This window comes from Mus musculus, chromosome 16 (genome assembly GCF_000001635.26).
Source record: "Mus musculus strain C57BL/6J chromosome 16, GRCm38.p6 C57BL/6J".
Classification (NCBI taxonomy): Eukaryota; Metazoa; Chordata; class Mammalia; order Rodentia; family Muridae; genus Mus; species Mus musculus.
In genome coordinates this window covers 58,916,594-59,060,772 of record NC_000082.6, presented here as the reverse complement: position 1 = coordinate 59,060,772, position 144,179 = coordinate 58,916,594, and the positions used below count along the sequence as shown (strand labels likewise).

The 144,179-nt window shown below is 38.2% G+C and overlaps 5 protein-coding genes and 3 pseudogenes across 6 annotated transcripts in view; 7 read left to right on the top strand and 1 right to left on the bottom strand.

Annotated features, from left to right (window-relative positions):
- Olfr188-ps1 (olfactory receptor 188, pseudogene 1) lies at positions 9,478 to 10,387 on the top strand (annotated as a pseudogene).
- On the top strand, positions 21,024 to 24,993 carry Olfr187 (olfactory receptor 187). The gene is made up of 2 exons (NM_146322.2): positions 21,024 to 21,137; positions 24,021 to 24,993. Exon 2 carries the CDS (start codon positions 24,038 to 24,040, stop codon positions 24,962 to 24,964), a length of 927 nt encoding a protein of 308 aa, NP_666434.2. The 5' UTR covers positions 21,024 to 21,137; positions 24,021 to 24,037; the 3' UTR covers positions 24,965 to 24,993.
- Positions 24,994 to 32,845: 7,852 nt separating this feature from the next.
- Positions 32,846 to 33,850, top strand: Olfr186 (olfactory receptor 186). The gene has a single exon (NM_146321.2). The coding sequence runs from the start codon at positions 32,868 to 32,870 to the stop codon at positions 33,795 to 33,797; it is 930 nt and encodes a 309-aa protein (NP_666433.1). The 5' UTR covers positions 32,846 to 32,867; the 3' UTR covers positions 33,798 to 33,850.
- Positions 37,910 to 38,677, top strand: Olfr185-ps1 (olfactory receptor 185, pseudogene 1; annotated as a pseudogene).
- Positions 60,157 to 131,355, bottom strand: Olfr183 (olfactory receptor 183). Of its 2 annotated transcripts, none has more exons than XM_017316985.1 (2): positions 131,233 to 131,355; positions 60,157 to 61,104 (listed from the first exon to the last, which is right to left on the bottom strand). In XM_017316985.1, exon 2 carries the CDS (start codon positions 61,084 to 61,086, stop codon positions 60,157 to 60,159), a length of 930 nt encoding a protein of 309 aa, XP_017172474.1. In that variant the 5' UTR covers positions 61,087 to 61,104; positions 131,233 to 131,355. The 2 variants fall into 2 exon arrangements, with proteins under 2 accessions (XP_017172474.1, NP_666696.2); NM_146485.2 differs by lacking the exon at positions 131,233 to 131,355 and adding an exon at positions 65,122 to 65,369.
- Olfr182-ps1 (olfactory receptor 182, pseudogene 1) lies at positions 99,890 to 100,673 on the top strand (annotated as a pseudogene).
- A 773-nt stretch (positions 131,356 to 132,128) lies between the features above and the next one.
- On the top strand, positions 132,129 to 135,216 carry Olfr181 (olfactory receptor 181). The gene is made up of 2 exons (NM_146999.2): positions 132,129 to 132,494; positions 134,192 to 135,216. The coding sequence occupies exon 2, from the start codon at positions 134,204 to 134,206 to the stop codon at positions 135,155 to 135,157; it is 954 nt and encodes a 317-aa protein (NP_667210.2). The 5' UTR covers positions 132,129 to 132,494; positions 134,192 to 134,203; the 3' UTR covers positions 135,158 to 135,216.
- A 7,070-nt stretch (positions 135,217 to 142,286) lies between these two features.
- The window catches only part of Olfr180 (olfactory receptor 180), a 2,801-nt gene continuing 908 nt past the window's right edge, over positions 142,287 to 144,179 (top strand). Inside the window, exons 1-2 of the mRNA NM_001011662.2 lie at positions 142,287 to 142,464; positions 144,124 to 144,179. The exon at positions 144,124 to 144,179 is cut by the window's right edge and continues 908 nt beyond it. Coding sequence (NP_001011662.2) covers positions 144,134 to 144,179 — 46 coding nt within the window. The 5' untranslated portion in view covers positions 142,287 to 142,464; positions 144,124 to 144,133. The remainder of the gene's footprint in view (positions 142,465 to 144,123) is intronic.

Here is a 144,179-nt window from a genome sequence, read left to right as displayed (position 1 = left end):
GACTGAGACCATTACTGTGCCTGGCAGACATATGGCCAGTGGAAATGGCTAAAGGATGTAGGTAGACAAGTCACCAAACCAAGGAAGGAATTATAATTAAATCACCAGAAGGTGGTTGAAAAAGTAAACTTATTCTGCTAGAGAGAGCAACACCTTGGTGGAAGGTTGGTGTATCCTAAGCTCAGTTTCTTTTTGGAGGTTTGAAGTGATTGTCTCTCTTCATGAAGGAGAAAATCAGAAAGGTTCCCGGGAAAAGGGGACGAAACATTAAGGTTCTCAGGAATAGAGATGACGGACGGCAACTGAAGAAAGCTTAGGCCTGACAGGTTCCCCGGAAAAAAGGGGAACAGAGCACTAAGGTTCTCAGGAATAGAGACAAAGGGAATTTCAGCAACATGGATTCAACTGTGACTAAAATAAAAGTAAAAATGTTAGCCATCTGGGACTTGGTCAGGGCGTGCTTGAGGGACTCCAGTGGAAGGTACAATGCTGAAATAGAGGAAGGAGCAGCAGCGCTTGAAGAAGCTAAGGAGATTGCTTCTCAGGCTAGCTGCCGAAAACCTAAACAGCTTAGACAACAAACCAAAGATAAAAAAGAGAAGAAGGAATCTAGCTCTGAAGGGTCTACTAGTGACAGCGACGGGACTGATAGTGACAGTGATGTCTGTAGTCGGATGTTCAGCTGGAGATTGAGGCGCAGTAGGCCACCTGAACCATCAGCCCTTCTGTTGCCTTCTCCCCCATAAAGATGAAAGAGACAAAAGGGGAAAGCATAGTCTTCATGCAAAAGTAAAATCTCGAACATGCGTTTAAACTCTGGTGAAGGCAGTAGGAGTTAAGGTTAGGTACTTTTTGAGCAATTTCCTCAAAGATAAATCATTGCAACCTGCAGGAAAGCTTCTGAAGACTCAGTAGTAGAAAGTTGAGCCATTAAAGGAGACTGCTCTAAATGAAAGAAAAAGAGAAAAGATGGCCTTATACAGTGGATGGGAGGACTAGCCAATAGTATTAGAGGGAAAACAACACTATAAAAAGGGACCATTGTTTTGTGTAAGATAAAAACACTTAAAGTTCTTAGGTATGCATATGTATGCTCTATGTAAATATGTTACAAATTTATGTCTATAAAATCTGTATTTCAGTAAGCATTGAAAAGATATGGAAAAGACATTTAGTTAACAGGCAGGGTACAGAAGGCAGTGTGGTTTGGGGGTATAGAACAGAATATAGCCAAGTTTGAATAAAAGGTTTTTCTTTATGTACTTCTGTGTTTTAAAAGTAATAAGGTGTTCACAAAAATAAGATCATGGTTTCCTCCCCCAGAGGGGTGTCTGCCATTTCCCCTGGAAAAATTTTGCTTTTGCCTAGTCATCATGCTAGCTTCTCTTCAAGGGCACTGAAAAGAGGAAATCGGGGCTTTGGCGCCACTGGGATACAAATTTGAAAGCTGGTATCCTTATGGTTAACTAAAGAGTGGATTGGTTGCAGGAACAGATGAATATTTTGGAGCAGTTAGTATTTGCTTCCTGCATTACTCATATGGCAGGAATGTGTTTAACCTCTGTTCAGTATCAGAATTTTTCCAGAGCTGCAAATCTGTCATGTGCAATTGGTGCGATGCTGCTAGGAAATTGGAGTCATGATCTCGACACAAAGATGAAGGAATTGCAAGCATCGATTGTTGCCGTGAACAACACCTTTGTGGAGATTGCAACTGCAAAGCAATGGCTGAAGATCATCCAGGGAACTCTGGAATTCTTAAAAAATTGGGGAGGGATGGCGTTTCGCGTGTTCCTGTTGACTGTTGTGTGTGGAGGAATGCTTTGGTGGATGGCATGTATGCAAAGGTGGCACAGGGTTGATAAACGAGCCTTAGTGCAGGCTATGGCAGCCTTGGAAGCAGGAAAATCCCTGCTCAACATGCTGGATTAGTAATCAATGACGTGTAAGACCCTCACGTGCACATACCAACCTAATACAGGATGGCGAAAGTGAGTTCGTCACTCCCATAACAGGTGAGGATGTGGCACCGATGGGGGCAACCTAAGAGAGATACTGATCCCTGAGCTACTAATAAAACAAAAAGGGGAGATGCAGGAAGCAGGTGTGGCTGCAAGGGCCAAGTTGTTTACTGCCTTGCCCGAGCATGCCATGCGCAGTGAGGCTGCATGCGTGGGCTGCCTGCCAGGCTGGACTGATCCTCGTGAACTGGACCTGTCAGCCTATCTGTGAATGACCTGAGCTTGTGCCTGGAGCATGTGTGAATTCTGATTGGATGAGGTGAGGTAGAGCTAGATGAGGTCAGTTGGCTCGAGTATACAAGAGTTGCTGTTTAGCCCTTGCCCTAAGTAGAAGCTACTAGTAGTAAGAGAAGCTGTTGTAGGGGAAGTTGTTGTAAGAATAGCCCTTTCTGCGAGAGGAGGTAGAAGAAGAAGCTGCAAGAATGAGGTAGTATAAGAAGCTGCTGGGGAATAGAGCTGTAAAGGAAAAAGCCACAAGTAAAGAAGCCATTGTGTGAACCTGACTTGGTGTCCATGTCGTTCCTGTCTCTCGGACTCGAAGGACCTGCGACAACAGATTGTGTGAACTTTAACATATGGGATATTTGGAAGAGTTTGTAAATAAATGCATTAAAAAAAAAAAGATTGTGAAACCCTAATCCCACCCTTTTTCCCCATTATTGTTCTTAGACATGAATGAACAGTTTTGTTTCCAAATGCAAGTGGTCCTTGGTGTCAAGTCTCATAAGAAAGGATTGATTAATAACATACTAAAACCTCTAAGCAGTAAGATACATAGATCCTTTCTCTTTATGAATTGATTTATTTTGACTTTATTTTTACAATTGTGGAAAAGGTGGGTCTAATTTAAAAGTGAAATTATACATACTTTTAAGGATTTGATAAGTTTTATACAGTACTTACTATAACCTCAAAGAGAATATTACTAACTTATAGTCTTTAAAATCTTATTTAGTCTTCTTGGATCACATTTGACTTTGATTAATACTTAATTTTGGCTACAAATTTATTCAGATTACAGTTTAAAATCTTAAAACACATTCTGTCTTTTCCAACACACGGTATGGTGGTTTGTAGACAGGAAGCTTTAAAGGATTCATGAAAGTGAAATTCATACTTCATATGAAGAATGAAGTAAAGATGTATTGCTCCTATGTATCACATAATGAATATAGGCATACTGTTGGTTTGGCACAGATGCTTTCTGTCAACTTGTCTTTATTCTTTTTGATATCCAAAAGCAGTGTGCACTGATAAAATAGTATTCCTGTTATAATTGAATGTTCCCCTTTAATGTAGATTTTATGTATTTCAGGAAGCCATTCAATCTTAATACTGAATAATAAAAGCCATATTTTAACAAATATTATTGTTTTAATTTGGAGTTCAGGTTTATAATACTAGAGCAGGTTTTATAATCCCTACTAGAACACCCAAAAATCTCAGGAAAGGAATGTTTAAACTGCTTTGAGATCACATATACAACTTCATTATTGTATTCAGAAAACATTGTTACCTTGAAGTTATTCACTGCCTTTGTCTCTTTAATCTCTTCAGTTCCTCTCCTGCAATAATCTCTGAAAATTAAGAGGCAGAGTATGCTATAGATGTCCCATGTAAGGTGGCAAATTCTGTGGTCTTTTATTCTATATCCCTTAAGCAGTTGTGTGTCTTGATACTTGCCATACACTGCAAAAACAAGTTTTGTTTGGTGAGGATTAAGAGAGGGACTGATCTGAAGGTGTAACAACTCACTAGGACTCAGTTTAATACAATGCCAATTTAGGACAATAATAGTGGTAGATTCTCCCTCTGGGACCTATGATCTCTCTCTCTCTCTCCTTTCTCTCACTCTGTCATATATATGTATATATATGTATAATATATGATATGATATATATCATTATATGTAAAACATATAATGTACAATAATTTACATATCATTATTACTGGGATGCCTCTATAAACCAAGAAAGAATTAGAAGTCATGGAAAGAATACCATTCATGATAACCATAGGTACTCGGTACAGGGTAATAATGACAGGCATGCGGTTCAACACAGAAATTATGGAATGTGACTTAGGTACAATGAAAAAGTGATTCATGCCATTATTGCATAGGTGAGCATGTCTTATTAGATCGGTTATAATATATAACTACAGCTCCAAACGTTCACTGATCAAGACTGATAATTATCTTTATCCTACAGCAGTGTATGTAGCACCTTTCAGAACAGTGAAGGCTCGCTGGAAGAGGTGAAGCTTCCAGGGAAGTAACAGCTCAATTTCCCAATACTCTGTGGTTAAAATATATGGTATTTTAGCAGTTGGGTCTTATCATATTCTGGGGTTAGCCAGAAGCCATGACAATAGCCTTTAATCTTTGTGGACCTATGGGATCTCACTGTTCAACAACTCCAAAAAGGATAAACTATTCCTGGCACTGGCACTTTTATTTGCTAGCCTGTGGTATTTAATAGGAGTCTTGTTACCCCATTATAAGGTATTTCACTTAAAGTCTCTCCCTCTCTCTCTCTCTCTCTCTCTCTCTCTCTCTCTCCTTTCTCTCACTCTGTCATATATATGTATATATATGTATAATATATGATATGATATATATCATTATATGTAAAACATATAATGTACAATAATTTACATATCATTATTACTGGGATGCCTCTATAAACCAAGAAAGAATTAGAAGTCATGGAAAGAATACCATTCATGATAACCATAAGATATATGATGATGCTCATATTTTATGTAAACGTTGACACAGATATTTATATAAATAATACTTATCATTAACCTGAATATACCTTAGCCCAGTTATAGCTAATTATGGTGTACAACAAATCTCTTGTATGTCAGATAACACCTAATTCATGACAGGGAACTCGGGTCACATGGTCACATGGAAGCCTAAGTTGTACATTCAGGCTTGGTGAAGGCCCTTGATGAGTGGGGATAATATTTCCCAAAAGCTGCCTATTCCTGCCAAAGATTTCAGGGCTTTGCTGCAAACTTATGAGGACCTAAACTGTCATTCATCCTCAAGGACTTGTCAGTAACCTCAAACAGTGCCTCCTTCAGCTGTTGCTTCCTGGAGTAACATTAGTTGCTGAGTCACAGGGTCACAACATGGTAAACCTGGCTAGTCTTGCTCTATACATCTTTTTTCTTTCTTCGTTTCTTCCTCCCTTCCTTCATTCCTCCATCCCTTCCTTCCTCCCTTCCTTCTTCCCTTCCTTCCTACCTTTGTTTGTTTGTTTGTTTGTTTCTTTCTTTCTTTCTTTCTTTCTTTCTTTCTTTCTTTCTTTCTTTCTTCCTTCCTTCCTCCCTTCCTCCCTCCCTCCCTTCCTTCCTCCCTTCCTCCCTCCCTCCCTTCCTCTCTTTCTTTCTTTCTCTCTTTCTTTCTTTCTTTCTTTCTTTCTTTCTTTCTTTCTTTCTTTCTTTCTTTCTTTCTTTCTTTCCTTTTCTGAGATGTACACAAAAGCTCTGACTTTTCTATCACTTTTCAAATGGGCTAATGTAGAAAGAACAAATGAGGTTATTCCTGTTCGACATTTAATACTTCTGTGGCTTTTGCTACTTTTTGACATGAGGATGCAGTAGCTCTGTCTGTCTCTGTCTCTGTCTCTGTCCCTCTCCCCTCCCTCCTGTCCTCTCCTTCCTTCTTACTCTCCTTCCCCCCTTCTCTTTCTCTGCCTACCTCACTTCTTTTCTTTCCTCCTCCCTCCATTGCCTCATGAGTTCTCACCTACAAATATGTAATAATAAACTTCTCTCAGCAGCACAATTCTTTGGTCTCTGAATTTCATTCTTTGAGCTTTCTCCACCCAAACCTGAAAGCCCAAGGCAGTTTTGGAGGCCATTGAGTTTTCTAACATCTACACTACCAAACCAGGCTCACCAAGAGGTTAGAAAGCTTCCTTCTGAGCTGAAGGGGTTTGCAATCACATAGGAAGAACAATACCAACCAGGATGCCCCCCCTCCCCCGAGTTCCTAGGGACTAAACCACCAACCAAGGAGGACACATGGAGGGACCCACTGCTCCAGCGGCATATATAGCAGAGGATGGCCTTGTCGGGCATCAATGGGAGACGAGGCCCTTGGTCCTGTGAAGGTCCTATGTCCCACTGTAGGGGAATGCCAGGGCATGGGGGCAGGAATGGGTGGGTGGGTGGGGGAACAGCTTCATAGAAACAGGTGGAGGGGAGAGAATAGAGGGTTGGGACAGACCAGGAAAGGGGATAACATGTGAAATGTAAATAAAGAAAATATCTAATTTTAAAAAAAGAAATAAAGAAAGCTCCCTTTCCTGTAGTAGACAGCCCAACACTCCCGTATCGTTTGTGTACTGACATAAAAAATTATTGTCTAAAAATATCAGGAGTGTTACTAGTGATCAGAAATAGTATTCCATCTTTTCAAGCTAGGCTTGGGCGCTGTGCGAGGATATTTACACAATGTAAAAGTCATGCAGCCATTATGGACTCCTCACGTGTGTCTAATCCACACTGCAAAGCAGGGCAGTGCTGTGCTGTCTTCAGGGAATGCTTGTGATCGCAGGTGGGACTTTCAGGTCTCTGCTCAAGGATGCCACTGGGTGGATATAAGGTCCAAGGAAAATACACAGTTAGTGGTATCCCCCCTGCGTTTATGGAATAAAAGCATTGAAACAACCCACTGCCATAAGAACTGCTACCAGCCTTCCAATAGCTATACACTCCTAAGTTCTTGGCTGCCTTCAAAATCCGCACACCTTTTAAAGACCTCTACGACATCTCTCACAATATGGGTAAGAGGGATGATTTATGCAATAATATGAATGTATTGTCTAAAGAGTTAAATGCTGTTTAAGTTGTGATTCTTTTATATTTAGCTTATCAGAACTCAGTATGGTATAAAATAAAATAAGAACAATAAATAATTATCTCTATATTTTAATTTTTGTTCACAAATATGAAGAAATACAGTAGTTTAAAATAAGTTGTTTTGCTAGTGATGTTATACATTGAACAGTAAATTTTTTTCTTGAACTAACATACTGATTTTAAATATCTAAGTAACTATTGTTCTTGTATATGAATTTTTTCTCATAATTCCAATAAAAATGATTACTTTGCCTACTTAATTAGAATCTTTCAGACTGGTTACTTAAATATAATACCCCTGTATTATCAAGTTCTGAGAATACTTTATTTGAAATAAATAAATATATATTTATATATACACAGAGAGAGAAAGATGCACATATGTAAGGGAGAGGTAAGAGTAGAGGATGTATGTTTCACGAAGGCATACACAACTGATATATAAATACGCACATTTGTGACTACATGTAAAGAAACACATTCATTTAATGACTGAACATATTGACACCCTACGTATCTCTTGTATAAATATTCAATGGTTGGCTGAATCCTACTCTGCCAGAAAAAAAAAATCACTAGAGATGAAAATGCTATCAAATAAATCCAGAGAGATATCTAGAAAAAAGTTCTAACTTTAGTTTTAACATCATAAAGTATGGTTGAAATATGCAAAGATCTATCAGTCAAACATGTAAGTGTGTTACTGCAGCACACAGTTTGTGACAGAAAATTTATATCCAATGCCTTTTGGAAGCAAAAATTTATAGAGAAATATATTTTAAAATTTTAAAAAGGAAAATAAAAATACTCAGAACTGGAAATAATCGAGTAATCAAAGAACAACAGGCAGAAGAAAGTCTAGTTCTCTTCCTCCTTTTCATCCAATTTTCCCTCTCCTGGACCTTTTCTCTTCTTGATAACTTCCTTTCATCGACTCTGATGTTTTTAATCAAACATGTTCCACAGATATCAGTTTGCAAATTGTGAAAGGGCAAACAAGCTGTTCACAGCTTGTCCCACTCTCTTTGGCTCTCAGAGAGCATCTTTCTTCACTGTGGAGTTCCTGATGCCACTCAGTCTCTGCTACTCTTTGGCATTACCTACATTCTAAGCAAAGCCTCTAAGTTTCTTAATTTCAGCACTCAGGGATCTCTATTGCTTATCCTACTAGAGCATTGGTTTTGACTTCTGACAGTATAATTTTATTTGGTAATTCTTAATGCCTGTCTTTTCTTTTGGGTCACAATTCTCAACACTCTAGTTGAATTTAGATTAGGTTGTTTTACTGATTAGTTATTTTTTTAAATTAGCAGTGTCTTTCTACATATCCCAGGTATAATTTTCATTCTCCCATCCTTTGAGTGTGGGGATTACAGGTATGTATGACTTGGATCGGGGTTTTTCTGTTCATTTTTTTCAGTCATTTTAAAAATTGATTTATTCCCTTTACATCCCAATATTAGCCTCTCCTCTCAGTACCAATCCAAGCAAGTCCTCCCCAAAATTCTACCTTCCCCTTCTCTTTTGAGTCAGGTAATTCCCTTCCATGTGTCACCTTACACACTATTATCCTCCACCCCAATTCCCACCCTATCCCTACTTCCACACATCAAGTTGCTACAAGACTAAGCACATCCTCTCCCACTGAAACCAAATAAGGCTATTTCAGGGTGTGAGATCCACAAGTAGACAGGCAGACAGCAGGCTCAGGAACAGCCCCTGCTTCAGTTCTGGAGATAACCTTCATGAAGACTGAGCTGCTCATTTGCTACATATATTCAGGGGTCTTAGGTCCACCTCATGTTTCCTCTTTGGGGACATCTGGGAGCCTCTAAGGGTCCAGGTCAATTGACTCTATTGGTCTTCCTGTTGACTCTCTGTCCTCTTAGGGTCCTTCAAACCTTTTCCCAACTCTTCTTTTGGACTCCCCAAACTCTCTCTAATGTTTGGCTGTGAGTCTTTGCATTGCTTTCCATTGGCTGCTAGGCTGAGCCTCTCAGAGGTTTTCTTTCTTATCTTCCCTTTGATTCTAACTTGAATGTCTTACAGAAATTGTTAGAATCCAGTTGGATGACATGAAAGGACCAAAAGGAATCAATAATGCCATTAAAGTGAAAACACCATACCCCCAATTCTTTATAGAGGAAGGCAGTTAATATTGTTGCAGAATATCCTGGAGATACAGTGTGCAGGGGCTAAATTATTCATGTTTTTGCTAGGAGGTTTGTTTGTTTGTTTGTTTTAGTCTATGTGAAATGTTTTTCATTTCTATCTTTTCATAAAAAATCTAAGAAATCTAAGACTGAGTGAACAAATTTGTGAGACAAATACTCAATCTTTAGCCAAGAGCCACTAAGTACAAGATGGTTAAGGAATTAGTTTTATAGATGCTTTTAACTTCTTCCATGTAACTCCCTCAAAAGCCAATTTAAAAATATAGAAGTAAAATATTATATTGATATGGTTATTAGTCTATAACCATACATGGTATCAAATGTACTCTCCTGATATTTGATTTATAAATCTTGGTGAACATTCTTTTTCATGTGTTTAATTTCAGGGATTATCCATTGAGGATTCAGAAATGAAAAATTCTACTGTGCTGACAGAGTTTGTGCTTACAGGGCTCACAGGGTCTCCAGAGCTACAGGTGCCCTTATTCTTGTTTTTTCTGGTGATCTATCTTATCACAATTGTAGGGAACCTTGGTCTAATTGCTCTTATCTGGAATGACCCTCACTTATATATCCCTATGTACTTCTTTCTTGGCCATCTGGCTTTTGTGGATGCTTGCCTATCATCCACAGTGGCACCAAAGATGTTACTCGACTTCTTACAGATGAATAAAATGATTTCCTACTCTGAATGCATGGCACAATTCTTTATCTTTGCAATCTGTGTTACTACAGAATGTTTCTTGTTGTCAGCTATGGCATATGATCGCTATGTAGCCATATGCAAACCTTTACTTTATCCAATGATTATGACTAATAGACTATGTATTTGTCTCTTAGTCCTGTCTTTCGTATATACACGAGGGATTTCTATTACTACTAACGTTCTGCAATTCCAATATAGTACATCAATTTTTCTGTGACACCGTTCCATTGCTAAAGATTTCCTGTACTGACACTACTCTTAATTTTCAACTGTTATTTGTTTTTGCTGGAATAATTCAAGTCCTCACCGTTTTGATTGTTCTTGTGTCCTATACACTAGTCCTGTTTATGATTTTGCAAAGGAAGTCTGTCCAAGGCATGAAGAAGGCTTTCTCTACCTGTGGTGCCCATCTCTTATCTGTGTCTCTGTACTATGGGCCTCTCCTCATCATGTACGTGTTCCCCGTGTCCCAAGAAGCAGATGGTCAAGATATCATAGACTCTCTGTTCTACACGATCATAATTCCTGTGTTAAATCCAATTATCTACAGTCTGAGAAACAAGCAAGTCATAGATTCTCTGAAAAAAGTGTTAAAGAAAAAGGTTTAGCCCTCACAAAGGTTTTTTTTTTTTTTTTTTTTTTTGTTTTGGTTTTGGTTTTTGAGACAGGGTTTCTCTGTAGAGCCCTTGCTGTCCTGTAACTCACTTTGTAGACCAGGCTGACCTCGAACTCAGAAATTTGCCTTCCTCTGCCTCCCAAGTGCTGGGATTAAAAAGGCATGTGCCACCATGCCTGGCCCAAAAGTTTTGGTTTAGTATTAAAAATGTCACGTTTCTCTCAGTAAGTTTTTTTAATGCTTTAAAAAATGTTCAAAGAATTTTGAATTTTAATTTTCTTGTCTTCCTTTGACAATGGATAAATAAAATTTTCAATCATTTTTATGACTTAAGATCATTTGCCTAAAATATATATATATACCTAAAATATTGTTGTCTGTGGTGGCTTGCATAACAAATGGCCCCCAAAGCTCATGTATTTAAGCATTTTGGTACCCAGCTGACAAGACTGTAAATATCCTGGAATCTCTAGGACAACAGATTTGCTGGAAAAAACACATCACTAGGGATGAGCTTTGAGAGTTTGTTGTCTGCTCTACTTCCAGTTTGTTCGCTCTGGTTCCTGGTAGGCTGACAAAATGTGATCAGCTAGCTTTCTGCTTTAGCTTCTGGTTACCGAGATATTATGGACTCTTGGAACTGTAAGTCAAGGCAAACCATTACTTCCATAAGTTGCTTTTAGTCATGGTGTTTTATCACAGCAATACTTCTTATAACTAATACAGAAGGTGGAACCAGACAAGGGGTATCCATGTAAAGACCCGGACCATCTGTATTTCTTATAAGTCTGTAAGACTTTCAAACTTTTGAATATAAAAGTGGTGCAATGCTGAGATTAGCAGGTTATTACAGCAGAAGCCCAGTACTTGGATTTAACATACTAATGATTAACTTTGAGTCTCCAATAATGTGACCATGCCCATTACGGAAAGAATTGCAGGCACTTATCTTTGGGGTCTTTTAAAAGAGCAAGTCCAGATTTGAATTCTTTGTTTCATGTTCCTGGTGTCTTCTATCTTCTGTCTCTCTACTATGTGAATTTCAAGAAGGTTGTCCTATGTCTCTGTCTGTGTTTGCCCTTGCATATATCTGTATGTTGTCTATATCTATGTATGTCTGCATCTGTCTGTCCATTAAAAAAGGACTCTGCTTTCTCCTGTTTTCAACAGCAAGGACAACATCATTCAGTGGAAGGGAGGGATGTGGTATTTTATATAAATTAATTCAATTTTTAAGTAGAAGAATGGAAAGTGATAGTTTATAGAAATCATTGATAGAATTTTGTAAGTGATTAACTCAGTGGCTCCACCTGACCCCAACTGATCCAGATAACAAGCAGTACTACAAACATCATTGTTTAAATCCAAATATCTATAAATGGTGAGTTTAACCTTTATGATGGATTTTAGAACTTTGCTTTCAACTTTTCTATTTACTGCTTTCAACAAATGACACGTGCATTATTTGCATGAGGGATATGTTAGAGTACATAATTTAAGATATGCCTATATATAGATAGGAAATGCAAGGCAGTAAGTGTTGATAGCTACATAGTTCTCTTAGAATATGGTGTAACAAACAGGATAAGTACTTATCAGTCATAAATCTTAAGTGATTTCAATGCATATTATTAACTTTGGCTATGAGGTCCACAGACTAGAAGACAGTAGTGCTAAGAGTACTGTTTACTGTGGGGACCTGGCTCATGACATTTCAGAAGGGAGTAAACACTGTATTAGCAACTGGGATAATGAGCATCTGTATTGTATTTTAGAAAGATATCTTTTCTGCCCATGTCCATGAATTAACATAAGCTATGTTAAAAATTAATGGGCTAGCTTACTTAGTGGAAGGAATTGCAAGACAGCATAATGTTGAGAGTGTGGAGTAGTTATTACTGAATACACTTATATGGGGATAAAATTTAAGAAAAACAAGTAGGACCAAAAGAAGTACAAAATGTACAGTTTGGAGAGCAAAAGAACACTATGAGCCTAATATTATATACACTAAAAGTGAGCTTGTAATTGTTTAAAAATATTAGTACCATTAAGGAGAGGCCTCCTACTCTGCACTGGAACAGTAAGAATGGTACACCGAAAACAATACCTTACTGAGCTAAACTTTCACATTTTCAAACAGTTTCTAAGAGTATTCTTCTAGAATGAAATTGCATACAAAATCTGCAGCTAGCCGGGCGTGGTGGCACTCGCCTTTAATCCCAGCACTTGGGAGGCAGAGGCAGGCAGATTTCTGAGTTCAAGGCCAGCCTGGTCTACAAAGTGAGTTCCTGGACAACCAGAGCTCTACAGAGAAACCCTGTCTGGAAAAACCAAACACAAAAACCAAAAAGGAAAAAAAAAGGAGAATAAGAAAAGAAAAAAAGCTGCAGCTAATGTCATTTGAAGGCGTGAGGATCTGTCTCAAGTAGGCAGACAAACTTCACACTGTCATCTACCTTATACTGGCTTTGGAGACATGAAAATTTTAAGAGTGGAAAAAGCATAGACTCGTTTTACAGGGTGTTAACAACACATTGAGAACAAGGAGTGTGTGACGTGACTGAGGTTGTTTCAAAAGGACCCTGAGAGTACAAGGAAGCCCTGAGTGACCTTTGCACAAAGCCGTGGAAGCAAAATGAATTGCACTAGAAATTCAAGATAATGGAGATGCCTGAGCCATGAGAAATCTGTCAAGGAGAGATACATAAAGAGAGAAGAAGCAGCTCAGGAAAATGCATTTTAGGAGTCAGCAAAGCTGCAGGAGCAGAATCATCTAAGTCTTTTTAAACTAAATCCCCAGACCAGACCTCAATCTAAGGATTTCTACATGTCTTCCTCCATTTCTGCCTTGCTTTGGTTCACCATTTCTCATGATACCCTGACTCATTTATTTTGGAACGGGAATGTATATTCTGTGAAATTATGTATTAGACTCGTAGTATTTGTATTTGTATTTGTATTTGTTTTGTTTTGTTTTGTTTTTTCCCAGGGGTCATAGCTAAGAAATTTCCTTGAGTCTCAAAAAAGACTTTGGATTTGCACTTTAGCATGTCGAGACTGTTAGTTACTATAGAGACTTTAAAACTGGAATAAATGCATCTTATATCTTGAGATGGTCTACAAGATTATGGGAGTAACCCATAGTGGTTTGGATGACAAATGTCCCTCCAGAGGTCATGCATTTTTATGTAAACACTTGGTCCCCAGTTGATGATGCTGGTTGTGGATTTTATGGAACTTTCAGGAAAGAAATTTTGATGATAGTGAGCTTTGAAGATTTTAACTTTGTCCCACTTTCTCTTTCTTGATGTGGTAATGAAGTGTGGTCAAATGAAATTCTTGCTCTAACTATCAGTTGCCACCCTGTCTCCATCATTTTAGATTCTAACCATCTGGAAGCATGAGACAAAATAAACTCTTTCTTTCATAATTTGTTATTGGTCATGGAATTTTACCACAGTAGCAGAAAATTAACACACAGTTTTAAATATTTTATTCAAGTATTTGAATTATGACAAACAATATAGGTTTAAAAATCTACAAACCTTTTGAAGTTTTTTTTCCCAGTTATTGAGAACTTGTATATTTTCTCTCTGTATTAGTGTATCAGTGATATTATGCCTTGGGAAATGCATTTATCAGGGAGAGATAGAGAAGGAAGTGAGAAGAAGAAGAGGGACAGGGAGAGAGAAAGAGAGAAAGAGAAAGAGAGATGTCTTAACTCAGTCTGTTTCCATGTGTAGTGAAAAGTAGTGCCTTTACATGTTTTGAGCTTCTTTTCTACAGACTTTATTAATATGGTATTTATTAGGTGACATGTTTGTGAGCAAGGCAGAAGAAACAAATGGAAGTATAGTAAATAAATTGTCTTGGCCATCTATAAATTAAGCAGATGAAGACAATGGGAAAAGGAAATCATTAATATGTTGATATTTTTGAAGCTACTTTAATTTTAAGTAAGTCAATTTTAATGTCAATAAGTTATTATAAAAATAAGATATTTCTAGGGAGATATAATCTTATAACATCTTATAATATCAGTGAGTTGCTTGAAAAGATTAAAACAAATAGACTTTTGATGTTCTATTTGTGAATCCTTGCTAGCATTTCTCATCTCCACACCCTTTAAAAGTAAAGGGTGAGCCTTCTTTTTCCTATTCTACCCTTTTGTGGATACCAAAATTTCACAGATATTCCCCCTAGTGCCCAGGAGGAGCTCGCTATAAAAGTTTTTCACTCTGTACCTTGCAAACTCTTACTACACATCTTCTCAATCCTGCTATACTGCCTTATCTCTAACCACTACTAAACTGTTTCTCCAGCCCCAAGGTTGAGTGCTGGTAGATAAGCTCTCACATTAATGATCAAAAGGAAACTCTGAATATGTTCCTGTCACATTAGATCATCTTTTAGAGCCTTGCTTTAAGTTTGGAGGCTAACCTCTGACCATGCTTCCAAGTCATGTACCATCAGAAACACGCACCTGCTACCCCATGTCTACATGGCTCTCGTACCTCTGTGGCCACATGAACATTCTCTCTGCATCTTTCTAGGCAGACAATTCATATTTAAAATTTTTGGTTTTTCCTGTGATCATGGTTGTCTTATAACTTCGGTCTTTCATTGATGAAAAGTTTGTGGGTAACTGTCCCAAAGTGCTACTCTGCGTTAAAGAAGACTCCAGAGCCCACTTACTACCATCCACAGAAGGACAGAGCTCTGGGAAATTCAGAGGCTAGGCTCTTGTGGCAGTCCACCTACCCTGTGCTTGTTTCCTTTTCTCCTTTTTTAAAAAATATTTTTATTAGGTATTTTCCTCATTTACATTTCCAATGCTATCCCAAAAGTCCCCCATTCCCTCCCCCCACTCTCCTACCCACCCACTCCCACTTTTTGGCCCTGGCATTCACCTGTACTGGGGCATATAAAGTTTGCAAGTCCAATGGGCCTCTCTTCCCAGTGATGGCCGACTAGGCCATTTTTTGATACATATGCAGCTAGAGTCAAGAGCTCCAGGGTACTGGTTCATAATGTTTTTCCACCTATAGGGTTGCAGATCCCTTTAGCTCCTTGGGTACTTTCTCTAGCTCCTCCATTGGGGGCCCTGTGATCCATCCAATAGCTGACTGTGAGCATACACTTCTGTCTTTGCTAGGCCCCGGCATAGTCTCACTAGAGACAGCTATATCTGGGTCCTATCAGCAAAATCTTGCTAGTGTATGCAATGGTGTCAGCGTTTGGAAGCTGATTATGGGATGGATCCCCGGATACGGCAGTCTCTAGATGGTCCATCCTTTTGTCTCAGCTCCAAACTTTGTCTCTGTAACTCCTTCTATGGGTGTTTTGCTCCCAATTCTAAGAAGGGGCAAAGTGTCCACACTTTGGTCTTCGTTCTTCTTGACTTTCATGCATTTAGCAAATTGTATCTTATATCTTGGGTATCCTAAGTTTCTGGGCTAATATCCACTTATCAGTGAGTACATATTGTGTGAGTTCTTTTGTGATTGGGTTACCTCACTCAGGATGATGCCCTCCAGGTCCATCCATTTGCCTAGGAATTTCATAAATTCATTCTTTTTAGTAGCTGAGTAGTACTCCATTGGTTTTTGTTTGTTTGTTTGTTTGTTTGTTTTTTGTGGGTAGGAAAGGATTTATTCAGCTTATGCTTTCACACTGCTGTTCATCACCAAAGGAAGTCATGACTGGAACTCAAGCAGGTCAGGAAGCAGGAGCTGATGCAGGGAACATGGAGGGATGTTACTTACTGGCTTGCTTCCCCTAGCTTGGTCAGCTTGCTTTTTTATAGAACCCAAGACCACCAGCCTAGGGATGGTACCACCCACAATGGGCCCTCCCTTCATTGATCACTAATTGAGAAAATGCTTTACAACTGGATGTCACGGAGGCATTTCCTCAGCATAGGCTCCTTTCTCTGTGATAACTCCAACTTGTGTCAGGTTGACACAAAACCAGCCAGTATAAGAACCAAGGTCATAAAGGATGGCATTCAAATTTGTTGGCCTGAAGTAGGGACCTTCCTGCATCTTACACCTTTGCCTTTATCTATTCACTTCAACAGAAGAATGGATATAGAAAATGTGATACATTTACACAATGGAGTACTACTCAGCTATTAAAAACAATGAATTTATGAAATTCTTAGGCAAATGGATGGATCCAGAGGATATAATCCTAAGTGAGGTAACCCAATCACCAAAGAACACCAATGATATGCATTCTTCTTCCTTTATATCCAGGTTTCCTGGCCCAATTTCAGTTTAGAAAAGGGAGCTTGACATGTCTGTTGTTTAATACATAGTTTGCATAAGGAGAATAGTTAAGCTTTGATTTGAAATAGAAGTAATTCTAGAGGGTATTTGTTCTCCTCAAATCATGTTTTGGTTACCTCGAAGAATGGAGGGTATCATCCTGAGTGCCTGAGTATGGTAACCCAATCACAAAAGAATGCATATGATATGCACTTACTGATAAGTGGATATTAGCCCAGAAGCTCAGAATACCCAAGATACAATTCCCAACACACACGAAACTGAAGAAGAAGAAGAAGAAGAAGAAGAAGAAGAAGAAGAAGAAGAAGAAGAAGAAGAAGAAGAAGAAGAAGAAGAAGAAAAGAAGGAGAAGGAGGGGGAGGGGGAGGGGAAGAAGGGGAAGGGGAAGAAGGGGAAGGGGAAGAAGGGGAAGGGGAAGTGGGAGGGGGAGGGGGAGGGGAAGAAGGGGAAGGGGAAGAAAGGGAAAGGGAAGAAGGGGAAGGGGAAGAAGGGGAAGGGGAAGTGGGAGGGGGAGGGGAAGAAGGGGAAGGGGAAGAAAGGGAAAGGGAAGAAGGGGAAGGAGAAGGAGAAAGAAGAAGAAGAAGAAGAAGAAGAAGAAGAAGAAGAAGAAGAAGAAGAAGAAGAAGAAGAAGAAGAAGAAGAAGAAAGACCAAAGAAGAAGAGGAAGACTTTGATCCTTCTTAGGAGGGGGAACAAAATACCCACGGAATGAGTTACAGAGACAAAGTGTGAAGCAGAGGCTAAAGGAATGACTATCCAGAGACTGCCCCACCTGGGGATTCATCCCATATATAACTGCCAAACCCAGACACTATTGTGAATGCCAACAAGAGCTTGCTGACAGGAGCCTGATATAGCTGTCTCCTGAGAGGCTTTGCCAGTGCCTGACAAATACAGAAGTGGATGCTCACAGCCATCCATTAGACGGAGCACAGGGTCCTCAATGAAGGAGCTAGAGAAAGTACCCAAGGAGCTGAATGGGTTTGCAGTCTCATAGGAGGAACAACAATATGAACAAACCAGTATCTCCAGAGCTCCCTAGGACTAAACCACCAACCAAAGAAAACACAAGGTGGGACTTATGGCTCTAGTAGCATATGTAGCAGAAGATGGCCTAGTTAGTTGCTCATCAATGGGAGGAGAGGCCCTTGGTTCGGTGAAGGTTCTATGCCCCAGTATAGGGGAATGCTAGGGCCCGGAAGTGGAAGTGGGTGGATTGGTGAGCAGAGGGAAGGGAAGGGGATTGGGGGTTTTCGTAGAAGGAACCAGGAATGGGGATAACATTTTAAATGTGATATATATATATATATATATATATATATATATATATATATATATATATATATAATAAAATAAAAATACCTATATAAAAAGGTTTCTGAGCCAGATATTATACTCATAAGGTTCCTTCAGAATTAATCACCATAAAACCAAATCACCCAGTCAACAAATGATCTAAAGGGATAATTTTCCAAAGAAGAAATAAAACAGAGAATAAATACTTAGTATCCCTAGCTTTTAAGGAAGTACAAGTTAACACTACTTTGATATTCAATCTTGCCATAGTTATAATGGCTATCATCAGGAGGTCAGCATATAGAAAAATGCAATTTGATTCATTGTTATCTCCCTGTACAAAGCTCAAGTCCAAGTGAATCAAGGACCTCCACACAAAACCAGATACACTGAATCTAATAGAAGAGAAAGTGGAGAAAAGTCTCGAACAAAATGGCACAGGAGAAAATTTCCTGAACACCACTGTCTAAGATCAACAATCAGCAAACGGAACCTCATAAAATTGAAAAGCTTCTATAAGGCAAAGGACACTGTCAATAGGACAAGCAGTCAACCAACAGACTGGGAAAAGATCTTTACCAACCCTACATCTGATAGAAGACTAATATCCAATATATACAAAGAACTCAAGAAGTTAGAACCCAGAGAACCAAATGACCCTATTAAAAAATGGAGAGGAGAGGCCCTTGGTTCTGTGAAGGTTTTATGCCCCAGTATAGTGGAATGCCAAGGCTGGTAAGCTGGAGTGGGTGGATTGGTGAGCAGGGGGGTGGGGGAGGGGATGGGAGTTTTCAGGGAGGGAACCGGGAAAGGGGATAGCATTTAAATTATAAATAAAGAAAATATATAATAAAAATTTTTTCTACTTTAGGTTAAACACACACACACACACACACACACACACACACACACACACACACACAATATGGGGAATAGAGAGAAATGGAGAATTCTCAACTGAGGAAACTTGAAGGGTTGAGAAGTACCTAAAGAAATGTCTGCTGGTCCCTCAGAAAATTGGACATTGTACTACCTGAAGACCCAGTTATAACACTCTTGGGCATATACCCAGAAGATGCTCCACATGTAATGATGACACATGCTCCACTATGTTCACAGCAGACATATTTCTAATAGCCAGAAGCTGGAACGAATCCAGTTATCCTTCAACAGAGGAATGGATACAAAAAAATATGGTACATTTACACAGTGGAGTACTACTCAGCTATTAAAAACAACATCATGGAATTCACAGGCAAATAGATGGAACTTGAAAATATCATCCTGAGTGAGGTAACTCAATCACAAAGGAACAAACACAGTTTGTACTCACTGATAAGTGGATATTAGCCCCAAAATACAGAATACCCAATATTCAACTCACAGACCATATGAAGCCTAAGAAGAAGGAAAACCAAAATGTGGATGCTTCAGTGCTTTTTAGAAAGGTGAACAAAATACTCACAGGAGGAAATATGGAGACAAAGTGTGGAGCAGAGACTGAAGGAAAGGCCATCCAGAGACTGCCCCACCTGGGAATCCATCCCATATATAGCCACCAAACCCGGAAGCTATTGTGGATGCGGGAAGTGCTTGCTGATGGAAGCCTGATATGGCTGTTTCCTGAGAAGCTCTGGCAGAGCCTGTCAAAGACAGAGGTGAATGCCAGGAATTTACCATGGGGTTTGCAGCCCCATGGATGGAACAACAGTGTCAACAGTCCAGACCCTTCCACCTCCCAGCTCCCAGGGACTGGACCACCAATGAAAGAATACACATGGAGCGACCCATGGCGCTAACCACATATATGGCAGAGGATGGCCTTGTTGGACATCAGTGAGAGGAGAGGCCCTTGGGCCTGAGGGTGTTCAATGCCCCAGTGTAGGGTAATGTCAGTGCGGGACGATGAGGACGGGAGTGGGTGGGTGGCAGAACACCCTCATAGAGGCAGAGTGAGAGGGGATGGGACGGGGGGGGGGGGTTCTGAAGGGGAGACCTGGAAAGCAAAAAATATTTGAAATGTAAATAAAGAAAATATCCAATGCAAAAAAGAAAAAGAAGAAAAGAAAAAAAAAGAAAAGAAAAGAAAAGAAAAGAAAGGAAATCCAATGACCACCAAAGTTCAGAAAGACATGCAGAAACCGGAAAGCCTGGTCTCTGCTGGTAGAAACAGAAACTTATGAAGAAATAAACAAAAAACTAAAAATGAAAATAACACGTAATTCCTCTCTACTGTGGTTGAAAATATGCACTAAAGAATCTGAATCGTGGTGTCACAGAGATTCTTGTGCATCTTGGTTTATTGCTACACGTTTCATGATAGCCAGCAAGTTATTCCAGCCTAGGTTTCCATCCACAAATGAATACATGACACTTACATTCTCAGTCATAAGGAAAAGTAAAACAGTGACATTCGATTGAAAATGTATGCAACTAGAAGTCATTATGCCAAGTGAAATGAACCAGGTGAGAGAGAGACAAAGACTGTATTTTCTCTCATATACAGAACTTCCATATAATTTATCTGTATACATATGTGTGTGTGTGTTTATTTACATGTGTGTGCTTGTGGGTCATGAGAATAATGACGCTGAGGACGATGGGAAGGGAATGAGTGAGAACAAAGGAAAACAGCATATTCCTATGAGGACAGCGTGATGAAGCATTGTAGGCAAACCTAAGGAGGTTGTTTAAATAAAAGTTTACCTAACCTGTCAGAAATGCCAAGTGTGGCTTTAAAATATGGTGGCGTAAGATTCAGTTCCTATACTGAAAGCCATATTTGGACACCGTGAATAAACATTTATGGTGTAAATGTCTGCAGTGCCTCACGGGATCATTTAGACTCCTCACATGCGTCCGGTCCACTGTGCCCAGCACTGCAGCTGCACTTTCTCTATGGGGAATGCGGGAGTTCCTGGTGGGAATTTCAGCTCTTTGCTTCTCCTCCAGAACACAGGGTCACACCTGACTTTCGTGTTGAAGGGAAAATGATATAGACACTTTCTGCATTTACAGAATGGAAACTGCACTAGGAGCCACAGTGGTAGGAACTGCTCCCAGGGCTACTGCTTTCCTGTAGGATTGTCTTTGTTTCTGCTTTAGAAAGCCTAACACTTAGTAAAGATATCTTCAGCCTCTTCCAGGCTATAGGTAAGAAAGAAATTATTTCTGTGTTATTCCGCATTCTTTCTGTGAACAGCTAAAATGCTGTTAAATATATAATAATTTAAGAACCTTTTCAGATTCTAGGTCAGTGTAGAAAGAAAAAGCAAGAACAATGTCTGTATATTTTATTTTCTCATTAAATATGAATAATCAGAATAGTTTTAGCCTGAATTCTTATGGTTAGAAATGTTTTGTTACCTAGTTTATTAGCTATAATGTTTAGTTATGATGAGCTAAAATACTAAGTTGTTCTTGCATAGCAAACTACTATGGCAATTTCAGTAAAGGTGACTATTTTATTTATTTGGGAATATTCTCTAACTCCTTGATGTTCTCATTTTCATCTAATGATTTACTTTAAAAACATATACACAGATACAGAGGGGAGACTCATAAAGTATATATAAACTACACGTTTCATCTCTGTGTGTGTTTGTTTTATATAAGCATTCATCTATAAAAAGATAGGAAACATGCTGAGAACAGCATTCCATGACACTATGACCCATTCTCACACTTAAAATTGAAACATTAATTTATTTGAGAATCTCTAATTCTTTTATTTGGTACTTCATGGAATAAAGCATCCAGTTTTATTTTGCTAAAAAATTTAAAAAAAACCACATTAATGAAAATGAGAATGTTCTCAAGTAGAATCAGAAAGATTTCTAGAGACACTTAGAATTGATGACAGTTCCTCTCCATGGCTTGTGATTGTCACTCCAGTGCTATGTCTCTTCCTCCATTGGCTCTTTTCTTATCCACGCAAACATCCCTGTTCTGTCCTTATTTTCTCTCTCTTGATTCCTTCCTCTTAATTTCTTGACCTTCTTATCCTTTTATTTAAAACATGTATAGCCATTCTGCACACAAGGCATGAGAGCACTAGACAAATGGACAGAGGCCATGTTCTTCAGTTCCCTTTAGGGGATCCTGCTGCCCACCGATTCCTTTTCTTCTCTCACACTGCCTGTGTCACATACAGCTCTTCTCAGCAAAGCACCTGAGAGATTCTTAATTTCAGCACTCAGTTTCTTCACTTACCCTACCAGTGTTTTTAGTTTGATTGCTAACGTTTTCCTTGATTTTGCCGTCATTAGTATCTGTCCCATTTTAAGGACCACTCCTGTCAGCTATCTAATTGATTTTACTTCTTGTTGTTGTTTTGTTTTATTTATTTAGAGAGAGGTTCTTGCTCTGTAGCCAAAGAAGGAATCTCCTGCCTCAGACTCTCAAGCATTAGGGGTTAAATGTGCCACTACTTCCAGCACTTGGCTTGTCCTGTCTCTTTTTATTCTCGTAGGGGATACATGTGCTTTTGATGACCAAGGAAAAACACATTCTTAGGTGCAAATTTGAGGATTTGAATATTCAGCAAGAAAAATGACCAACAACAGCAGGCATCCAGACAGTCACTAAATAGCTAAAATAGGAAGCCAGCACATCACCCACTGAGGCTGTATGTGCTGGTAGACCTAGCGCTCTACAGGTCAAATCTCAGGAGACACTGTTTGGTTGGAGTCCACAGTGTGCTGCCTCTGCTACTACAAATACTCTGTATCTGGATGTCTCTCCCCCTTGCTATTCTAAAGCAAACCTAGCTGGATGTATTTACATCTGGACACACATCTGCTGCATGTCCTGCCAGAATGCAAGTCATTTTCAAAAGCTCTGGCTTCTATAGCATTGGACATCCTCTACTATGTGGCAGAAAAGGACTCAAATGCTTAGCAGAAAATGCAATCCACCTCTGTTATAAAATGTCGTTCACATAATCTTCTTGCACTTATTTCCGTGCTTCTATTTCCTTCTCTTTGTGTACTTGGCAAAAGCAAGTCACACATAATCCCACCCGTAGCCACTTCTGTCGTCCTTCCCGCCACTTGCTATTGGTCTCTCCTCTTATTTGTCACCTGCATTTTCAGAAGATTCACACTTCACAAAGTCATTGACCTCCGTTTAAATGAATATGCATACCGTCTCCAAGTGATAACCCTGCCCTTGATTGGACATCTCACTCAGGTGTCCTGTGTTGCTGTACACTCTTAATTTACTAATTTTTAAAAATCAATCTTCTCGCTGTCTCATCATTTTCAAGGTTGTATCACTGCACACAAATTTGTATTGCCTAGAGATTTTTAGAAGTCAGTCTTTTAAACATCGTTTTAAAGTTCCTGCATCAGTTTCTACGGAAATGTTTCCCAAATTTTGCACATTGCCCCCAGATAACTCAGATATAGGATGTGAATTGGAAGCCTCAGAACAACAACAATAGTTTGCTAGTGAATATTTTTCACTAGTCTTCCCTCCCAGCAACCTATTTTCTCTACCAAGACATATTTAATTTAAAAAAAATGTGAAAATTTTCTAATGTTATCGCCTATTGTAACATTTGAATGTTTTTTTAAATGGTCAGTGTGTTCTAATTGCTTAGCATTCTTGACATCCAGTACTGGCGAGATGTCCCAGAGGCTACGAACAGTACTGCTTTTGCAAGGGACTGGACCTTAATTCTTCTTGTGCAGCTTGCAGGATTATGGATCTCTGTAGATCCAACTCCAAGGGATATTACACTCCCTTCTGATCTCCATGGGTACCTACACTCATGCACATATACCATCCCTACACATGAACATACATATACATAACTAAAAATATTTTAAAGTGTTTGAAAAAAAATCCTTAAAATATTCAACTCATGCCTTTAAAAATTAAATTCATTTAGCTATATTTGTTTATTATATAATGGTAAATAAAATTTAAAATGCCTTCTGATAAACACCTGCATTCCTTTCAAGTCCAGATCTCCGTTTTTTAATTGATAAATGTTGGTAAGTAATTTCTTACATTCACTGCCTTTCATTTCAGAACTGTCCAGCAAAGCCATGGAGAAGAATGCCACCCTGCTAACAGAGTTTGTTCTCACAGGACTCAGTCACCAGCCACTGTGGAACATCCCTCTGTTCCTGGTCTTCTTGGTGATCTATCTCATCACCATTGTGGGAAACGTCAGTTTGATCACTCTCATCTGGACTGACCCTCACCTCCATATCCCCATGTATCTGTTTCTTGGAAGCTTGGCTTTTGTAGATACATCTATTTCTTCCATAGTGGTCCCAAAGATGCTTCTTAACTTCTTTGGTAAGAGCAAGGTGATCACTCTCTCTGAATGTATGGCACAATTTTTTTTATTTAATATCAGTGCAACCACAGAGTGTTTCCTCTTGGCAGCGATGGCCTATGATCGCTATGTAGCCATATGCAAACCTTTACTCTACCCAGTAGTTATGACCAATGGTCTGTGTGTGTGGCTAATAGCCTTGTCTTTTGTTGCTGGAATTATTCATGCTTTGATTCATGAAGGTTTTTTATTGAGATTAACCTTCTGTAATTCCAACATGATACATCACTTTTATTGTGACATTATATCATTGTTAAAGATTTCCTGTACTGACACTTCTCTTAATTACCTAATTGTTTTTATTTTCTCTGGCTCGATCCAGGTTTTCACTATTTCAACTATCCTTGTCTCTTACACTATTATTTTGTTTACAATCTTAAAAAAGAAATCTGCCAAAGGCATAAAGAAAGCCTTCTCCACCTGTGGGGCCCATCTCCTATCCGTGTCTTTATACTATGGGCCCCTTCTCTTCATGTATGTGCACCCTGCATCTTCAGAAGTAGATGATCAAGACATGATAGACTCTCTGTTTTACACTGTCATAATTCCTGTGTTAAATCCAATTATTTACAGTTTGAGAAATAAGCAAGTTATAGATTCACTGGCAAAATTTTTAAAGAGAAATGTTTAGATTTCTTGCAACTCTCTGTTACATTTGGGTAAATAATCACAAAACAGTCAATGTTAAATGTGCCTATGTGTTTACACTACAGATATTTTACAGTTGTAACTCACTTAAAACTCAAACTAATAAAAGCATAAGTGCCTCAAATCTCCTTAAAACATAAATGTATTAGAAGCACATGAGTGCTTCCTAACAAATGTTATTACATACAGGAATAATTTCACCAGAAAATAGTTTAAGCTTTTGATTTACTCTTTTTCAGTGTAGCTATGCAAGTATATTAAGTGTTAAAAGTAATATTTCTATAAAACATAATTGAATATTATTTTCTTGATACCAATACTGCTGCGTAGTTTCATGAAATACTACATTTACCTGTGCAGAGGAGGCAGGTTTTTTATCTTTTTAATTTTTTTATTATTTTTTATTAATCATTCTATTACATCTCAAATGATAACCCACTTCCCAGTTACCCCTCTACAATCCCTCCATTCCACATCCTCTCTCTCCTCCCTTCCCCTTGCCTCTATGAGGGTACTCCCCCACCCACCTACCCTCTCCTACTCCACTACTTCAGCATCCCCATACCCTGGGGCATCAAACCTCCATAGGACCAAGGGCCTCCCCTCCCACTGTTGTCAAACAACGTCATCCTCTGCTACTTATTGTAATTGGAGCCATGGATCTCTCCCTGTGCACTCCTTGGTTGGTGGTCTATTGCAAATGCATAGAAGGAAGCAGGTTTTTATTTCAGTGAGCAGAAACAGATTTGTGGCATTTGGGTAGCCACTGACATGTCTTTCACTTCACTTCTTTAGGACATGATTAATTTTACTTCTTACAGCAAATCCATCTAAAACTTACCAGAGAAATAATCAGAAAAGAGAGTGCAAGGAGATAGTTATGACAGTGAGGTAGAACTGTAAAAACAATGCTCTGACCTTAGATTTCTTGTTTGAGTGAACAGAGGCCACTATTATAGTCCAATGACCTTGTAAGGCCATTTCCAGTGCTGATTTATATTGTATGGCAGTAGTTCCAAAAGCCAGCAGCTGATTGGACAAGTTGAGAGAAATGTGCAGAAAAGAGTACAAGTTGGGGAAGAAAGGGTGTCAATTTTTTTTTAATTTGAGTAAACTAAAACTATTGAGTGAAATACTCCAGTAGCACACAGTTATTGAAATGTCTATTTGAAAAGTGAAAGCTCCAAGTGTGTATTACCAAATATTAAATAATGTAACACATTATAGTATTGTAGAACAATAGGAATTTTAGGAGAAATGTGAAAATGACAACACAACATACAAGTGAGTGTACAAGTGTGTGTGTGTGTGTGTGTTAGAGAGAGAGAGCAGAGAGAGAGAGAGAGAAATTTCCTGTGTTGTGCACACATTGCACAACTCTTCATTGCCTCCTGAGTTATCCATCTACAGTTCCACCATGCCTTCCTTTATCATCACTGAAATACCATGCACAATGCTATCAATGCAGCGGAGGCACTTGCTATAGAATCCACTCATTTCTGCTTATGTAAAACTGTAGTTCTTATATCCTCCAGGCTGCCGATACTCTCTTCTTTCACAGATGTTGCTTCCAGGTAAATTTTCATAGCCAAAACAAATGAAATCAAACAACTTTTTAACATTTTAAAGTGTTTCCATAACTATAAGGCTGTCTGCACATACCTTATTAATATCTAATTATATTCATTTGCATACATTTTATAGAGATGTATTCTATATGCTGATATGGGCATATTTACATTTTTTCTTTACCATGAATTTCTCACACTGGTGTGATTTGAAATCCTTTCCAGTGAAACCTACTCTAACTCTTAAGTCTCTTCTTTCGCGATTCTCCAAATGATAATTTTGTCATATCCAAAATGCATCGCTGACAGGCTTCTGGACCTACCCTATTGTCTTACGTACTTGTTCTCCCTCAGAAGTTCTCTTCACACAGAATGCCTGCCATAGCTTGTTCCATCCCTACCATTATTGTCCCATCTTCACAAATACACAAAATGCAGTATGTCACTCTCTTTAATGAAAATAGAGTCCACAGTTGGTGAGATGTCTCTCCTGGTAAATGCTTGTTGCTAACCCTTAAGAACCAAGACTTGGGCTGGAGTCTTGGGCTCAGAGGATAAAAGCACTGACTGTTTTTTGATCTGTGGCACACACACACACACACACACACACACACACACACACATGACATTAAAAACAAATATAAAAGAATAAGCACAAATCCAATACTTGGCTTAGAACAGTTGCTGCACACCCATTCAAACTCTTGTCGCTGCCACTGTTTTATCTTGGTAGATATAAGTACCATACGGCTAAAATGATAGTTTTATTAAACTTGAATTTTTGATACACTGTTGCAAAGCATTATAGAGAAACAGTTGGAAAGATTAAAGCATTGTAAGTATTTAAAACGGGCAGTACTGTGGTATAATTCCAGAGACCCAGATCCCAAGATGCCTGCACATCATTGTATTCTCAGTGGTTCCCTTGAGGGAACACATCTGAAGCTTGAGAAGCACTGAAAGACTAATACTTATGTGAAATCCAAGACTTGTCCAGGAAAGGAATTTCAATCTGTCTTTATTCTGAAGATCTGACTATGAGAAAGTGTTGAACATATGTTCATGTGTCTTATTTGCCCTTGATATACCCTTTCTTTCTCTGACCCTTTTCAGATGATGCGTACTTCTGAAAGTTTAGTGGGTGTCAAAAGCACCAGTTATTAAAAATGTAATTAATTCCTTTCACTGAATTTTATAATTCAGTAATACTATAGCTCCTAGTGTAGGAATAGTAGCACAATGACTATGGGTGATGTTCTTATAGTAGAATGAAGAGTCCTTTTGGTATATGACCAAGAAAGGTCATGTGTTAGTCAATTTCTAGCTTTTAGTAGAACATTCACAATGCCACTCTACTTGTTTGTACATTCACCAGTAGGAAATAAGTATTCCCCTTTCCACACATCCATACCCACATCTGTCATCATTTGTAGTTTTGATCTTAGACATTCTTACTGGGATAAGATGAAATCTCATTGTTGTTTTAACCTTATTTCCTTGTTGCCTGAGAATGTTGGATGCTCTTGAAGTGTTTCTCAGATGTTTTATTTTATCCTTTGAGAAATATCTTTTTAGATCCGTGCCCCAGTTTTTAATTGTCTTGTTCATTTTCTTGATGTTTAGGTTTGTTAGTTCTTTGTATATTCTAGATAAGGGCCCTCTGTAAGATGTACAGATGGTAAAGATCTGTTCCTATTTTGTAGGCTGCCCTTTCAGTAAAATAACAATGTACTTGGCAGTACAGAAGTGTTTTAATTCCTTAAAGTCCTATTTATTAATCATTAGTCTTAGTGCCTGAGCTGTTGAAGTCCTATTGAGAAAGCCCTTCCTATACCAGTGAGCTCATAGATATGGAGATTGTAATTTTTTTTTCAGTATTCTGGAATAGAGAAGATAAATTGGAGTAGGGGAAGGGAAGTTAGGGTAGAAGATGGAACATAAAGGGGGATAAATAAAGTAAATGATTTTCTGAAGAAATAATTTGGAAACCTACATACTACTGTAGAAGCTTCCTAGCACATAAAATAGAATTACCCTGTAATGGGGTAATAATACCTCTACTGGACACCATGTGTTAATAAAAAAAAAGTCTCAGTTACAGAAGTGAGTGTCTTCCTTTGGAATTGTTGGCCAGAGAGTTCCCAAAGACTTAAGACTGTTGTAAATAGTATTGGTTAACCCCCTAGCACTTGATGGTAAGACTATAGTTTAAGCTACAATATACTTCTGTTATAGAAGCTTGTACTGACGTGGACACTTCATCCCTATTGGCTATTTTTCCTGGTACTGCAAGATGCTATACAAACTACAGGAGGAGGAAAATAAGCATCAATTTTATTCAATAGTGAAACCTGAGAGCTACAGTAATGGCTAGCTTGGATACGCCCCAGAGTGCAATAATGATGGGAATGCCACAGAAGTGACCAACTATTTGATTAAAATTAGGTCCTATCTCACAAGATAAAACCTTATAGCTGGTATCATTATTTGTTGTTCAGTGGATGCTTACTGGCTGTGAGGATGTTCAGCTTATCACACGAAAGTACATTTTTGTAAAATTAAATGTACTAGCAACTTAACTTCAGAGTTTTATCAGCATGATGTCATCCCTTGGTATTTGAAGAGGATAGTTCCAAGGACCTCTCCTGAATATGAAAGTATGTGGATAATCAAGACCACTACAGAAAATGTCTTTGTATTTGCATATAGTCTATTATAACCTATCATAATTAAAAATCCTTGTGCACTTTATACATTTTAACTGTTTTAGTCTTCCAGTAGTACATTTTTTCACTATGTTGTCCAGGCCATCCCCAATCTATTTGCTCAGGTTACCTTGACTTCTCAATTCCTGATTAGCTGGTACTCCGGGAGCATAGATGATACGTTGAACTTTAAGTGATTTCTAGATTATTTACAGTAAGTTATACCAAGTAAAACTTTAAAACTAGTATATGGATTAGGAAATAGGCTCTAAAAATAAATAAATTCATGTCATTAAATTCAATGAAATAATTTATCAAGTCTCTCCAGGTAGTAACACTAATGGCTCAGAACTCTCACGGATCGAGTTACCATGCCTTTTAAAGTACCATGATCAGAAGATACACTTGCTGGAGGAAAAGGAAATAAATGATTTATATTAGAAAGCTATAATACAGGTTTTGACATTATGATCAGTTCAAGAAATAAAGGATGTTATTATTATGAGATATTTCTGTTACAAAAACATTATTATAGAAATATGCATATGTATACACATTTGCATATAAACACATTCTCACACATTATGCTTTTGAATATACAATATCTATTAAAATCTTATTCATTCAAATAAATTCTCCCGGGATGGCAGTTAGAATCACCTATAAGTGACTGGTCGGTCTTCACATTTTCAAATTCATAGACCTATTTGGATAGCATGGTTATTGGCCGCTACTCTATACTATTTGTTTTTGTTTCTCCTCTGATATTTTCCCCATGGATTATTGTAATTTTTTTCAAATTCCCGATTAAATTAAGAAATTTAAGACATGTTCGAATGTAAGTTGTTATTTTTATTAGCAGGACAATGTTTTTTAAAAAATATTTTCTCTTGTAGAAAATGTATACAGCTGCTTAATTACAGTTATGTTTTGATTAGTACAGATATCATAACATCAAAGCACTCACTACATTCAATCTTATATTGAAACCAAAGTTGCCATAAAGCCATCCCGCACATCACTGATGATGAAATACAATGGCATTCTGTGTAAGTTTAATTTTTTAAGCTAGATTTGCTCAGAGTGATTTGATATTTATCGATCCTCTGGGAAGACCTGAATTTTGCACACCATCAGCAATGCCCAGTTGATGATCTTCCCTTATCCTACAGGGAATCCTAAGGCATTCTGAGGGGAATTTCAGTTCTTCATATCTTCTTCCCTAGGAAAAAAGATGCACAAGTGTGCAGTTGGTTGCTTCTGTGTTGCAGGAACAGTGATGTAAACAGCGTTTTCCTTAGCTTTGTAAGTGCGCCCTCCAAGTGAGTCAGTGAACTACACGTCTCCTCATGTCGGCACTGTCATGTGTTATTTCTGCTTTTGAAAAGTTCCAAAACATTTAAAGGATTTCCACAATTCCTTAGAAGATACTGGTAATGTTGAAAACATTTCAAAATATTAATCTTTGTAAGGAAGATTTAAAATTTACAATGTTTAAAGTCTACAAATTTATAGTAATTTTAGAATTTATATGCAAAACGCAAAAATTTCCAGGGGGTATTTTTGAAAAGCAAAAATTGAAAATCTGTATGTTTTATTTTTATGACTAAAATATGAACAAGAAAATGGCCATTAACTCTTCCATGTAACGAGTTTTATTATCAACCCCCCATATTTATAACAACCTTATCAGTTGTGTTGAGATAAAATATGAGTGCTTAAAAGGTCAGTTTTCAGACTGATGACATTATTCTTGTATAAGAAATAATTAGACAATTCTGATATAAAGACCATTTCAATTTCTGATTTAAATTGAAGATCTACCTATTAAATACCTATTAATTAGTAATTCTTTCATGGTTCCTCATGTTATAATTTTATGATGAAAACTGGAAAATTTTTGTATAAGTATAATTGAGTAATTTATATATAGTAGTAATTATATGTTCATAGGAGAATATATCTAAATGAATGTGCGTATATTTGTCTATATGCATGTGTACACAAAATACACACATATATATGCACATATATATATTTATTTGAAAGATACCTTACACATTTTATTTGAGGATTTCCATTAATTTTGTAATTTGGGATAGCATGTAAGCAAACTCATTCAATATAAAATTTCACTTTATATGTGCAAGGTTTGACATATTCTTTATATAATCTGCATCTAGTCAATATTTGGCACTTGTTATATATAAAATATGAGATAAAGTGTAGAATGAACCTTCAGACACTATCACTATACTTACAAAAAAGGGAAAAATTCAAGTTGAAGCCTTTTCATTATAAATAAATTCCATAAAATAGATTTGCATACTTAAATAAAGTGAAGGGATTCTGATAAAACAGATGTTAATGAACACATGGTTAGGGCACATGCTCCCCTCAGACCTCGGAGCTTTTCCCATTATTTTGCTCTGTGAACCTTTAATGCTTTCTCTCTCTCTCTCCCTCCGTGCTTTACCTTTACTGTAGTTACCAACTTCTGACTGCTACTTCTGCCAATTTTCATAGCCTTTTGTTTCACATAAATTTAGATTTTTTTTGGTCACTCTTTTTTTTCTTCTTTGTTTAATCTCGATTTCTTTTTAACTGCCTACTCTTCATTTTGAGAACTTCCTTAAATATTTTACAGAAGAGTCAGGCAGATCTACTGCCCTCTGTGCTTGATGGAGTGTACTGTATCATTCATTTTTCTTTTATTCTCATGCCATTCCTTTTACATTAACACCTTGCTATTCTATAATTTAAATTCTATTCAATAAAGGAAAGTCTTCTTGCTGAAGCCACCGACAATCGCTGTATTTTCAGCTTTAGCAGTTTCTACCTCTCCCTCTCCCTCTCCCTCTCCCTCTCCCTCTCCCTCTCCCTCTCCCTCTCCCTCTCCCTCTCCCTCTCCCTCTCCCCTCTTTCCATAGAACAGCAGTTCTCCATCTGAGAGTTGATCAATCCTTTTCCAGGGATAAATAAGACCATCAGAAAACACAAATATTTAATTATGATCCATTAAAAGTGGAAAAACTACAGATATAAAGTAACATCAAAAACAATTTTATGGGTAGGGGTCAGTACAACATGAGGACCTCTATTAAAGGGTAGCAGCATTAGGAAGGTTGAGAACCACTGTCCTAGCACATCGTTTTTGCACTTGGCACTTTATTTCTGAACTATTCTTATCCTCTTTCTTTTTTATTGTTCACAATATGCAACCTTCTCATTTCACTCCTGCTACTTTCTTTGATCACTGTGATTAATATGTGTCCCTATGTCTTTCTTCTTTCCCATTTGGATATGTTGGGCTTTGGTTTAACATAGAAACTGAGTCAACTGAATGGAAATCAGTGCCAAAATAGAAAATTGAGGAACTGGGACTGTTCAGATGGCTTGGAGGTTGGGGTCCTTGCTGATCTTGCAGAGAGGTCCCAGGTTGGTGGCTCAGTCACCTGTAATCCCAATTCCAGAAGGTTTGAAAAATTAAAGGACTGTTCTGGTAAAGATGTGACTTCATATCAAATCCTGTTCCATGTTAACCTTAAAATATGACTGAATGCTCCATTATGCATATTTTATTTCATTTCAGGCAATGTCCAGTAAGCAGCACATGGAAGACGGGAATACAACATTGCTGACAGAGTTTGTTCTCACAGGGCTCACAGATCATCAAGGGCTGCAGGTGCCCCTGTTCCTACTATTCTTGATGATATATCTCATCACTGTTGTGGGGAACCTAGGTCTGATTGCTCTCATCTGGAGTGACCCCCACCTGCATATCCCTATGTACCTTTTCCTTGGGAGTTTGGCTTTTGTAGATGCCTGGATATCATCCGCAGTGACTCCTAATATGTTGTTTGACTTGTTATCCAAGAACAAGATGATATCACTTTCCGAGTGCATGATACAATTTTTTGCCTTCGCATTTGGCGGGACCACAGAATGCTTTCTTTTGGGTACAATGGCCTATGATCGCTATGTAGCCATATGCAAACCATTACTTTATCCGGTTATTATGACCAATAGACTATGCATCCGCCTACTAGTTTCAGTATTCATAGGTGGCTTTCTTCATTCCTTGTTTCATGTATTGTTTTTACTCAGATTAACCTTCTGTAATTCTAACATAATCCATCACTTTTATTGTGATATTATACCATTGTATAATATTTCCTGTACTGATCCTACTCTTAATCTCCTATTAGTATTTATTTTGTCTGGTTCAATACAGGTATTCACCATTATGACTGTTCTGGTTTCATATACACTCGTACTGTTCACAATTTTAAAAATGAAGTCTCTCCAAGGTATAAGGAAGGCCTTCTCCACCTGTGGAGCCCATCTCTTATCTGTGTCTTTATACTATGGGCCCCTTCTCTTCATGTATGTGCTTCCTGCATCTCAACAAACAGATGGTCAAGGTATGATGGACTCTCTGTTTTACACGGTCATAATTCCTGTGCTAAACCCAATTATCTACAGCCTGAGAAACAAGCAGGTCACAGATTCACTGAAAAAAAGATTAGAGAGGCATGTTTAGTGTTTGAACGTCTTTTGTCCATTCACCATAAAACAGCCACAGAATTTGCCAGGTTGGTATGTTTTTGTTTTAGAAAATGTTCAAAGATTTTTGAAATTATAATCATCACATTTTTACACTCTGATTAAATGAGTCTCAGTATTGTAACAATGATAAGGTGACATATCTAATAAAATTCTTAAAATGTTGAGATTTCTACTCTGAAAATGTGAGAGGATCTCATTAAGTTTTCATGTCATGCTAAATAAAAAAGAAAGAAAACATTCCACTGGATATGGGTTCTTCTGCGTGGCTTTACTAATTCCCTAGTTATTAAAAGCATCACTGTTCTTTCCAAACGACTAGGTAGAAAACATGCCACAGCCACCAGGGCTGTCTGGATTGAGCACTTTGTTTATCCTTTGTATGCTTAGCTTCCTGTTTGCTTAAGCACATTAAAAAAAAAATCCCAGGAAATCAAACAGCTCTTCATACTTTTTCCCCAAAGTTATTCCTTTGACTCTTAGTTCTTATAGAAATTCATGCCATGTGTCATAGGGAAAAAGTCAAGAGAGAATGAAATGCAGTCATGAAAAAAATTACAGTAAAGGCAAGGGCAGACTCTATGAACATTCTCTTGACTTAGCCAATTCTGCCCATGGGGAGAGAAGTTTATCTTTTCTTTGTTAATGATGTCTTGAAAGGCCTCTTGTTGGAAGGAGGGTTACCTTACTTGATATTGTTTTGGTTTCTTATTTGTATATATTTTAATGATATTACATACTTTTAGTTATATAAATTTTTATTACTTTTTATAATTTTATACTGCAATACAAGGCCATATGATAACTACTCTATTTTTTCCCTCCAAATTTCCCCATATTTATCACACATAATTTTTGGTTTCATATAGTTGTTTTCAATTATATCATACATATTCTTGACTAGGTCATTGTGTGTGTTATCAAGCAGTGCACATAACTTCGATAGGTCAGGAGCTAAACAATAAAATGGAAGAGTTATGTTTGTATGGATTTAAAGAAACAGAAGTTGCACAATACAAAGGAAATGCTCTTGATTTGGCAAATCTTCGAAAAAATGGCCACTGATTGCTTTTAAACAAATCATATTTTACTGTGTTAGAAATTTCAGACCTGTATGCAAGTTTCAAATTTGAATAAATCCAAAAATAAGTCAAAAAATTAAGCTATTTGTTTTTATTGAATGTTTATGGGAAATTCTGTATTTTTAATTATCATGTATAATTTTTCCAAATCTTCCTGTGCACTGGAGCTACACAGTCACTGACATACCATGGAAAACTTGCACAGCTGCCTGCTTCTCTCTTCCTAGGAAATGCACATTTGCAACTGGTTTACTCAGTGTTGACACCTTTCTGGTTATGCCTGTGCTTGGTGAGTGTCCACAGGATCACTGTAGAATAAAAAAAGGTGCCTGAACCCCAACTCCACTACTGAAAGAGAATCTGCAGTTTTAAAACATTCTCTCTTACTAGCTTGGTGGTAGTCATATTTGGGAAGCAGAGCTCTAAACACCAGCCATCGAGATTCTTTCTCTAATTTCTTGCCCTGCTCCATCTCATTGGCATTCATTAGTACACTTTCCCATTAGATTTAAGCGGAGTAAAGCTGTCCATCTGTAATTTGAGCTAGCATTCTCTGACAGCTCCATCTGGGGTTGGCACCAAGAGTGCATCTAGATCTTTGACCTTACTAAAATCACACTTAGATTAGTTCAGAGATACATAACTCAAAGCAGCAAGAATATATCTTCTACATAAATGAAAATTTGTCTAAACATACCAGACATTATCTACTTGATGCAGAGATTTGTCAAGTCTTCTTCTAAATTCTATCCTTAGGTAGAAAAAATCAAAAAATTTTAATATAATATATATTTTAGGCGTGTTGAGGGATGTTGCCACCCACCCATCTCAAAAATTTGAACCCAGAATTGTTCCTGTCTAAAGGAAATGCAGGGGCAAAGAATGGAGCAGAGACTGAAGGAGAGGCCATCCTGAGACTGCCCCACCTAGGGATGGATCCAATCCATCAGCAGACACCAAACCAGACACTATTGCTGATGCCAAGAAGTGCTTGCTGACAGGAACCTAGTATAGCTGTCCCCTGAGAGGCTCTGGCAGCACCTGACCAATACAGATGCAGATACTCACAGACAACCATAGGACTGAGCCCGGGGACCGGAATGGAAGAATTAGGGGAAGGAATGAAGGGGATTGCAACCCCATAGAAAGAACAATAATATCAACTAACTGGACCCACCAGAGCTCCCAGGGACTAAACCATCAACCAAAGAGTATATACACATAGATGGGTCTGTTGCTCCAGCTACATATGTAGCAAAGGACTGCCTTGTCTGGTATCAATGGAGGCCCTTGGTCCTGTGGAGGCTTGATGCCCCAGCGTCGGGGGATGATAGAGGGGTAAGGCAGGAGAGGGTGGGTGGGTGGAGGAGCACCCTTATATAGGCAAAGCGGAGGAGGGATGGTATGAGGATTTGTGGAGGGGAGAATGGGAAATGGGACATTTGAAATGTAAGTAAATAAAATAACCAATATAAACATAAAAAAATAAATAAAAGCACAATGGTGTGCAGTCACTTTGTTTACAATTCCAAAGGCTGCAAAACCCAGTGGAACTGTTGGAGTTTCTCTATGGATGGTCCATCTGTACAATGCCTAGGAGAGCAGTCACTGTCCTAAAGGGAATTCCCCACAGAATCTCTTAGGGAATCAATTTCTTCATGCATTGTCTTTTGGTAAAAGCCCATACTTCTCTAATTACAGAGGTCTTGTTTTGACAATATATTAGTACATAAAACCTATCCTTAGCTTGAGAAATGCAGCCTCGAAATGAGTCTGCACGGGAACGCTGTTGCCCATATTTTTCTCACATTTGTGTTAAAGTTGGGCTTTCCTACTTGACGGAACCTAGGACTTTTAAACTTCTTGATTTCTTTCAAGATATTGATCAAAAGAGAAATGATGTTTATAATAGTCATATTGTTTATTAAAAAGTTAAAATTTGTTTAATCATAATAATATAAATGTACTTATACCTCAACTCATAGAACTAAGCCCATCCAAACCCAAATTCAAATTATTGATTATTTATAGAACTAGTTTCAGTTTTTACATTTGACTTGACATTATTCTTTATATAAAGAAGTGTTGGAGATGAAAAGATTCTCCAGTAATGTGGCAAACCAAGAAATGCAGTATTACTTGGGTACATTACATTTGTAGATTAGAAAACACAGATTCCACTTAAGTATTCAGAAAAGGAGGTTGAGGCATGGTGGCATATACCTTTAAGAACAGCATTCAGGAAAGAACCAAGGTGGATGGATCTTTGTGTGTTTAAAGTCAGGCAGAGTTGCATGGTGAGACCCTGTGTGAAAAAAAAAAAATAGATAGATGTTAGATGATAGATAGATAGACAGACAGACAGATAGATACAATAAGAAGTATGTTTAGCTGAAACTTTTTTGAAGATAAGCAGGATGCAGGACTCAGAAACTGACAGTGATTAGAACTATCTGTATATCCTATAGAACTTCAAGTCAAAAGCAAGCTGGCAACCCTAAAACGTCTTTAGTCTTAGAGGATTTTGGAAAGTTGTTCCATTTGTTATTTTGTTTCCAAGTTGTGTGTGTATCAACCATTCTGTAAGGTCCAAATCTTTGGTCACTTGACTACCTATTTGATATTTATGTTTCCAAAATTAACAAGATGATTTTAGTAATTTTGTTCCAATTTCTATAACAACCAAAATAAGAAAAAAATAAATAAAAAAATAAAAAGCATGCAGAGAATATTTGGCTAGCAGTACTATATGTATGAATAACACAAAGTTTGTAATTAAAACTTAAAATAAATTTTGAGTCAGTACAGAAGTTATACAAGAAACTAAAATTTGCATTTAACTCAGAGTAAATTCTTTGCATCTGTAAATGAACTGTGTATTTACATGCATCTCCATAGAAAATCTTTGACTCTTTTTAACTAGTTCTTTACTCTTTCTAATGTTTAAGAAATTTTGTTATTCTCACTTCTTTTCACCTTAGGGGGGGGGGGGAAATCTGGTGTAGCCATGGAGAGTGAGGATGCAATACTGCTGACAGAGTTTGCCCTAGCAGGATTTACATAACATGCTCAGTGGGAAAATCCTGCTTTTCTTACTTGTTTTTGTGACGTATCTCATTATCATCCCGAGAAATATTGATCAAAGAATCACTCTCACCTGGAAAGATCCTCACTTCCAAATCTTTACGTATTTATTCCTTAGTAGCTTAGCTTTTGTAGATACTTGGGTATCATCCACTATGTTACCCAAAATACAGGTCCCTTTATTATTCTATAACATAACGATCTCCTTCTTTCAGAAAGCCTGACACAATTCTTTTACTTTGCTCAGGATGATCATGACTTTTTCTCTTGATTTCAATGGCATATGATTGTTATGTTGTTATCTGCAGATGTCTATCTAGTGATTATTAACAATAGATTGTGTTTCTGGCCAGTCATTATGTTATTTGTAGGTAGCTTTCTTTATGCCTTTATTCATGAGATTTTTTTATTGAAGTTAAATTTCTGTAATTCCAGCATAATACATCACTTTTATTGTGATATTATGCCATTGTTAAAGATTTCCTATTCTTTGTACTGGTCTTTATTTTAAATGGTTCTATTCAAGTAGTCATCCTGGTGACAGCTCTAGTCTCTTATACATGTATTAAATTTATAATCATAAAAAAAAGTCTTTCAAGGAGATAAAGACTTCTCCACATGTGGAATCCATCTTGTATCTTTGTCTTTATCTTATAACCCCCTTCTTTTTTTTTCCTTATTTTCATCTTTCATTTATTTATTTTTTTACACTCCAGATTTTATCACCCCTGTCCACCCTCCCACTGTTCCACATCCCATACCTCTTATCCACACCCCTGTCTCTAGGAGGATGTTCCCACCAGCTACCACACACCCTAACCAGACCTCTAAACTCCCTGGGGCCTCCAGTCTCTTGAGGGTTAGGTGCATTCTGACTGAACCCAGACCTAGCATTCCTCTGCTGTATATGTGTTGGGGGCCTCATATCAGCTGGTGTATGCTGCCTAGTTGGTGGTCCAGTGTTTGCCAGAAACTGGAAACAACCCAGATGTCCCACAACAGAAGAATAGATACAGAAAATGTGGTTCATCTACACAATGGAATACTACTCAGCTATTAAGAATGAGGATAAGAATGAGTTTTGCAGACAAATGGATGGAACTAGAAAATATCATCCTGAGTGAGATAACTCAGACCCAAAAGGACGTGCATAGTATGCACTCACTAATAAGTGGATATTAGCCAAAAAAAAAAAAAGTACAAAATACTCAAGATGCAGAACTCAAAAAGGTCAACAGGCTGAAGAACCCAAGTGAAGATGCCTCAGTCCCACTTGGAGGGGAAAAGAAAGAAATCACAAGTGGGAAGGGAGGGAAGGAGGTACTTGGGATGGAAAATGGACAAGGGGGGGGGGGGTAGAACAGGGGAACCTGATCAGGTATTGGGTGAGGAAAAAGGACTGAAGCCGTGATGTCCAGCAGAAAGAATGAAAACAGGCAACCTAGAGAGATAGGAGGTTGGGGGACCCTCCAGAATGCACTAGAGACCTGGGAGGTGAGAGACTCCCAGGACTCAAAGAGAGGGACAAATGCCCAACAGTAGGGTAAGTGAATTTATAGTCCACCTCCAGCAGGAAGACAGGGCATCAGGTGAGGGAACGGATGCCATCCCACAGTCAAAACTCTGATCCATAATTGTCCCTTTCTGAAAGAACTGCAGAGATGGAAATGGAGATGAGCCTACGGGGAGGGTTTCTTTTCATATATGTTCACCATGAATCTCTACAAGCAGATGATCAAGATACGATGGACTCTCTATTTGGCCCAGTCACCATTCCTATGTTAAATCCAGTTATCTAATAAAAATATTTAAAGGAAATATTTAGATCTAATAATGGCATTTATTATCTTTTTTTTTTTTACAAAAGTCACCTTTACATAAATGTAAAGTTGTTATAACCCAAACACCACACTAGCAATAAAGGTAAATGGTTTGTTTTTCTGTCATTTTTGTTTCCCTAATTGAACTGTTCCTGAATGCGAATTTGAATACTAAGATGTGAGTATGTGAGACTCACTTACTGTAACCATCTTCCAAGCCCATTGAGTCTTCTGGGCCACACCCAGCTGCCCTGAGCTGTATGCTATCCCCAGCAGATCTCCATTAATTAGACTGTCACCTTTCTACACACATTCATCAGACATGTTACTCCAGAAACATACAGATTAGATTCTCTTACCACACCAATCTTCCTTCCCTGCTGAATTCTCTGGGGCACCCCTAGCTGCAAAGAGTACCCTACTAACCCCCTCTGGACCTTCATTCTCCAACTACCTTTAAGTCCATGTTGATCAAACCTGCTGATTTGGAATTAGGCCTGCCATACCAGGGTCATCAAAGTGAGGCCCTCTCACCTACTGAAGCAGGAAGATCCAGGGCCTAATGACATCCAGATGGCTAAAGGCCCTCAAAAGAACAAAATCAACAAAATCCAGAGCAATATGGTACCTTCAGAGCTAAGCTGCCCTACTATACCAAACCCTGAATATCCTAACACAGCTGAAGCACAATAAATCACTTTAAATCCAATTTTATAAAGATGATAGATGGTCTTTAAAGAGGAAATGAATAAATCCTTTATGGAGACACAGAAAAATACAATCAATCAGATAGAGGTTTTTAAAGAGGAAACAAACAAATCCCTTAATGAAATAAAGGAAAATGCAATTAAACAGAAGAAGAAAATAAGTAAAATTGTTCAAGACCTGAAACTCAAAATAGAAGCAATAAAGAAAATACAAACAGAAAGTTCTGGAGATGGAAAACCTAGGAAAGAGAACAGGAACAAAAGATGCAAGCATCAACAACAGAATATAAGAGATGGAAGAAAGAATCTCAGTCATAAAAGATACAATAGAAGAAATTAATGCATCAGTCAAAAAAATGTTAAATCTAAAAAATTCTTGACACAAAGCATCCAAGAAATCAGAGACACCATGAAAAGACCTAACCTAAGAATGGTAGAAATAGAAGATGGTTAAGAGTCCAGTTCCAAGAACCAGGAAATATTTTCAACAAAACTATAGAAGAAATCTTTATCAATATAAAGAGTTGCCTATAAACATACAAAAAGTCTATAAAACACCAATTAGACTGTACCATAAAAGAAAATAATCAAAACACAAAATCTACAGAACAAAGAATATTAAAAGTAGCAAGAGGAAAAGGACAAGGTAGCATTCAAAGGCAGACCGATCAGAATTACACCTAACTTCTCTAAAAGCTAGAAGGGCCTGGAAAGATATTGTGCAGCCTCTAAAAGCCCAGAGATGCCTCCATAGATAGACTACTGTACCCAGGAAAACTCTCAATCACCATAGATGGAGAAAATAAGATTACAAGATAAACTCAAATTTAAACAATAACTACCCACAAATCCAGCACCACATAAAATACTAGAAGAAAAATTACAACCAAAGGAAGATAACTACATCCAAGAAAGCACAGGAAATAAGCAATTCCATATCAGCAAAACCAAGGACATACACGCACGCACGCACACACACACACATGCACACACACACACACACACACACACACACACACACACACACACAAACACCACCAATGTGAAAATAACAGGAAGTAACAATCACTGGTCATAAATATCCATCAACATCAATGGTTCCAATTCCTCCAATAAAAAGACACATGGTAGCAGAATGGATGCAAAACTAGGATCAATCATTCAGCTGTATACAAGAAACATACCTTACGGTAAAGGGCTGGAAAAAGTCATCCAAGCAAATAGACCCAAGGACCAAGCTGGAATAGCCATTCTAATATTTAATAAAATAGAATTTCAACCAGAAGTAATCAAAAGAGACAGGGAAGTAAACTTCACACTCATAAAAGGAAAGGCTACCAAGTTGATGTCTCAATTCTGAACATCTATGCCCCACACACATGGGCACATAAATTTGTAAAAAAAAAAAACAAACAAAAAACAAAACAAAAAAAAACACTGCTAAAGCTTAAATTGTACATCAAACCTCACAAATTTATAGTAGAAGACTTCATTACCACATTCTCACCAATTACAGGTTATCCAGACAAAAACCAAACAGAGAAATAATGAAACTAACCAACATTGTCAATCAAATGGACATCACTACAAAACATTTTACCCAAATGCAAAAGAATGTAACTTTTCACCACTTCATAGAACCTTCTACAAAATGGACCATATAATCAGTGACAAAGCAAGCCTCAACTGATATAAGAAAACTGAAATAATGCCTTGCATCTTATCAGGCCACCAGGGACTAAAGCTGGACTTCAACAAAAACAACAGAATGCCTACATAGTCATGGAAACTGAGAAATTCCCTACACAGTAATCTCTGGATCAGGTAATACATAAGGAAAAAAGTATAGAGTTCCTAGAAATCAATGACAACAAAGGCACAACATACCCAAATTTATGAGATACAATGGAACCAGTGCTAAGAGATAGTACATAGCACTAAACACCCCCATAAAGAAGTTAGAAAGTTGTCATAGCATTATTTAAAAGTACAGTGGAAAGCTCAAACATGCTCAAGAGAGTAGAAGGCAAGAAATAATCAAACTCAGCGTGGAAAATCAACCAATTAGAAACAAAGCAAACAATACAAAGATCGATGAAACCAAGAGCTGGTTCTTTGAGAAAATCAACAAGATAGAGAACCCCTTAGGCAAACTAACAAAAAGACAGAGAGACAGTATCCAAAAAAACAAAATCAGAAATGAAAAGGGAGATATGACAACAGACACTGAGGAAATTCAGTCATTAGGTCTGACTTCAAAAGCCTGTACTCCACAAAATCCTAATGAAATGGATGATTTTTCTAGCCAGATACCAGTTACCAAAGTTAAATCAAGATCAAGAAATGATTCAAACAGCCCTATAAACCCAAAGGAAATAGGAGCAGTTATAAGTTTCCCAACAAAAACAAGCTCTGGGCTAAATGGTTTTAGTGCAAAATTCTATTAGACCTTCAAGAATAGGTAATACCAATACTACTCAAACTATCCCACAAAATAGAAACACTGTCACATTCATTCTATGATGTCATTGTTACCCTAATACCTAAACCCCATAAAGACTAAGCAAAGAAAAAGAATTTCAGACCACTTTCCCTTTATGAACATTGATGCAAAAATACTCAATAAAGTACTCAAAAACCCAATCCAGGAAAACATCAAAACACGTCATCTATCATAATCAAGTAGGCTTCATGCCAGGGATAAAGGAATGGTTCAAAATATGAAAATTCATCAATGTAGTCTACATATAAACAAACTGAAAGGAAAAAAAATCACATGATCATCTCATTAGATTCAGAAAAGCCTTTGACCAAATCCAACACCTTTTCATGGTAAAAATCTTAGAAAGATCAGTTATACAAGGTACGCACCAGAACATAACAAAGGCAATATACAGCAAGCTAATAGCTAACATCAAGCTAAATGGAGAGAAGCTTAAAGCAATTCCACTAAAATCAGGGACAAGACAAGGCTGTGCACTCTCTCCCTATATATTCAACATAGTGCTTAAAGTTCTAGACAGAGCAATAAAACAACTAAAGGAGATCAAACTATGAAAATAAGAAAGGATGAAGTCAAAGTATAACTCTTTGTGGATGATATGACAATATAATAAGCACCCCCAAAAATTCTACCAGAGAATCTCCACAACTGACAAACAACAAACATATTTAGAAAAAGGGCTGAATACAAAATTAACTAAAAAAAAAATCAATAGTGTTCCTTTTTACAAATGATAAACTGGCCAAAAAATAAAATAGGGAAACAACATCCTTTACAATAGCCATGAATGATATAAAATATCTTTGTGTAACACACAAGTAAAGGACCTGTATGACAAGAACTTCAAGTTGCTGAAGAAATTGAGGAAGATATCAAATGATGGAAAGATCTCCCACACGCATGGATTGGTAGGATTTACATAGTGAAAATAGTGAAAATGGCCATCTTAACAAAGCAATTACAGATTCAATGAAAAATTCCCATAAAGATTCCAAAACAATTCTTTGAAGACCTTGACAGAGATATTTTCAACTTTATATGGAGAAACAAAAACCTCAGGATTCCTATAAAACAATCCTGAACAACAAAAGAGGGAAGTATCAACATCCCTGAGAAGTAATACTACAGAGAAATAGTAATAAAAACTGCATGCTGTTGGTATAGGAATAGACAGCTTTGTTAATGGAACCAATTAGAAGACTCTGAAATAAAACCTATGGACAAAGAAGCCAAAACCATGTAATGGAAAAAAAAGAGGCATCTTTAACAAATGTTGCTGGTCTAACTGAATGTTTGCATGTAGAAGAAAGCAAATTGATCCATTCTTATCTCCTTGTACAAAGCTCAAGTCCAAGTGGATCAAGGACCTCCACATAAAACCAGATGTACTGAATCTATAGAAGAGAAAATGGGAAAGTACCTTGAACTCATTAGCAATGGGGACAATTTCCTGAACAGAACACCAATGGTCCAGGCTCTAAGATCAACAATTGACAAAGGGACTTCATGAAACTGAAAAACTTCTGTAAAGCAAAGGACACTGTCAATAGGACAAAATGGCAACCTACAAATAGAGAAAAGATCTTCACTAACCCTATATCCAATAAAGGGCTAATCTTCAAAATATATAAAGAACTCATGAAGTTAGACTCCAAAAAACCAAGTAACTCAATTTTAAAAATGGGGTACAGAGTTTAACAGAGAATTCTAAACAGAGGAATCTCTCTCTGTAAACCAGGCTGGCCTCGATAAACAGAGGAATCTCAAATGGCTGAGAAGCACCTAAAGGAATATTCAACATGCTTAATCATCAGGGAAATGCAAATCAAAATGATTCTGAGATTCCACCTTATACCAATCAGTATGACCAAGATCAAAAACTGAAGCAACCATACATGCTACTGAGGATGTGGAGAAAGAGGAACACTCCTCCATTGCTGGTAGAATTGCAAGTTAGTACTTGCACTCTGGAAATCAATCTGGTGGTTCCTGAGAAAATTGGAAATAGCTCTACCTGAAGACCCAGCTATACCACTCCTGGGAATATACCGAAAATATTCCCCACAATACCACAGGGGCACATTCTCCACTGTGTTCTAGCAGCGTTATTTGTAATATTTAGAAAGTGGAAACAATCCAGATGTCCCTCAATCAAAAAATGGATCTAGAATGTGTGGTTCATTTATACAACGAATACTATTCAGCCATTAAAAATGAGGACATCCCAAATTTTACAGGCAAATGACTGGAACTAGTAAATATCCCGAGTGAGCTAATTCAGACGCCAAAGGACATATGTGGTATGTACACACTGATAAGTGGATATTAGTCAAAAAAGTTCAGAATACCCATGATACAACTCTTAGACGGTAGGATGTTGAGCAAGAAGGAAGGCACAAGTGTCGATATCTGAAACCCACTTAGAATGGAAACAAAATAATCATGGGAGGTAGAGGGAGGGAGGAACTGGATGGGAGACAAGGGTGGGGCAGTGGGGGTTAAGGGGCAGGGGGAAACTCTGGAAAGTTCCAGAGACCTGGGATGTGAGAGGCTACCAGGACTTAATGGGGATGACATTAACTGAAATGCCCAACAGTGGGGTGATGGAATCTGAAGAAACCACCTCTAGCAGATAGATATGGCCTCCAGTTGAGACAAGGGGCCACCCACCCATCTTCAAAAATTTTAACCCAGAAATGTTCCTGGTTAAAGGAAATGCAGGGACAAAAATGGAGCAGAGACTAAAAGAAAGCCTACCAACTGATAGACCCAAATTGGGATCCATCACACCCATTAAATCCTGACACTATTACTGACGCCATTTCGTGCATGCAGACAGGAACCTAGCATGGCTGTCTGCTGAGAGGCTATACCAGCACCGGACTAAGAAAGATGCAGATACTTTCAGCTAAACATTGAATTAAGGTTTGAGACCAATACGGAAGAGTTAGGGAAAGACCGAAGGAACAGAAGAGGACTGAAACCCCATAGAAAGAACAACAGTGTTAACTAACTAACTCAGAGCTCCCAGAGACTAAGTCAAAAACCAAGAGTACATGGGCTGGTTCATGGCCCCAGGCACATGTGTAGCACAGGACTTCTTTGTGGGGGAGGAAGCACTTAATCCTGAGGAACCTTGATGCCCCAGGGAAGAGGGATGCTAGTGGGAGTGAGGTGGGAGTGGGTGAGTGGGCAGGAAAGCAGATGGTGGAGTACCCTCTCAGAGGTGAGGGGAAAGAGTGAAGAACTTGGGGAGGGAGACAGGAAGGAGGTCAACTTTGGAATGTACATAAATAAAATAATCTAATAAAAAAGATTTAGGTAAAATCAATGAGTCAGCAAGGAAAACTAAAACAAACCACATTAAAAGATGGTCTCCCCCACGTGCCCAACATTAGATGACTAGCAAAAAAATAATTCGATAGTATTTTTTGTAGCCTTTTGGCTCATATTGCTTTGTTTGGGCTTTTTAGTTGTCATTTTTGGTTTTGTTTTGTTTTATTGGTTTTTGCTTGTATATTAGGGTTTTTGATTTTTTTGTTTTCATGGTGTGTGTGTGTGTGTGTGTGTGTCTGTGTGTGTGTGTGTGTGTGTGTGTGTGTGTATTTCATTGTTTTACTTTTCTAAAAATCTGATTTGTTTGGTTTTTTTTTTTTTTGCCTGTTTGCTTGCTTTCTAGAAAGAGAAAAAGAAAGAGACAGAAATAGAGACACAGAGAGAGAGAGACAGAGACACGGAATGGAGATGAGTGGATAGAGGGATGGGAAGGATCTGGGAGGAGTTTAAGGAGGAAAAAGATATCATCAGAATATATCATATGAATTTTTTCAATAAAAATAAAACAGTGCTAAATTCCAGTTTGAGGAATACCCATGATGAGTATTAACCACGTACTAAGACTGACTCAGTATAAGCATTAGAGGCTTCTAGTAACATTCTCATCACAGTTTCTTAAGCATCAATACCATCTGCAGAACGTGTTGAAGGAACTGTTAATGAGCTCTGGCACTGGCTTCTTTCTGACTGAGACATGCTGCTGCTGCTGAGAGAGCATGCAGAAAAGGCCCTGCCTTAAAACAATTAGAGAAAGAACATTTATAAGCCCATGTATATTGTAAGTGTATTTATCATGTAAGACTTACCTCTCACTTAAACAGCACCTGTGAATACTAGACTAGTAGGGCTGGAAGTGGTTTTGTGATAAAGGAGGATGTGGGAAAGGGAGTGGTCAGAACACATTATGTACATGCATCAAATTGTGAAAGAATAAAAAATATCAAGAAAAATAACAGAAATAAAGTAACTGTCAAACTAGGTAATTATATCAAAAATTGTTTTAAGGGGTGGAGAAGTAAAATCTTTCTCCTACAAATATAAATTAAAGGTAATATGACCACAAAGCCATCATTACAGAAAATATTGAAAGCAAATTCTACAAAGGGATAAGGAAATATTACAGATTTGATCCCAAGAACACAGGAAAGAAACAAAAATCTTACTAGGAGAACAAATTCAAAACTTAAGAACAAACCAGCTGTGATCACTGAGCATACAAGTATAGCCCTGGGATGAGTGAGGAGGAAGAAGTGGGGGAAGAAAATAAAGATGCAGATTACTCAAAACAACTAGAAGGAAAACAGCACAAGGAGAGTTCGTAAGTTTCTTACAGTAGTTAAGAAAATGGACATGACCTCCATCCACTTCAAGGACAGGCTCTGCCCAGTTGAATGATAAATAGGCCCAACAAACTGCTCTCAACCAGAAACTCGCTTCACATGATAACACACATGCAGACTAGAAATAAAATAAAAGAATACCATATTCCAAGATGATAGAATCCAAACCAAGCAGGAAATCTACACTATTAAAACAAAACAAAACAAAACAAAACAAAAAACAAACAAATAACTACTGATGTGAAGTGACAAATGGACCCCACAACTATAATAGCGACTGACTGTGCTACATCACTTACACCAATATGTATGCTTTATTTATTTATTTATTATTTATGTATGCTCTCTCTCTCTCTCTCTCTCTCTCTCTCTCTCTCTCTCTCTCTTTCTCTCTCTCTCTCTGTCTCCCCCTCATGCATTCATGCACACACAGACAACACACATACACACACACACACACCACATACATGCAAGACAGAGTTAAATTACATTGCATTTTACAACTTGTAGTTTTAGCACTGTTCAAAGCTTTCTTTTTTTTTTTCCATTTTTTATTAGGTATTTAACTCATTTACATTTCCAATGCTATACCAAAAGTCCCCCATATCCACCCACCCCCACTCCCCTGCCCACCCACTCCCCCTTTTTGGCCCTGGTATTCCCCTGTACTGGGGCATATAAAGTTTGCAAGTCCAATGGGCCTCTCTTTCCAGTGATGGCCGACTAGGCCATCTTTTGATATATATGCAGCTAGAGTCAAGAGCTCCGGGGTACTGGTTAGCTCATAATGTTGTTCCACCTATAGGGTTGCAGATCCCTTTAGCTCCTTGGCTACTTTCTCTAGCTCCTCCATTGGGAGCCCTATGATCCATCCATTAGCTGACTGTGAGCATCCGGCAATTGTGTGCACGATCGCCATTCCACAAAACAAGATTCCTCAGCCCCAACCCTAGTTGATGAAAGAAATTCAGCATTTTCTCAAACTATTACAGGACCTTAGAAGCATTAAAGTTGGGAGATAAAGATCTGTCCACCTCTCAGGGAGGCCTTTTGTTTTCATTTTTACTCTTCTCCTTCTCCACGACAGTCACCTAATTTAATTGCCCATTGGATTTCAATTTAAACTAGTGAGGTTAGGTGTAGGATAGTTTGCGTCACAGTTTTCATGGCTAATTTAGTTAAAATTGTCTCTTGAGAGGAGTCCAGTCCTTTGGTCTTACTAAAATCATGTTTTGATTAACTCAGACTGAGTTATGAAACTTGAAATACAAAGAACCCAACTTTGCCTAAGTATTTCAGAAATACCACTTGAATTAGAAGATAGAATCATTTTCTACATTATGAATTTTTGATATAAAGCTACCTACAGTGACTTAATGTCTGTGACTCCAGGGGCTACAAAACCCAGCGGAACTGTATAAACTTCTGTGAATGGTTATACTCTACAAAATTTAGGGGAACAGTCAATGTCCTAAAATGACTTTTCCTGGTCCCTTGGATAATTTCCCTTCCTATATCTTTGTCTGTTGACAAGAGGATGTACTTGTCCAATTGGTGAGCTCTTGTGAAGACATTTTACATACCCAGTATTCTCTCAGTTTGAGAAATGCAGTCTCCAGGATGACTAAGAATGGGAACATTGCCTATACATCCTCTTTCTGTGCTAAAATCATTATCTATTTTATGCAACCTGACCTTAATCTTCTTTTGAGTTCATTTGAGATATATATGAACAAAAAAGGAATTTCTATATTAGTCATATTGTTTATTAAGAAAATAATTTTTGGAGGCTAACTTCTTGAGTTCTTTATATATATATATTGGATATTAGCCCTCTATTGGATTTATGATTGGTAAAGGTCTTTTCCCAATCTGTTGGTTGCCTTTTTGTCTTATTGACAATGTCCTTTGACTTAGAGAAGCTTTGCAATTATATGAGGTCCCATTTGTCAATTCTTGATCTTATAGCATAAGCCATTGGTGTTCTCTTCAGGAACAATTCCCCTGTGCCCATATCTTCAAGCTCTTCCCACATTCCCCTCTACAAGTTTAGTGTCTCTGGTTTTATGTGTAGTTCTTTGATCCACTTAGACTTGAGCTTTGTACAAGGAGATAAGTGTGTATCAATTCCCATTCTTCTACATGCTAACCGCCAGTTGAGCCAGCACCATTTGTTGAAAATACTGTCTATTTCCCAGTGGATGGTTTTAGCTCTTTTGTCAAAGATCAAGTGACCATAGTTGTGTGGGATCATTTCTGGGTCTTCAATACTATTGCATTGATCTTCCTGTCTGTCACTGTATCAGTACCATGCAATTTTTATCACAATTGCTCTGTAGTACAGCTTCAGGCATGGTGATTCCACCAGAGGTTCTTTTATTGTTGAGAATAGTTTTTGCTATCCTAGGTTTTTTGTTATTCCAGATGAATTTGCAGATTGCCGTTTCTAACTCTGTGAAGAATTGAGTTGGAATTTTGATGGGGATTGCATTGATTCTATAGATTGCTTTCAGTAAGATGTCCATTTTTTCTATATTAATCTTGCCAATGCATGAGCATGGGAGATCTTTCCATTTTCTGAGATCTTCTATTCTATTTCTTTCTTCAGAGACTTGAAGTTCTTATCATACAGATTTTCACTTGCTTGATTTGAGTCACACCAAGGTATTTTATATTATTTGTGACTATTGTGAAAGGTGTTGTTTCCCTAATTTCTTTCTCAGCCTGCTTATTCTTTGTATAGAGAAAGGACACTGATTTCTAGAGTTAATTTTATATCCAGCTACTTCACTGAAGCTGTTTATCAGTTCTTGGGTGGAATTTTGCAGTTTACTTACATATGCTATCATATCATCTGCAAATAATGATAGTTTGACTTCTTGCTTTCCAATTTGTATCCCTTTGATCTACCTTTGTTGTCTAATTGCTCTACCTAGGACTCTGAGTACTATATTGAATAGGTGGGGAGAAAGTGGGCAGCCTCGTCTAGTCCCTGATTTTAGTGGGATTGCTTCAAGTTTCTCTCTATTTAGTTTTATGTCAGCCACTCATTTTCTGTATATTGCTTTTACTATGGTTAGGTATGGGCCTTGAATTTCTGATCTTTCCAAGACTTTTATCATGAAGGGGTGTTAAATTTTGTCAAATGCTTTCTCAGCATCTAATGAGATGATCATATGTTTTTTTTTTTCCTTTGAGTTTGCTAATATAGTAGATTATGTTGATGAAGTTCCATATATTGAACTACCCCTGCATCCCTGGGATGAAGTCTACTTGATCATGATGGATGATCCTTTTTATGTGTTCTTGGATTCAGTTTTTGAGAATTTTATTGAGTATTTTTGCATTGCTATTCATAAGGGAAATTGGTCCGAAGTTCTCTTTCTTTGTTGGGTCTTTGTGTAGTTTAGGTATCAGAGTAATTGTGGCTTCATAAAATGAATTGGGTAGAGTACCATCTGTTTTTATTTTGTGGAATAGTTTGAGGAGTATTGGTATTAGGTCTTCTTTGAAGGTCAGATAGTGCTCTGCACTAAAGCCATCTGGTCCAGGGCTTTTCTTGGTTGGGAAACTATTAATGGCTGTTTCTATTTCTTTAGTGAATATGGAACTCTTTACATCATTAATATGATCCTGTTTTAACTGTCTAGTAAATACCTGGTATCTATCTAGAAAATTGTTCATTTCATCCGGGTTTTCCAGTTTTGTTGAATATAGGCTTTGGTGTACAGAGCTAAACAAAGAATTCTCAACTGAGGAATACTGAATGGCTTTGAAGCATTAAAAAAAGGTTCAACATCCTTAGTTATCAGAGAAATGCAAATCAAAACAACCCTGAGATTCTACCTCACACCAGTCAGAATGGCTAAGAAGAAAAACTCAGCAGATGCTGGCATGGGTGTGGAGAAAGAGGAACACTCCTCCATTGTTGGTGGGATTGCAAGCTTGTAAAACCACTCTGGAAGTCAGTTTTGTGGTTCCTGAGAAAACTGGAAATAGTAATACTGGAGGATCTACCAATACCACTCCTGGACATATACCCAGAAGATGCTCCAACATGTAATAAGGACACATGCTCCACTATGTTCATTGCAGCCTTATTTATAATATCCAGAATCTGGAAAGAGCCCAAATGTCCCTCAACAGAGGAGTGGATACAGAAAATGTGGTACATTTACACAATGAAGTACTACACAACTATTAAAAACAATGAATTTATGAAATTTTTGACAAATGGATGGATCTGGAGGATATCATCTTGAGTGAGGTAACCCAATCACAAAAGAACACATTGGATGGGGTACAGGATCCCTAGTGAAGGAGTTAGAGAAAGTACCCAAGGAGGTGAACATGTTGGAAGCCCCATAGGAAGAACAATAATATAAACTAACCAGTACCCCCAGAGCTCCCTGGGACAAAATTACCAACCAAAGAAAACACAGAGTGGGATTCATGGCTCTAGCTGCATATGTAGGAGAGGATGGCCTAGTTGGTCATCAATGGGAGTAGAGGCCCTTGGTCCTGTGAAGGTTATATGCCCCAGTATAGGGGACTGCCAGGGCCAGGAAGCAGGAGTGGGTAGGTTAGAGCAGGAGGAGGGGGGAGGGTATAGGGAGTTTTGGAGGGGAAACTAGGAAAGGGGATAATATTTGAAATGTAAATAAAGAAAATGTCTAATGAAAAAAGAAAATATTTTTTATTTATTTTAATATTGTTTAATATTTTGCTAATGAGATGTTCAAACATACAAGTGGGAATGGAAAGCTATTCTAGAATTATCTGTGAGTCCCCAGAAAAGCAAAATAGGTAGTTAGAAGATTCAAGTTTCTTAATGTTTTTTACTTACTTGTGAACATTTCTGTGAAGACCTCATGAGATAATTTATGGAAAATTAGAATATTAATTTAAAGCATTGTTTAAAAATGTACTTGTAATTTTCCTATAGACTATACCTCTTGATTGATTCTAAGTGCTTCAATTAACTGCACATTCAAATAAAAATTTAGAGCATAAACGTCAAAAGTTGGATCTTAAATCTTTTATCCACTTCTAATAATAATTATGTCACAGAAATACACACTTGTTCCTGTGTAATAGAAAATACACAGAAAATGTATCTGTTACTATTTCTATTGTTTATGACCAAAAAATAAAATGGAAAATTTTTAATAATGCTATGCTTTAGTATTGCATAGGATAGAAGCCAGCCAAACGAAAACATTCTTAATCATTGCAATTACAGCTTATTTCTGCTGCTTGTATTCTTGGCTTTGCAAAATTATTCAAAGTAATTTTCTAAAATAAAATTGTTGGTCCACCTATAGGGTTGCAGACAGACCCCCTTAGCTCCTTGGGTACTTTCTCTAGCTCCTCCATTGGGGGCCCTGGATGAAAAATGAAATTATCTCAGCTCAGTGATCTCAGTCAACCCCAGCATATGCTGTCTTTATGGGGACTGTAGAGTATATTAGAAAAATATTTTGTCTGACACATTGAGACAGGGAATTCACTCAACTCTCCTTAATTTTCATAAATTATCATATAATACTTGGGGTATTCACATAAATGGATAGTTTTATTTCAAGTCTCCTCCAGCAATTTTCACTCTGTGAAAAATAATGAACCTTCCTTTATACTTATTTTGGTAGACAACTCAGAAGATCATGGAAATGGAAAATGTAACACTGCTGACAGTTTATCTTAATAGAACATCAACCACAGTGGAAACTCCCTTCTTCCTGTCATTGTTTGTAATCAATCTCATCTCCAATGCAGGTATTTCAGTCTGATCAACTTCTGGGTGATACTCACTTTCACATCCCCATGTACTTATTCCTCAGCAATTCACCCTTTGTGGATAGTTGGTTGCCTTCTGAATTATTGATCACCTTCTCTCTCTCTCTCTCTGTCTCTCCCTCTGTCTCTCTCTCTGTCTCTCTCTGTCTCTGTCTCTCTCTGTCTCTTTCTGTCTCTCTCTCTGTGTCTCTCTCTGTCTCTTTCTGTCTCTCTCTGTCTCTCTCTCTCTCTGACTCTGTCTCTGTCTCTCTCTGTCTCTGTCTGTCTGTCTGTCTGTCTGTCTCTCTCTCTCTCTCTCTCTCTCTCTCTCTCTCTCTGTCTCTCTCTCTCCCTCCCTCCGTCCAATATGCTGTTTTCCTTTCAGTGTGAGTGTCAAGTGCTTCTTCACTCCAAGGGCTAGAATTGCTATATAGCTATATGCAAGCCTTTACTTTATCCAATAATTATGACCAATAGCCAATGTTACTCTTACTAAGTAAGTGTTTCAAAGGCATAAAAAAATGCCTTCTCTACCTGTGGAGCACATGTCCTCTGTGCGTCTTTGTATTATGTCTCTCTTCATGTATGTACGCCTTGCTTCTAGATATGCAGATGCTGAGATTGACTCCCTATTTTACACTGTCATAGTCACTATGTTAAACATAATTATCTACAGTATTTAAAAAGCAAATGATAGATTCAATGAGAGAAAGCCGTTTAGATTTTTTTTTCTTTTTAAAGCAATGGGCACATTTAGGGAAGGTAAATCTGGATTGTTGTTTTATGTATGTTGAATTTTTTTCAAAAATATTCCTCATGTTTATGACTCATCATTAGTACCTAGCTAATTCCTTTATTTCTATTTTTCTTTTTTTTATTGGGTGTTTATTTCATTTACATTTCCAATGCTATCCCAAAAGTCCCCCACACACTCCCCTACCCACTCACCCTCCCACCTACTTCCACTTCTTGGCCCTGTCGTTCCCCTGTACTGAGGCAAATAAAGTTTGCACAACTAATGGGCCTCTCTTTCCACTGATGGCTGACTAGGCCATTTTCTGATTCCTATGCAGCTAGAGACTCGAGCTCCAGAGGGGTACTGGATAGTTCATATTGTTGTTCCACCTATAGGATTGCAGATCCCTTTAGATCTTTGGGTACTTTCTCTAGCTCCTCCATTGGGGGCTCTGTGGTCCATCCAATAGCTGACTATGAGCATCCACTTCTGTGTTTGCTAGGCCCCGGCATAGTCTCACAAGAGACAGCTATATCTGGGTCCTTTCAGCAAAATCTTGCTAGTGTATGCAATGGTGTCAGCGTTTGGAGGCTGATTATGGGATGTATCCCCGGATATGGCAGTCTCTAGATGGTCCATGCTTTCTTCACAGCTCCAAACTTTGTCTCTGTTACTCCTTCCATGGGTGTTTTGTTCCTAATTCTAAGAAGGGGCAAAGTGTCCACACTTTGGTCTTCGTTCTTCTTAAGTTTCATGTGTTTGGCAAAACACATCTTATATCTTGGGTATCCTAAGTTTCTGGGCTAATATCCACTTATCAGTGAGTACATATTGTGTGAGTTCCTTTGTGATTGGGTTACCTCACTCAGGATGAAACCCTCCAGGTCCATCCATTTGCCTAGGAATTTCATAAATTCATTCTTTTTAATAGCTGAGTAGTACTCCATTGTGTAAATGTACCACATTTTTTGTATCCATTCCTCTGTTGAGGGGCATCTGGGTTCTTTCCAGCTTCTGGCTATTATAAATAAGGCTGCTATGAACATAGTGGAACATGTGTCCTTCTTACCGGTTGGAACATCTTCTGGATATATGCCCAGGAGAGGTATTGCTGGATCCTCCGGTAGTATTATGTCCAATTTTCTGAGGAACCGCCAGACTGATTCCCAGAGCGGTTGTACAAGCTTACAATCCCACCAACAATGGAGGAGTGCACCTCTTTCTCCACATCCTCCCCAGCATCTGTTGTCACCTGAATTTTTTATCTTAGCCATTCTGACTGGTGTGAGGTAGAATCTCAGGGTTGTTTTGATTTGCATTTCCCTGATGATTAAGGATGTTGAATATTTTGTCAAATGCTTTCTCTGCATGTAACGAGATGATCATGTGGTTTTTGCCTTTGAGTTTGTTTATATACTGGATTACATTGATGTATTTCCATATATTGAACCATCCCTGCATCCCTAGGATGAAACCTACTTGGTCAGGAAGGATGATTGTTTTGATGAGTTCTTGGATTCAGTTAGCAAGAAATTTATTGAGGATTTTTTGCATCAATATTCATAAGGGAAATTGGTCTGAAGTTCTCTATCTTTGTTTGGTCTTTTTGTGGTTTAGGTATCAGAGTAATTGTGGCTTCATAGAATGAGTTGGGTAGAGTACCTTCTGTTTCTATTTTGTGGAATAGTTTGTGAAGAACTTGGATTAGATCTTCCTTCAAGGTCGGATAGAACTCTGCACTAAACCCATCTGGTCCTGGGCTTTTTTTGGTTGGGAGACTATTAATGACTGCTTCTATTTATTTAAGGGATATAGGACTGTTTAGATCATTAACCTGATCTTGATTTAACTTTGGTACCTGGTATCTGTCTAGAAACTTGTCCATTTCATCCAGGTTCTCCAGTTTTGTTGAGTATACCCTTTTGTAGAAGGATCTGATGGTGTTTTGGATTTCTTCAGGATCTGTTGTTATGTCTCCCTTTTCATTTCTGATTTTGTTGATTAGAATATTTTCCCTGTGCCCTTTAGTGAATCTGGCTAAGGGTTTATCTATCTTGTTGATTTTCTCAAAGAACCAGCTCCTCGATTGGTTGATTCTTTGAATAGTTCTTCTTGTTTCCACTTGGTTGATTTCACCCCTGAGTTTGATTATTTCCTGCCTTCTACTCCTCTTGGGTGAATTTGCTTCCTTTTGTTCTAGAGCTTTTAGGTGTATTGTCAAGTTGCTAATGTGTGCTCTATGTAGTTTCTTTTTGGAGGCATTCAGAGCTATGAGTTTTCATCTTAGAAATGCTTTCATTGTGTCCCATAAGTTTGGGTATGTTGTGGCTTCATTTTCATTAAACTCCAAAAAGTCCTTAACTTCTTTCTTTATTCCTTCCTTGACTAAGCTATCATTGAGAAGAGTGTTGTTCAGTTTCTACATGAATGTTGGCTTTCTATTATTTATTTTGTTATTGAAGATCAGCCTTAGTCCATGGTGATCTGATAGGATGCATAGGACAATATCAATATTTTTGTATCTGTTGAGGCTTGTTTTGTGACCAATTATGTGGTCAATTTTGGAGAAGGTACCATAGGGTGCTAAGAAGAAGCTATATCCTTTTGTTTTAGGATAAAATGTTCTGTAGATATCTGTTAAGTCCATTTGTTTCATAACTTCTGTTAGTTTCACTGTGCCCCTGTTTAGTTTCTGTTTCCATGATCTGTCCATTGGTGAAAGTGGTGTGTTGAAGTCTCCCACTATTATTGTGTGAGGTGCAATGTGTGCTTTAAGCTTTACTAAAGTTTCTTTAATGAATGTGGCTGCCCTTGTATTTGGAGCATAGATATTCAGAATTGATAGTTCCTCTTGGAGGATTTTACCTTTGATGAGTATGAAGTGCCCCTCCTTGTCTTTTTTGATGACTTTGGGTTGGAAGTTGATTTAATAGATATTAGAATGGCTACTCCAGCTTGTTTCTTCAGACCATTTGCTTGGAAAATTGTTTTCCAGCCTTTCATTCTGAGGTAGTGTCTATCTTTTTCTCTGAGATGAGTTTCCTGTAAGCAGAAAAATGTTGGGTCCTGTTTGTGTAGCCAGTCTGTTAGTCTATGTCTTTTTATTGGGGAGTTGAGTCCATTGATATTAAGAGGTATTAAGGAAAAGTAATTGTTGCTTCCTATTATTTTTGTTGTTAAAGTTGGCATTCTGTTCTTGTGGATGTCTTCTTTTAGGTTTGTTGAGGGATTACCTTCTTTCTTTTTCTAGGACGTGGTTTCCATCCTTGTATTGGTTTTTTTTTTTTTTTCTGTTATTATCCTTTGAAGGGCTGGATTCATGGAAAGATAATGTGTGAACTTTGTTCCGTCGTTGAATACTTTCGTTTCTCAATCTAAGGTAATTGAAAGTTTGGCTGGGTATAGTAGCCTGGGCTGGCATTTGTGTTCTCTTAGTGTCTATATAACATCTGTCCAGGCTCTTCTGGCTTTCATAGTCTCTGGTGAAAAATCTGGTGTAATTCTGATAGGCTTGCCTTTATATGTTACTTGACCTTTTTCCCTTACTGCTTTTAATATTCTATCTTTATTTAGTGGGTTTGTTGTTCTGATTATGTATGTTGGGAGGAATTTCTTTTCTGGTCCAGTCTATTTGGAGTTCTGTAGACTTCTTGTATGTTCATGGGCATCTCTTTCTTTAGGTTTGGGAAGTTTTCTTCTATAATTTTGTTGAACATATTTGCTGGCCTTTTGAGTTGAAAGTCTTCATTCTCATCTACTCCTATTACCTTTATTTCTATATACCCTTCAAAACATAATAAAATTTAATTAAGTGCCCAGTGCAAACTACAATGATTAAATAGGAAACCAAAAGAAAATATTTTCCCCCTTACAATTTTCCCCAGATATTCTCTACCTTCCTCTTCACCTTAAATTTAAGTTCCCTCTCTTTCACTCACTAGATTTCAAACAAAACAAGACAAAAATCAATAAACAAAATAAAACAAAAAAACAAACAAGAGACACAACCCTCCACATAAGCACACACACACAAGAGAAAAACAAACAAACAAACAACAAAACCCAATAAGACCATAATATGCCTAAATAAAGGAAAAAGGAAACAAAAGTCCACAAAAATACTATTAGGTTCCTTTTGTTGGCCAACTACTGCTGAGAATGAGGCCTGGCCTGGATTATGCTTTATATATCCAGTGAGACTCCAGTGCAAACAACTGGTAAAGAAACATAGCAATAAAATGGTGCCCAATAAAATGGTGCCCAAACTAATACCTTGCAATCAAAGACCAATAAGACACAAACATATCTAAATTTTAAAAAAGGAAACAAAAAATGTCCTCAAAAATATCACTGAGTTCCTTTTGTGCTGGACAACTACTCTTGAGCATGGGGCCAATCCTGGAATGTGATTGGTATAGCCAGTGAGACTCTATGTGAGAAGATTCCTTTGCTAATGGTTATTAGTTGCACATAACTTCTGAATTATAAGTGTGATCCAGTGTCAGTTTTACCCTATCAGTGCTGGGAGCCCATCTGTCCTGAACCTGTGCAGGTTTTGTGCATACTGCCACAATCTCTGTGAGTTCATATGTGAATCAGCTTTCTTGTATGTTGAAGACACTATCTTTCTGGAGTCATTCATATAACCTGTGGCTCTTACAAGCTTCTGCCTCCCCTTCTGTATAGATTCCTAAATCATGACAGAAGGGGTTTGAAGAAAACAATTCATCTTGGACTAAATGCTCCAAAGTCTCTCACTTTTTGTACAATGTCCTGTCAATTCCCATCTACTGACATCTCTCACTTACCTGTGTGTCTGTAAAAGTTTAATCACTCATTTCTTACATCATTCTTACCCTCTCTTCATTACTAACCATTATATATAGGTGAGTGGCCTTGAGGATGAGAATATCAGCTTCAGTGTGAAAATGTGTGTAATACCATTTTGGGGAGCTGGCTAGTAAGTTTAGATCTGTAGATAGATCATTTGTTACACGCAAAATACCTGGATAAAGTATCCCTAATATGAAGGACTTTTTATTCCCAGCCACTCTGACCACTATTTGAATTTAAGTACTTTTTGTTCAAAGCTATCTGACCGACCAAGGAATATCAACAAATGCCGAGTGCTTTGGGAGCTCAGGATTTGGTTTTATTCAGTTATTAAGGGAAGAATGAAAATATTTCCTTCTTGTGCCACTTTTATTTATTTATTTATTTATTTATTTATTTACTTACTTATTTACTTATTTCTAAGTGCCTCTTTTTTAGTTCTTCAATGTACTCAATGAGTCAACCTGCTGAGTGTTCTCAGAACAATAAATCAGTCCTTGTCTTAACACAAAAGTGCAATGAGCTAAGAGGATCTTCATACTGGTTGGCTCTGTATGGCTTCGACTCTTTCTTCATTCATTCTTTTGACTATGTTCAAATATTTGTTTATTTATGCATAATATATATGAGCTGAATTTCTTAAGCAATAATATTTACCACTTCACATAAATATGTCATGAAAGACGTTTGATGGCTCTCAGGTTCCTTGAGGTTTGTTTTTTTGTTTTTTTTTTTTGTTTTTTTGTTTTTTCTATGCACTCCCATACAAACCTGCCAACAACATAAAGTAAATGTGAAATGACTTTCAGGCTGCCTAATATAATTTTATCTCTAAAGTATCACTTTCATAAAGTACATGCATAGCATAATAACATGAAATTATGTTTCCTTGCTTTTTCTTTTATCATGATATAAGAACATATTATTAAAAGTTTACATGTTTGCATATGAACAATGACTACAGATATATGTAATGTATTAAGGAAACAATTGTATATTTAAATAAAATTCAATAATCTTGTCCTATATTTATAATTTCAAGGTTATTTAAATGAAAAATATCCACATGTGCCTCTACAATATTGTGAATTTTAGTAAAATTAGCAGATATTAATCAGATCTAAACCATCATTTTCAACATTTTTTTCAGAGAATCTATGACTTGCTTATTTCTGAGACTGTAGATAATTGGATTTAATACGGGGATTATAACTGTGTAGAACAGAGAGAGAATCATGTCTTGATCGTCTACTTCTGAAGATGCAGGGTGCACATACATGAAGAGAAGAGGCCCATAGTATAAAGATACAGACAAGAGGTGGGATCCACAGGTGGAGAAGGCTTTCCTTATGCCCTTGTCAGACTTCTTTTTTAAAATTGTAAAGAGAACAAATGTGTAAGAAATAAGAACAGTCATAATGGTAAACACTTGTATTGAACCAGAGAAAATGAAAATGATCAAATAATTTAAAGAAGGATCAGTACAGGAAATTTTTAACAATGGTATCACATCGCAGTAAAAATGATATATTATGTTGGAATTACAGAAGGTTAATCTGGATAAAAAGCTTTCATGAATCACAGCATGAAGAAAGCCACCTATAAATGATAAGGCTAATAGGCGAACACATAATCTATTGGTCATAATCACTGGATAAAGCAAAGGATTGCATATGGCTGCATAGCGATCGTAAGCCATTGCTGCCAAAAGAAAACATTCTGTGGTCACACTGATTGCAAAGGAAAAAAATTGTGTCTTGCATTCAGCCACAGAAATCACCTTGCCCTTGTCCAAGAGATTAAATAGCATCCTCGGTGTCACTGTGGATGATAACCATGTATCCACAAAGGCTAAGTTACTAAGAAATAAGTACATGGGAATGTGAAGGTGAGGGTCATTCCAGATGAGAGTGATCAGACCAAGGTTCCCGACAATGGTCATGAAGTATATTACCAAGAACACTAGGAATAGGAGAGGTTTCCACTGTGGTAGGCATGTGAGACCTGTGAGAACAAACTCAGTCCATAGGGTTTCATTCTTCTTTTCCATGTTGTCATTGAATGTCTCCTGAAATTAAAGTAATAAATGTCAGATAAGTAGTCACTGGGAAGGAGTTACGTGAATATTGAAGGTGCTTCTAGTGATGAAACAATATATTACATGTTCCTCATAGCCTGTATAATACTATAACAGAACTTAACTCTGGAAATTAAGAATAACAACATTTTTTTCAATTGATTCTATTTAGTAATGACTAGGCAGTAACATTATGAGTGAGTGGAAGACCTTATAAGCTTATGATACATTAATTGAGAAACACACTGGCACTGAAAATTTTGTCTTACATGTGACGCATGAACATGAGGAAAGCTATCAGAATGTATTGGAGTATAAACTGCATTGAGTGCCTTGTAAAGGAATTTGTACTTTATCCCTTAGGAATCAGCTTCTAATTAGATTCACAAGATGCCAAATGATTTTTGACAGATCCACTTTTAAATAAATATTTGCAGGGCACAACAACAAAGCTTTCACAAAAAATGTTGCAGTTAAGGACTCTAACCAAGACCTACTACTGAAAGATTGCCAAACAACGTTACCATATCAGTGGCCCAGAAGGATGTTTTATAGAAAATATACATGATTAAGAATGAGTGTTGCAATAAAGTCAATATATAAGAATGCATCAGGAATATATGTTCTAAAAATGTTCCTTTGCTGAAGCCAAGATAAGTGTATTGATTAGTTCATACATTAAAAGGCCCTGATAGGGTGATGACTACACAGGTTCAAAAGTATTCAGTATACATGGTAACTAAGATCCAGTTATATAATAGAAATCAAAGAGTAGCAGAGAAGCAGAGATAAATCACGGTGTTCATACATCACAGATCTAGTCGGATCAGTGACTATCACAAGTAAATGAGAACTACCCAGAACACTCAGCACTAAGTGGGATTTCTCCATCAAATTCCTCACCTTCGCAATCAAGTAACAGTGCCCTCTAAATCAGCAAGAACAAAGTGCTTATGAACTCGGAGAGACTGATGCAGGGCTTGCAAAGGTGTGCACCGTTCTGTTTTGTATTATGGCTTCCAGTTTATAGGATTCCTGGGTGTGCAGCCAGTGAGTCTCTGCTCTTGGCACCATCTCTTGGCCTTTTTCCCCTCTATTGGTTTTTCCAGTCCAAGTTCAATGTCATGGTTTTTGTTTTATCATTACTTTATTTTGTGATGTTTTATTGTTATCTCTTCGAAGCCTGTTCTTTTCTATGGGGTAGAGAAAAGGACTGGATCCAAATAGGAGGCGAGGTAGGGAGGAACTGGGAGGTATAGAGGGATGAGGAATTATAACTGGAATATACTTTATGAGAAAAGAATATATTTTCGATAGAAAGAAAAACAAGAAATAGAAAAAGTTTCAGGAAGGAGCAATTTCTCAACTTCTATGTCTTTATTAAATTCTAAAGTAAGCAATGACTTGGTGCAAATAGAGAAGTTCAAAGCAGAATAAGGGTAACCTACTCTACAAAGAATATAAGAAAAAATGCGGAGGAAAAGAGAGAATACTGAAGAGGTTATATTAAAAAACATGTATGTGGGTTGATTTTACTTATTCAATAGACACACATATGAATCAATCTCTAATGCATGAACATTTGCTAATCAGAGCCTTTTATCCACTCAAGAAGCCCATAAGAGAACAAACTTACTTTCTCATACCTCCCCTACCAAGGAGTATGAGGGGATTTAATCGATGCTTTCCAAGTCAAATACATGTATGCTTTGGAATACTTAGTAAGAAAAAGGAGACAAATACAAAGAAACTGAATCTCAAAAGCAAACAAGGAATAGTAATAAGACTCTATCAAATGCATGTGGCACCACACCAATGGCATTGTCTGGCTGATGGGTGGCATCTCTAGCTAGCAGCAGTGGTCAAAACTCATTTTGATAACCTTTAGACATGGTTGGGGCTGGCACTTTGGCTGCTTTGCTGTCCTGTCTATCTATTTTTTCCAATCTCATTCCTCAATGCTGTTCCATTTAAATCGTTTAGTATTCTAACCCTGGACTCTAAATTAAGCAAAAGAAACAAGATATTCTAGAAAAAAAATATTGAGCGAAAATTCTGGAACTGCGGCTATCCCAAAAGCAGTGGCCTACACTTGGATACTTTCTATGAGCTCGGCGGCCTTGTCTGTCCTCAGTGGGAGAGGAAGAGCCTAACCTTGCACAGATTTAAGTTTCAGGGTGTGGGGAAGGATATCAAGGGGGGCACAGACCTGCTCAGAGGAAAATGGGAGAGGGAGGGGGGAAGAATTGTGAGAGTGAGTGACTGGAAGGGGACAGTGAGCAGGATGTAAAGTGAATATGTAAACAAAAAGTGAAAATAAATCTAAAACTATAATTCTGTAAGCACACTTGGGACTCAAAACTTGAAATTTTGGTTATAAAGAAAAGACAAGTCCTTCAAAAACAAAACAAGCAAGCAAGCAAACAAACAAAAAGCCCTCCAAGATTGGCTTTAACTGAACAAGAAATGGAGATATTTGAGTTCAGAGAATATGAAGATTTTAGTCACTTTCCTGGGAATAACTCTCTCGTGTGCTAGAATACAAAGCGAGTCAGACAGCCGATAGTCTGAGCACAGTGAGTGGAAGAATGCGCTCTAATGTTGGGAGCAGTAAGAATCTGCGTTCTTCCTAGAGCTAATAATATAACTCATTTTACTGCAAACCATCTTAATGAAAGTTACAGAGAGGAGATGAGGGAAACAACTTAACTGGATGGAAAAACTTGAAAAGCAACTTGCAGCTAGTTTAGAAAACCAAGAGGAAGGCATAAAATGGGTGAAGAACAGGAATATGTGATTAGAGCAGAATAGTCAAAGGATCATAGCAAAATGATCTAGGGTAGGTGGAATACGATGAGAAAGACAGACTTTGGATGTTAGATGTGCAGATTTGGCTTCACCCTAAATGTCATCAAAATTGTCAGTCAAGTTAATCTTCTCCTTTATTAGCTATGGTTTTAGACATGAGTTCTGAGTATAAGAAAAAAGCCCTTTTTTCTTTAAAACTTTGCTTCACAAGTCATGCGGTTAGTAGATATATAGCATAGGCTGTGAGTCTTTTCTATATCTGTTGTCTTTATCCTTAGATACAATATGAGGGCAGCATAAATACTAATTTTGATAACACATATCACTGGACTTGTGAAAAGAATATATCTCAAATACTCTGCCACCAGTAATAACAACCGAAGAATAGATGTTAGGATGTGAAGTTCCTTAACTTCAGTCATGTCACTGTTCATACATATACATCAAAGGTCACAAGGTAAATTTCATATTCATAGAAGAAATTTAAATTTTACTATGGTCTTGTGACAATGATTAATGAAGATTTAATCTAGAATTGTGCTAACATTGAAAGTGCTCTCAGCCACAGAAACCTGATGAAGGTCATAGAAGTAAGCACGACCCGTCACTCCAGTGCCAGTCACTATGTTTCATTTGGAGTCGTGTCCCCCCTACATAATTTCAAGCACTGGACATGTGACATTGATCAACTTATTTCATGAGTGGGTTCTTGTTAAGCCATAAGTTCTGAAAAGAGCTGTCAAACATTTCCTGGCACACATACATTTATATGTGCATCCATCTTGCTTATACACATATATCAGAAAATATTGTCAGGTAGAGTAAAAATATAAAGATAATCTTTAATTAAGAACAAAAAATTTAATCAGAATGTATTATGAACTAAACACAATGGGTCATTTATCAAAACAACAAAGCCTATTTCTCATGTAAGAGTCATGACTTGATTATTAAAACCATTTTGCAAAGGTTTTTTTTGTAAGTTCTACCTCATAAAATGAAGTCATTATGATTATAACATAATAGACAAGTCGTTTCATCAAATCATCACTCTTATAACATTGATATTTATTCAAATTTTAAGAAAACAGGATAATAGGATCTTGTCACTGTTGTCTATTAACTGCTCTAATTGCTACATATATACAATATTTTACTTTTATGTAAAAAATCAAAATATAGGAATTATTTCTACCTTACCTATATATCAAGAGAGATGGTGGTGACCTTATAAAGTATTAGGCCTTCAGGAATTTGAGAGCGATCAAATGCGGTGCAAGGGAAGGGTGGGAGGAAGGAGAAAGAAGGAACAAAGCAAGGAAGTTTTGCTGTAATTTCAAAAAATAAAAAAATGTTTTCAATAATAATAATAATATTTTAAAATATTATAAAACAGAGAAAAATACCTGCAAATTCAGAGAACTGATAGCAACAAAGGCAGCAATTTTTCCTACACCCTTTCATTTCAGTGGCTCCAGGTATCAGTAAATGTGGCTTATATACATTTGAAGTACAAGAATCAACAGCTGTGTCACTCTCTTCTTATTCCAAAGACAGAGGGAGTGGAATGTGACATTCCCTTGAGGACAAGAGTGCTCCCTTCAGGACAAAGTGAAACTGTTCCACTAGACTTTGAGGGTATAAGAGTATAGGTTGCTTCATACACCAGTGTTTCATGTCCCAGGGTAGAGCAGATCTGCCCGTGAAGTGTGAGGATTTTCATTTGAGTTCCCTAGGACCCACAAAGCCAAGCATGGCACCACATGCCTATAATCTCCGTGCTTTTACAGTAACCTAGAAGCAGAAAGAAGAAAATACCCAGAATCCGACAGGCCAGCTAGTTTAGTATATGCACAGCAACAAATAAAGAGACCCTATCTCAAACATGGTGGAAAGTGAGGAGCAACACCTGAGGTTGTCCCTGACACTTTCACTATTGCATGCACATGCCTTTTTTCACACACAATCCTATGCACACAGACACATCATATATTCACACAAATTTTAGTAAATTGGAGCTGTCGCTACATGGTCAATTATCCATGATGGCACTGAGCATTGGGGAGCAATGTATATAATGATGGATATACATTGGTTACTTACCTAAAAAATACAGCATATGGGAATAGAGGTTAGTTTCAGCTTACAGTTTAGAAGAAATAGACTTATGGTGAAGCATAGCGAGAAACTGGCTCATGGTAGACAAAGCCTGGCGTGGCAGCTTGTCCAATGGAACTGACTAGGAAACAAAGAGCTCAAACCAGAACTGTCTGTTACCCTTCAGCCCTGCCCCAATGGCCCTATACCTTCCAAACAGGACTCATGTCCAAAAGTTTCTACAACCTAAACAATAGTGACACCAGCTGGGAACCAAGTAATCAAAACACGACCTTGTGGGGAAAACTTTCATTCAAACCATAACACCAGAAAACCTTGTATGCAATGCTCGGGTATAAGGCAGACAAAGAAAAGACAGTAGCCTCATGATTTCCTTTAGGGATATGTCATAAGCCGCATAATGTTTCTCACTAGACCCCAACTCTGTGATAGTTTTCTCTGCCCTTCAGTAGCATGATGGGCTACAAATCCTTTAAAACATAGGATTTAGGACCACATTCAGAATCTAAATGCATTTAGTCTGCCTATAAGATTTCCCAATGTCTTAACAGCTCTGAGCATAAGTCTAGTTAAAAACAAAAAGAAAAAAAATCCCACCAAAATAGCAAATTATATGTTTCCAAGATATATTATCACAGGTGTCTTAGTTTTTTATATTGCTGTAAAAGGAAACTTGACCAAGTCAACTAGTAGAAAAATGTTTATTGGGGTCATGCTTATAGTTCAGAGAGTTAGCCCATGAACATAATGACAGGGAATATGGCAGAAGGCAGAAAGGCATGGCTAATCAGCAGTACATGAAAACTTACATGTAGATTCAACAACCATAAGGCAGTAAAAGCAGTGGGGGCGGGGGGGGTGGGCAAAGAAGTGAACTTAGGAAATCTCAAAGCCCACTCCCACTGACACATATCCCAATAAGGCCACAGTGCCCAAATTCTCTCAAACAGTTCCACCAACTGGGAACCATTCAACTGAAAAGCTTTCAAATATATAATCCTATAGGGACCATTCTCATTCAAACTAACACAACAGGTAAGCCTTGTGAAAGGAAGGACACAGTGTCATCGGATAAACACCATTACTATGATAGGCAGAAGTAGGTAATAGCAAGACATCAGAGCAAAACAATACCTAAGCCTGCAAGGGTAAAACTTGGATCTAAGGCCTTCATGTCAAGAGGACAGGCCATATAGTGGTGAGAAGTGTGCTTCCAGGCTGTCAGGAAGGCCTGCTTTGTATTTGAAAATGTGGTAGCTGGGAGTGCACACAGTCTCTTCTTCATGAACAGGTTTGCTATGCTGCTTTCACTGTGCCTCCAGAGATGTTTCAGGGCTTTTTGCATCTTTAACTTGGTGGGAAATCCATTTGAAGCTGTGGCTTGCCTCAAAAAGTTAATGAATCATACTGTCATTTGCTGAGAATCCAACTTTCTTAAAAACTGCCTTGCCTCCCTGGCTTTCCTTGGTGGAAGTCTCGGGATAGGATTGATCTTGTATTCTCCATGGCAACACAACCAGCATCACATGATGAGGAGAGAGGTATTGGTATGAGCCATGTCAGGTCCTACTTAAATGGTTCATCCGCCTGTGTGTGAGTCACCAACTGAAATATGCCTGTGCAAACAGGTGTTCCATGGGTCCTCCTCAATAGACTTTGCCCTGAAATGTCCACAAACCAAATTTGTATTTTTATATCTCTAGCCTTGTACTCGCTATCACTTAACTAGTCTTTGAGATCCCTCCAGGTGTCTTTCCTATTGTCCTTCTTAGTTCTACCAGCAATCCTAACTTAACTCATTTTGGTAGTCACTTTTTATGCATTTTTTCCAGATACACTACACATTCTTCTTAATTTGTTTCTTCTCTGCTTCCAATTCTCAATGTAAATAAGTCTGAAAATAGCAGTTATATGAAAGATTTATTGCTATAAAAATTTACTCCAGAAGATATATATCATCTTTAAACTTAGTCTCTAACAATGTCTCAGGGAATCAGCAAACTGTACAAAAATTATTTAAAAATGGAATACAAATGCTCTCAACTTGATTTCCAATAGAATCTATATTTCCATCTGAAATATTATCCATCTCATCTCTACTTTGAGAATCTATCACCTTCCTAGACATTTGAGCTTTCATACAATTTAAAACAAAACAAATAAAAACCCCAATACCTTTCTTTATAAAGTTTTAGGCATTTTTAGCATGCTAATAAAAATTCCAAAACTTCATCTGAAGACAAATTTCAAAATGATTCTGAACCACATATTCAGACACAGTCACAGCAATACCCCACCAGCTTATTGGTGTCAAGGTTTTGTGTGTGTGTGTGTGTGTGTGTGTCTGTGTGTGTGTGTGTGTGTGTCTGTGTGTCTGTGTGTCTGTGTGCATGTTTGTATGTGTCTGTGTGCATGTTTGTGTGTGTCTGTGTATATGTCTGTGTGTGTGTATGTGTATCTAAATTTATGTAAATATATAAAAAAACTTGGTACCAATTTTTAGTTTTAGTCAGTTTTCCATTAACACAACAAATACATTGGAGAAATAACTTTAAAAGAAAAATCATTTATACATAGATTGTGGCCCAAGCTTAGTACAGTCCCTGCAAATGCTTTACATCGGCACACTTGCAGCTAGATGAGTCTGAATGGACTACAGGCATTTTATCATGTCCATTAAGTTAGTTTGTTACTGAAAGGGCTAGTCAGTAAGTGGGTATTTTTCCTACATACTATCATAAATTGCATATGCAGATTAGGGCCCTCATCAAATTAAATACACCAATGCTGGCTTAAATGATCCATGTAGACTGGAGGAAGGTACATGAAGTGTTGCTATAACTATCCACCATTCCCTCTTCCGTTACATTACATCCTCTTTCGTGTCTTCTATGAATCATCTCAAGTGGAGTTTGTCCTGAGAAGCTGCCTGTGAATGTGCAGAATCAGTCTGCACACAAATGGCACTGTGTTTTATTTAAGTTTGTAGTGGTAGATGACAACATCATTACAACCCTTTTTATGGGAAATTCTTCAATGCAGCAGAATTCTCAGCATTGATATTAATTGTTCAGTTTCTTAGGAAAGATATTTGATCAGATATTCAAATATATCAGTTTTATGGGCTAGAGTTAACAGTTTCATTGAAGATTAAATAACTTGGAAAGAACAATATATATATATATATATTCAATACCTAGTACTACACACAAAAAAGGAATATTTTATGAAAATTTAAATAAAACTACATCTCTTACTGACAACTAATATTAAATATTTTGTGTTCCATGGAAAAACTCATGAACGGTATCTACAACAAAAGAGAAAATTAGTACCTTGAAGATGGGGTGACTCATTCTTTAGTCAACACCCCTATCTCTTTCTTCAGCATCCAGTCATCACTCAACATGCATGAGAAAAATGTGACCTTCATAGCGATGAAACTTACTCATGCTCGCAGTAGCCTGAAGTTTCACACACACACACACACACACAGACACACACACACAGACACACACACAGACACACACACAGACACACACAGACACACACACACACACACACACACACACACACACACACACACACACAAATTGTTTTTGAGCACTGTTAAGTATCCAGTATGTCAGCTATCAGCATCAAAGAATACTGAATTCTCTGTCGTCTTTCCCAAGGTAATTGTTACCTGTTTGCATTGTTACCTGATTGCATTGATCAACTTCCATCATGGAAGGCAAAGTAATTTATTTGTCCTTACAGAGATGGTTTGTCTAGATGTTAATACACATTCCATACTTGAAATATTGCCTGAAATAGTATTGGTGGATATCCAGAACACCTTGTTTTCTGTAATACCCTCCTTAGTGTCTTCCAGATCGATCCTTCTCATTCATATATACCACGTCTGTTCTCTCATTTTCTCTCTCTCTCTATCAAACCAATCAAGTCCAATTTGTGCTGCTCCAACACTTTGGAGTATAATCAATATACCAGGGGCCACACTCCTAAAGCTCTGTCTCCTAGCAACAATCAATTCACAATAGCTCCTCAACTATTCCTGCCAGGGTGGGGGGTTGTATATGGGAAGAGGCTCCTATCCACCAAAAGACTGCTATCTCCCCAGTCAATCATCACCAGGGCCACTGCTGCCCAGAACTGCCAATTGCTCTGGAAGGCCAATGTTGGCTTTATCGTCCAGCTCCAGGCCCACGTCCGTGACTTCCTTGTTCACCAGAAGTTTGCTGAGTGTTCCCATTTATTCAGGGCCTTTTCAATCTCCCCTCTGCATGGTGAGATTCTATCTGGCTTGAGCTTCTGCAGTAGTTATGCATGTTGTTAGACAGCCTTGTAAACATTTATGCTTATGCATATGGATTTGTGCTGCTCTCACCATTGGTCCGAAAAGCTTCATATAGCAGGTAGTAGTTGATGCAAAGATTCCAAACTAGTCAAATCTCTGGAAGGATTCTAGGTCAGTTACAGCTCAGTTATTCTAAGTTGTGTCCAAAGCAACTGTAGCAACTGTGTCATACTTGTAAAAAGAGGAAGAAAAACAGGACAATGGCAGTTGTTTGGGGGAGTCATTTTTAATTAACCAAGAGCTCTAAAGGAATTTCCCATGCCCAACATTGTGATTATCATTATATATTTTATTAGTCTGTTGGAGAACATTATCACTCCATATTACCACTTTATAAAAACATGGAAACACTGTGTACCTTTGTTTTTTTTACACATGTATATTGTATACCTGTATGGTAAAGTAAACTTGTTAAATGCTTCCCTGTGACTTTTTAAAACAATCTTAGTATTATCTCTCCTTCCTCCCTCTCCCTCTTCCTCTCTATCACCATCCTTTCTCTCTCCCCAGTTAAAAGTCTCGCACACCATTTTCCCATTTCCTCCTTCACAGCACTTATACGTTATAACCCCTTCTCTAGGATACCTTTCCCACCCTTCCTCAATGGTGCCTTTCATTATTTCTAGCTTCCGTGATTACTTCGGGTTACATGCTAAAATCTAAAACTTCAGAGCAAGGATCAACAAGTAACACATCATGTGGTGTTTGTCTTTCTGCAACTGGGTTACCCTACTCTGTATACACTGTTCCATTTCCGTGCATTTAACTGAATAGTTGATGATTTAATGCTTCTTCACAACTGAATACAATTCCATTGCGTGTGTGTAACACATTTCATTTTCTGGTTTTTTGGACAGGATCATGGTATCTCGGCTTACAGTTCCACAGCACCGAGGGAGAATAGAGCAGGAAGTCCAGCATAGCAAGAACTTGGAGGTAGGAACTGAAAAAGAGCTACGAAGGAATGATGACCTAGAGATGGAAGGATGGTTGAACAGTTAAGAGTGCTTACTGCTTTTCCAGAGAACCCAAGTTCAGTCCCTCGAACCCATAGTGGGTGACTCACAACCACCTGTGACGTCAGCTTCATAAGATCCTGCGCCCTCTTCTGGACTATGCAGGTGTAACCAAACACATGTATGCCCATACAGGCACATACACATATATAAAAATAAAATAATTTTGAAGTTTTAAAGGAAAACAGTTTTAAAGTTGTATAAAATTCTCATTCTTATTCTAAAGACATTTTATATGAACACAAATCTAGGGCAAGCATCTTCATCAAAGAAATACAAACTTAAGTGAGTTATTCTGAAGTCAAAGTAAGCTAAACAAGATAACAATCTGTCCCCAAGCAGAGGTGATTCTTGATTATAGCTTTCTGCATTAAACAGTGCCCAAAGGTACACACAAACACTACCACTACCACATGTGTGTATACAGGAATTGAAAAGTCTCTTCAGACTTTTTACCAATGTGTCTCTTGTGTGTGTGTGTGTGTGTGTGTGTGTGTGTGTGTGTGTGTGTGTGTACGCGTGCGTGCGCGCCTGCTCGAGCACGTGCGCACGCAGAGAGAAACAGAGAGATGGAGGGAGAGGAAGAAGAGGGAGAGGAGAGAGAAAAGGGATAGGGAGAGGAGAGAGGGAAAGGGAGGGGGAGGAAGAGGGAAAGGGAGGGAGAGGTGAGGGAAAGAGAGGGAGAGGGAGAGGGAGAGGTAGAGGGAGAGGTAGAGGGAGAGGTAGAGGGAGAGGGAGAGGGAGAGGGAGAGGGAGAGGGAGAGGGAGAGGGGAGCACAGGTATGCGTGCATGTAGATGCCAAGGGTTGATGTCAGGATGACTTCCTCAATCACTTTTGACCTTTATTTATTGAAGCTTGATAGCTCACTGGAACTGGAGTCCACAGCTTCAGCTAAACTGGCGGGCCAACAAGCTCCAGGGATCTGTCTGTGAGCATACACTACTCTTAACACAAGGATCATAGGTACATTCCACCATGACTTGCTTTTATGTGGGTGCTAAGAATCTAAATTAAGGTCTTCACATTTGCATGGCACAGACTTTATCTACTAAACCATCTCACCAGCCCCGAACTTTTTTACTTTTCATGGATTTATAATTTCATTTGTTTTGGTTATTTCATACATGAACACTGCATCAGTGTGACTCCTGCCCCTCCCTTTCCTCTCTAACTCCTTCTGTATACCCTATCTCTCTCACACCAATTCCTGATATATCTACACATGTGCACATGCACACACACACACACACACATACACACTAATATACATGTTCTAAATAAGCTTATTAAAGAATATGTTCCCCTATGTCTCTTTTCTTTTACTGAAAATAGATTTTATACAATAGATTTTATACAATATTGACTTTCTCTTCTACTACTCTGAGCTTCCCATCACCTTCCCTCCCACCTCCCATCATATTATTCTCTCTCTCTCTCTCTCTCTCTCTCTCTCTCTCTCTCTCTCTCTCTCTCTCTCTCAGAAAACAGGAATCTAAAGAACAACAATAAGATAAAACAAAACAACAAAAAACATATTCTAATAAGACAAAACAAAGCCGGGCATGGTGGTGTATGCCTTTAATCTCAGCACTTGGGAGGCAGAGGCAGGTGAATTTCTGAGTTCCAGACCAGCCTGGTCTACAAAGTGAGTTCTAGGACAGCTAGGGATATACAGAGAAGCCCTGTCTTGAAAAACCAAAAAAAGAAAAAAAAAAAGAAAAAAAAGAAAAAAGAAAAAAGAAAAACAGACAGAACAAACAGAGAAAAGACAGAGTCAAAAGAAAAGTGCAGAATACACAGACACTTAGACACATACATTTTTACATACAGGAATTTCTTTAAAAACAAAAAACCATATACATAGAACATATATATTCAAAGGATATGTAAGAATCGATAGATGGATAGAAGATAGATAGATAGATAGATAGATAGATAGATAGATAGATAGATAGATAGATAGACAGATAGACAGATAGACAGATAGATAGACAGAGACAGACAGGTAGATGATGGATAGGTAGGTAGGTAGATAGATAGACAGACAGACAGACCTTATAACACAAAGAAACTCCAAAGATGCCACTGAATTCATTTTGAGTTGGCCATCCACTACTAATGATGCGAACCGGCCTTAAGAATGTATATCCAGTAAAATTTTCTTGAAGAAAACTGATGTTTTTTTCATTTTTGAGAGGTTATCAATTGTCCATAGCTTCATGGTTAGGGATGGGGGCTTATGTCCACTTCTCCTGGGACTGCATCTTCAGCAGATCTTTGCAGGCCCTGTGCATGCTGCCACAGTCTATGGGTATTCCTATGGTTACTGGTCCTGCTGTGTTACAGGGCCTTAATGTCTTCCATCCTGTCTTTGCTCTTACAATTTTCTACCACCTCTTCTACGGGGTTTCCTGTGACTTGAAAGAAGGAGTTTGCTCAAGACATCCCATTGAGGATGGAGTGTTTTACAGACTCTCAAACAAATACAGAGGTCTGACACTCTCTGTATGTGTCCTCACCTTCTGCAAGAGAAAGCTTCTTTGATCACAGCTGAGCAAACCCTGATGGAAGGGTATTGTAGAATGCTGTGAGGAGTCATTTTATGGCTGTTTCTTTAGCACAACAGTCATATTGGTTTTCCTCTTGGTCTGTGATCTCTCTGGTCTTGGGTTCTTGGCTACGAAATCAGTGTTGGGAATGGATTCCATCTCATGTAGGGGTCTTATATAGACCTTCACTCTACTCAGATGTTGGTTAGTTGTCTACTTCTACAAGCTTGGGGCCACTATTGCTGCAGTGTATCTTGCAGGCAGGCCATCACTGTAAATTGAAGACTTTGTATCTGCCTAGGTGTTTACATTTCTCTTTTAGTAGAATGCTGTGTACCTTCAAGTATCATAAACACTAGTCCATAGGGTGACGGGTCTAGGTAGGCATCAACTCAACTTTTCCCTGTTAAATGAATTGTGCAGCTGTTGTCTTCAGCAATAAGGCCTTGCTGTCAGTTTGTGGAGGGCCACAGATATCCTTGATGATAGCCTGGGTTGTTCCGGGTTGCCCTTGGCCAGCAACTCATTTAGATGAAACCCATTCCTGGCAGTAGAAGCTTCATTTGAATGACAAGAGCTGTCCAGTTGGGGATCCATTTGACCTGCTTTTTCATAATTTCATTTAGATTGCTTTCATACATGTGTATATTATAGGGAGTTTCTACTGTATTAGTTTTCCATATGACCCCTCAAATGACCTGTTCCTCCTTATATTCCTTCCTGTTCTCTCTCCTATCTCGTCTGATCATTCCATTCATGTGCACCTACCATTCTCTATCCATAACTCTTTATTCTATTTCCTCTTCCTAAGAACATTCAAATCCTTCCCCCGATTCCCTTACTCTATACCTAACCTCTGTGGTTACATAGATTTAGCTTCTTGATCAAGACATAATAGTTAATGTCCACTTGTAAGTGAATACATACTGTATTTATCTTTCTGGATATGTATTACCTCATTCAGTATGTTTTTTTTTCCTGGCTCCAACAACTAATGTGTGAATTTTATGATTCCAGTTTTTAATGGCTGAGCAACATTCCATTGTGTAAATGTATGACATGTTCTTTATCCATTCATCTGTTTAGGGACAACTATGTTGTTTCCAGGTTCTCATTATTATGAGTAGAGAAACAATGGACATGACTGAGAAAGTAACTTTGTTGTAGGATAAAGTGTCTTTGGGTATAGTCCAAGTAGAATAGCTGGATCTTTGGGTAAATCTTTTCCTAGGTTCCTGAGAATCCCCTGCACTGATTTGCATAATGGGTGTATGAGCTTATAGTCTCACCAGCAATGTGAGTGGGTTTTCCCCTTAATTCAAATCTTCACTAGAATTAGTTGGCCTGTGTTTTATAGATCTTAGCCATTGATTTGTGTTTTCCTGATGACTAAAGCTAATGAACATTCCTTTAAGTATTTCTTATTTTTTATTGAATATTTTATTTATTTACATTCCAATCGTTATCCCCTTTCCCGGTTTCCCCTCTAGGAATCCCTATTCCCTCCCCTTTCCCCCTGCTTCTATGATGGTGTTCCCGGGCCCAGTCACCCACTCTTGCCTCACAGCATTCGAGCCTTCACAGGACCACGGGCCTCTCATCCCATTGATGCCCTACAAGGCCATCCTCTCCTACATATGTGGCTGGAGCCATGAGTCGCTCCATGTGTATTCTTTAGTTGGTGGTTTAGTCCCTGGAAGTTTGGGGGTTCTGGTTGGTTGATATTGGTATTCTTCCTATGGGGTTGGTCTTCAGCTTCTTCAGTCCTTTATCCTCCATTGGGGTCCCCATGCTCAGTACAATGGTTGGCTGTGAGCATCTCTGCCTCTGTATTTGTCAGGCTCTGGCAGAGACTCTCAGGAGACTGCTATACCAGGCTCCTGTCAGCAAGCACTTTTTGACTCCTGCAATAGTGTCTGAGTTTGGTGTCTGTATATGGGATAGATCCCCAGGTGGGGTGCTCTCTGGATGACCTTTCCTTCAGTCTCTGCTCCACACTTTGTCTCCATATTTCTTCCTATGAGTATTTTGTTCTAAGAAGTACTGAAACATCTACACTTTGGTCTTCCTTCTTGAGATTCATGTCATCTGTGAATTTTTTTCATGCATATTTTAAGCTTTTGGGCTAACATCCACTTATCAATGAGTACATACCATAGCATGTGTATTCTTTTGTGACTAAGTCACCTCACTCAGAATGATATTTTCTAGTTCCATCCATTTGCCTGAGAATTTCATGAAGTCATTGTTTTTAATGGCTGAGTAGTACTCCACGGTGTGAATGTACCACATTTTCTGTATCCATTCCTCTGTTGAAGTTATTTTCAGCTTCTGGATATTATAAATAAGGCTGCTATGAATGCTATGAACATAGTGGAGCATGTGTCCTTGTTATATGTTGGAGCATCTTTTGGGTATATACTCAGGAAAGGTGTAGCTGGGTCCTCAGGTAATAGTATGACCAATTTTCTAAGGAACCTCTACTGATTTCCAGAGTGGTTGTACCAGCTTGCAATTCTACCAACAATGGAGGAGTGTTTCTCTCTCCACATCCTCACCAGCATCTGCTGCCACCTGAGTTTTTGATCTTAGACATTCTCACTGGTATGAGGTGGAATCTCAAGGTTGTTTAGATTTGCATTTCCCTGATGTCTAAGAAGGTTGAACATTTCTTTAAAAGCTTCTTGGCTATTCAATATTCCTCAGTTGAGAATTCTTTGGTTAGCTCTGTACCCCATTTTTAATAGGGTTGTTTTGTTCTCTGGACCCTAGCTTCTTGAGTTCTTTCTTTTTTTTTTTTTTTTTTCGGTATTTAGCTCATTTACATTTCCAATGCTATATCAAAAGTCCCCCTTACCCACCCACCCCCACTCCCCTACCCACCCACTCCCCCCCTTTGGCCCTGGCGTTCCCCTGTACCGGGGCACACAAAGTCTGCGTGTCCAATGGGCCTCTCTTTCCAGTGATGGCCGACTAGGCCATCTTTTGATACATATGCAGCTAGAGTCAAGAGCTCAGGGGTACTGGTTAGTTCATAATGTTGTTCCACCTATAGGGTTGAAGATCCCTTTAGCTCCTTGGGTACTTTCTCTAGCTCCTCCATTGGGAGCCCTGTGATCCATCCATTAGCTGACTGTGAGCATCCACTTCTGTGTTTGCTAGGCCCCGGCATAGTCTCACAAGAGACAGCTACATCTGGGTCCTTTCAGTAAAATCTTGCTAGTGTATGCAATGGTGTCAGCATTTGGAAGCTGATTATGGGGTGGATCCCTGGATATGGCAGTCTCTACATGGTCCATCCTTTCATCTCAGCTCCATACTTTGTTTCTGTAACTCCTTCCATGGGTGTTCTGTTCCCACTTCTAAGGAGGGGCATAGTGTCCACACTTCAGTCTTCATTTTTCTTGAGTTTCATGTGTTTAGGAAATTGTATCTTATATCGTGGGTATCCTAGGTTTTGGGCTAGTATCCACTTATCAGTGAGTACATATTGTGTGAGTTCCTTTGTGATTGTGTTACCTCACTCAGGATGATGCTCTCCAGGTCCATCCATTTGGCTAGGAATTTCATAAATTCATTCTTTTTAATAGCTGAGTAGTACTCCATTGTGTAGATGTACCACATTTTCTGTATCCATTCCTCTGTTGAGGGGCATCTGGGTTCTTTCCAGTTTCTGGCTATTATAAATAAGGCTGCTATGAACATAGTGGAGCATGTGTCCTTCTTACCAGTTGGGGCTTCTTCTGGATATATGCCCAGGAGAGGTATTGCTGGATCCTCCGGTAGTACTATGTCCAATTTTCTGAGGAACCGCCAGACTGATTTCCAGAGTGGTTGTACAAGCCTGCAATCCCACCAACAGTGGAGGAGTGTTCCTCTTTCTCCACATCCTCGCCAGCATCTGCTGTCACCTGAATTTTTGATCTTAGCCATTCTCACTGGTGTGAGGTGGAATCTCAGGGTTGTTTTGATTTGCATTTCCCTGATGATTAAGGATGTTGAACATTTTTTCAGGTGCTTCTCTGCCATTCGGTATTCCTCAGGTGAGAATTCTTTGTTCAGTTCTGAGCCCCATTTTTTAAGGGGGTTATTTGATTTTCTGAGGTCCACCTTCTTGAGTTCTTTATATATGTTGGATATTAGTCCCCTATCTGATTTAGGATAGGTAAAGATCCTTTCCCAGTCTGTTGGTGGTCTTTTTGTCTTATAGACAGTGTCTTTTGCCTTGCAGAAACTTTGGAGTTTCATTAGGTCCCATTTGTCAATTCTCGATCTTACAGCACAAGCCATTGCTGTTCTGTTCAGGAATTTTTCCCCTGTGCCCATATCTTCAAGGCTTTTCCCCACTTTCTCCTCTATAAGTTTCAGTGTCTCTGGTTTTATGTGAAGTTCCTTGATCCACTTAGATTTGACCTTAGTACAAGGAGATAAGTATGGATCGATTCGCATTCTTCTACATGATAACAACCAGTTGTGCCAGCACCAATTGTTGAAAATGCTGTCTTTCTTCCACTGGATGGTTTTGGCTCCCTTGTCGAAGATCAAGTGACCATAGGTGTGTGGGTTCATTTCTGGGTCTTCAATTCTATTCCATTGGTCCACTTGTCTGTCTCTATACCAGTACCATGCAGTTTTTATCACAATTGCTCTGTAGTAAAGCTTTAGGTCAGGCATGGTGATTCCACCAGAGGTTCTTTTATCCTTGAGAAGAGTTTTTGCTATCCTCGGTTTTTTGTTATTCCAGATGAATTTGCAAATTGTTCCTTCTAATTCGTTGAAGAATTGAGTTGGAATTTTAATGGGGATTGCATTGAATCTGTAGATTGCTTTTGGCAAGATAGCCATTTTTACAATGTTGGTCCTGCCAATCCATGAGCATGGGAGATCTTTCCATCTTCTGAGATCTTCTTTAATTTCTTTCTTCAGGGACTTGAAGTTTTTATCATACAGATCTTTCACTTCCTTCGTTAGAGTCACGCCGAGATATTTTATATTATTTGTGGCTATTGAGAAGGGTGTTGTTTCCCTAATTTCTTTCTCAGCCTGTTTATTCTTTGTGTAGAGAAAGGCCATTGACTTGTTTGAGTTAATTTTATATCCAGCTACTTCACCGAAGCTGTTTATCAGGTTTAGGAGTTCTCTGTTGGAATTTTTAGGGTCACTTATATATACTATCATATCATCTGCAAAAAGTGATATTTTGACTTCCTCTTTTCCAATTTGTATCCCCTTGATCTCCTTTTGTTGTCGAATTGCTCTGGCTAATACTTCAAGTACTATGTTGAAAAGGTAGGGAGAAAGTGGGCAGCCTTGTCTAGTCCCTGATTTTAGTGGGATTGCTTCCAGCTTCTCTCCATTTACTTTGATGTTGGCTACTGGTTTGCTGTAGATTGCTTTTATCATGTTTAGGTATTGGCCTTGAATTCCTGATCTTTCCAGAACTTTTATCATGAATGGGTGTTGGATCTTGTCAAATGCTTTTTCTGCATCTAACGAGATGATCATGTGGTTTTTGTCTTTGAGTTTGTTTATATAATGGATTACATTGATGGATTTTCGTATATTAAACCATCCCTGCATCCCTGGAATAAAACCTACTTGGTCAGGATGGATGATTGCTTTAATGTGTTCTTGGATTCGGTTAGCGAGAATTTTATTAAGAATTTTTGCATCGATGTTCATAAGAGAAATTGGTCTGAAGTTCTCTATCTTTGTTGGATCTTTCTGTGGTTTAGGTATCAGAGTAATAGTGGCTTCATAAAATGAGTTGGGTAGAATACCTTCTACTTCTATCTTGTGAAAAAGTTTGTGCAGAACTGGAGTTAGATCTTCTTTGAAGGTCTGATAGAACTCTGCACTAAACCCGTCTGGTCCTGGGCTTTTTTTGGCTGGGAGACTATTAATAACTGCTTCTATTTCTTTAGGGGATATGGGACTGTTTAGAAGGTCAACTTGATCTTGATTCAACTTTGGTACCTGGTATCTGTCCAGAAATTTGTCCATTTCGTCCAGGTTTTCCAGTTTTGTTGAGTATAGCCTTTTGTAGAAGGATCTGATGGTGTTTTGGATTTCTTCAGGATCTGTTGTTATGTCTCCCTTTTCATTTCTGATTTTGTTAATTAGGATTTTGTCCCTGTGTCCTTTAGTGAGTCTAGCTAAGGGTTTATCTATCTTGTTGATTTTCTCAAAGAACCAACTCCTCGTTTGGTTAATTCTTTGAATAGTTCTTCTTGTTTCCACTTGGTTGATTTCACCCCTGAGTTTGATTATTTCCTGCCGTCTACTCCTCTTGGGTGAATTTGCTTCCTTTTTTTCTAGAGCTTTTAGATGTGTTGTCAAGCTGCTAGTATGTGCTCTCTCCCGTTTTTTCTTGAAGGCACTCATAGCTATGAGTTTCCCTCTTAGAAATGCTTTCATTGTGTCCCAAAGGTTTGGGTACGTTGTGGCTTCATTTTCATTAAACTCTAAAAAGTCTTTAATTTCTTTCTTTATTCCTTCCTTGACCAAGGTATCATTGAGAAGAGTGTTGTTCAGTTTTCATGTGAATGTTGGCTTTCTGTTATTTATTTTGTTATTGAAGATCAGCCTTAGTGCATGGTGATCTGATAGGATACATGGGACAATTTCAATATTTTTGAATCTGTTGAGGCCTGATTTGTGACCTATTATGTGGTCAATTTTGGAGAAGGTACCATGAGGTGCTGAGAAGAAGGTATATCCTTTTGTTTTAGGATAAAATGTTCTGTAGATATCTGTCAGATCCATTTGTTTCATCACTTCTGTTAGTTTCAGTGTGTCCCTGTTTAGTTTCTGTTTCCATGATCTGTCCATTGGTGAAAGTGGTGTGTTGAAGTCTCCCACTATTATTGTGTGAGGCGCAACGTGTGCTTTGAGCTTTACTAAAGTTTCTTTAGTGAATGTGGCTGCTCTTGTATTTGGAGCATAGATATTCAGAATTGAGAGTTCCTCTTGGAGGATTTTACCTTTGATGAGAATGAAGTGTCCCTCCTTGTCTTTTTTGATGACTTTGGGTTGGAAGTCAATCTTATCAGATATTAGGATGGCTACTCCTGCTTGTTTCTTCATACCATTTGCTTGGAAAATTGTTTTCCAGCCTTTCATTCTGAGGTAGTGTCTATCTTTTTCTCTGAGATGAGTTTCCTGTAAGCAGCAAAATGTTGGGTCTTGTTTGTGTAGCCAGTTTGTTAGTCTATGTCTTTTTATTGGGGAGTTGAGACCATTGATGTTAAGAGATATTAAGGAAAAGTAATTGTTGCTTCCTGTTATTTTAGTTGTTAAAGGTGGCATTCTGTTCTTGTGGCTGTCTTCTTTTAGGTTTGTTGAGGGGTTACCTTCTTGTTTTTTCTAGGGCGTTGTTCCCGTTCTTGTATTGGTTTTTTTCTGTTATTATCCTTTGAAGGGCTGGATTCGTGGAGAGATAATGCGTGAATTTGGTTTTGTCGTGGAATACTTTGGTTTCTCCCTCTATGATAATTGAGAGTTTGGCTGGGTATAGTAGCCTGGGCTGCAGTTTGTGTTCTCTTAGTGTCTGTATAACATCTGTCCAGGCTCTTCTGGCTTTCATAGTCTCTGGTGAAAAATCTGGTGTAATTCTGATAGGCTTGCCTTTATATGTTACTTGACCTTTTTCCCTTACTGCTTTTAGTATTCTATCTTTATTTAGTGCATTTGATGTTCTGATTATTATGTGTCGGGGGGAATTTCTTTTCTGGTCCAGTCTATTTGGAGTTCTGTAGGCTTCTTGTATGTTCATATGCATCTCATTCTTTAGATTTGGGAAGTTTTCTTCAATAATTTTGTTGAAGATGTTTGCTGGACCTTTGAGTTGAAAATCTTCATTCTCATCCACTCCTATTATCCGTACGTTTGGTCTTCTTATTGTGTCCTGGATTTCCTGGATATTTTGAGTTAGGATCTTTTTGCATTTTCCATTTTCTTTGATTGTTGTGCCGATGTTCTCTATGGAATCTTCTGCACCTGAGATTCTCTCTTCCATCTCTTGTATTCTGTTGCTGATGCTCAAATCTATGGTTCCAGATTTCTTTCCTAGGGTTTCTATCTCTAGTGTTGCCTCGCTGTGAGTTTTCTTTATTGTGTCTACTTCCCTTTTTAGGTCTAGTATGGTTTTGTTCATTTCCATCACCTGTTTGTATGTTTTTTCCTCTTTTTCTGTAAGGACTTCTACCTGTTTGATTGTGTTTTCCTGTTTTTCTTTAAGGACTTGTAACTCTTTAGCAGTGTTCTCCTGTATTTCTTTAAGTGATTTATTAAAGTCCTTCTTTATGTCCTCTACCATCATCATGAGATATGCTTTTAAATCTAGGTCTAGGTTCTCAGGTGTGTTGGGGTTCCCTGGACTGGGCGAAGTGGGTGTGCTGGGTTCTGGTGATGGTGAGTGGTCTTGGTTCCTGTTAGTAAGATTCCTCCGTTTACCTTTCGCCATCTGGTAATCTCTGGAGTTAGTAGTTATAGTTGACTCTGTTTAGAGATTGTTCTTCTGGTGATTCTGTTACCGTCTATCAGCAGACCTGGGAGACAGATTCTCTCCTCTGAGTTTCAGTGCTCAGAGCACTCTCTGCTGGCAAGCTCTCTTACAGGGAAGGTGCGCAGATATCTTGTATTTGGACCTCCTCCTGGCCGAAGAAGAAGGCCCAAAACAGGACCTTTCTCAGACACTGTTTTGCTTTGGCAGTTCCCAGGTGGTACAGACTCTCACCTAAGCAGACTAAATTCCTAAGTTCCTTGGAGTCCCGGGACCAAGATGGCGACCGCTGCTGCTGTGGCTTAGGCCGCCTCTCCAGCCGGGTGGGCACCTGTCCTCCGGTCCGGAAGGTGGCCGGCTGTCCCCGGCCCACACAGGGTGCTGCCTCAGCCCCTCTGTGCTTCTGCCTGTTCCAGAGGCTGTCAGGTTCTCTGGCGCACCCTCTCACCTGTTCAGATTAATTTCCTAAGTTCGGCGGGTCCCGGACCAAGATGGCGACCGCTGCTGCTGTGGCTTAGGCCGCCTCCCCAGCCAGGCGGGCACCTGTCCTCCGGTCCAGACGGTGGCTGGCTGTCCCCGGCCCACAAAGGTTGCTGCCTCAGTGCCTCTGTGCTTCCGCCTGTTCCAGAAGCTGTCAGGTTCTCTGGCGCACCCTCTCACCTGTTCAGACTAATTTCCTAAGTTCGGCGGGTCCCGGACCAAGATGGCGACCGCTGCTGCTGTGGCTTAGGCCGCCTCCCCAGCTGGGTGGGCACCTGTCCTCCGGTCCGGAAGGTGGCCGGCTGTCCCCGGCCCACACAGGGTGCTGCCTCAGCGCCTCTGTGCTTCTGCCTGTTCCAGAAGCTGTCAGGTTCTCTGGCGCACCCTCTCACCTGTTCAGACTAATTTCCTAAGTTCGGCGGGTCTCGGACCAAGATGGCGACCGCTGCTGCTGTGGCTTAGGCCGCCTCCCCAGCCCTCTTGAGTTCTTTCTATATATTGGATATTAGCCCTCTATCAGTTATAGGGTTGGAAAAGATCTTTTCCCAATCTATTGTTTGTTGTTGCTTAGCCATTTGTGCTTCCTCTTTTAAGAATTCTGCCCCCCTTCTAAGAAGGACCAAAGTATCCACACTTTGGTCTCCACCTGGGTATCCATCCCATAAACAATCAGCAAAACCAGACACTATTGTGGATGCCAACAAGAGCTGGCTGAAAGGAGCCTGATATAGCTGTCCCCTGAGAAGCTCTGCCAGTGCTTGACAAATACAGAAGTGGATTCTCACAGCCATCCATTGGACATAGCACAAGGTCCCCAATAAAGGAGCTAGAGAAAGCACCCAAGGAGGTGAAGGGGTTTGCAGCCCTATCGGAGGAACAATATGAACTAACCAGTATCTCCAGAGCTCCCTAGGACTAAACCACCAACCAAAGAAAACACATGGTGGGACTCATGGCTCTAGCTGCATATGTACCAGAGGATGGCCTAGTCAGTCATAAATAGGAGGAGAGCCCCTTGGTTCTGTGAGGGTTCTATGACCCAATATGGGCTAGGAAGCATCAGTGGGTGGGTTGGTGAGCAGGGTAAGGGTGGAAGGGATAGGGGGTTTTCAGAGGTGAAACTAGGAAAGGGGATATCATTTGAAATGTAAATAAAGAAAATGTCTAATAAAAAATTCTCAAAAAAAAGAATAAAAAAAGAATAAAAAAAGAATTCTGTGTAGATCTATACTCTATTTTTATTTAATTGTTTGATTTCTTCATGTCCAGTTTTTTTCAGTTCTTTAAGTATTTTGTATATTAACCTTATATCAAATGTATAGTTAATAAAAATTTTTCCCATTCTGTAGGCTGCCACATTGTCCATCAGACAGAGTGCTTTAACATAAAGAAGCTTTTACATTTCTTGAGGTCCCATTTATAAACTTTTGTTCTTATGCCTGCCCTGCAGAGTTCTGTTCAGAAAGTCTTTTCCTGTGCCAATGAGTTCAAGGCTCTCTTGACAGATTCAGTATAGCTGGTTTTATGATGAGGTCTTTGCTGCATTTGGAATAGAGTTTTGTGGAGAGTTTAAGTATTAATATATTAGGATTCTTATACATGCATCAATAAAGCTTGACCAACACCATTGGTTGATGTGGTCTATCTTTGAGTATATATTTCTGGCTTCTTTACAAAAAAAAATCAGGTATCTAGAAGTATATGGCTTTATTTGTGACTCTTCAATTCCATTGAGCAATGTGTCTGTTTTGTAGCAATACCATGCTATTTTTATTACTTTACTTCTTTAGTATCAACTTGTAATTTGAGAGGTAGTGATACCTCCACTAGTTCTTTTTCCTCTAGCCATGGGGTTCTTGATTTATTTTTATTTCATTGAAAATAGATTCTTCTCTCATCTAATACACTGTGATCACAGTTTCCCTTCCTCCACTCTTCTCAGCACCATCCCATTGTTCCTCTCCCCCAGAAGCACTCCCCCTCTCTTTCCCTTTAGTAACAAGCTGGCCCACAAGACACAACAACCAAAAAGAACAAAACAATAAGGTACAACAAGACAAAACGAAAACCTTCATATAGAGGCTGGACAAGTCAACTCAATAGAAGAAAAGAGGCCCATGATCAGGAAAAAGAGTTAGAGATACCCCTTCTCTCATTGCAAGAGTCCCATAAAAACACCAAGATAATAGCTATAACATATACAGAGGACTTTGTGCAGAGCCCCCCCCCCACACACACACACAGAGCTTATCATTGGTGCATCAGTGTCTATGAACCCAAATGATACAGCAGACAATGATCTTTGGGTAACCTCCAACCCCTCTGATTCCTACAATCTTCCACCCTCCTCCTCTCCTGTGGGGTGTTGTAAGGTCTGAAGAAAAGTAAACAGTAGAAACCTCCAATTTAAACACTGTCTGCATAGGTTGGCTGGGAGTCTCTACACTTGTTCACATCTACTGCTAGAGGAAGCCTCTCTTATGACTGTACAAGGCACATATCTGATTATAGAAAAATATTAATAGGAATTTTTCTTTTTTCCTTGTTTTTTGTAGGTTTTTTGTTGTTGTTTGTTAGATATATTTTTTATTTATGTTTCAAATATTATCCCCTTTCCTAATTCCCCTCCGAAAATCCCCTATTCACCCCCCGCCCCTGCTGACCAACCCACCCACTACTGCTTCCTGGCCCTGGCATTCACCTATATTGGGGCATAGAACCTTCACAGGACCAGGGGCCTCTCCTCCCATTGATGACCAACTAGGCCATTCTCTGATAGATATGTAGCTAGAGCCATGAGTCCCACCATGTGTATTCTTTGGTTGGTGTTTTAGTCCCAGGAAGCTCTGGAGGTACTGGTTAGTCCTTATTGTTCCTCCAATGAGGCTGCAAACCTCTTCAGTTCCTTGGGTCCTTTCTCTAGCTCCTTCATTGGGAACCTTATGCTTAATCCAATGGATGGCTATGAACATCTACGTCTATATTTGACACAGCCTCTCAGGAGAGAGCTATATCAGGCACCTGTCAGCAAAATCTTGTTGGCATCCACAATAGTGTCTGGGTTTGGTGATTGTATATGGGATGGATCCCCAGGTGGGGCAGTCTTTGGATGGTCATTACTTCAGTCTCTGCTCTACACTTTGTGTCTGTAACTCCTTCCATGAGTGTTTTGTTCCCCCTTCTAAGAAAGATCGAAGTATCCACACATTGGTCTTTCTTCTTCTTGAGTTAAATGTGGTTTGTGAATTGTATCTTGGATATTCTGAGCTTTTGGGCTAATAACCACCTATAAGTGAGTGCATATCATGTGTGTTCTTTTGTGATTTGGTTACCTCACTCAGGATGCTATTTTATAGTTCCATCCATTTGTCTAAGAATTTCATAAATTTATTGTTTTTAATAGCTGTGTAGTACTCCTTTGTGTAAATGTAGCACATTTTCTGTATTCATTCCTCTATGAGGGACAGCTGTGTTCTTTCCAGCTTCGGACTATTATAAATAAGGCTGCTATGAACATAGTGGAACATATGTCTTTATTACAAGTTGGAACATATTCTGAGTATATGCCCAGGAATGGTACTGCTGGATCTTCTAGTAGTACTAGGTCCAATTTTCTGAGGAACTGCCAACGTGATTTCCAGGGTGGTTGTACCAGCTTGCAATCCCACCAAAAATGGAGGAGTGTTCCTCTATCTCCACATCCTAGTCAGCATCTGCTGTGACCTGAGTTTTTGATCTTAGCCCATTCAGATTGGATCTAAAACCATCCTGTGATGGTTTGTATATTCTTGCACCAGGCAGTGGCACCATTTGGAGGTATGGCCTTGTTGGAATAGGTGTGACCTGGTTGGAGTAGGTGTGTCACTGTGGGTGTGGGCATAAGATCCTCACCCTAGTTGCCTGGAAGTCAGTCTTCCACTAGCAGCCTTTGGATAAAGGTGTAGAACTCTCAGCTCAGCCTGCGCCATGCCTGCCGGGATACTGCCATGCTCTCACCTTGATGATAATGGATGAAACTTCTGACTGAGCCTGTAAGCCAGCCCCAATTAAATGTTGTTTTTTATAAGACTTGTCTTGGTCATGGTGTCTGTTCACAGCAGTAAAACTCTAACTAAGACACATCCAGTGGAAAAAAAGACAGCATTTTCAACCAATGGTGCTGGGTGAACAGGCGGTGAACACATAGAAGAATGGGAATTAATCCATTCTTATCTCTTTGTACAAAGCTCAAGTCTAAGTGGATCAAGGAATTCCACATAAAACCAGAGACACTGAAACTTATAGAGGAGAAAGTGGGGAAGAGCCTCAAAGATATGGGCACAGGGGGAAAATTCCTGAACAGAACACCAATGGCTTGTGCTGTAAGATCAAAAATTGACAAATGGGACCTCAAAAAAGTTGCAAAGCTTCTGTAAGGCAAAGGACACTGTCAATAAGACAAAAAGTCAACCAACAGATTGGGAAAAGATCTTACCAATCCTAAATCTGATAGGGGTTAATATCCAATATATACAAAGCACTCAAGAAGTTAGACTTTAGAAAACCAAATAACCTTATTTTAAAATGGGGTGCAGAGCTAAATAAAGAATTCTCAATCGAGGAATACTGAATGGCTCAGGAGCACCTAAAAAAAAAAAAAAAAAAAAGTTCAACATCCTTAATCATCAGGGAAATGCAAATCAAAACAACCCTGAGATTACACCTCACATCAGTCAAAATGACTAAGATCATTAAGAATTATTTACCTATCCTAAATCAGATAGGGGACTAATATCCAACATATATAAAGAACTCAAGAAGGTGGACCTCAGAAAATCAAATAACCCCCTTAAAAAATGGGGCTCAGAACTGAACAAAGAATTCTCACCTGAGGAATACCGAATGGCAGAGAAGCACCTGAAAAAATGTTCAACATCCTTAATCATCAGGGAAATGCAAATCAAAACAACCCTGAGATTCCACCTCACACCAGTGAGAATGGCTAAGATCAAAAATTCAGGTGACAGCAGATGCTGGCGAGGATGTGGAGAAAGAGGAACACTCCTCCATTGTTGGTGGGATTGCAGGCTTGTACAACCACTCTGGAAATCAGTCTGGCGGTTCCTCAGAAAATTGGACATAGTACTACCGGAGGATCCAGCAATACCTCTCCTGGGCATATATCCAGAAGAAGCCCCAACTGGTAAGAAGGACACATGCTCCACTATGTTCATAGCAGCCTTATTTATAATAGCCAGAAGCTGGAAAGAACCCAGATGCCCCTCAACAGAGGAATGGATACAGAAAATGTGGTACATCTACACAATGGAGTACTACTCAGCTATTAAAAAGAATGAATTTATGAAATTCCTAGCCAAATGGATGGACCTGGAGGGCATCATCCTGAGTGAGGTAACACATTCACAAAGGAACTCACACAATATGTACTCACTGATAAGTGGATACTAGCCCAAAACCTAGGATACCCACGATATAAGATACAATTTCCTAAACACATGAAACTCAAGAAAAATGAAGACTGAAGTGTGGACACTATGCCCCTCCTTAGAAGTGGGAACAAAACACCCATGGAAGGAGTTACAGAAACAAAGTATGGAGCTGAGATGAAAGGATGGACCATGTAGAGACTGCCATATCCAGGGATCCACCCCATAATCAGCTTCCAAATGCTGACACCATTGCATACACTAGCAAGATTTTACTGAAAGGACCCAGATGTAGCTGTCTCTTGTGAGACTATGCCGGGGCCTAGCAAACACAGAAGTGGATGCTCACAGTCAGCTAATGGATGGATCACAGGGCTCCCAATGGAGGAGCTAGAGAAAGTACCCAAGGAGCTAAAGGGATCTTCAACCCTATAGGTGGAACAACATTATGAACTAACCAGTACCCCTGAGCTCTTGACTCTAGCTGCATATGTATCAAAAGATGGCCTAGTCGGCCATCACTGGAAAGAGAGGCCCATTGGACACGCAGACTTTGTGTGCCCCGGTACAGGGGAACGCCAGGGCCAAAGGTGGGGAGTGGGTGGGTAGGGGAGTGGGGGTGGGTGGGTAAGGGGGACTTTTGGTATAGCATTGGAAATGTAAATGAGCTAAATACCTAATAAAAAATGGAAAAAAAAAAAGAATTATTTCATTTGTTTTTAGCATTTTGTTTCTTTGTTTGCCAGTTGTATTTGGTCCTCTACTAGGTCTCTGGGCCATCCAGTCTCTGTTTTCTGGCCATTCAGGCAGTGTAGAGTATGGGATACCTCTCACAGAGTAGACCTCAAGCTAAACTAGACACTGATTGGCCACTCCTACCATCATTGTCCTAGCACAGTTTACAGACAGGAAAGATTGTAGATCAAAGGATTTTTGGCTGAGTTGGTGTCCAGTTTTCTCTTTTAGTAGGCTGCAGAATACCTTTCTGCACCAAAAAGACTAGAAAATAGGGATGAAGGCTTCATACAGGCATCATCTCTACTTCTCTATATTAAATGAGTTGTGTAGATGTTGTCCTCAGCAATGGTGTCACACTGGCAGCTTTCAGAGAGCAAACCTATGTCATAGCATCAGCCTGGGTTGTTTGAGAATCTTCTTCGTACCTCCCCTTGGTCAAGAGCTCAACCAAATACAGCCCTGGTCCACAAATGGAAGCCTGGCTGGTTTAAACACTCTATCTTTTATTATTTATACTCCTCACTAAGGTCACTCTCATGGATTCCAGGAAGACCACTACACTAGATTTTTCCACCACTCTCGAAATACCCATTCCCAATTCCAGCTGTCTCTCCCCACACTCTCTCCCTCCACATCCCTGCAAACACACACACACACACACACACACACACACACACACACACACACACCTCTGATCCCTCCTACTTCCATCCCATTTTGCCCCCAGTTCACCCACAAAATATATTCTATTTCTCCTTTCCAGCATAATCCATGCTTCCTTCCTAGAGATCTTCTCTGGGTCTGTGGGTTGTAGGTTATCATCTATTTAATAGCTAATATCCACTCATAAGTTAATGCATGCCGTGTTTGCCTTTCTTGGTCTGGATTACCTCACTCAGGATAATTTTTTCTGATTATTATTATTATTAGGGTTTGTTTTAGCTATCCTGGTTTTGTTTGTGTGTATATGTGTGCATATGTGTGTTTATATGAATCCAAAACTTGTTCTTTCGAGCTGTATAAAGAATTGTGTTGGAATTTTACAAATGATTGTATTGAATCTATAGAATGCTTTTAGTAGAATGACTATTTAGAGTATATTAATCCTTGCTGCTCCATGAACATGGGAGATCTTTTCATTTTCTGTTATCTCATTTCTTTCTTCACTATCATAAAGGTTTTTATCATACAACTCTTATATTTGCTTGGTTAGAGTAATTCCAAGATATATTTTGAGGCAACTCTAATGGAATTGTTTCTCTGATTTATTTCTCAGTCTTTTTGTCATTTGTATATAGGAAAGCTTCTGATTTTGCATATTAATTTTATATCATGCTACTTTACTGGAGAAATTTATCAACTGTAGGAGTTACCTGGAGGATTTTTTAGAGTCACACATATATAATCACATCAGAAATGAAAAGGGAGACATAATAACAGAAACTAAGGAAATTTAAAAAATCATCAAATCTTACTACAAAAGCCTATACTTGACAAAACTAGAAAATCTAGATGAAATGAATGGTTTTCTAGACAGACATCACTTACCAAAGTTAAATCTCACTCAGATAAACCACCTAAACAGTCACACATTTCCTAAGCAAATATAAGCAATCATTAAAAACCTCCCAACCAACAAAAACCCCAGGGACAGATGGATTTAATGTAGAATTCTACCAGGCCTTCAAGGAAGAGTTAATACCAATGCGCCTCAAAATATTCCACAAAATAGAAACAAAAGGAACCTTACCTAATTCACTATATGAAGGCACAGTTATTTTGATACCAAAACCACACAAAGACCCAACAAAGAAAGAAAACTTCTGACCAATATCACTTATGAATATTAACACAAAAATGCCCAATAAAATTTTTGCAAACAGGATCTAAGAACACATCAAAAACATCATTCACCATAATCAAGTAGGCTCCATCCCTGGGAATCAGGGATGGTTCAATATGTGAAAATCCATCAATGCAAACAATTATATAAACAAACTCAAAGAAAAAAAGCCACACGATCATCTCATTAGCTTCTGTAAAAGCCTTTGACAAATGCATGTTAAAAGTCGGGGGAAATTGCCAGGCATGGTGGCACATGCCTTTAATCCCAGCACTCGGGAACCAGAGACAGGTGGATTTCTGAGTTCGAGGCCAGCCTGGTCTACAAAGTGAGTTCCAGGACAGCCAGGGCTACAGAGAGAAAAAAAAAAGTCTTGGAAAGATCAGGAATTCAAGGAACATAAGGAACATATCTAAACATGATAAAAGCAATATACAGTAAACCAACAGCTAATATCAAATTAAATGGAGAGATGCCGGAAGCAATTTTACTAAAATCAGGACAAGATATGACTGCCAACTCTTTCCCCATCTATTCACTATAGTACTTGAATTTCTAGCTAGAGCAATTAGACGACAAAAGAGGATCAAGAGATACAAATTGAAAAGGAAGAAGTCAAGTTATTGCTATTTGCAGAGAATATGATAGTATACATAAACACCCTCAGATATTACACCAGGGAAATTCTACAACTGATAAACAACTTCAGCAAAGTGAGAGGATATAAAATTAACTCAAACAAGTAGTCTTCCTTTATGCAAAAGGCCACAGGCTGAAAAAGAAGTTAGGGAAATAAACCCTTTCACAATAGCCACAAATAATATAAGATATCTTGGTGTGACTCTAACCAAGCAAGGGAAAGATGTATATGATAAGAACTTCAAATCACTGAATAAATAAATTAAAGAAGATCTCAGACGATGGAAAAAAATCTCCCATGCTCATGGGTCAATAGGATTAACATAGTGAAAGTGGCCACCTTAACAAAGTAATCTACATGTTCAATGCAATCCTCATCAAAATTTCAACACAATTCTTTACAGACATGGAAAGAGCAATTCTCTACTTCATATGGAAAAACAACAACAACAACAAAACAAAGCAAAAAACTCAATTCTCAACAATAAAAACTCCTGGATAAATCACCATCTCTTACTTCAACTTGTATTATAGAGCAGTAGTGATTTAAAAAATAACACACACACATGGTTTTGGTACAGAGACAGAAAAATAGATCAATGAAATAGAATTGAAGACCAAGTCATAAACCCACACACACCCATAGACCATTGATTTTTGACAAAGAAGCCAAAACCATACAATGGAAAAAGAAATCATCTTCAACAAATTGTGCTAGTCTAACTGGTGGCCCACATGTAGAAGAATACATTCGTATTTATCACCTTGCGCAAAGCACAAGTCCAAGTGGATCAAGGACAACAACAACAACAACAACAACAAGAAAACATACACTGAATCTAATAGAAGAGAAAGTAGGGAAAAGCCTTGAACTCATTGGCACAGGGGAAAATTTCCTGAACAGAACACCAATGGTTCAGCCTACAAGATCAATGATTGATAAATGGGACCTCATGAAATTGGAAAGATTTTATAAGGCAGGGGCTCCTGATAACAGGACAAAACAAAATCCTACAGCTTGGGAAAAGATCTTCACTAATCCTATATCCAATAATAGGCTAATATCCAAAATATAACAAACTCAAGAAGTTAGAGTCCTAAAACCCAAATAACCTAATTAAAACAGGGGGCACATAGCTACAGAGAGAATTCTCAACAGAGAAATCTTGAATAGCTAAGAAGCACTTAAAGAATTATTTAACATCCCTAGTTATCCAGGAAAGGCAAATCAAAACAGACCTGAGATTATACATTACACAAATCTGAATACCTAAGTTCTAAATCTCAATCAACAGTACATGCTTGTGAGGATGTGGAGAAAGATGAACACTCCTCCAGTTCAGGTGGAATGGCAAACTTGTACAAGCATTCTGGAAATCAATCTGGTGGTTTCTCAGAGAATTGGAAATAATCCTGCCTGAAGACCCAGTTATGCTGCTCCTTGGTATATACGCAAAAGACACCATACCACAAGGACACATTCTCCACTATGTTCATAGTAGCTTTATTTGTAATAGTGTTATTTCCGAGATGACTAAGGATGTTGAACATTTCTTTAAGTGGTTCTTGGTCATTTGAGATACCTCTGTTGAGAATTCTCTCTTTAGCTCTGTACCCCAGATGTCCATCAACCAAAGATTAGGTACAGAAAATGTGGCTCATTTACACAATGGAGTGCTATTCATCTATTAAAAAATGAGGACATCATAAATTTAGCAGCAATTTAGCAAATAAAAGGAACTAAAAATTATTATTCTGAGTGAGGAAACACAGACTCAATATGATATGTATGATATATATATATGGATATTAGTCAAAAAGTACAGACTACCCGTGATACAATCCATAGACTCAACAAAGTTTAACAAGAGTGGCTCAAGTGAGGATGTTTCAACTGTACTTAGAAGTGAGAACAAAATAAGTTTGAGAGAGGAAGAGACCTGGGAAGGAGAGGGGAAGGAGAGAAGAAAAGCAGGGAAGGTTTAGGTATAGGGAGATAGGAAAGAGTCCCAGAGGGCCAAGAGAATGCATCGAAATATGTAGCTGCCAGTGGTGGGGTGTGGGGAGAAAGAACTCAATGGAGATGACCTTAGTTGAAAGGCTTAACAGTAAAGAAGTGGCACCTGAAGAGTTCACCTCTAGTAGATAAACAGGGCCCCTCATGGAGGGATGGAGTCACCACTCCACCTCCAAAATTTTGAACCAGCATTATTCCTGTTTAAAAGAAATGCAGGGACAAAAATGGAACAGAGAGTAAAGGAAAGGTCATCCATTGATCTGACCAACTTGGGATCCATCACATGGGCAGAAACCAAAACCTAACACTATTACTGATGCTATGTTGTGCTTGCAGATATGAGCCTAGCATGGCTGTCCTCTGAGAGGCTCTACCAGAAGCTGATTGAAACAGATTCAGATACTTACAGTCAACCCATAGACTGAGGTCAGGGACCCCTATAGAAGAGTTAGGGGAAGGATTGAAGGAGCTGAAGAGGATGACAACCACATAGGAAGACCAACAGTGTTAACTAATGTAAACCCCTAGGGGCTTGCAGAGACTAAGCCACTAACCAAAGAGCATACGTAGGCTGGTCCATGGCTGCTGACACATATATTGCAGAGGACTGCCTTGTCTGGCCTCAAAGGGAGAAGATGAGTCTAATCTTGTAGAGACCTGATGGCGCAGGAGTGGGGGTGGGTAAAAGGGTGGAGCACCATCTCAGAGGCAAAGAGAAGTAGGGATGGGTTAAGAACTCTGGGAGGGGAAACCAGGAGGGTATCAGCATTGGAAATGTAAATGAATAAAATAATTAATTAAAAAGAAAAAAGTGATACTGGAAAGCTTTTGTAAGGCAAAAGACAGCCAATAAGACAAATCGACAACCTATATATTGGGGGAAAAAATTTCACTAACCCCACATCCAGTAGAGGGCTAATATCCAAAATATATAAAGAACTTAAGAAGCTAACCATCAGAAAACCAAACAACCCAATCAAAAAATGGGGTATAAAAGTAAACAGAGAATTTACAACAGAGGAATCTTGAAGGGCAGAGAAACACCTAAAGAAATCTTCAAAGTCCTTAGTGATCAGAGATATGCAAATCAAAACGACCTTGAGATTCTACCTTACACCAGTCAGGATGGTGAAGATCAAAACCTCAGGTGACAGCACATGTTGGCTAGGATGTGGAGAAAGAGGAACACTCCTCCATTGCTGGTGGGATTGCAAAATCGTATAACCACTCTGGAAATCAATCTGGAGGTTCCAGATCTACCTGAAGACCCAGCAGTACCACTTTTGGGAATATACACAAAAGAAGCTCCATCATGCCACAGGTACATGTGTTCTACTATGTTCATAGCGGCCTTGTTTGTGGTATCCAGAAGCTGGGATCAACCCAGATATCCCACAACAAAAGAATGGATACAGAAAATGTGGTTCATTTACACAATGGAATACTACAAAGCTATTAAGAATGAGGATATGGTATTGTGAAGATCATATGCCCCAGTACAGGTGAATGCCAGGGCCAGGAAGTGTGAGTGGCTGGGTTGGGCAGCAGGGCAGCGGAAGGGTATAGGGGGTTTTGGGGATAGCATTTGAAATATAAATGAAGAAAATATCTAATAAAAAAAAAGAATGAGTATATCCTCAGTTTGGCAGGTAAATGGATGGAACTAGAAATTATCCTGAGTGAGGTAACTCAGACCCAACAGGACATGCCTGGTGTGCACTCACTAATAAGTGTTTATTAGCCAAAATAAAAAACAAACAAATAAAAAATGCCAAATACCCAAAATACAGCCCACAGAACTCAAAAAGTCAACAAGTTGAAGGGCCAGGTGAGGATGCCTCAGTCCCACTTGGGAAGGAGAAGAAAGCAACCACAAGGGTGGAGAGAGAGAGACCTGGGAGGGAAAGAGTATGAGGGAACATGATCTGGTATGGGGTGGGGCGTGGGGGAAAGGACAGACATTCCTGAGGGCCAGCAGAAAGAATGGAAACATGCAACCTCGGGAGGTAGGAGGTTGTGGAGACCCTCCATAATGTACCAGAGACCTGGGAGATGGAACTAGAAATTATCATCCTGAGTGAGGTACTCAGGACTCAAAAAGAGTCCTTAGATGAAATACCATGTATTGGGAGAGGAAACTTGTAGAGCCCACCTCCAGCAGAAAGACAAGTCATCAAGTGAGGGATGGGGTTGCCATACCACAGTCAAAACTCTAACCCATAATTGTTCCTGTCTGAAAGAACTGCAGGGATGGAAATGAGAAGCTGGAGGTAAAGAAGGTCCAGCTCAGGGGGAGGCCCTAAGACCTGACACTATTATGGAGGTTATGGAGAGCTCACAGAAAGGTACCTATCATGACTGCCCCCCCGAAAATCCCAAACAAGCAGCTAAAAGAGTCAGATGCAGATATTTTCACCCAATCAATGGACAGAAGCTGCTGACCTCTGTGGTTGAATTAGGGGAAAACAGGAAGAAGTTGAGGAGGCGACCCTGTAAGAGGACCAGCATGCTCAATTAACCTGGATTCTGGAGATCTCTCAGATACTGGAACATTAACCAGGCAGCATATGCCATCTGATATGAGGTCTCCAACACATATACAGCAGAGGACTGCTGCGGCTGGGTTTAGTCAGAGAAGATGCACCTAACCCTCAAGAGGCTGGAGGCTCCAGGGAGTTTAGAGGTCTGGTGGGGATGGGGACATCCACATGGAGACAGGGGGCAGGGTGGAGGTATGGGATGTGGAAGAGTAGGAGGGTGGACAGAGAAGGGTATAAAATCTGGAGTTTGAAATAATAATAATAGTAATAATAATAATAATAATAATAATAATAATAATAATAATATAATTGTTGCATCTATGTTCATAAGAGAAGTTTGTCTGGTTTTCTCTTTCTTTGTTGCATCATTATGTGGTATAAGTATCATGGTAACTGTGGCTTGGTGATTTGGGTATTGCTCCTTCTGTTTATATCTTGTGAGTAATTTAAAGAGCATTGGAGTTAATATTTTGAACATCTGGTAAAACTCTTTGCTAAAATCATCTGGCCCTGGCCTTTTGTTGTTGTTTTTGTTCTTGTTATGAGACTTTTAATTACTATTTCTTGTAGGTCTGTTTAAATTGTTTATCCATTCTTGATTTAATTTTTGTAAGTGGTATATATTAAGAGCATTATTGATTTAGTCTAGATTTTTAATTTGGAAGGGCATTGTTTTTTAAAGTATGCCATTAGAATTTGCTTCATTGATTGTGTGTGTGTGTGTGTGTGTGTGTGTGTGCTGTTTCTTTGCTGTTGTTTCTATTTTATTTTTTTTTATTTATTTTTTCTTATTTTGGTTTTTCAAGACAGGGTTTCTTCTGTGTATCTGCTACTGGAACTTACTATGTAGACCAGGCTGGCTGGCCTTGAACTCAGAAATCTGCCTACCTCTGCCTCCCAAGTGCTGGGATTAAAGGCCCATGGTCAGCACCGAGGTTGGTTATTGCTTTTTGTCTACTCCTTTTGGGTGTTACTTCTTTTGTTCTAGAGCTTTAAGATGTTCCATTATCCTGCTAATATGAAGTTTTTCCTGTTTTCATGTAGTTACTTAATACTATCAACTAACTTTCCCCTTAGAACCACTTTTATTGTGTCCCATAAATTTGGGTATATTGAGTATTTATTTCTAACATAGCTTTTAATTTCTTTTTGAATTTCTATCTTGATCAAGTTTTCATTCTGTAGAGTGTTGTTCAGCTTCCATGGGTTTGTAAGCTTTCTGTTGCTTCTGCTTTTGCTGATATTCATCTTTAATCTGTGGTAGTCAGATGGTATTCTGGGTCCTATTTTAGTTTTCTTATATCTGTTGAAACTTGCTTCATATTCCAGTATGTGGTCAATTTTGTATAAAGTTCCATGAGTTGTAGAGAAGAAGGTATGTTCTTTTGTATTGGGTGAAATATTCATGAATATTTGTTAGGCATGTTCGATTTATGATGTCAGTTAACTCCAACATTAATTTGTCTAGTCTTTGTCTGGATGATATCTATTGATGAGAGTGGGATGTTGATGTCACCCATTAACACTGTGTGGGAGTCAATATGTAATTGAAGCTGTACTAGTATTTCTTTTATGAACTTGGATTCCTTATATTTGATGGATAGGTATTAAGAATTGTAATATCCTTTGATGAGGATGTAATGCTCTTCCTCATCTCTTCTGATTAATTTTGATTTGAAGTTTATTGTCGCGACCACTCTCGACCAGCAAGAACGACACAACCACCAGTCCTTCTAACAGCAGTTTATTCAGTCTTCATCTTTCTTCTTTCTCTTCATCAGTACCATTCCCCAGCTGAAGAGTTCTGAATCCACGCTGGATCCTTCTCAACAGTCTGTTTTACGGGAACCTTTATTAACCACTCCTTCCCCACGATGCAGTTCTGAATCCTCCCTGTAACAGGGGATCTTCGCTCGTGCCTGAAGATGTTTCTTGTCCCCGGTTTTGGCACCACTTGTTGAGCGCGCTCAACTGACCAGGAAGAACGATGCTGCAACAGGATCCTTCTGCACACGTTTATTCAGTCCTGTTTCTTCTTGTTTATATCTCCCTTGTTTATATCTCCCTTGTTCATATCTCCCCTGTTTATATCTCCCTTGTTTATATCTCCCTTGTTTATATCTCCCCCGAACCCTGGGCCTTTCACTCTTTTATACTCTCAGTTCCCATCCACGCATAGCAGGCCACGCCACCTCACCAGGCATGCAGCTTCAGCTAATCAGGGCAGCAGGGGTATATCTCCATCAAAATGGATTCACCAGTATCCTGGTACACTTGCGCAGCTCTCAAGATGTTTGTGGCTTATATGAGGAAGTCAGGTGCAAATCATACGACTTAGCTGCAGTCCCTGGCGCCTTTGGGACTGCCACCACACCCGCTCCCCACAGTTTATTTTGTCTGGTATGTGGTTGGAAAGAAGAGAGTAAGGGTTAGAAATGGTGTCCATATAGTGTTTGTGAATTAAGTCTCAAATAGCTTTAAAAATATAAGTCAAGATGGTGAGAGTAAGTGACCCTATGTCTCCAACAATAGAAGGGCCATCTATATCAAGCTTCTATTACTCCAGTCTCATGGGAAAATGCAGACGATAAAGAAAAGCATGTAAGAGCAAGTAGACAGGAAACATTGTTGTCTTCAGGGTTTGACATGGCCTTCAAACACATGAACATATAACAATGTGCTTACATGCAAAAGTTCTACGCAGAACCAAACCAGTTAAAATACTATCAGGGATGAGGAACAGTTATGGAGGCATCAGCTCTTTCTAGGGAGTTATTGGCAGCTGATGACTGAAAGAGGAATGTCACATTTCTTGGGAGATGTGGCCACAGGGAAGTTGTCTATATTACAGGATATAAGGATGACCTTACACCCATGCATATCTAAGCAGTACTAATCAGACTCAGTGAGTTATTAACTTGAAAAGGAGAGAAGCACATGGAGAGGGATAACATAGGGCTGGAGAGAAGTGCTAGGGAATGAATTAGATCAAAATATATTACAGATGTACACATTTTTTCAAAAATTGCTTTAAAAATACTGTTTTTAAAGATATAAAAAATGATTCTGATCTTATGTGCGTTTTCTGATTTTACATTCTGGCTTTTGGTTTGATTCAGAAAGATCGAAACATTTCTTTATATTATGACAATTTTCTTTTTCTTTTTTTAGATTTTACCTGGTTTATTTGTTGTGTCTCTAAGTACTCTTAATCAAATGGCAAATCACATTTTGTATTTACTCAACCCACAATAATCTCAACATGTCTTCCCGCTGACTGATTCCACTATCCCTGCTTTGACTTCCTTCTTAGTTCTGGTTGTGCTCCAGTTTTTATTTCACTGTGAAGTTGCAAATTCAATTCTTTCAACAAGTAAAGCTCACAATTTTCTCTCAAGGATGTAATGAAGATCTTTTGATGCCATTCAGTATGCCTGGGATTTCCTTCTATCCACTCAAACACAAGCCAGCCACTAATATACAGTGACTATGATGACTATTCGATTATACTGTATAATACAGCTGTATAGCATCACATTTAGTTGATTTTTAAGAGGTACAACTGATTGTAATAACTGCCATACTCATAACATATTTCAGTTGCTCTAAGCTATAATCATTAATGTATGATAAGAATAGTTTACTCAAAATCTTTATGTATGCTCAGAAATATCAAATAAAATACTTAAAAATGTATTAGCACTAATTGATATTAAACCTAAAAAGTTGATAAAAAAAATCTGTAATGATTAAAATTGCCAAGTTTTTAAAAATAGTAATAAATGTCTGCAATGTCACAATTTCTAATTCTTTTAATAAAAATGGCAATATTAACGTAAGATATAAACTTTTTGACATTTTAAACATTCTTCTCAGAGAATCTATGGCTTGTTGACTTCTCAGAATGTAGATAGTTGGACTTAGTGCAGGAACTATGAGCAAGTACATAGAGAATCAATCATGTCTTGATCATCTACTAATGGATAACTGGGGTATACATACATGAAGAAAAGAGGGACATAGTATAAAAGTGCAGATATGAGATAGGCTTCACAAGTGTAGAAAGCATTCCTTATGCCTTTCTCAGAGGTTTTCCTTTAATGATAAGAAGATAAGAACAGTCATAATATTGAACTTGCATTGAACCAGAAAAGAATAAAAATTATCAGATAATTTTAAAAGGAAATCGTGTAGAAAATCTTTAACTGTGATGTGACAGAACCAGAGAAACTATTAATAATTTTAAAAGAGAAAAAGTATAGGAAATTGTTCACTGTGGTGTAACAAAACCAGAGAAAATAAAAATTATTAGATAATTTTAAAAAGGAATAATATAGGAATTCTTTAACAGTGGTAAAGTGTAGTAAAAAAGAGATGTTCTGTTGGAATTGCAAGAGGTTATGATGAATATAAAGGAACCACTAACATTTGATTGAATGGAAAAAAAACCTGAACTCTTTCCTTGGAGCAGACCAAACGTTTACTTACATTTTTATTCGATGTACTACTGAGATTCTTAACCCAAACCTCTCCAAAACTAATAACTAAGGTTATCCAAATTTTAAAAGATGGTCAAAAGTCACAGTTTCTCAGACAACATGATTTTATATGTAGAAAAACCACATAACTTGCAGCAAATACTCTTAGAAAATAAAAATTATTTTAGCCAAGATTCAGTGTGCAAAAACAATGTACAAAAAGTAGTATGCTAATAAATGTTAGCACTGAATTACCTAATGTGTAAATCAAGATATCAATGTCATTTACAATAGCTATAAAAGATAAAATAAATGTCTGTTTATAAATTTATCCTACAGGAAGAATTATCTCATTAATAAAAACATAAAACACTGATGTAAAAAATTGAAGAAAAGAAAAATGATAAAACATCCTATGTTTATGAGTTGAAATGATATTATTAAAAGATTCAAATACTCCAGCATGATCTATAGATTAGATAGCTATCATCAAAAAAGCAATGACATTCTTTACAAACTATAAAAAAACTATAAAATTTATATGGAACCATTAATCATGCAGAAACCCAAAGACTTCAAGTAATTTTTAAATGGCAAAAAAGAAGACAAGTGGCTTCAGGCCAAAATATGCCTTAAGACTATATTAATCACAATAATGCTGTATTGATATAAAAAACAGACACTGAGAAAAAAGGAACAGAATAAAGATCTCAGAGGTAAGTCTACATATCAGCAACCAAATGATTTTTGACAACAGTGCAAAGAATCTGTGTTGAAGAAAGGAGTCTTTTCAATAAATGCTACTGGGAAAAGAGCATATCTACTTCTAGAACGCACAACTAGATCCCCAGATTTTGGAATTATAAAAATCTACTAAAGTTGGCTATAGACTCAAGTCTAAGACCTGAAACTGAAATAGGTAGATATGCTCCGGGTCATTTGAGAATGTGCATGGAATCCATGGTCAAGATCTCATAATGACAGGAGAAAACAAATGAGACAAAGGCAATTACCTAAAACCAAAATGCTTCTACACAGAGAGGAAATACTCAACCATGTACAGAGACAGTGTACAGAAGGGGAGAGAATGGTTGCAATTATATATCTCAAAAAGTGGTGGTAGTTAGAATAATAAGGAAACAAACAAAAAAAACCCCAACCTGATTTTTAAAAATTATATATTAATCTAAATAGACATTTCTCTATATAAAAGTCATATTTTTATCTAAAAAATGCTTAAAATAACTCAAAGCCATTGTTACATGAAGGATCACCTCACTAAAAATGGTTAATATAAAAATGGATGATGATATATCCTGATGATATTGAGTGGAGATAAACTTCTGAGCCTTGCTGCTACAAATGTAAATTAGTATATTTATTATGAAGTAAAATATGGGATGTCTGCCAAAAAGTAGACCTTGATCTGAGGATAGAAAGATAGCTCAGTGGATTAGAGTTCTTCTGATCTTCCAGAGGACTGAGTCAATTCCAGCCTCTCACATGTCAGCTCATAACCATTTGTAAACACCAGTCTAGGTCATCTGACACTCCCTTCTGGCATCGGTGCGCATTAGATACACACAAACATACATGCAGGGACAAATATCCAGACATAAAAAAATAAATATTTTAAATTCAAAAAAATACCTTGGGCCAGGCAGTGGTGGTGTACACCTTTAATCTGAGCACTTCGGAGACAGGCAGGTGGATCTGTGAGTTTGAGACCACCCTGGTCTACAGAGTAAGTTCCAGGACAGCCAGGGCTCCACAGGGAAACCCTGTCTCAGCAAACAAACAATAGCATTATCTTGCTTTGAAAGAAGGAAGGAAGGAAAGAAAGGAAGGAAGGAAGGAAGGAAGGAAGGAAGGAAGGAAGGAAGGAAGGAAGAAAGAAAGAAAGAAAGAAAGAAAGAAAGAAAGAAAGAAAGAAAGAAAGAAAAAGGGAGGGAGGGAGGGAGGGAGGGAGGGAGGGAGGGAGGGAGGGAGGGAGGGAGGGAGGGAGGAAGCAGCACTGCATCCCACGACTTTGAATGTATCCCCATACATTTACAGAAAATGGAATGAATAGTTTAAAAAGACATATATGCTTCCAAGTTCATTGTTCACCACTCACAATGGCCAAGAACTAGAAATAACATCTGAAGAAAACCACCAGTATGGGTAGAGCCTCTACTTTCAAAGCTGGGAACAATGCAGCAGAAAAAAAAAGTGGTGGTTAGAAAAAGCAAGGGGACAGGAAGGTAGAGAGAATATAAAGATAGAAATAAAAATTTTAATTTGTAGGATATACAGGTAGGGATTGAGAAATGAACATGAGAAAAAAAATTCAAGAGCCAAGGGGAGAGGACTGTGGCATATACTGGTGCTATAATGTGTGTGTTGGGGGTTGGGGGTGGTGATGCAGGGCTAGGGGACTTATAGAAGTGGATCCATTGGCATTTTATCTATGTAATTATCACTACATTAGAATGAAAATTAAGTAAAGCTCTCATTCATGAGATTAAGAATTCTAGTTCATGCAAATCTATTCATTATTTCAGTTAAATGCTGAGATATTAGAATAATGATATTCTAATTTTATTCTAATATACTTATTTCTCAAATATAAATCTGAACTAACTTCAGTAAGTCTAACTGAGAAGACTGAAAGACTTTTCCTTCATTATGAAATGAAGGGAAGGGGCATATTTATTTATTTATTTATTTATTTATTTATTTATTTATTTATTTATTTGCTAGAACAGTTATGACAAAAATATTTCTCCTTTTGTGAGTATCGTGAGTTTTATAAGGATTGATCTACGAAGAATCACTGAAGACAGTATACTGGTGAACAACCTTATTCAGCTGTTAATCAGGGACATGCACAGTAAATTAACAACCTCTATTGGAAATATAATTATGAAACCAGGTCTCCACTTGAGACTTCATTAGAAGTTTCGTACTTATGTACTGGGAGTTGAAAAGTTTTGTAATTTGAAGTTTGTGCCTGCAATTTGTATGCAATGCTCAGTGGACCTTATTAGGGAACATACAGAGACTTTATTAGAAAGGTCACATGCCTTTAGCCAACTGAAAGCAATGCTTACTAACAGTGATGAGACCCAAGAGTCAACTTTGGCATGAAAGGAAAATTCTTCCCTTTTCTGGCACTAAGCCGAGTTGGTTGGGTGCAGGTCCTTACACTTACATCTTCCATCAACCTGAGGAAGATTCATTAAAGCAGTGTGTTAGTGGTGATGGCTATTCTCTGACATTTCTTAAATCTCTTCACTTCTACCACTAGTATGTGGCTAACCACTTGCTCCATATCATACCTTCCTAGAAATCTCTTTAGTAGTTGTGAATTCTAAGGAGAACAAAGAAGGTGTTTTATTTTTCTAGTCTAATTCCAAAACTACAGCTTCTATGAATAAAGGCTTATTTGCAGAGCTCATTAGTGACTCCAATTACCTGTTCCAGATCTCCTTGAACTAACTACATGCAAGAATTACTGAACTTATCCAAGTCAGCAGTAATCATAAGTGGAGGAGGGATGAAGATGAAATCAGAATGCACAATTTCTGTATGAAAAGCTATATTTTAAAGTCTGGCTTTTCTACTGACTAGTCATAAAACCCCGGCAAAGTCACCTATGATCTGTTCTTACATTTTTTCGTTAGTAAATAGGAATGAGGTGTGAGAATAGTAGTATTATATTGGAGATATTTTGTGAGGATTTACACAATTTGTATGATTCAAACATCATATTTCATGCAAAGCTTGGCATGTACAAAGAGCATAGCAATATTGTGTTGAAGCATACAAATAGTTTTCGGAAAACCAATGACTCATTGAAATTATAAACAAAATACCTACATATTGAAGGGTGAAGATGATGACAAAGACAACTGAATGGGAGGACTCTTAACATTTATTCAGCTGTAGAACAGTCTGATGATGGATGAGGAAGGCACTTATCTATGAATGTAGCAGAATGTATTTAGGGGTCATTTTATTGCTACTTTGTTTTTATTGCTGTTGGGTTTTTTTTTAATTTTTGTTTGTTTTGTTTTTGTTTCTTTAGAACACTAGTATTTGTTTTTATGATAGATTCCTGAACTATCTGGTTTCAGATTCTTAGTCACCCACACAATGTCCAATATTGATTCCATATTGCAGAAAGGGCCTTAAGTCAAGTAAGCTATTGGTTGGTTACTCCCAAAAGCCTTGTGTCACTCTTGCACTAGCACACCTTGCAGGAAGAACACTATCGTAGATCAAGGATTTATGGGAGGTTTGTATTTTGTTTGTCCTTTGGTAGCATTCAGAGTATCTTCCTGTACCAAAAATATTCTAATGTAGGAGAGAAGAAGGCTCTATGCATGCCAACGCTCCACTTCTCCATGTTCTATGAGTTATATTGGTGTTTTCTTCAGCAATGGGAACTTCTCAGTTTGTAGAGAGTAACCCACAGTCTTGTCTACTGCCTTGGCTGTTTGGTGATTCCCATGGGACCCATTTGGCCAGCAACTCAATTAGCTATAACCTAGTCCAAATGCTGAAAGCTTCATTTGGTGACAAGAATGGCCAGTTGTGGCTTGTCTCCCCAATTACTTGGCAATTTTACTCAGATATTGTTAATACATGTATATGTTTTAGGAAGCATCTATTGTATTAAGTTTCTATACAACACCTCAAATAGCCCTTACATTTAGTAGTCTCTCTTTGTAGTCCCTCCCTTGACTCCCTTTACTTTCTTCTCTTTACTTGATCCTCCTATTCCAGCTATCCTTCCCTCTGCTATCCTTTCTTAACTATTTACTCTATTTGTCCATCTCACACAGGCTGATTTTTTTTTCTAGTTCTATCCATAATAGAAAGCCAACATTCATATGGAAGCTGAACAACACTCTTCTCACTCTTGATAACTTGGTCAAGCAAGAAAGAAAAAAAGAAACTAAAGACTTTTTAGAGTTTAATGAAAATGAAGCCACAACATACCCAAACTTATGGGACACAATGAGAGCAGTCCTAAGAGGAAAACTCATAGCTCTGAGAGCCTCCAAAAGAAACTAGAGAGAACATACACTAGCATCTTGACAGCACACCTAAAAGCTCTAGAACAAAAGGAAGCAAATTCACCCAAGAGGAGTAGAAGGCAGGAAATAATCAAATTCAGGGCTGAAATCAACCAAGTAAAAACAAAAAGAACTATTCAAAGAATCAACCAAACCAGGAGCTGATTCTTTGAGAAAAATCAACAAGATAGATAAACCCTTAGCCAGACTAACTAGAGGGCACAGGGACAGTATCCTAATTAACAAAATCAAAAATGAAAAAGGAGACATGACAACAGAACCTGAGGAAATCCAAAACATCATCAGATCCTACTACAAAAGACTTTACTCAAAAAAACTAGAAAACCTGGATGAAATGAACAACTTCCTAGACAGATACCAGGTATCAAAGTTAAATCAGGATCATATTAATGATCTAAAGAGTCCCATTTCCCTTAAAGAAATAGAAGCAGTCATCAATAGTCTCCCAACCAAATAAAAAAAAAAAAAAAAGCCCAGGACCAGATTGGTTTAGTACAGTGTTCTATCAGATCTTCGAAGAAGACCTAATTCCAATTCTCCTCAAACTATTCCACAAAATAGAAACTACGAAGCCACAATTATTCTGATACCTTTGTTTGGATCCAACAAAGAAAGAGAACTTCAGACCAATTTCTCTTATGAATATCGATGCAAAAATACTCAATTAAATCCTCACTAACCGAAAACAAGATCACATTAAAATGATCATCCATCATGACCAAGTAGGCTTAATTCAAGGGATGCAGGGATGGCTTAATATATGGAAATCCATCAACGTAATCCACTATATAAACAAACTCAAAAACAAAAACCACATGATCATCTTGTTAGATGCTGAGAAAGCATTTGACAAAATCCAACACCCCTTCACGATAAAAGTCTTGGAAAGATCAGGAATTCAAGGCCCCACACCGAAACATAATAAAAGCAATATACAGCCAACCAGGAGCCAACATCAAACTAAATGGAGAGAAACTTCAAGCAACCCCACTAAAATCAGGGAATAGATAAGACTGCCCACTTTCTCCCTACTTATTCAGTATAGTAATTGAAGTTCTAGCCAAAGCAATTCAACAACAAAAGGAGATCAAGGGGATAAAAATTGTAAAGGAAGAAGTCAAAGTATCACTATTTGCAGATGATAGTATATATAAGTGAACCCAAAAATTCCACCAGAGAACTCCTAACCCTGATAAACAGCTTCAGTGTAGTCTCTGGATATAAAATTAACTCAAACAAATCAATGGCCTTTCTCTACACAAAAGATAAATGGACTGAGAAAGAAATTAGGGAAACAACACCTTTCAAAATAGTCACAAATAATATAAAATACCTTGGTGTGACTCCAACTATGGAAGTGAAAGATCTGTATGATAAGAACTTCAAATCTCTGAAGTAAGAAATTGAAGAAGATCTTAGAAGATGGAAAAATCTCCCATGCTCATGGATTGGCAGGATTAATATAGCAAAAAATAGCTATCCTGCCAAAAGAAATCTACAGATTCAATGCAATTCCCATCAAAATTCCAACTCAATTCTTCACTGAGATAAAAAGGGCAATTTGCAAATTCATCTGTAAAAATAAAAACCTAGGATAGTAAAAATTATTCTCAACAATAAAAGAACTTCTGGTGGAATCACCATGCCTGACATTAAGCTGTACTACAGAGTAATTGTGATTAAAAACAAAACAAAACAAAAAAAATCAAAAAATCAAAAAACAAAACAAAACAAAAAAAAAAACAAAAAACAAAACAACAACAACAAAAAACTGCATGGTACTGGTACAATGACAGACAGGTAGATCAATGGAATAGAATTGAAGACCCAGAAATTAATCCACACAGCTATGGTCACTTGATCTTTGAAAAGGGAGCTAAACCATCCAGTGGAAAAAAAGACAGCATTTTCAACAAATGGTGCTGGCACAACTGGTGGATATCATGTAGAAGAATGCAAATTGATCCATTCTTATCTCCTTGTACAAAGCTCAAGTCTAAGTGGATCAAAGACCTCCACAGAAGACCAGAGACACTGAAATTAATAGAGGATAAAGTAGGAAAAAACCTTAAAGGTATGGGCACAGTGGAAAACTTCCTAAACAGAACAGCAATAGCTTGTGCTTAAGATCAAGAATTGACAAATGGGACCTCATAAAATTGCAAAGCTTCTGTAAGGCGAAAGACACTGTCAATAAGACATAAAGGCCACCAACAGATTGGGAAAGGATTTTTACCAATCCTAAATCTGATAGGGGACTAAAATACAATATATACAAAGAGCTCAAGAAGGTGGACTCCAGAAATTCAAATAACCCCATCAAAAATGGGGTTCAGAGCTAACCAAAGAATTCTCAACTGAGGAATACCAAATGGCTGAGAAGCACCTGAAAAAATGTTCAACATCCTTAATCATCAGGGAAATGCAAATCAAAACAACCCAGAGATTCCACCTCACACCAGTCGGAGTGGCTAAGATCAAAAATTCAGGTAACAGCAGATCCTGGCGAGGATGTGGAGAAAGAGGGACATGTGATGGTTTGTATATCCTTGGACCAGGGAGTGGCACCATCTGAAGGTGTGGCCTTGTTGGAATAGGTGTGACCTGGTTGGAATGTGTGTGTCACTCTGGGTGTGGGTATAAGATCCTCACTCTAGTTGCCTAGAAGTCAGTCTTCCACTAGCAGCCTTTGGATGAAGACATAGAACTCTCAGCTCCCCTTGTGCCATGCCTGCCTGGATACTGCCATGTCCCACCTTAATGATAATGGACTGAACCTCTGAACCTGTAAGCCAGCCCCAATTAAATGTTGTTTTTTATAAGACTTGCCTTAGTCATGGTGTCTGTTCACAGCAGTAAAACCCTAACTAAGACAGGACACTTCTCCACTGCTGGTGGGATTGCAAGCTTGTACAACCACTCTGGAAGTCAGCCTGGAGGTTCCTCAGAAAATTGGACATAATACTACCGGATGATCCAGCAATACCTCTTCTGGGCATATACCCAGAAGAAGTTCCAACTGGTAATAAGAACACATGCTCCATTATGTTCATAGCAGCCTTATTTATAATAGCCAGAAGGTGGAAATAAACCAGATGTCCCTCAATAGAAGAATGGGTACAGAAAATGTTGTACATTTACACAATGGAGTACTACTCAGATATTAAAAACAATGGATTTATGAAATTCTTGGACAAATGGATGTATCTGGAGGATTTTCCTAGAGGGTCACTAGGAATGATAGTAAATGGAACTACTCCCTTTTCCACCCCTTGATTCCTGGACCCATGAATCCTGGCTATGGGTGAAACTGTGCCATATATCAAGCGCTAATTCAAAGCATATACTGCCTTCTGAAGAACTCTACCCCAGCCTTCCAAGCTGTTACCACCTAATTGGCGCTGTAACTGCGTCTTCAAAAGGCCATTCCATCTTTCTATCAGACCAGCTGCTTCAGGATGATGGGGAATGTGGTAAAACCAGTGAATTCCATGATCGTGGGCCCACTGTCGTATTTCTCTGGCTGTGAAATGAGTTCCTTGGTCAGAAGCAATACTGTGTGGAATACCATGACGATAGATAAGGCATTCTGTCAATCCGTGAATGGTGGTTTTAGCAGAGGCATTACGTGCAGGAAAGGCAAATCCATAACCAGAATAAGTATCTACTCCAGTAAGAACAAAACGCTGTCCTTTCCATGAAGGAAGTGGTCCAATGTAGTGAACCTGCCACCAGGTTGCTGGCTGGTCACCTGGAGGAATGGTGCCATTCTTGGACAAATGGATGTATCTGGAGGATACCATCCTTAGTGAGGTAACCCAATCAAAGTAGAAGTCATTAGATATGCACTCACTGATAAGTGGATACTAGCCCAGAAACATAGAACACCCAAGATACAATTTGCAAAACACAAGAAAATCAAGAGGGAAGACCAATGGGTGGATACTTCATTCCTCCTTAAAATAGGGAACAAAATACCCATGAAAGGAGTTACAGAGACAAAGTTTGGAGCTAAGACAAAAAAGATGGACCATCCAGAGACTGCTCCACCCGGGGATCCATCCCATAATCATCCACCAAACCCAGACACTACTGCATATGCCAGCAATATTTTGCTGACAGGACCCTGGTATAGTTGTCTTGTATGAGGCTATGCCAGTGCCTGGCAAATACAGAAGTGGATGTTCACAGTCATCTAATGGATGGAACACAGGGCCCCCAATGGAGAAGCTAGAGAAAGCACCCAAGGAGCTGAAGGGATCTGCAACCCTATAGGTGGAACAACAATATGAACTAACCAGTACCCCCAAAGCTCGTGTCTCTAGCTGCATATGTAGCAGAAGCTGGCCTAGTAGGCCATCACTGGGAAGAGAGGCCCCTTGGTATTGCAAACTTTATATGCCCCAGTACAGGGGAATGCCAGGGCCAAGAAGTGGGAGTGGGTGGGTAGGGAAGCAGGGCAGGGGGAGGGTATAGGGACCTTTTGGGATAGCATTTGAAATGTATATAAAGAAAATATCAAAAAAGAAAGAAAGAAAGAAAGAAAGAAAGAAAGAAAGAAAGAAAGAAAGAAAGAAAGAAAGGAAGGAAGGAAGGAAGGAAGGAAGGAAGGAAGGAAGGAAGAAAGAAAGAGAGAGAGAGAAAAAGAGAAAAAGAGAGAGAAAGAGAGAAAGAAACTACCACCTCTACCTACAGTCCCAGAAGCATGTTACTACCACAAAGGACTACCAGACCAGTCAAGCCTAGGCATACGCAGATGACTAAAAGCCAACAAAAGAACATTATCAACAAAAGCCAATAAAATCTGCTGTCATCATAACCCAGCCCTCATAGTACAGCAAGCTCTGGATATAGTAACTCAACTGAAGAGCAAGACAATGACCTTAAATATCACCTTAATAAAGATGGTAGAAACCTTTAAAGAACAAATAAATAAATCGTTTAAAGAAATACAGAAAAATATAATCAGACAGGTAGAGGCCTTTAACGTGGAAATGAATAAATATAAAGAAATACAGGAAAATACTATCAAACAGATGAATGAAATGAATAAAACTGTTCAAGAACTGAAAATGAAAAGAGTAGCAATAAAGAAAACAGAAATAAAGGCAAACCTGGAGATTAGAAACCTAGTAAAGAGAGCAGGAATCACAAATGTAAGGATCATCAACAGAATACATGAGATGGAAGAGAGAACCTCAGGCATAGAAGATAAGGTAGAAAAAATTGATGCATTGGTCAAATAAAATGCCAAATCTAAAAAGTTTCTAACACAAAACACCCAGGAAATTTGGGATACTGTGAAAAGACTAAATAAAAGAATAATAGGAATAGAAGGAGAAGATTCTCAAATTAATTGTCTAGAAAATATCTTCAACACAGTCATAGAAAAAATTCCCTAACCTAAACAAAGAGATAGCTGTAAACATAGAAGACACAGAATACAAGAGATGAACAAGAGAATCTTAGGTATAAAAATTATGATAGAAGAACTTGATATATCAAAGAAAATGCCAAATTTAAACGGTTTCAAACACAAAGCACTCAGGAAATTTTGAACACTATGAGAAGCCTTGTTGGACATCAATGGGAGGAAAGGCCCCTGGTCTTGAAAAGGCTTGATGCCCCAGTGTAGGGGAATGCCAGGACAGAGAAGCAGGTGGGTTGGTGAGCCAGGGGGAGGTGGGGAAGATGGGATAGGGGGTGTAGTGGCTATTCCTGGTTGTCAACTTGACTATATCTGGAATGAACTACAATCCAGAGTAGGAAGGCTCACCAGTGACCCTAATCTAGAGGCTGGGAGACAGAAGTTTCTGACCTGCATCTTGGTATGAAGATCTTGAGGCATAGTGGCTATGGATTCCAGAAGTTTAAGACAGGGTGATCTCAGAGTTCAAGGTCATCTGGGATTAAAGGTGTGGTGGTACACACCTTTAATCTGGGCTACACCTCCTGTTGAAGACCATATAAGGATATTGGAAGAAGGGAGTCTCTCTCTCTCTCTCTCTCTCTCTCTCTCTCTCTCTCTCTCCTTATCCTGCTTTCTTTGTGGGACTGAGCAACTGCTAGATCCTTGGACTTCCATTTACAGCTGCTACCGACCATTCTTGGGAATTGGACTGCAGACTGTAAGTCATCAATAAATTTCTTTACTATATAGAGACTACTCATAAGTTCTGTGACTCTAGATGCCAGAGAACCCTAACCAATACAGAAGTGGTTTTGGAAGGAAAATCAGGAAAGAGGATAACATTTGAAATGTAAATTTAAAAAAGATCTAAGAGAGAGAGAGAGAGAGAGAGAGAGAGAGAGAGAGAGACCAAAACTAAGAATAATAGGAATAGGAATAGAAGAAGTTTCTAGAAAATATCTTCAACAAAATTATATACAAAGTTTCCCTAATGTAAACAGTGAGATGGCTATAAACATACAGGAAGCTTACAGAATGTCAAATAGGTTGAACCAGAAAAGAAAATTTCCCAGCACAGGATAACCAAAACATTAAACATACAGAATAAAGAAAGCATATTAAAAGCTGCAAGGGAAATCGGGCAGTGGTGGTGCACGCCTTAATCCCAGCACTTGGGATGCAGAGAAACCCTGTCTAGAACACCCCCCCCAAAAAAAACTGCAAGGAAAAAAGAACACATAACATATAAAGATAGACATATCAGAATTATGCCTGACTTCTCAGAAGAGATTCTAAAAACTATAAGAGTGTAGACAGATGTTTTGAAGATCCTAAGAGACTACAGTTGCCAGCCCAGACTACTATATCCAGCAAAATGTTCAATCACCATACATGAAGAAGCCAAGATATTCTATAACAAAAACTAATTTAAGCATAATCTTTCCACTAAGCCACCCCTACAGAGGGTACTAGAAGAAAAACTCAAATACATGGATACTAGCTACACCCAAGAAAACACAAGAAATTAATAATCTCACAGCTAAACCAAAAGAAAAGAAACACAATCACACCACCACCAGGAGCAGCAGCAGCACCACTACCACCACCACCACCACCACCACCACCACCACCACCACTACCACTACCACTACCACCATCAAATTAACAGGAACTTGTGGGAATTTCTGGCTTCATTGGAGATTCATTTGTGTTGTGTGATTTTTTTTTAGGCTTCTCATGAGAGGATGTTTTTCTGAGAATAGACATGTGCTATTTTTCTAGAAGCTACTATGTGATGTTTTGCTGGAGCAAATGCTTGACAGGCCATATGATATTTGGAAAGCATATAAACATAACCCAACAGACAGTGGACAATGCTCTTACATTGGTTTGCCTTGCAACTCTTTTGCTGGTCTTTGTTGGGTTTTGCTGATGCTGGTCTTGGCTGATGATACAATTGCATTGGTTCATCTTGATTCTTCATTGATCTTCACTTGTCATGACTTTGTAGAGAGAAATGCACCAAAGAAATTCTGGTGTTAATCTAGCTGCTTCTTGACATTTCCACTGATTCATGCCAGTTGGCAGAGCCACACAGTTTCTTTCAGGATTGAGCCACTCTACTGATTCATGTTTGGCATTTTGCTAATATACTGGACTGCTGACAATGATGATTGGAATCTCCCCAACGAACTACTTCAAAACAGCTCCATAACCCCCATTTTCTATGACCCAATTCCCTGTACCTCTGGTGTTGGTGGGCTACAAGGAAGACAGAAGCATTAAAGAACCATAAGTAAGGTGGGTTTTTAAAAATCTAAGCCCAAAGTAGCTAACAATCATTGGTGATTAATACCTCTCAACATCGATGGACTTAATTCACCAATAAAAATACAGAGTCTAACAGAGTGAACGCATGAGCAGGATCCATCATCATCATTCTGCTGCATACAAGACAGACACAAACCTAAGCAAAAAAGATAGACACTACCTCAGAACAGAGGGTTGAAAAGTGTTTTCCAAGCAAACAGACTCAAGAAATAAGTTGGAGTAACCATTCTAATATGTAATAAAATAGAATTTCAAGCAAAAGTAATCAAAACACATGGGAAGAGACATTTCACACTCATAAAAGGAAAAACCCACCAAATAATGTCACAATTTTGAGGACCAATGCCCCAGATGGAAGGGAACCACATTTGTAAAATAAATATTTCTTAAATTTAGTCTACATTATATAACTCACACATTAGTAGGAGGAGACTTCAACACCCTACTCTCAAAATAATTAAACTAACAGAGATTATGGTTCAAATGGCCCTAGCAAATATCCACAGAACACAAAGAAATATACCTTCTACTCAACACCTTATGGAACCTTCTAAAAAATTGGCCATGTACTTGGTCACAAAGCAAGCCTCTACAGATACAAGAAGAATGAAATAACACCTTGCATTTCATCACATCGCCATGGATTAAAAGTGGGCTTCAACAACAACAGACGAAAAACTCATGGAACCTGAATAACTCTCTACTCAATAAATGTTGGGTCAAAGAAGACATAAAGATAGAATCAAAATTTTTTTTTAATTCAATGAAAAAAAGGTACAACAAACCCAAACATATGGGACATAATAAAAGCAATACTAAAAGGAAAATTCATAGTCCTAAGTGCCTTCATAATGAAACTAGAGCATTCTCATACTAATAATTTGTTTGTGTCTGTGTACACCTGAAAGTTATAGAAAACAAATACACACAGAAGGAGTAGACAGCAGGAAATAATCAATCTCAGGGCTGAAATCAATCAATTAGAAGCAAAGAGAACAATACAAAGAATCAAAACAACTGAGAGCTGGTTCTTTGAGAAAACCAAAAAGATAGACAAACCCTTAGACAAACTAACTAAAAGGCACAGACACAGCATTCAAATGAACAAAATCAGAAATAAAAAGGGAGACATAACAATGGACACTTAGGAAAGTCAAAGAATCATTAGGACTTACTTCAAAAGTCTGTACCCCACAAAAATTGAAAATCTAAATGAAATGGATAATTTTATACACAGATACTACTTAGCAAAATCAAATCACAACAAGTAAACTATTACCCTATATAACCTATAACCTATTACCCTATTATTCTATAACCCCCAAAGAAATAGGAGTCATTAAAAGTCTCCCAACTTTAAAAAAAAAATTCCCAGATATTTTTAGTGCAAAATTCTAGCAAATTTTAAAAGAAGAGCTACTACCAATACTCCAACCAGTCCACAAAATAGAAAAACAAGGAACATTTCCTAACTCATTCTGTGAGGCCACAGTCACCCCGATATATTAACCACACAATGACTCAAGAAAGAAAGTGAATTTCAGACCAATCTCCCTTATGAATATTGACACAAAAGTTCTTAATAAAACTCTAGCAAGTCAAATCCAGGAACACATCGAAAACATCTTCCATCATGGTCAACTAGGCTTCATCCCAGGAATAGAGGGGTGGTTCAATATATGAAAAATCTATCAACATATTCCACCACATAACAAACAAAGAAAAAAAAACACATGATTACCTCATTAGATGCTGAGAAAGCCCTAGAAAAAATCCAACCACCCCTTCATGCTAAAAGTCTTGGATGGATCAGGGATACAAGGCACATACCTAAACTCAATAAAGAAAATATACATCAAGACAATATCCAACATAAAAGTAAACAGAGAGAAACTTAAAGCAATTCTACTAAAATCAGGGATAAGACTAGGCTGCCCATTCCCTCCTTATTTCTTCAATATAGTACTTGAAGTTTTAGTTAGAGCAACAAGACAACTAATGTATATAAAGATGATACATATTGCAAAAGAGACGTCAAATTATCACTATTTGCAGAAGATATGACAATATTCATACGTGACCCCAAAACTCTACCAGAGAATTTCAACAGCTGATAAATACCTTCAGCAAAGTGGCTGGATACAAAATTAACTCAAAAGATCAGTAGCACTCCTTCATACAAATGATAAACAGGCTGAGAAGAAAATCAGGGAAACAATATCCTTCACAATAGCCACAAATAATTTAAAATACCTTGGAAGAACTCTAGAAATGCAAGTCAAAGATCTATAAGACAAGAACTTCAAGTCTCTGAAGAAAGAAATGGAAGAAGATATCAGAAAATGGAATGATCTCCATGCTCATGGATTGGTAGGATTAACATAATAAAACTGGTCATCTTACTAAAAGAAGTTAACATGTTCAATACATTGCCGTCAAAATTCCAACATAATTCTTTACAGGCCTCAAAAAAGTAATTCTCAACTTCATATCGGAGAAAAAAAAAAACAGGATGGTTAAAACAACCCTGTATAGTAAGACAACTTCTGGAGGTATCACTATTCCAAATTTCAAGCTGTACTACAGATTAATAGTAATAAACACTATATGGTATTGGTATAAAAACAGACAAGTTGGTCCATGGAATTAAAATGAAGACTTAGAAATAAATCCACATACCTACAAACACTTGATTTTAACAAAGAAGCCAAAACCACACAATGGAAATGGGAGAACATCTTCAAAAATGGTGCTGGTCTAACCAGATATCTGCATGTAAGAATACAAATAGATCCATATTCATCATCCTGCAAAAACTCAATCCAAGTGGATCAAAGACCTCAACATAAAACCAAATACACTAGCTGGAATAGAAGAGAAATTGGGAAATAACCTTGAACTCATTGGTATAGGAGAAAACTCCCTGAACAAAACACCAAGGGCTCAGACAGTAAGATCAACAATAAATGGGATCTTATGAAATTCAAAACTTCAGGAAAGCAAAAGACACTGTCATTAGAACAAAATGGCAGGCTACAGAGTAGGGAAAGAGCTTCACGAACCTTACATCCAACAGAGGGCTAAGATCTAAAATATATAAAAAACTCAAGAAGTTAGATCAAAACAAACCAATCAACCCAAATAAATATGGGGTACAGAGCTAAATAGAATGCTCAATAGAGAAATCTCAAACAACAAAAAAAGGTGGGCAGAGGGTATAGGGGACTTTCAGGATAGCATTTGAAATGTAAATGAAGAAAATATCAAATTAAAAAAAAACTAAAGAAAAAGTATTATTGGGGTTCCAGGACTCCACCGGGAGTAGTCTGCACAGGTGAGAGAGTGGACTACAGAAGCTAAGTGCTTCTGGGACAGATGGGAACCACAGAGCTTCTGAGGCAGCCCCCCTTTAAGGCTCCAGACATCCGGACACATTCCTGGCAAGAGGAGAGGTGTCCACCCTGCCCAGAAGGGTTTTGCAGGAGCACCTGGGGGAGCCATCTTGGTTCCAGGATCCCTCAGAGACTAGTCTGTGCAGGTGAAAGAGTGGACTACAGAAGCTAACAGCTTCTGTGACAGGCCTAAGAAACACAGCTTCTAGGACAGGTCCTGTTTTGGGCCTTCATCTTCTGCCAGGAGGGAGGTCCGAATGCCAGATATCTGTGCACCTTCCCTGTAAGAGGAGAGCTTGCCTGCAGAGAGTGCTCTGATCACTGAAACCCAGAGGGGAGAGCTAGTCTCCCAGGTCTGCAGATAGAGGCTAACAGATTCACCTGAGGTACAAGCTCTAACCAGAGACAACTGTAATAACTAACACCAGAGATTACCAGATGGCAAAAGGCAAACATAAGAATCTCACTAACAGAAACCAAGAACATTCACCAACATCAGAACCCAGCACTCCCACCTCGCCTAGTCCAGTGCAGCCCAACACACCCTAAAAGCTAGACCTGGATTTAAAATCATATCTCATGATGATGGTAGAGGACATCAAGAAGGACTTTAATAACTGACTTAAAAAAATACAGAAGAACACTGCTAAGCAGGTAGAAGACCTTAAAGAGGAAGCACAAAAATCCCTTAAAGAATTGCAGGAAAATACGACCAAACAGGTGATGTAATTGAATAAAACCATCCAAGACCTAAAAAGGGAAGTAGCCACAATAAAGAAAACCCAAAGTGAGGCAATGCTGGAGATAGAAACCCTAGGAAAGAAATCTGGAAACATAGATGCGAGCATCAGCAACAGAATACAAGACATGGAAGAGATAATCTCAGGTGCAGAAGATTCCATAGAGAACATCGGGACATGAATCAAAGAAAATGGAAAATACAAAAAGATCCAAACTCAAAACATCCAGGAAATCCAGGACAAAATGAGAAGACTAAACCTACAGATAAAAGGAGTAGATGAGCATGAAGATTTTCAACTCAAAGGACCAGCAAATATCTTCAACAAAATTATAGAATAAAACTTTCCAAATCTAAAGAAAGAGATGCCCATAAACATTCAAGAAGCCTACAGAACTCCAAATAGACTGGACCAGAAAAGAAATTCCTCCCAACACATAATAATCAGAACAACGAATGCACTATATAAAGATAGAATATTAAAAGCAATAAAGGAAAAAGGTCAAGTAACATATAAAGGCAAGCCTATCAGAATTACACCAGATTTTTCACCAGAGACTATGAAAGCCAGAAGGGCCTGGACAGATGTTATACAGACACTAAGAGAACACAAATGCCAGCCCAGGCTACTATACCCAGCCAAACTTTCAATTACCTTAGATGGAGAAACAAAAGTATTCCATGACAGAAACAAATTCACACATTTTCTTTCCATGAATCCTGCCCTTCAAAGGATAATAACAGAAAAAAATATATATACAAGAATGGAAACCACATCCTAGAAAAAGAAAGAAGGTAATCCCTCAACAAACCTAAAAGAAAACAGCCACAAGAACAGAATGCCAACTTTAACAATTATTTCCCTTATTATCTCTTAATATCAATGGACTCAATTCCACAATGAAAAGACATAGACTAATAGACTAGCTACACAAACAGGACCCAACATTTTGCTGCTTACAGGAAACTCATCTCAGAGAAAAAGATAGATACTACCTCAGAATGAAAGGCTGGAAAACAATTTTCCAAGCAAATGTTCTGAAGAAACAAGCTGGAGTAGCCATTCTAATATCGAATAAAATCAACTTCCAACCCAAAGTCATCAAAAAAGACAAGGAGGGGCACTTCATACTCATCAAAGGTAAAATCTTCCAAGAGGAACTCTCAAATCTGAATATCTATGCTCCAAGACATTGGCAGGCATATTCATTAAAGAAACTTTAGTAAAGCTCAAAGCACACATTGCACCTCACACAATAATAGTGGGAGACTTCAACACACCACTTTCACCAATGGACAGATCATGGAAACAGAAACTAAACAGGGACACAGTGAAACTAACAGAAGTTATGAAACAAATGGATCTGACAGATATCTACAGAACATTTTATCCTAAAACATAAGGATATAGCTTCTTCTTAGCACCTCATGGTACCTTCTCCAAAACTGACCACATAGTTGGTCACAAAACAAGCCTCAACATATGAAAAAATATTGAAATTGTCCCATGCATCCTATCAGATCACCATGAACTAAGTCTGATCTTCAATAACAAAATAAATAATAGAAAGCCAACATTCACATGGAAACTGAAAAGCACTCTTCTCAATGATAACTGCGGCAAGGAAGGAATAAAGAAAGAAATTAAGGACCTTTTGGAGTTTAATGAAAATGAAGCCACAACATACCCAAACTTATGGGACACAATGAAAGCATTTCTAAGAGGAAAACTCATAGCTCTGAGTGCCTCCAAAAAGAAAGTAGAGAGAGCACACATTAGCAGTTTGACAATATACCTAAAAGCTCTAGAACAAAAGGAAGCAAATTCACCAGATGATGAGTAGATGGCAGGAAATAATCAAACTCAGGGGTGAAATCAACCAAGTGGAAACAAGAAGACTATTCAAAGAATCAACTGAACGAGGAGCTGTTTTTTTTAAGAAAATCAACAAGATAGATAAACCCTTACCCAGACTCACTAGATAGCACAGGAAAAGCATCCTAATTAACAAAATCAGAAATGAAAAGGGAGACATAACAACAGATCCTGAAGAAATCCAAAAAACCATCAGATCCTACTACAAAACGCTATACTCAACAAAACTGGAGAACCTGGATGAAATGGACAAGTTTCTAGACAGATACCAGGTACCAAAGTTAAATCAAGTTCAGGTAAATTACCTAAACAGTCCTGTATCCCCTAAAGAAATAGAAGCAGTCATTAATAGTCTCACAACCAAAAAAAGCCCAGGACCAGATGGTTTTAGTGCAGAGTTCTACCAGACCTTCAAAGAGGATCTCATCCCAGTTCTTCACAAACTATTCCACAAAATAGAAGCAGAAGGTACTCTACCCAACTCATTCTATGAAGCCACAATAATTCTGATACCTAAACCACAGAGATACCCAATAAAGATAGAGAACTTCAGACCAATTTCCCTTATGAATATCGATGCAAAAATCCTCAACAAAGTTCTTGCTAACTGAATCCAAGAACACATCAAAACAATCATCCATCCTGACCAAGTAGGTTTCATCCCAGGGATGCAGGGATGGTTCAATATATGGAAATCCATCAAAATAATCCAGTATATAAACAAACTCAAAGACAAAAACCACATGATCATCTTCTTAGACCTGGAGAAAGCATTTGACAAAATCCAATACCCATTCATGATAAAAGTCTTGGAAAGATCAGAAATTCAAGGCCCATACCTAAACATGATAAAAGTAATCTACAGCAAACCAGTAGCCAACATCAAAGTAAATGGTGAGAAGCTGGAAGCAATCCCTCTAAAATCAGGGACTAGACAAGGCTGTCCACTTTCTCCCTACTTCTTCAACATTGTACTTGAAGTCCTAGCCAGAGCAATTCGACAACAAAAGGAGATCAAGGGATACAAATTGGAAAAGAGGAAGTCAAAATATCAGTTTTTGCAGATGATATGATAATATATATAAGTAACCCTAAAAATTCCACCAGAGAACTCCTAAACCTGATAAACAGCTTCAGTGAAGTAGCAGGATATAAAATTAACTCAAACAAGTCAACGGACTTTCTGTACACAGAGGATAAACAGGTTGACAAAGAAATTAGGGAAACAATACCCTTCTCAATAGTCACAAACTATAATATACCTTGGCGTGACTCTAACTAAGGAAGTGAAAGATCTGTATGATAAAAACTTCAAGTCTCTGAAGAAAGAAATTAAAGAAGATCTCAGAAGATGGAAAGATCTCCCATGCTCATGGATTGTCAGGATAAATATAGCAAAAATGGCTATCTTGCCAAAACCAATCTATAGATTCAATGCTATTTCCATCATAATTCAAACTCAATTCTTCAACGAATTAGAAAGAGCAATCTGCAAATTCATCTGGAATGACAAAAAAACCTAGGATAGCAAAAACTCTTCTCAAGGATAAAAGAACCTCTGGTGGAATCACCATGCCTGACCTAAAGCTGTACTATGGAGCAATTTTGATAAAAACTGCATGGTATCCATATAGTGACAGACAAGTAGACCAATGGAATAGAATTGAAGACCCAGAAATGACCCCACACACCTATGGTCACTTTATCTTTGATAAGGGATCTAAAACCATCCAGTGGAAAAAGACAGCATTTTCAACAAATGGTGCTGGCACAACTGGAGGTAATCATGTAGAAGAATGTGAATTGATCCATTCCTATCTCCTGTACTAAGGTCAAATCTAAGTGGATTAAGGAGCTCCACATAAAATCAGAGTCACTGAAACTTATAGAGGAGAAAGTGGGGAAAAGCCTCAAAGATATGGGCACAGGGGGAAAATTCCTGAATAGAACAGCAATGGCTTGTGCTGTAAGATCGAGAATCGACAAATTGGACCTCATAAATTTGCAAAGCTTCTGCAAGTCAAAAGACACTGTCATTAAGACAAAAAGGCCACCAACAGATTGGGAAAGCATCTTTATCTAGCCTAAATTTGATAGGGGACTATTATCCTATATATATAAAGAACTCCAGAAGGTGGACTCCAGAAAATCAAATAACCCCATTTAAAATTGCGGCTTAGAGTTAAACAAAGAATTCTCAACTGAGGAATACCAAATGGCTGAGAAGCACCTGAATAAATGTTCAACAGCCTTAATCATCAGGGAAATGCAAATCAAATGCAAATGCAATGGTGTGAGATTCCACCTCACACCAGTCAGAATGGCTAAGATCAAAAATTCAGGTGACAGCAGATGCTGGGGAGGATATGGAGAAAGAGGTACACTCCTCCATTGTTGGTGGGATTGTAAGCTTTTACAACCGCTCTGGGAATCAGTCTGGCGGTTCCTCAGAAAATTGGACATAATACTACCGGAGGATCCAGCAATACCTCTCCTGGGCATATATCCAGAAGATGTCCCAACCGGTATGAAGCACTCATGCTCCACTATGTTCATAGCAGCCTTATTTATAATAGCCAGAAGCTGGAAAGAACACAGATGCCCCTCAACAGAGGAATGGATACAGAAAATGTGGCACATTTACACAATGGAGTACTACTCAGCTATTAAAAAGAATGAATTTATGAAATTCCTAGCCAAATGGATGGACCTGGAGGGCATCATCCTGAGTGAGGTAACACAATCACAAAAGAACTCACAGAATATGTACTCACTGATAAATGGATATTAGGCCAGAAACTTAGGATACCCAAGATATAAGATACAATTTGCTGAACGCATGAAACTCAAGAAGATTGATCAACATGTGTGGACACTTTGCCCCTTCTTAGAATTAGGAACAAAACACCCATGGAAGGAGTTACAGAGACAAAGTTTGGAGCTGAGAGGAAAGGATGGACCATCTAGAGACTGCCATATCCAGGGATCCATCCCATAATCAGCTTCCAAACGCTAACACTATTGCATACACTAGCAAGATTTTGCTGAAAGGGCCCAGATATAGCTGTCTCTTGTGAGACTATGCTGGGGCCTAGCAAACACAGAAGTGGATGTTCACTGTCAGCTATTGGATGTATCACATGGCCCCCAATGGAGGAGCTAGAGAAAGTACTGAAGGAGCTAAAGGGATCTGCAACCCTATAGGTAGAACAACAATATGAACTAACCAGTACCCCCCCACCCCACCCCCCGGTCTCCTGTCTCTAGCTGGATATGAATCAGAAGATGGCCTAGTCGGCCATCAGTGGAAAGAGAGGCCCATTGGTCGTGTAAACTTTATATGCCTTAGTACAGGGGAATGCCAGTGCCTAGAAGTGGAAGTGGGTGGGTGGGGTAGTGGGTCAGGGAGCGTGTGAGGGACTTTTGGGATAACATTGGAAATGTAAATGAAATAAATACCCAATTAAAGAAAAAGTAGTAGTGTTTTACTAGAAAAAAAGGAAGAAGAAGAAATACTCAGAGTCCTTAGTCATCAGGGAACTACAAATCAAAATGCCCCTGAGATTCTATTTTACATCAATCAGAATGGCTAAGATACAAATATCAAGTGATAGCAAATGCTGGTAAGGATGTGGTGCAAGGGGAAACACTCCTCCATTGCTGGTGGGAATGCAAACTTATAAAAACCACTCTGGAAATTAATCTGGCAGTTCCTCAGAAAACTGAGAGCATTTCTACCTGAAGACACAGCTATACTGCTCCTGAGCATATACCCAAAAGTTGTTTCACAATACCACAAGAACATGTGCTCTACTATGTTCATAGCAGTTTTATTCATAATAGCCAGAAACTGGAAACAAATTAGATGTCCTTCAACTGAAGAATTGATACAGAGACTGTGGCTCATTTACACAATAGAATACTTCTCTGCTATTAAAAACATCAACAAAAAGAATCTTGCAGGCAAATGGATGGAAATAGGAAATGTCTTCCTGAATGAGGTGACCCAAAGATGAATGGTATGTATTCACTTATAAGTGGATATTAGCCATAAAATACAGGATATCTATGCTACACTCACCCAAAAGAAGCTAAACATGAAGGAGGGCCTAAGAGAGAAAGTTTAAACCTCACTTATAAGAGAGAATAAAATAGTTAGTTATAGGAATCAGAGGTTGCTAGGGAATTCATTGGAGAAGGAATGAGGAAGGCAAAGAGGGGGCGGGAACCAGGTATAGAGAGAAAGACAGGAAAGATTCACAAGGCCAGGAGAATGAACGAAAATGAATAACTGATGGATTTGTGGATGTGGGGGCATCTATAGGATGTGCAGAAGACCTGAAATGCGGAAGGCTCCCTGGAGTCTATGGGGGTTACATTAGCTGAGATTCTTAGCAGTGGGGATATGAAACCTAAAGATGCCATCTCCTGTTGCCAGGCAAGACCCCCAGTGGAAGATATGGAAAATAGCCCACCCACAAAACCTTTGTCTACAAGAAATGTAGGGACAAACCTGGAGCAGAGAGTAAAGAAATGGACAACCTTGGTCTTGCAAACTTTATATGCCCCAGTACAGGAGAATGCCAGGGCCAAGAAGTGGGAATGAGTGGGTAGGGGAGCAGGGCAGAGGGAGGGTATAGGAGACTTTTGGGATAGTATTTGAAATGTAAATGAAGAAAATATCTAATAAAAATTTTTTAAAAAAGAAAATCTACTGAAAGAATAGTAACAAAAACAAACAAACAAAAATAACAAATGGACAACCAATAACAGGCCCAACTTGAGACCCCTTCCATGGGCAAGCACCAATACCTGACTGTGGTGGTTCGAATATGCTTGACTTAGGGAGTGTCATGATTAGGAGGTGTGGCCTTGTTGGAGTAGGTGTGACTTTTTTGAAGAAAGCATGTCACTGTGGGGATAGGCTTTGAGACCCCCCTCCTAGCCATGTGGGAGACAGTTTATCCTAGCAGCCTTCAGATGAAGATGTATAACTCTCAGCTCCTCATTACACCATGATTACCTGCATATTACTATGCTCCTGCCTTGATGATAATTGACTGAACCTCTTAACTTATAAGCCAGCCCCAATGAAATGTTGTCCTTATAAAAAGTTGTCTTGGTCATGTTATCTGTTCACAGCACTAAAATCCTAAGACAATGACACCGTTAATGATAGTTGACAATGTTAATACTTGTAGACAGGAGCTTAACATAACTGTCCTCTGAGAGGTTCCACCCAGCAGCTGACTGAAACAGATGCAGAGACCATGGTCAAACATTGGAAAGAGCCTGGGTGATCTTGCTGAAGAGTTGGGGGAAGGATTGTGGGCCCTAGAGGGGATAGGACACCAAAGGAAGACCAAAAGATTCCACTAGCCTTTGAGGTCTCTCAGAGACAGAACTAGCAACCAAAGAGCATACATGGGCTCTACTCAGGGCCCTGGCACATGTGTACCAGATATGCAGCTCAGTCTTCATATGGGTCCCCCCCCATAATTGGAGCATGGACTGTCCCTAAAAGTTGCCTGTCTGTGGATCCCATTGCTCTGAACTGCCTTATCTTGCCTAGGTGAGTGAGGATGCAACTAGCCCTGCAAATACTTGATGTGCCAGATTGGGGCGAATACGGAGGGAAGTCCTCAATCCTGTCAGAAGAGTTGGCTATGGAAGAAGAGTCTGTGTGAATGGGGGTTATCTGGAGGAGAGGGAACAGCAAGGAGAATATAAAGTGAATAAATTAATTAATGGAAAAAAGAGAATGTATTGGAAGGAATGGAAGAATAATGACAAAGGTCTGTTTACAAGGTCATATGGAAACCTACTATATTCTAGAATGCTTCTTAAAGTGCATATTCACATATAAAAGAAATTTAATGAAGTTACCCTACAATAGGAGTGTAACACCCCAGGTAGACAATTCATGCTAGCAAATCAAAACTCCAAAGCCAAGACATTGTCATCATAATTGTATTGTTGAATATGCAGAATGATTTTGGCACATGAAAAGGCATTCCTTTAACCACAACACACAGAGAAACGTCACATACATTTGCTGTAGGCAGTAGAACTTGGTGGGTGGGTGTGTCCTACAACTATTACTCAAATATTTCATCTTAAGCTACAAACTCAGGGGCATAACATTGAAGGGTTTTTTTTGTTTGTTTGTTCTGCTGTATTTTTGTCTTCCTTGGTCTAATCTTTTTTTTTTTTACTTTAAGAATGAAAATGTTTACTCTCTATCGTTCCATTGTATACGGAAAGTATATGGTGTGTGTGTGTGTGTGTGTGTGTGTGTGTGTGTGTGTGTGTGTGTGTGTGTAATAGTTAAAGAGATTGTATTGAGAAGAGATGTTCAACTTTGAGCTTTTGAATGTTTTGGACTATCAAAACCCAGGATAATGAAAATTATTCTCAACAATAATAGAACTTCGGAGGGAATCACTGTCCCTGGCCTCAAGCTGTGCTACAGAGAAATAGTGAAGAAAAAACAAAAAACAAACTTCATGGTGTTGGTACAGAGATAGACAGGTAGATCAATGGAATAGAATTGAAGAGCCAGAAATAAACCCACACATCTATATTTTTGACAAAGAAACCAAAATCATCCAGTGGGAAAAAAGGCAGCATTTTAAAAAAAAATGGTGTTGGTTCACTTGGTGGTCAGCATGTAGAAGAATGCAAATTGATCCTTTCTTATTTCCTTGTACAAAGCTCAAGTTCAAGTGAATCAAGGACCTCCTCATAAAACTATGTATGCTGAATCTAATAGGACAGAAAGTATGGAAGTACCTCAAACACATTGGCACAGGGGAAAATTTCCTGATCAGAACACCAAAGTCTCATGCTCAATGATCAACAATCCACAAATGGGACCTCATAAAATAGTAGAGCTTCTGTAAGGAAAGGACACTGTCAATAGAACAAAATAGCAACCCTCAGATTCTGAAAAGATCTTTACCAACCCTATATTGGATAGAGGGCTAATATCCAATATATACAAAGAACTCAAGATGTTAGACTCCAGAGAATCAAATAATCCTATTAAAATGGCATACAGAGCTAAACAGAGAATTCTCAACACAGTAATCTTGAATGGCTGAGAAGCACTGAAATAAATGATCAACATCCTTAGTCATCTGGGAAATGCAAATCAAATCCATCCTGAGATTCCACCTCACACCAGTCATAATGTCTAAGATCAGAAACTCAGGTGACAGCAGATGCTGGTGAGGATGTGGAGAAAGAGTAGTGAAGTAGTGTTCCCAAGTGTCAGATTGACAAACGGTTAGTCTGTGGTGATCAATTGTAATTGTGTACAGAATTTAGAATCACCTAAGACAAATCTCTGGGTTTGTTTGAAGACATTTTTAGAGAATTTCTACGTAAGACCAGGAAACCATCTATGATTTTGTTATAAAATGACCAAAAGCAATATGGGGTGAAAAGAATTTTACCTTACAAATAATAATTCATCAGTGAAAGAAGACAGAGCAGGAACACAGCAGCAAGAGTTTAAACAGAGTCCATGGGATGCGTCTTTCTGGTTTAATCTCCTGAGTTCCTCAGTTTGCTCCATTGTATACACCAGATCTCCTCAGTGGTGGCACTGCCCACAACAATGAGCACTCCAACACCAATAGATAATTATGAAAATGTCCCATACGTTTGCTTATAGGCAAAACTGATAGGGGCTTTTTCTCAATGAAGGTTCCTTCTCCCCCTCATCAGATGATTCTAGCTTATATCAAGGTCATAAAAATCTAACAAACTCAACTCTGGGTCTCACTATAGACTTGGTTGGATTTTAGACTGAATAAAAAAGAAGAGGAGGACAGTGGATGGGCTGAAGAAACCCAAAGACAGGCAAGCACAAGGGAAAGAGACACACTGAGGTCCACCCACTGCCATGTGGTGGTCGAGCAGAAGACACCTAGAGGCACCACCAGGATAAGAAAGTATGTGGTAGAAAAATGGGGAAGAAACAGAAGGGGACAGTGTGTTCACTATGAAGAGAGGCAGAACTGGTGACGCAAGGGTGGTAAGGATCTGCCTGACATGGGTAGACTGCACTGTGACTTGAGGTCCTTCCTAGCCCATGTTGTCCCTGAAGGCCACATCTGGGTTCATGGCCATACAGCAGCAAGTGTTTGTATTGATGCTCCTGGCCTATATTACCAACAGCTTTGTGCACATCCCTCATCTGGGCTGCTTCCTGGAGCCATCTTGATATCCCAGGGTTACTTAGAGTTGATTGAGGCACTTAGGAAAGACATTCAATTCTCTGGGCAGTGTGGGAGAGCTGGCCCCAAGGGCTTTAGAGCAAGACAGATTGACCAGCCCCTTGCAGGCTGTGTAATATTATAGGCATGGGAGAGATGCCTCCTGCTCTTCATTACCTATAACAGGTGTAAGAGCCAATCCTAATTCTTTGCCTGGGCATTGTGAGAGAGCTGACCACCAGAGGGCAAGAGGGCTGCCCCTCTCATCACTGATTTCAGTGGGTTCCCCACCTTACTTGGGTACCCCAGTAGAGCTTGCCCTGGTGTCATGAGTGTTAGAGATCTGGCCCCAAGTGTCTACGAGCTGGAAAGCTAGCCCTGCCCCTACCGGGGGTAGTGCTGAGGAGCTGATCCAGCTGGCATGAGCACAGGAGCCAGTCTTGCTGGCTCCACCCCTCGACTGGGCAAAATGGGAAGGCTAGCCCTGATGGAGAGAGTGCTGAAGTGGAGCAGGCTAAACAAGACAGCCGCAGCCCAGGCCCAGGTCCAAGATTTTGAGTTTGTCAACCCCAATATCTGCCCCATCTATGAACTACTGAAGTATGTGATGGGGCAGTCCTGCAGAACCAAAGCTTCAGGATCTCCATGACGCAGGGCAACAACAGGATGTCTGAAGGAGTCCCAGTGAGGATCCAGTATAGACGGTATAGCAGAAGCCAGAGGGCTCAAACCAGACGACTGACTCATTGCAATGGACATTTGTAAGTGATGATGTTTGGACAAACGGTATATTGTGGGACATACAATGACACAATGCAGCTTCCACGGCGAGATTTTAGTTGTTTTACCTCTCTCTCTTTTTTTGTTGCTATTATTATTTTTTGTTGGTTTTTTTTTTGGGGGGATCTTGCAAAGGCAGCAGTTGGATATGGAGGGATGGAGAGATGAGTGAGATTGGAGTACATAATGTGAAATTCACAAAGAATCAATAAAAAAGTTAACAAAGAAATAAAAAGTAAAACTGTAAAGGAAAGTGGAAACCACAAGAGACCATACCTTCAAACTGAAAGCTGCATCATCTCCTTCCTTAAATTGTTCTCATCAAGTATTGTTAGAGTTACTGAAATGTGACTAACAGAAGCACGTTTTCTGTCAAAATACTGAGATTCTGTGAGAGGCTGGACTTAAAGGTGGCAGGCTAGTGACTACAGTTGAAGAAATTAGAAGGAAGCATGGGTTTCAGATTGTGACATGGACACTGCTGGTTTCTTTCCACTAGATTATAGTCAGAATTGGGAGCAACCATCCGGACAGGAGGCTCGAACAACTTCAGTCAACTACAAAAAGAAATATATGTGAAGTTGTGATGAAAGGAACTTTGGCAATTGAAAACTTAGGAACAGTGAAATCGCAACTTAACTGCATTAATAGAAAAATGAATCTCAAAAACAGACAGAACTACAGCCACCCAAACATCCATGGCATAGATGTAATTGGTGGTACAATTCTAGGATGGTTGCTTCCAGAGACTTGTTCTATTTTTCAAGGAATTGAAATGAAACCTCACACATGATTCAAAGTAGAAAGGAAAGTTTGTTTAAAATGAGGCAGTAGAGAAGGCCAGACTATACAGCCTTGTAGGTTCCAGGGTTCAGATTCAGTTTTGTGAGCACTGGCAACAAGTACCTTTACCCACTGAGCCACCCTAATGATCCCAGCATTTGTTTTCTATCATAAACTGTGAGGAAATGAGTGATAACTAGATTCAGTTGGCAGGAATCAAAGACAGACAGAGTAGAACAAAGATTTACAGTGGGACAAGGGCAGGATTAGATATGCTCCAATTGGAGACTATTGCATTGGAAAATTATAAACTAACTAGAAGTGAGACACCCTGCATGATTGGTTACGTATGCATTTTCTGGTCAATCATAACTTGGAAATAAGACTAAATCTCAGTAAATGGAGAGTTATCAGCCAAGCCTTTAGTGTCTTTGAAGTGCTTGTTAGAGAAATTATTGTATAGTATACTAATGACAGCAATGCAACTTGTTATCTGTCTAACCTAGAGCAGGCTAGATTCCATGGATGTTTGTTGTAGATAACAAATGGGTTTCTTAAGCATGATAACACAGATTGTAAGGTATATATTCCACATGAAATATTATATTATCTAGAATAACAGGCTCTGGTTCGAATTGCTGACATTCTCACTGAGATTTGGGGTGGTTGCACATATTTTAGCTTTCCCACCTACAAAAGTGAAATGCAACCCATTTTATAGGACAACATCTTAACACATTTGAATACTTATGTTCTTGAAATGGGCCATTAAATGCCAACTTCATTGTGCAATATTCATCTCACTATGTGGTCTAAAGACTAATTTTAGGAAACTAAAATTGATTTTATTTGATCAAAATTAAAGTTGTATATTACTAGTATGATACATAGAACATCAGAAATATGCCAGGAGTGGTAGAGTTGAATCACATAGGAGATTTATTTATGGCATTCTGTGGTGCCTAGACACTGATTCTCGTAGTAGTTGTAACTGTTTGCATTTCCAAGAACAGTGAGTTTGTTTTCTTCATTTCCCACATCCATGTTGTAGCATTAGTTAGCATATGTTCTCTTTTGATCTTTGCTAATTTGACCAGACACCATCAAATTGAAAGGATGGGTTAACTTTTCAACGTATTTGTCAGTAGAGTTCCATAGAAATCCCCCATTATTGCAAAGCATTGGCATTGTTCTTGCATACATTTTAGAACTTGATGATGGGCCCTTCTATCAAGGAAGATATGAACTAAAGTCATAGGACATGGAGAAATAAAGCCAATACTAACTTGGAAACTTCATCTCTACTGAGTTGACTTGTATTGGAAGGCTTTATTATACTACCTGAGAAGAAAAATAATTAATTGAATCTTACCCAGCTGTGAACTCAACAAGCTAGAACAACAGGCCTGGCAAGACATCTTCTGGTGTAACAGTGGCATGAATGATATGGGAATAACTACTGCCTGATGGAATTTAAAACCAGTTCTATGAAACAGGATTCATATCTCCCACTGTTATTGGACGAAAGCCAGCTAGGTTATAGATCATGGTGAAGAGCTCAGTGCTATCACTCTATTAAATGGGCATCGCATCAAGCCTATATCTATCAGCTAAACCTATGCCTATGAATTATTTCATCTCTAACCCTCATCAGAGAAGCTTCTTTTTACAATAGAGGATGAGTAATACTAGAAACACACAACTGTTCACCATGCAGAGAATTACCAGAAACGATGTAGAAAAGCTATATGGCAATATGGCAAATATTTATTTATTTAATTAACATATAAAACAAATGATTAGTGTGGGACCAGCTTAAGCTTCAATTCATGTACAAAGAAGTTGCTAGTACATGTTTAATGATTAAATTAAGTTAAAGAGATTTCCTAAAGATATTTGTCATTTCTATTTGCCAAAAATTCAAATTCTGTCCCACATTCTGAATCTTAAAGGACATTATTGTAATCTATATAGACTCTACTTACCAATAGCACAGTAGAGCTCCCTGATCCCACGTATCTAACTCATTGCCCATTGATCTAACTTTCCCCACCTATACCATACTCCTGTGCTACCAGCCTCTGGTAACCACGTTCTACTCTCACCTCTGTGACATCACCGTCTTTAGATTCCACAAGTAAGCCACGTAGCCCTTGCCATTCTGTGCTTACCTTCCTTCACCTGAGAGAAGATATAACTCCATTTTCAATATATAATATAATTTTTCTATATTATGAAGAATTATGTAAATGATTTTACCCTCTAGTTGGAGAACTCAGGAAGAGACAGAAAAGAAACATGCTATTTTCATTCACTAACTACAAATTCCCTCTGGTTATCTTCTGACCCTTAATGTCAAAGTTGTTTCAGAAAATGGAGCCATAGGATACAGCCACTGTAGGTGGTAAATGGAACGAATCTGATTTTAGTTTATTGAACCAGATTGCCCTCTCTGACCAACAAAACCAGACCTTTTTAAATCTGCTTGCAACTTCATGAGATTCATATAGATATATTTTTATCCATTGCCAATTCTCTACTGGTATATTCGAGTGTGGGACAAACCAAGGTCATCTACAAGGTAACTGTAGTCAGAGGTGTTTGAATTACTTTCAGAATCTCATTTATCTTCAGACCATCTCTAATTGTTTGATTCACTAGTGATTCCCTGCAGAAATACCCAATGTCAATGCCAATGAACTCCCTTTAGAATCAACAGAACTTTATTCTGCCCTGAAGCTATTGTAACTAACATCACTGACCCATGTGAAAAAAAGATTGTCCTAGAGTTTCAAAATCTATTCCCCAGTGTTTTAAAGACCTGTTATTTATTCTTAATTGCTTAAAACTGAGAAAGATCATGTAGAAGGCCAGCCATATAAAATGTGTGTCTGTGAACTCAAAATATGAGGGTGGATTTTAATTTACTTAGAAACATGAAGCAATCCTGATCTGAAAAACTCTTCAGTGTTTTTTATTGCTTCTACAGTTTATCTACTTACTTTTCATGTGCCTCTCAACTGAACATATCCTGACAAGATATAAAGAGATAGTAAATGGATCATTCAGTCAATCTGAGTTCAAAAGTTTATCAGTTTTTAAAAACTTTTTATCAGTACTAAAGATTCACTCCAATTCTCTTCTGATGAATAGAGTGACAAGGAACATAATAACAGGGTTATTTCAGAAAATGGATCTGTAGGATGTAATCAGACTGTATTACTACAGTTTATTAGCAAATATCCAGGTAAGACATTAATGGCCCTGTCATAATTTGGGTATGTATAGTAGAATAGATGTCTGATTTAGGAGAATAGTTGTATTTCATACTGGAGAAGAAAAAAATGAGTTTTTATTTGTTTTGTTCTAGTAAATTCTCTAAATAATAGGTACCTTTTGATAATAAAACCTAAATATTTCCAGTTGATTTCTCATTATGTTGTGGTAAAAAAAAACAAAATATAGTAATTTTATAGTTCTTCAAATATCTTTTCATAATAGTTTAAATCAAAGGGATATTATAAAATGTTATAGATCTCAAATAAAAATTGCTAGTTTTTCATTTGAGTATAAAATTATAGTAAATTTTAATATATAGTAAATGTTAGTATAAAACTACAGAAAACTTTATCATGTGTGAATGAGTAGCAAAAATAATGTTAAGTTTAGTTTATAAAAAGTCAGTTAAATACTAATTAAAATGTGATTTTTAACAAAAATGCATTTTGGAAAGGGTAAAATTCTAACCTAAGCACCATTGCTTCAGTTTGGTTATTCTAGTCTATAGAAAGCCAATGGCATGCACAGAGTCTGGGTTTATTAATGGCTTGAATGTTCTTAAACCAGCTGTGCAATGGTTGTATCTATGAGTTAATTAAAATGAAGTAATTTAAAAATGAAAATGTATGGAGAATGACTACTGTATGCTCATCTCGAAAATGTTGTACTTCTAGTGTCTTAAGATAATTACATTATTCTTTAATGCTCACACGTTTCTGCAATTGAAACATTACAGTGTTATGTTGTCCACACTATAACAGTATACACTAATTGGAGTGATCATTAAATTCTAAAACATAGCAGATTAGAAATACCTCATTTTATAGATTTAAATGACTAACTAGAAATCCTGCAAAAAGAACAAAAAAAAATGGAGCTATTGATTTCTTCTGAACAACTTAGAGATATAAAAAAATTACATATTTAAAATGAGCAATAATCATACTGGGAATAGACACTTTGTCATGGAGTTTCATGCTAATTATACCTACAAGAAGTTTAAAACTAGACCAACTGGTCCCCAGATAATGACTGAGCAGTCACTTCATTGGAAGCTGGTCAGATAACAAAAGAGTGGGAATTTGACTATGTTAAGATGAGTATAAAAGTGCTTTTTAACTAAGAAGATATAATGAGGCTACATATTCTTATCATGTTTAAAGAATAAATTTTCCTGAAAATATCCTACATTCACTTTATCTGGAAAAAATATAAACTGAAGAAACTTGTTTTTTACGAATTCATCCTGATTCTGTGTAGATTTTTAAAAAAAAATTCCCACTAGATAAAAGAAATAGCTCATTTTCAACATTACTTTGATCCCATAATACAATACTTAAAATTATGTTGTCTGGAGAATGTTATGAGAATCTCTCAAGTTGAAAAATGTAAAATTACAGACCATGGCTTTGTTCTCAAGTACAGGTGACCTCGTGCAGTTAAGGCCTTCCACTCCAGAAGTTTCTCAAACATTTCAGGGCAGTCCCTTATGCACAACCTACGAGTAACTTTTCATGACCCATGACCTATCCTGGGCTTGCTGCTCTTCTGGAGACAGGGCAATATGAAGTTGTTCTTCTGTACACTGATCCTGTAATTTGAGCTGGGTAGTGAGATATATTCTTCTTGTGACTGTAATTAAATTCCTTTATAATTTTGTCTCAGCACAGATCAAGCATGATGAAGGCAAATCACTCTTTGACAGTAGAGTTCATCCTCATAGGATTCTCAGATCACACAGATCTGAAGACACTTCTGTTCCTGCTGTTCTCTGCCATCTATCTGGTCACCATAGTGGGGAATCTTGGGCTGGTGGCCTTGATCTATATGGAGCCTCGTCTCCACACACCCATGTACATCTTTCTGGGAAATCTGGCTCTGATGGACTCCTGCTGCTCCTGTGCCATCACTCCCAAGATGCTAGAGAACTTCTTTTCTGTGGACAGGAGGATTTCTCTCTATGAGTGCATGGTACAGTTCTATTTTTTGTGTCTTGCTGAAACTGCAGACTGCTTTCTTCTGGCAGCAATGGCCTATGACCGCTATGTGGCCATATGCAACCCTCTGCAGTACCACACCATGATGTCCAAGAAACTCTCCATTCAGATGAGTATAGGCACATTCATAGCCAGTAACCTGCATTCCTTGATACATACAGGCTGTCTGTTAAGATTAAATTTCTGTAAATCTAGAAGAATTGATCACTTCTTCTGTGATATTCTTCCCTTGTATAAACTCTCCTGTACAGACCCATTTATCAATGAACTAATGTTATATATTTTTTCAATGCCAATTCAAGTCTTTACCATTACCACTGTCTTGGTCTCTTACAGCTGCATTCTTCTCACTGTTTTCAAGATGAAATCCAAGGATGGGAGAGGAAAAGCATTTTCTACCTGTGCATCCCACTTTTTTTCTGTGTCAATATTCTACATTTGTCTTCTCATGTATATTGGACCATCCAAAAATAGTAACAAAGACATACCTGTAGGTGTATTTTATACAATAGTAATTCCTTTGCTAAACCCTTTTATTTACAGCCTGAGAAATAAGGAGGTAGTAAACGCTGTTAAGAAAGTTATGAAAACTCATAGTATTTTTAAAAATTCTTCAGCTTCTATAGCACACTAATTTCAGCTTATTAAAATGATTTTAATATACTATACAGAAAAATGAAAACATAATTGATGTATCATATTAGTTTTTAAATAATTAGATGTTTTGTTAAATATGCATGCATATACAATTCCAAAATAATTTGTCAACTGTCATCACTATATAGATAGATAAAATTTAACTGTGGTATCTACTTTCATTGTTCTTATGAGATTCCTCTAATACTGTAATTTCAAACTCAATAAATGATGATAATACCACAATAAAATGGATTAATGGGTATGATTCTTCTTTGATTATTATTATTTAGCTACTGGGAGAAATTTTGTGTTGGTTTTCCAGAATGTACAAAACCTAAAATTGCCAGGCATCAACTGTTTGGTTTTTTTTTCAGAACATCTTTCTTCTTTTCCTTTCTCCCTGCTACAAAACAAATATGTAAAAGAAAAAATTTGATATATATATAAGTCTAATTTCCTGTCTTCAGAGTATGTTTTAAATAAAAAAGTAGTAGTATTCTGCAAATCATCATATAAATGTATAGGTTTTAATCAACTTATTTCAACTTATGTTAGAATAGTAGACATTCAAGCTAGAAGTTTTAATTTGGTCCACAGTCTTTCTGATAAACTTCCAGTAGATTCTGACACATTTCATGTTCTTGTGTATGGAGACTCTAGACTATATACAATTACTACCCTCAGAATAAAATTAGAAAAAATTTTAAAGGAAGTCATTTACGTTTTTGCACTATATTTCTTATTTATTGGTTTAAAATGAAAAACCAATAAACGATACACAAAAGCATACACATCCCAGTACATTATTTTACTTAAATGGTATTGTGTGTACCAACATTATATATTGATTTTTAAAATTTGCAAAGTAGCACATAAAATATTCTATGTCACTGTATAATAATATTTTTCATTCATTCCTTTGGCCTTATATAGTCATATAATAAACTACTATTTTTTAAACTTTGTTATTTTCAAATGTTTTATTTTAAAACTATACATACATAGATATGTATGTCTCATGTATGTATGTCTTATGTTTGGGATGCTTACTTGTGCAGATGTCCAAGAATAGGGCCACAATCCTCTGTAGATGGAATCAAAGGCAGCTGTCAGACCTCTGTCAGGGATTCTGTGAACAAAGTGAGATGCTCTGAAGAACCACATGGAAACCTGCAGTTTTTCTCCAGCAAGAAGGCACTGAAGAGGGGATTCTCTGACTTGCTAGTTTGCTCACTAGTGCTATGGTGATGCTCTTTAGTATCACCTTAGTATCAAGACATGGGACCCCACACAGTATCAGTGTTAAGTCAGGAATCCAACAGCAACTTGGATGCATAATCAGCAACACAGGTCTATGTGGTGGGACATGGGACTCTGTCACAGAGGAAAGTGGAGGATGTTTCTATTTGGGAATTATGGTTCAACTTCTGAGATGAATAAACACAACTATATGTGGTGAGTAGAAGGGTCTGAGATAGAGACCAGCATGACTAGACAACCAGGACCATTCGGTCCCTGTGACCTGCATCAAAGTGAGGTTTGCTTTGATTTTATCATCCAGCACACACAGCCCCAGACATGTTGGATAACAAAGCATACTCTCTTCAAGCATCCCTACATGTGTGTGCTGGCCAAATGTCACTGATGTGAGGGGTTATCAAACAGGTTCTTCCTGTCTTTCCTGACAGGAATGGATTTGAGGTTGTTTATAGTCTCACTGCTTTACCAGGCTCATATTTAAAAATATAAGTTCATCCTCATTGTCGTGGTTTTCTTGGGTCAAGGGCAAGTTAGGTAAGGTAAACTATGCTCAGCCTCTATACATCCATTTTGGTTAACATGTCTGGATCGAAGAAGCAGGGACTTGTGCCACCTCCATTCCATTCCTAGTGAACTTCAAAACTAGAATCTTGAGGTGATAAATCCAAGTATCTCAGACTTTATATCCTTATAAAGAAAGGAGAATAGGTCACTGATTTAATTTTTTAAAATTTATTGTATATTTATTTTTAGCTTCCCCTTACTGTTTCTTTGATATTTTCATCCCATCATCTTTCCTGTCCTTACCTTTCTTTATCTCCCCCTTTTATTCTTGTATCATATTATTCATTTTTAACTTCATTGTTTATTCTCTCTTATCTAGATTTTTTCCCTTTTCACCCTTACTGAGTGTACAGTTCCTATTTTCAAGTGTTTCTTGGGAATATTTGCATACCTGTCTTTGTTGTATGGGGTGGGGCCAGCACTCCCTTGTCTCCCCACCACAGCTTTACTGTACTGCCTAGGTGTAGTGTGGGGACAGTGCTTTCCCTGGCCAGCCCCACTCCATGCTGTGCAAAGCAGAAGATCTGGCTGTAGTGGTGTGGATGCAGGAGAGCTGTTGGGTTGAACAACTCAGCTTTCACTCAGGTCTGAGTTGTCCCACCCCAACATCCACCCCTTCTATGGACTGGTGGAATGAATGAAGGGGCCAGTCTTGTAGATCCAAAGACAGAGGATATCCATGACACAGGGCAGCAGTTAGATATCTGAGAGGAGTTCTAGTGAGGATCCCATATTGATAGCATAGAAGAAGCCAGAAGCCTCAAACCAAACCAATGAATGACTCGTAGCAGTAAACATTCTCAAGTAAAGCTATTTAGAGAAAAGGATATATTGTGTGGCACACCACAGCTTCCACAGAAAGATTTATTTTTCTTTTGCAGGGGAGGTTGCAAGGGGCAAGGATAGATGTGAGGGGATGGGGAGATGAGTGGAATTGGGGTGCATAGTGTGAAACTCACAAAGACTAAATTAAAAGTTTAAGAAAAAGAGAAAGAAAATACCTCACTCAGACTAGGCTTTAGGCAAACTTATAGGCCAACTTCTTAATTCATGATTAATGGAGAGAGCCCAGTCCATAGTGGGTGGTACCATGCCTAGACTGGAAGTCCTGGATTCTATGAGAAAACAGGCTGTGGAAATCAGAGGAAGCAATTCAGTAAGCAGCACCCCTTCATGGCCTCTGCATCAGCTCCTACTTCCAGGTTTCTGCCTTGATTTCCTTTAGTGATGAACTACTATGTGGAAGTGGAAAACAAATATGCCCTTTGACACCCAATATTCTTTTGGTCAGGATTTTCTCACAAAAATAGTAATCCTAATTAGGACAAGATGTTTGTGCACCCCCTATTCATAGTGATATTATTCAAAGTCTTCAATTTAGGCCTAAATGTCCATTATTAAATGAATGTATAACAGGATATAGTCTGTCCATAAAATTGAATATTATTATGCATTTTAAAAAGAGGAAATGTGAATATGGTGGGACACACTTTTAATCCCAGAATTCAAAGGCAGAGAAAAGAGACCTCTGTGAGTTTGAGGCCCACCTTGTCTGTAAAGACTTCCAGACTTGCCAAGAACACATAGTTTGACTCTAACATGAATGAGTCCTGATGTATAGCAAGTGAGTTACATTGGCTTTTAAAATAAAGTACTATATAGTTTCATTGACATTGGGCACTTGAGTCGTCAGATTCATCAATAGAATGTAGAATGGTAGTTGCTTGGGAGCTGGACAGAATGGAGAATTAGTATCTAATGGACATACAATTTCTGTTGGGAAAGATTTTAAAAGCTTCTGGAAATGATGATTATGGTGGCTCCGCAGGGACATTAACTGTGAATGTACTTACTACCGCTGAATTCTATATTTGAAATGGTTATAGTGGCACATCTGGTATTATTTGCATGTACACTTCAACAAAATAAAACAAATCTGGATAATTAAATAAAAACATCATGCAAAAATTGGTAGCGATCCACTTCAGAAGATGTGCCAGTCACAGGAAATATGAAAAGGCAGGGCAACATCAAGACTTAGAGGTAGAATTCACCATATAAAAAGTTGGAAATCGTTAAGATTAAAACAAACAAGAAAAAAGGAAAGAAAACAACAACAACAACAAAACTTGATGAAATAAAAGTTGAGTGGAAATTGCTTTCTCAAGGCTACATCAAGGGCCTGAGTTTGCAGCTTAGCAACCAAGTAAAAAGCTGGGTGTGGCACTGCCTTTAGTACTACCACTATGGAGGTGAGGAGGTTTCATTAGGATCACTATCAGGGTCAGTAGAGATTGCTGGACAGATGTAGGAAGAGACTTTCTATGAGAGGAATAAGGCAAGTGCCCCTGTAACTTCACATGTGAATGTACTCACACACATTATACTCATTCACCAAATAGTACATATTAGATGCCATTTTATATTTCAATACACGTGTGCATTATCTAAAGTTTGTCAGGTTAGACAGACTCACTTGCTAAAGTTTTTTATCACTTCTGTGTTGTGAAAGCCTTCAAAATCCTTTGGTTTGGCTTTGAACCACTAGAAAGTATGACTGCGACCTGTATTCACCTTCCTGAATTGAGCTCCTTGCTGTTCTGTAGCTCCCTCCTCATTCACCACCCACTGTCTCACTGTACTCACCAGGAGTAGGCAACAGCCATTCTCTAATGCCATCACCTTCACTAGATCCCAAACCTGAGATCATGCAGAAGTCACGTTTCTGTGCCTGTCTGACTTCACTCAGCATAACAGATATTTCTATTTTTTCAATAAATTTAAATAACAGCCATGCTGGTGCCCCCACAACAGGAGCAGGGGCTGCCCCTGATATGTTGCCTGCCTGCTTGTGGATCCCTTTCCCCTAAATGGCCCTCCTTGTCTAGCCTCAGTGAGAGAGGATGTGCATAGAACTACAGAGACTTGATGTGCAAGGGTTGGGCTATATTAATGGGGTAATACCCAGATGGGGTCCCCTCTCAAAGGATAAGAGAAAAGAGGAATATGGGGAGGATCTATGTGAGGGGTACTAGAATTGGAAGCTGATACTGGGATACAAAGTGAATAAATTTTATTTATAAATTAAATAACATTAATGAGGTTCCTAGACTGTCTAAAATTATGAGAGGGTTGCCATATGTAAAGTAAAAAAGGAAATTAATATAACATGAAATGGGTCTTTTCCAGTGAGAACAACTGAATGAATATACAAATAAAATCTGATTAAAGACCTTTATATTATAAAGACTTCAATCACTTTGAGACTAGAAAATTAGTAATATATGCAAAGAGGGATTCAGACTGCATATGAAAATTAAAAGTATTAGATCGCATTTATGATTAAATGTTCTCATTAGAAGTCTAATAGAAGAAAGACAAAAGGTGACTATATCTCTCATGATATATACTTAAGAATGAATGATGAAAGACAAAGTAATGGTTTGGTGCCTGTCCATGGGATGGATCCCAAACTGGGATGGTTTCTGGATGGCCTTCCCTTCAATCACTGTTCTATTTGTTGTCTCTGCATTTCCTTTAAATCTGGATCAAAAATCTTGAGGTATGTGGGCAGCCCCATGCCTCAACTAGGGGTGATGTCTAACTACTTACAGGAGGTGGTCTCTTCAGGTTCCATCTCTCCACTATTGAATTTTGGCTAAGGTCATCCCCATTGAGTCCTGGGAGCCTTTTATACCCCAGGTCTCTGGGAATTTCTAGAGTTCCCCTCCCTGCCTCAATGCCCCACAGCTACAAAATTCCAGTTACTTTCCAGGCCCTCTGGGCTTTTCTCCTGCCCCAACCCCAGTGTCTGATTCTGGCCCCTTTCCCCTCCTCGCCCTCCCTCCCACCCAGGTTACTCTCCTCCTCTGCCTCATGGGATTATTTTGTTCCCCTTTCTAAAATGGATTTGAGCAGGCACAAAACCCTGCCACTATTACTGATGTTATGCTATGATATGCTTGCAGACAGGAGCCTAGCATGACTGTCCTCTAGAAACTCTATCAACAGCTGACAGACAGATGCAGATACTTACCGGCAACCACTGGACTGAGATCAAGGACCCATATGGAAGAGAAAGGGACAGGATTGAAAGCCCTGAGGGGAATGCTAATCCCACAGGATGATCAATAGCATCAACTAACCCAGGCCCTAGGAGCTCCCAGAGACTAATGCACCAATCAAAGAGCATACATGGGCATGTCTGTGGCCCTTGGCTCATATGCAGCAAAGGACTGTCTTATATGGCCTCAGTGGGAGAGGATGCACCTAGTCCTATAGAGACATGATGCCCCAGGCAAGGTGGATGGCCAGTGAAGGGAGCACCCTCTCAGAGGCAAAGGGGAGGGAGGATGGGTTAAAAATTCTGGGAGGGGAGACCAGGAGGGAAAAACATTTGGAATGTAAATGAATAAAATAATTTATAAAACCAAGATTATGAGTGTGAAGACTAAAAATAGTGTCATGGAGAATAAATAGGGTCTAAAACCATTTCTTGTACACAAAAATCATATCTAACTATAGTAGGGAAAGGATGAAAGGGAAGTATAACAAAATTGTAATCCTGGCATTACTTACGTTACCCATGGTAATACTTTCATGGATTCCATTTATTTCCAATCTCTTGGAGATGAATACAGAAACACAGCCTTGAACATGGCAACTTAAAATTCTGTTTTTTCCTGAACACCAAAGGACATAATGTCAGAGTTATTTCCAAAAATGAACCTAGAGAATGTGATCAGATACACTGTATGTAGTGAAAAAAAACAATGTGATTTCAGATGATTGGCCAGGTTTCGTTGTCTTACCCAGAAATCCAAATTTGTTTTCAAAGTTGTTTGTTACCAAATGATCCAGATTGTTTCTCTGCCCATTATCCTTTCCATGTGAGCAAGCTGCATGAGACAGTTAATCAAATACAGTAGCAATAAAGATGATGTCAAAGCCAACTTTCTCGATAGACATTGATTTAACCTCAAAGTCTCATTTCTCTTACTTCTAATAAAGGTGTTTGTTTATTTTAAACATGTTTTGGAAACTGGCATCTCATATTAAAGTCTCTGCAGAAATACCTACTGCCAATGCCAAGGAACTCCCTTTAGAATTGATGTTTGGTTTTATTTTACTTTTTTAACTTTTACCCTGAAGATAATATAATAATCATGACTGGCCACTGAGCCATGTGTCCTAGATGTTCATAAATTATTCCCCAATGGTTTAAGACTGCTGTAAAGATCATGTGATTCTATTCATGCATATAAGGTGATGGTTAGTGAACTCATAGTATGTGGATAGACTTTAAGTTCATTCCTACATATGAAGAAGGAAATCTAAAATACTTAAGCTCTTATTTTTACATTGTATCTGCTTATGTTTGGTTTGTCTCAAAATTGGAGAGATACTGAAAGATAAAATGAAGCAGTAAGTGTCCATTCTGAGAACAAAAGCACCAAAGGTTTGTGAACAAACAAACAGGTAAGCTAGCAACAACTCTTAAAACGATTCAAGGGCAGATAGTAAAATTATTTTTCAGATTTGGTTTAATAATTATATTTGGCACTAGAGAGGGGTTTTCACACAGTAAAATGAGTTTCACCTCATATGTTCTAATACAACATTTTTAAAAATAAAATAACATTCATTGGCTTGAGTTAAATATGAGAATGCGTATTTGATTTGCCAGCATATGTTGATAAAAGCAATATTTTGTAGTGCTAAAAACTGTTTTTCAAAATAACATAATTTGAAAGGTATTGTAGATATTTAAATTATTATAAACAGCAATTTATTTTATTGGTTTAATTATAAGACACCAGTGACATAATGCAAGAAACCTTTCTGTGTTGTGGGAGTGAATAACAAAAGTGTGTTAAGTTCAGCCTACACAAGAAAAATGAAGGAAACAGTAATTACAGTGTGATTTTAAAGTAAGGCTCTTTAAATACTATTGTAGGCAGTTCTTTAAAAATTATACATTTAAACTCTATTAAAGTCAGAGATTTCTAGCAATTCCTGGAAGAAAAAAATATTATAAGTGTAAAAATACATGCTGTTTCTGGATTTAAAGATTTCAGTGCTTTATTGGCCAAACTAAAATTTAGTAAGTTTGGGTAGCTATTGAGTTCTAACATATAAGTTAAGAAGAAAAGAATTTAAAATTTAAGCAATCATATAATTGTAAAAACCTTTAGTGAACTCGATATAGGAAAACATTGCTTCACTATGAAAATATTGTAAAGTACACAGCATGTATTTAACATATAATTTCAGTGTGTATTCTGTGTGCAGATACTTTGTGACTAAGACACATAATAAAGAACACATTGAGAACACTGACAACCAGACAGAAAGTATTAGGAAACAGGGATGATTAAGAGTGTAAATAATTCTATAAAAATACATCAGACAACGTAGAGTAAGATCCAAAATATGTTAAAATCAATAAGGAAATACTTTTAAGAGAAAATGATTATATTAATTATATATGGGGTTAGGAGTAGCCCTGGCCATCCTGGAACTTTCTCTGTAGACCAGGATGGCCTCAATCTGCGAGATCCACCTGCTTCTGAGGTCCTGGTATTAAAGGTATGTGCCACCATGCCAGCTAAAATTTTATCCAATTTTAGAAATTAAAAGTTAATTTAACTTAAAATTAACACTAACTTAAAATACCCCACAGTAATATTAGCTGGAAAATGTAAGACAAAATTTTTCAAAGGCATTCTAATTTTATGAGGTTATTATAAATCAGCCATTAGAATATTTACAGGGCAATTTATTATTAAATGTTTTATTGACCACAGGTGATAATATTTTTGGAAAGTAAGTTACTAACATAGTAGAGATTCAATATGGAAAAATAGGAAATCATATATGTTGGCCATAAATGTATATATAACTATGAAAATCTATGTAAAGCATCTAAGAGTTAGCTCAACAGACATCTCAAGACAATATGCAGTGCAGAACCTGAGCGTGGTTTCTTCTCGTATTACATAATGTAACATGACATATTTCAAGGGACAGCTAAAGTAATTAAAACAGAACCTCACCTGTGCATTGTAAATAGAGAGGGAAAATATGACATGTACTGCCTGCAGTATAACATTACCTAACAATTTTTTGTCTTAGCAGAGAAATCAGAATGGAGAAGACAAATCACTCTTTGACCACACAGTTCATCCTGGTGG

Excerpts from the sequence above, each read along its gene's own strand:
- Olfr181 (NM_146999.2), top strand. The coding sequence starts at position 134,204 with ATGATGAAGGCAAATCACTCTTTGACAGTAGAGTTCATCCTCATAGGA.
- Olfr186 (NM_146321.2), top strand. The coding sequence starts at position 32,868 with ATGGAAGACGGGAATACAACATTGCTGACAGAGTTTGTTCTCACAGGG.
- Olfr187 (NM_146322.2), top strand. The coding sequence starts at position 24,038 with ATGGAGAAGAATGCCACCCTGCTAACAGAGTTTGTTCTCACAGGACTC.
- Olfr183 (XM_017316985.1), bottom strand. The coding sequence starts at position 61,086 with ATGGAAAAGAAGAATGAAACCCTATGGACTGAGTTTGTTCTCACAGGT.